A 144,179-nucleotide genomic window follows, 5' to 3' on the forward strand; every position below is an offset into this window, starting at 1 on the left:
GTGTCCAGTCTTCAGTCTTCAGTCAGTTCACTCCAAGAAAGTTTGAAACTTGTCCATGGAGACTTCACAAAGTGCAGTTGTGTAGGTGCAGATATACAAAGTGCAAGTAAAAATCCTCTTCATCTCTTTTAGAGGCGATGATGGGTGGTAGTGGGTTGGAGATCCCGCACTACCGGAAGAGCCACAGCTTGGAAGACAGCGACAGATGGTGAGTCAACTGCTTCCTGGGGTTCCAGATTGGTATAGTTCTTACATAAAATGAGTACTTGTAAGTATCTCTGGCAGCTGGAACAGGATGATATCTGAGATGGTGACTTTTTCTTCCGGAGGTAGGATGCAACTGGACACATGGCGGGAACTGTAAGTTGATCTGCTGGTAATGTATTTTGAAGAACATGGTACATTGGGACATCAAGCGTCTGGTGGCTAGTAGATCCAAGTCAAGCTGGCTGAGCAGAGGTGTAATGCTTGTGTATCTACCATACTCTCCACAGATGAATCGCACTGCTTGTCTCTGGATGGCTTCCAACAGTTTGATGTCTCCTTCAGCATACGGACTCCATGCTGCTGTGCCGTACTCAAGTTGCGGACGCACTAGAGCTTGGTATGCACGTAGTTTGACGCAGGGTCCAAGGTTCCGGCGGATGACACCAAGGGTGCTGGATGCTTTAGCTGTTATACTTGCAATGTGCTTTTTCCAAGTTAAATCGCTGGAGATGGTAACTCCCAGGTACTTGTGATGTGATGTTCTTTCAATGGCTTGGTCAGAAACAGTGTAGAGATGCAGTTTTGGCTTGGTCTTACGGGTGATGGTGAGTAGTTGACACTTTGAAGCATTGAAGCTCATCTGCCATTTATCGGCCCAAGCAAAGACGGTGTTTAGATCTTCTTGAAGCTGGTTTTGGTCTTCATCACATTTGATTTCCCGGTATAAGATGCTGTCATCAGCAAAAAGCCTCTTCCGTTTCTCCAGTGTCGTCCTATAATGTAGGTCCAAACAACACTCGCAAGAGACGTTCTTTCTGGAAGATAAATGAAAGACCTGTTCATTAAAATGACCAAAATAGTTCGGGCAGATCAAACATGAACATCTTACAGGTATTGATATTGATGATGATGATGATAATAATGGATGACAATGAAGTGATGATGACGATTGACGATTTTGAACGACGACGATGATGATGATGATAATAATGATGATGATGATGGTGATAATGATTGACGATTTCGGATGATGATGATGATGGTGATGTTGATGATGATTTATTTTCTGTTTCCTTTTTTGTTTTTGCAATGTGACACCGAATTTATTAGCTCGAGATATTCGTCTGAAATTACAGGTTTACATTTGCATTTACATCCTGACATTTCTTACTGAATTTTATTGCAATCATTACAAGTTGAAAATGTTGATATGAATGTGAAAAATAAAATGACAAATAAACCTGATTACTTACCAATTTGAAACTGGAATTTGCAAAGGAATCGGAGGACAATTTCGGATCCACGTCTGCATCGTAGGTTATTTTTTTGTTACTGAATTTCCCGCCACCTGACCGGAAGTGGCCGGACTGCTAAATGGGCTATTCCAGTCGAAATCCATACACCCTCTATGGACGACATTACCTTAATATTTCACACAGTTGTCTTCCAGAGTTGGTATGATTTTCAAAAGGAATAGCCCACTTCAACCTGAAATTCACGGCTTTCTTTCATGACAAAAGCTGAAAGAAAAACTGCAAACAATTACTTCACCGTTGTTGGCTACATCGATCGACCAATGGCAAAAAAGAAATAAAATAAAATCTGTTATTTCCATGATTAAAATAAAAACTATATAATATAATATAATATAATATAATATAATATAATATAATATAATATAATATAATATAATATATAATGCAATAATTAAATTAAATAATTTAGAGTAAAAAGTAAAGCAAAGTAAAGCAAAGTAAAGTAAAGTAAAGTAAAGTAAAGTAAAGTAAAGTAAAGTAAGTAAAGTAAAAGTAAAGTAAAGCAAAAGTATAAAAGCAAAGTATAAAAAGTAAAGTAAAGTAAAGTAAAGTAAAAAGTAAAATAAAAGTAAAAGTAAAGTAAAGTAAAGTAAAAGTAAAGTAAAGTATAAAAGTAAAAGTAAAGTAAAAGTAAAGTAAAGTAAAAAGTAAAGTAAAGTAAAAGTAAAGTAAAGTAAAGTAAAAGTAAAGTAAAAGTAAAGTAAAGTAAAGCAAAGCAAAGTAAAGTATAAAAGTAAAGTAAAGTAAAGTAAAGTAAAGTAAAGCAAAAGTAAAGTATAAAAAGTAAAGTAAAGTAAAGTAAAGTAAAGTAAAGTAAAGTAAAGTAAAGTAAAGTAAAAGTAAAGTAAAGTAAAGTAAAGTAAAGTAAAGTAAATTTAAATTGCATGTCTCAAAGCTCCCCCGTGCGTTCGTTTTGTGGTGCGCATTTGGCACTGGATAAATTGGTTTGTTAAAACAAAACTATCGGTAAAACATATTGATGAAGTACGAGTAGTATTGATGATGTAGTCACCTACCCGGAGTCACCTACTGCTGATACTGAAATTGATAAAGTGGTTATCTACTGCTGATGATGATGACGTAGATATATATGGTGCTGATATTGAAATTGATGAATTAGCTATCTACTGCTGATATCAGAATGGATGAAGTAGATATCGATACCTGCTGATAAGGGGCACACCACCATTACGCTTCCCATTGAAATACGTGCAAAAAAGTCTCTTGGAAATCTCTTCTAATTATTTCCCTGCAATAGATAGAGCAATGAAATTGGGCATGGTTATTCGCTACTTGCACGGTTCCGCCATTATGCACTATGTGCGGGGAGAGCCTCGAACTGGCAGCATACATGAATGGGAATTGAACTAGTCATAACGTTCTGTGTAAGGTTACATCATTCTTCCTTTCATGTATGCTGCCAGTTCGAGGCTCTCCCCGCACATAGTGCATAATGGCGGAACCGTGCAAGTAGCGAATGGGATGATCCTTAAGGGCTGGGGTATGAACGTTTGGACAGTATTTATTTTGGGACATTAGAGCACATCAGACTTATCGAATTGCATTCTGAAAACGAAGAATGTCCTTCTGATATCAAATAATTTTGATTTTTGAAATTCGCAATTTAATACACATTTTATGGCAAATCATTAAAATTGATATTTTGATATTTAACAGTACTCAAGTAAACTTTATAAATCTGATGATTTATACTTAAAGTGTATGTAGGTGGGATAAAAAGCCGACGATCAATTGAAAATTTTGACCTTTCGTATTGAATATATGGAATTTTATTTTTGGGAAAAAAATCCATATCTTCAATATGAAAGGTCAAAATTTTCAATTGACCGTCGGCTTTTCCTCCCAGCTACATACACTTTAAGAATATATCATTAGATTTATATAATTTACTTCGAGGACTCTATATATCAAAATTTGAAAAATATCAAATTTTTATAATTTGTCATACAATTTGTATTATATTATGATTTTTAAAAAATGAAAATTATTTGATATCAGAAAGACATGCTTCGTATTCAAAATGCAATTCGATAGGTCTGAGGTGCTCTCATGTCCCACAAAAAAATACTGTCGAAACGCAATAAACGCTCATTCTAGATCCCTTAAGCTTTAATATATTTTCTTTTGCACATAGATCGCCAATGTCAGTTTATTGCAAATTTGACATTTTTACCCCATCCCGTGATTTCTAAGCAGTTGAAAACTCAATTCTTGGGATTTTACATCGATACATGATTTGCGCGATTAGTCCGCCAGGACAGTTTTAAATCATTTTTTTCTGCTCATAATTTCATCAAAACCACCCCAGGCTTAATATAACATCAAAGAAAGGTATCTCATACTCATATTGGCTGAAAATTAAACAAATAAGCTCAATTTCTACGTTTTACGGGGACTATTTATTTTGATCGCGGAATCTTATGGTAGTGTGCCCCTATTAAAAGGTGATGATGACATACCGGTAGCTGCTGATATTAGTAGGCCTGTTGATGAAGTAGCTATCTACTGATGATAATGGTATTGATGAAGTAGCTTTATAGTGATATACTATTTAATGTAGTATCGATGAAATACATGTAGTTGTGATATAGGCCTACTGCTGATGTTGGTATTGATGAAATGGCTATTGAAAAGTTGGAAAGTATACCCGTTGAAAAAAAGTTGATGAAGCAGCTATCTGCTGTTGACAAGGATATCAATATTGATGAAGTAGCCATCTACTTCTAGATATCGGAGTACTATTATGGTTTACCCTGCGTTTTAGGTACAATTCAGGTTTACCTTACGCACCCTGGATTGCAGGGTTAGGGTCAGGGTTGGGGTTAGGGTTAGGGTTATACTTGTGCGCAGGGTATACTAGAATTATTCCGGTAAAGGTATTCATGAGAGGTTATCTACTACTGATTATTGATGAAGTAGCTGTCTAAAGTTGAAGCAGTATTGATATAGTAGTTATCTGCTGCTGAAAAGGGTGATTATGACGTGGCCTCTCTTTGCTGCTGATATCATCAGTGCAATGGCTGCTGATATCAGTATTGATGAATTAGCTATCTACTGCTGATAACGGTATTGATGAAGTAGCTATCTACTGCTGATATCAGTATTGATGAATTAGCTATCTACTGCTGATAAAGGTATTGATGAAGTAGTTATCTATGCTGAAACCGGCATTGACCTAATACAGATATACTTATCTCAGGTATTTGACGAAGTATCTTTCTACTGCTGATGTATAGTATTGTTGAAGTAGCTATCTACTGCTGAAAACGGTATGTATGAAGTACAGGGTGTCCCAAAAGTTTTTAAAATGCCACATCTCTGGTAAATATCATGATATGAATGGAAACTTGTTTTGATATTTAATTTGATCAGTTTTGTTGTCAATGTTAGATGCAAAATAAACAAAAATAAAGAAACATTTAGTAAAGTAAATTAAAGGAAAGCATACATACGTGAAACTTTTTACTGGTTTCCTCAAAAACATCACGGACACTTTAGCTCCTCTCTCTCTTACAATAACAGCATGTTTTAATACTGTTGGGCACAATATTTGTGATATTAAAATCAAATAAACTGCACAAAATTGGCACTCGGTTAAACATTTTCTTAATTTTAATTTTATAGCCTCAGCACCATGACCACCAGATATTATATGCATGGCTACTTCATCAATACCCTTATCAGCAGTAGATAGCTCTACTTCACCAATACAACATCAACAGTAAATATCTACACCCTAGTAGTATTATGAAATAACATCTCGAAGTCGTTGGCTGATAATAATAAGGTTCTAACTATACTGCGCCAATAAAGTATCCTTACACAAATAATCACAATTTCCTAACTGAACAATATTGGAGTAAATTTTTTTAATAGATGCACTATCTAATCCTGCACATTATGACACCACATTGAATCCAATGCGACTTCAAGAAGTAAAGTTACAAGCATTTGATTAGACGAATGTCCCGTTTCAAAAGTGACAAACTGGCCTATTTAAAACGCCACAGACCACAAATCTGGTTTGAGAGTGGTGAGTAGCTAATATATGCATTTGGCTTCGATTTAATACAAAAGGAACAAAAGAAAACTGAAACAAAAGAACTGGCAAATAAAATGAAAGTTATGAAAAGTACAGAGAAGTAAAAACTGAAATAAAAACTGCTATAAATAACGCTTCATTGAAGAAACTGTGTTGTCTCTTTGTTGCGCTTGTTGGAATCTTTTTGCGCCTTGTATAGGCCAGTTTGTCACTTTTAAAACTGGACCTTCGTCTATTCAATTGCTTGTAACTTTACTTCTTGAGGTCACATTGGATTCAATGTGGTGTCATAATGTGCAGGATTAGATAGTGCATCTATCAAAAATACAAATTTACCCCAATATTGTTCAGTTTTGAAATTGTGATTATTTTTCCAAGTGTAAGGATACTTTATTGGCGCAGTATATAACAAAGTGTAGAAATCGGCATATTTATACTCTATTTAATCAGTCAGTGTTACGTTTGAGCAAACATTCTTCTTCTTCTTCTTTTGGTTAAGTCGGTAATTAAGGTGCACAATGTGCATATCACACCAACTGAAATGACCTGGTGACTCGCGTGAATATTTAGTGACTTGCGAAATGCTTTGTTGCGTTGACTTTGAAGGCTTCCACTGTCTTAGAGTTAATTACATAAGCTGGCATTTTGTTCCATTCAGCTATTGTCTTAGGGAAGGAGTTCTTGAACACATCTTTGTTGGCCCTGTGCTCAACAAATTCCTGTTGATGGCCCCTAGTATTTCTAGTATTCAACTTGAGATGAGATGTTGGAGAGATGGCTACAAGGTTGTTGTGTATTTTGTAGAGCATGGTCAATCTCTTGATTTTTCTCCGTACTCTTAGATCACCCCATTGGAGATCTTCTAGAAGTCTTGTGACTGTTCCTTCCTCTCTGCTGTAGTTTCTTTTGCAGAATCTGGCTGCTTGTCTTTGCACCCTATCCAGAGATTTACTGTTGCAGATTGTGTGTGGATCCCATGCTGCCACAGCATATTCAAGGTGAGGTCTCACCAAAGAGAGGTACGCTGTGGATTTAACCTCTCACTCCACAAGTTACGCCTAATTACACCAAGGACTCTCTGAGCTTTACTTGAAGCTTTTTTTGGTTTGTTTATTCCAACTGAGAGTGTTGTGGAGCTCAATCCCCAAGTAAGGATGGGATTCTGCTTCCACTTTCTTCGTGTGTGTATTGCAATCAAATAAAACACTGTACGCAGTTGGCACATGGCCTTTTCATCAGTTTTATCATATTGCTATATCATCAATACCCTTACCAGCAGTAGATATAAGAATAAAGGTTATAACTGGGGTTTCCATAAGGTGACCCATTTTTTTGACACACCTGACAGTTTTTTGGAGTTTTTTTTTTCGATTGAACAAAATCAATTAGTCAAAATGATCAACACATCCTGATGAATCTATAGTTGTCCTTTTCAGCAATATAGGCTGTATCAAAATGATTGATACCCATTAGTTTTTGATTTGTATTGACACACCTGCTTCTTCAATAATTATGCAAAATGCCCAGAATTTATAGTTTGATGTTGGTATGCAACACTCATCTATAAATAAGGTAGCTCCTATGTTGCATTTTGATGTGATAGTCTTGTCCATTAAATCACTAGATGCTGATGGGTACTAATCATTTGAATAAAACCTATATAGGCCTTTGTGATTCACAAACTATGCTATTATGTTAATAGGCTCCAGCATGCAACCAAGTCCTGGAAAAGGCAATGTCAATATTCAAATTTGATATGAATATTATGTTTTCATGAATATTCAAATTTTGCATGAATATTCATTTTCTATGAATATGCACATTGTAAATTTTTGTTGAGTGGGTGATATTAATGACAATAGTGAAGCGCGCATGGGTTCAAAGTTGGTACACTGGTCATAACACTTGACCCCTATGATGTCAAATATTATGGGTTCAGGGGTCCCAAATGTTAAAACAAAGGGCAGTCTGTTTCTCAGCAAATGAAGCAGCTTCTGGGCTCAGGGTTGGTAAACTGGTCATAGCACTTGAGCATTATATTGTTTATGAACCTCTATATGTCAAATATTATGAGCCCAGGGTCCCAAATGTTAAAGCAAAGGGCAGTCCGTTTCTCAGCAAAGCTTCAGGGCTCAGGGTTGGTACACTTAACGCACTCAAAACATAGGGCTCTCTATAAACATGCAGGTATAGCCCTATTTGTGTGCAATTATAAGCACTGTTGTTGGCCTTATATAAAAACAACACAACACTATCTCAAAATCAATTTCACTGCTTTATTACATCGCAAATATACATAGTGGTATGGATAGAATTTCTAGTACTTCAATAATATTATATGATTGACGGATATTCATCTTATCACACACTTTTTTCATAATAAAGAAGTGATGAAACTTATGTTATGATGTTTTATAACCTGACTAAATGTGACCCAGTATGAGTAAATAAGGGAGGAAATATCGCAATCATAATATTCATATTTTTGTAATCTGCATTAATTAATGAACATTTTGAAGTAAAGTATAATATCTGAACATTTTGAAACCAAAATCAACATACTAACATTGTTCGTCTCAGAAGTAATAAATCAAGTGTTGAGAACCAGAAAGCCTTAATAAGTTCATAAGGTTTTCTTGCTCGCAACAGAATTATGCTGCCAACATTGAATCAATTTGGACCTTGTATCACATTTGTGGTTATATGTGGTGCGATCAAGCAAAATCAGTCTTAAGTCGGTAATACACAATTTTCAATTTCTTATTGAATTGTAACAGGCATTTGGAAAGCTACCTTTTGCAGAAAACCCAATACACACACCAGTTCAAAAGATATGGGCAATTAAAGAGTTTCCAAAACATAAGTAAACAAAAGGAAATATTTCCTTTGTTTGGCTGTCAGTTCCGACTGATTTTGCTTGATCGCATCACATTATATCAAAATAATATTTGCCAAAATGCACCTCATTTATTCAAATTGATATGACAGAAAATGAACCAAGATTGCATTATTTCCACATGTCTTGCAGTTCTTGAGTTAAAGCCAATAATATGTGACACGATCAAGGGAAATGAGTCGGATGTCGCTAATATTGATTTTGAGATATTGGCGAAAGAAAGTGTTAAAAATCTTTTGTTTTATATTATTTTCAGCGATTGATAAATTGACGTAACTTCACGAAGAAAAGTCGTATCAACATGGGGTTTTTAGTTTCTGAAAGCTCTAAATGTCCTCTTTAGAAACCTGTGTAAAACTCATTTTTGACCAGGGCCGACATGTGACTCATTCCCCTTGATCATGTCACATATATCAAAACAAACAGTTTGGGCATTCACTTCCTCCTGAGAAAAACCTTGCACATGGGGCAGAAATGACACCCCTATTATCAAGCCCAGAATTTATAGTTTGATGTTGGTATGCAACACTCATCTATAAATAAGGTAGCTCCTATGTTGCATTTTGATGTGATAGTCTTGTCCATTAAATCACTAGATGCTGATGGGTACTAATCATTTGAATAAAACCTATATAGGCCTTTGTGATTCACAAACTATGCTATTATGTTAATAGGCTCCAGCATGCAACCAAGTCCTGGAAAAGGCAATGTCAATATTCAAATTTGATATGAATATTATGTTTTCATGAATATTCAAATTTTGCATGAATATTCATTTTCTATGAATATGCACATTGTAAATTTTTGTTGAGTGGGTGATATTAATGACAATAGTGAAGCGCGCATGGGTTCAAAGTTGGTACACTGGTCATAACACTTGACCCCTATGATGTCAAATATTATGGGTTCAGGGGTCCCAAATGTTAAAACAAAGGGCAGTCTGTTTCTCAGCAAATGAAGCAGCTTCTGGGCTCAGGGTTGGTAAACTGGTCATAGCACTTGAGCATTATATTGTTTATGAACCTCTATATGTCAAATATTATGAGCCCAGGGTCCCAAATGTTAAAGCAAAGGGCAGTCCGTTTCTCAGCAAAGCTTCAGGGCTCAGGGTTGGTACACTTAACGCACTCAAAACATAGGGCTCTCTATAAACATGCAGGTATAGCCCTATTTGTGTGCAATTATAAGCACTGTTGTTGGCCTTATATAAAAACAACACAACACTATCTCAAAATCAATTTCACTGCTTTATTACATCGCAAATATACATAGTGGTATGGATAGAATTTCTAGTACTTCAATAATATTATATGATTGACGGATATTCATCTTATCACACACTTTTTCATAATAAAGAAGTGATGAAACTTATGTTATGATGTTTTATAACCTGACTAAATGTGACCCAGTATGAGTAAATAAGGGAGGGAAATATCGCAATCATAATATTCATATTTTTGTAATCTGCATTAATTAATGAACATTTTGAAGTAAAGTATAATATCTGAACATTTTGAAACCAAAATCAACATACTAACATTGTTCGTCTCAGAAGTAATAAATCAAGTGTTGAGAACCAGAAAGCCTTAATAAGTTCATAAGGTTTTCTTGCTTGCAACAGAATTATGCTGCCAACATTGAATCAATTTGGACCTTGTATCACATTTGTGGTTATATGTGGTGCGATCAAGCAAAATCAGTCTTAAGTCGGTAATACACAATTTTCAATTTCTTATTGAATTGTAACAGGCATTTGGAAAGCTACCTTTTGCAGAAAACCCAATACACACACCAGTTCAAAAGATATGGGCAATTAAAGAGTTTCCAAAACATAAGTAAACAAAAGGAAATATTTCCTTTGTTTGGCTGTCAGTTCCGACTGATTTTGCTTGATCGCATCACATTATATCAAAATAATATTTGCCAAAATGCACCTCATTTATTCAAATTGATATGACAGAAAATGAACCAAGATTGCATTATTTCCACATGTCTTGCAGTTCTTGAGTTAAAGCCAATAATATGTGACACGATCAAGGGAAATGAGTCGGATGTCGCTAATATTGATTTTGAGATATTGGCAAAAGAAAGTGTTAAAAATCTTTTGTTTTATATTATTTTCAGCGATTGATAAATTGACGTAACTTCACGAAGAAAAGTCGATCAACATGGGGTTTTTAGTTTCTGAAAGCTCTAAATGTCCTCTTTAGAAACCTGTGTAAAACTCATTTTTGACCAGGGCCGACATGTGACTCATTCCCCTTGATCATGTCACATATATCAAAACAAACAGTTTGGGCATTCACTTCCTCCTGAGAAAAACCTTGCACATGGGGCAGAAATGACACCCCTATTATCAAGCCTTGGGATCTCCATACATGTAGAATCCATACCATTCCTCTTGAGTGTTTATTTGTCTCAATATTTGAGTGCAAGCATGCTAGGTCATGCTCGTCTCTGACCTGCCTTAAGATATATACCATTTACGATAGATATCTGTATCAACAGTGTTATGATTGTACATACTCAAATACGCTTTCGATATTTAACAATTTCAAATAACTTGTACACAAGGTTTTGTAATATATCTAAAAAAATATGAAATTTATTTGAAAAGTTATGAATGTACAGTTTGAGATCAAATTATTTAGGAATATTTCTAAAATTTATGAAATTTCACTTTAACCGTATTTTGTTAAATATTGAATAAAAAACCATGTGCTGAAGTTTATTAAATGCATAATAAAAAAACTTTTATATATCATAATAAATTATGTACACACAGTAACAAAATAAATAATAAAGGTATAATATTATGCATTTCATTGGCTTTAATCAACTTAATGGAAAAATATAAACACTACCGTAGAAATTTGTCTACAAGCATAATGCCTCTAAATGAATTTTTTTTTTACAAAAGAAACCAAAGGCAGACACCCTCCACAAAAACATTATTTGGTGTTTGGGCAACAACATGTATATAACTGATGCAGGTGGCTGTACAAACATGTCTTATTGTAAGACTAATTTATTGTAATGTTTTTATGGAAGGTGTCTGACTTTCATCCAAAAAACCTCATTTTAGTAGAGACACAATTATATGCTTGTAGACGGAATTCTACAGTATATATTATTACTTTTCATTTGTTTTGATCAAAATATAGTTTTACATTCATTTTATATTTCCAATGCACTTGACGAAGTGCAACAATACAAAACCATAAATTGTCAATTGAAGGAAGAAATATTAATTTTCAAGGCAAATTAAAAAGGAAGCATGCCAATTATAAGACCCAGCTGGTTGGTTCCCTGCAAACAATAGTCTCAGTACACAGAGACAAATTGCATGGAACTGCAGTATTAAAAGACGATCCCAACAGTTTATTTATTCACCCACATTGCACTAACAATAAAGGAACCACCAAAATTTCAACCTAACCGCACCTGAACCTCATAATAATCACACTGCAGGCTGAGAAAGCTGTTTCCTATTAGTAACATCTCTATCGCAAGATGTCTTCCAGAATTTCTCTCGGTCTGGATAATAGAATTCAGTCCTAATTGGTGCTGGTTTGATAGCTGGTGGTGGGTGCAGGTAGCACTCATTGCCTGGTCTAATCTTGGGTTCTCTCCGGAGGGATGCTGGTGGTCTGATGCGGAACAGATGGTTATCTTTGTCATCCCTGCTCAAAGGCTTGATGGAACGCTTGTGTAGGTTACTATGGGGGACGTTGTAAGATCTGTTGAGTAAGAAATGAAAAATAAAACAGCAATCCTTGTTAATCACAGATATTGAATCAAATATATACTGGTTGAAATAACAAGCTCTGTATGTTTGTTTGTATGAATGAATGTAGGGGTGTGTGTGTGGGGGGGGGTGTGTGTATGGGGTGTGTTGATGTGTTTGAAAGTAGGGGTGTATGGACACAGACGTTTTTTTGTATTTAAACCTGCAAAATAGGACGCATTCTTTTAAGCATGGATGATCCATGTTTTCTTAATATGCGCAATGAACAAGAAACGCCCTAAAATGTGCTTGATACCAGTCTCCCCTTGGTAGGTATTATACTGGTACTTTGTTCACTGTAAAAATTGTTTATTCAGTTATGCAATTTTTATTTTAAATGGCAGAAAACGTTCTTGGTGTGGCAATAAAAACTGTATACACAAGGTCCTCATTTGAATTTGAATAGCACCTAAACAAAGTCCCTCAAAGAAGTTAATTACATTTGAATGTGTGTGCTTTTGTAAACCCCTTCAAATGAGGACACACATTTGGATTGTCCTCAGATCCCTTCCCCACCAGTGCATTGCAAATATCCCTTTAAACAAATGTGTTTGTCTGCAGTTAGATGGTAAAAACTTAATAAAATGGGTCATTGTCCATGGTTTACAGCTTTTATACATGTGGGAATATGAGCTTGTAATCACAAACTCCAGGGACTGACTATTTGTGTGTTTTATCAACCTAAAATCAAAGCCTAAATATCCTAAAAATGCAGCAAAGTTCTAACCGGGGACTCTAGAGGGATCATGCACAGCGACCTCATTTGGTTTATTCCAAGTTAGTACAAGTTTTTCTGAGACAGACATTTTGTCCCCATTTGCCGATAAAAAACAAACACACAAATCTCCAGTTGACAAAAAATTCAGGTAGAGGTGTGTGTTTGTCTTTCAGATTGTTTCAATGCTAACACAAAACTTACTTGAAATCTTGTCCTTTCATGCTGTTAAAGTACTCATGATCCATACTCTTAATTGGAATTGTATTCTTATTCGTCAACCAACTCTTGTCATCATACGGCCCTGGCATAAACCCACAGTTCCTCTCCCTCTCTTCCAAATCCTCCACCGGTATAGGCCAACCAGCTTCTCTAGCTAACGTATCCACACTTGGGTTGTTCACAACAGACAGCGCAGGGATATCTGGCATGCCTTGCTGCAGAGACAGTTTCATAGGGTTATCTTTAAGCACCCCTGCTAAGCGGTCTATCTGATTGCTTGACTTGAAGCCTTTATCGAGCAGTTCTGATTCAGCAGCCAACCGATGGAACTTCATGGTTGGATCTTCCACGACTAACTTTGAGGTCCATTCCTTTTTATCTTGATCGTAACATTCTTGTCTTTCTTTGGCTAGTGTATCGCCAGCTTGGTGGATTGTTATAGGTGGAATAGGTTTGAAACCGTTGCCAGGTTTCTTCCATAAGTCCAAGTCTTCACGTCTTTGATCCCAGGTGTGGCGCTCTCTTTCCAATGTTGGTTTCAAGACGTTGGCGTGTAGGGTGTTCTCCTCCCATGGCTAAGAAAAAAGAAAAAAGTAGGATTACATAAATTGTATTTATAGTGAACTGGGTATAAGATTATGCTAACAGGTATCCCAGATTATGACGGGTTTAGGATCTTTAGCAAAATTTACATGAACTGTGTGAAAAGTCACACATGGTTCTTATGAAAATGCAATTGGTATTTACACAAAAATTAACAAACAATATATTGTATTTCAAGAGAAATTGCTATCTTTTTTTCCCAAGGGCAACACATTGCTAAGTGATCAAGTTCATATTCAGCCTCAGGTGGTATATCAATTGTTCTTAATCTTCAGATGCAATGGACTATTCCAGTGGAAATCCATACACCCTCTATGGAAGAGATGATCTTAAATCACCCACACAGGGAGTGTGGATTTCAAATGGGGTTACCTTAACAGGTGACTCCATTTGAAATGAACACACCATGTATAGGATATTACGATCATGCCTTCCATACGGGGTGTATGGATTTCAACTGGAATAACCTGCAGGGCCTCCTTGGAAATCAGTGTATTAACACCCTGCCTAAAGAAAGAATAAATAAATAAACCCAATATTCCTACGCAAGACTCACAAAATTATGATATCACTCCGCAATGTTCTCAGGCCATCTGCTACATACAGACTGATCAAGGTTGTGAAAATCATTTTATATAAAGTACTTTCTACCCATGTGCTTCTAGCACATGTCGCACCAACCTGACAGATTCTCTTCACAATGATCACACACACCTGATCAAGTTTCACATCTTATTTAGTCCCTAAACAGCCATTAGACACAGAACATTAAAAGCATACCTTTTGCAGTTCATCTCTCCTCGCGGAATCGGGTTGCTTAGGATGTTGGTTATCGTCAAGAGCATTCTCCATCCCGGGATAGATGAAACCGTCCTTGGTCTGCCAGGCATCTATAGAGGCTTGTTCTTCCTGTTTCTTGAGTGCTGACACATTAACTGGTACAACTGTAGCAGAGCTGTATTCCTGACAATAGGTGAATCTATTATCTGGTTCCTAAGAGATAGCAATAGGAAAATATTATTTACAGCCAGGAATTATTACAATTTTTGAAACTCTTATTCCACTACCCTGTTTAATATGGATCAATAAGTAATGCTGGTTTCATACTTTACTGCTGCTCTGCTAACGATTTTGCTTCACTGCCCAGTCGCACCAGAAATGCTAGCAGTGACCAGCGACACGCCGATATGTTGATCACTCCACCACTTTGCCCAAGGCGGCAGATTGCTAGAAGTTGAATTCAAGTCATCTCGGGAGTGGCGCTGCTCTGATGTACGAGTACAGGAAACAATTTTTGGCAGTGCTGAGCGGGAACATTGGCTTCATAGTCATGCCGCTGACATTTAGCGGGGTGCCGCTCCACTTGCAGAAAAGTACAAGCAGCATGATGAAACATTACACCGCTTAGCAGCAAGTGGCAGAAAGTATGAAACCAGCACTAGTTTGGAGCACAATGTAGTAATGCAAAGTTCAAAGATGATGTTTCCATCAGAAGATAATTTCAAACTGATCAACAACACTCACATTTTTTATCCCCAATAATTTCATTCATCAGATGTACATGTACTGCTGATGACAAGAGAACTGTTTTAAATTTCTTTTCTCTTCATTCTTAGATTTCTACTTTACCTGTGCAAGTTGTTGTCTCAGCAATTCCTTGGCTTGTTCCGTAGAGTTCAGCTTAGATGTGCTATAATTATGTGCTACACCGCTAGCAGGATCAGCTCGGACAGTGGGAACTTTGACCTTCTTGCTTGTGTTTTCGTTACTCTTTTCTGCAACAGCATTCTGGAAAAGAAGAACACAAAAAGTAGGTTATCATGTTCCTGTTTTTTTCTTCATTAGTTGTAACATTTGGTAAATAATGGGATATTCCAGTTGAAATCCACACACCCCTATGGAAGATATGAATTTAATCTTCCACACAGGGAGTGTGAATTTTAAATGGGGTTACCTGAATGGGTGACATTGAAATTTACACCCCCTGTGTGGGAGAATAAAGTAATGTCTTCCATCATAGAAGGTATTGCAGAAATTGAGTACATACCCTCACATAACACTCTGTGTACAATGTGTCACGTTTGATTTTATTTCAAACACTGCACCCCAGCAACATTTTTGCAAATAATATGCTGTGCATGCTGCATTTGGACAAATCAGTGTACTATTAAAATAATGGGCATGGGGGTAGTATATAGAATGAATGAGCTATTCCAGTTGAAATTCACACACCTCTATGGAAGACAGGACCTTAATCTTCCACACAGGGAGTGTGAATTTCAAATGGGATCACATGAATGACTGATGCCATTTGAAATATACATCCCTGTGTGGGAGAATAAGGTCATGTCTTCCATAGAGGTGTGTGGAATAGCCCAAATTTCCAGATATCATGACATTTTTAGGGTACTCACCATATTTTCCTTTACAAAGTCATGCATTGGTCCCATTTTTTCCTTCTGATCTAGATATATGAGATATTCATCATTCATGATATCCAGTGGTGTCCATTCCCTGTGTCTGCGCACCGGTGCTGTTGGTATACGATCCTGTTCCAACATACCAGTTCCTGGTTCCCTCAATTCTGATGGAAGAAAAAAATATAACTATTAGATTTAAATCCTAAAACCTGAATGATTAGGATGTACAAGTTTCCCCAGGTTGGTCCACAAACACCTTGATGCTGGCTTTCATTGATCAGCATCAGCTGCTTGGAGTAGGCAGGTTTATTCTTTTAGTTTCAACTGTTTTTGTCTGATGTTCTTTTCATCTTTACTTCATGTTGTGTGAATATGAGTTTGAGTGCAGGTGTGAGTAATGTTTCTTTATTACAATTCCCAATGTAAAAGGGAACTCCATAACTTGTATAATTGTTTCAAAAATAAACAAAATATAAACAAACAAGAACCATTACCTTCAAAGTCAGCAGATGAAAGAGGTACACCAAACTCTTTACTGAGGACAACAATCATCTCTGCTGAAGGGAACAAGTCATTCTTTGTCACACTCCTTAGTTTGTCTTGTTGAATCAGCTGGCGGACAGAAAAAAGTGAGATATTGATTGGTTTATGCTGGTCACATTAAATCTTGGCATTTTGCTTTGATGTTCAGTCCAACCAAGACCACAGGCACAAGTTGTAATGAGAGTATCTAAACAAGGATTATGCTGGTTTCATACTTTCCTGCCGCTTGCCGCTCTGAAGATGGGTTTACTTCACTGTGCAGTTGCACCAGAACGCTAGCAGTAAGCCGATATATCGATCACTCCACCGCTTTGCCGCGGTGGCAGCACCACTGGGAATTGAATTCAAGTCAACTCGGAGCGGTGCCGCTCTGACGTATGAGAACAAAATGCGATTTAAGAGTGGTGCTGAGCGGCAAGAGTGACTTTCAGAGTCATACCGCTGCCGCGCAGTGGTGTGCCGTGCCGCTTGCAGACAAGTGCAAGAATCATATTCTACAGTAACCTTATTTCATGAGAGCATCTAAACAAGGTTTAAGCAGCATCTATTATAAATATTACAAAGGTTGTTGAACAATGACAGAGAGTGGCTCATGGAGTTATATTTTACACTAACCTGGTTTAATGTCATGAGAGCATCTAAACAAACTTTAAGCATCATTTATCATAAATATTACAAAGGCTGTCGAACAATGACAGAGAGTGAGTGAATGTTCTTAGTCATCCAGTAGTTTCAAACAGAGTTTTGTAAATCTAATACTGGAACTTACTTTTTGCAACTTTTGCTATGTTGCATCTGGAACCACCAGGCTTCATCAGGCACCTGACCTGCTGGGCTGGTCATGTGATAGACGGCATCACGTGATGCATGGGACCGGGCCATCGGGTCGATACCTAGCTGTCTATCATGTGACCAGCCCAGCGGTTTAGTTGCCTGATGAAGTCTGGTGGTTCCAGACGCAACGTAGCAAAAGTTGCAAAAAGTAAGTTCCAGTATTTAATTTAATTCCAAAACTCTGAATGACAGAGAGTGGCTCATGGAGTTATATTCTACACTAACCTGGTTTAATTTCATGAGAGCATCTAAACAAGGTTTAGGCACCATATCTCTGACATATAACAGAGGCTGTTGAACTATAACAGAGAGCGGTTCATGGAGTCGTATTCTACACAGGTCCACATCCAGTGCTGCATACTTCCTCTCACCAAACATCAGGTCAGAGTTGTAGAGAACTTCAAACAAAGTGCTCTCTGTGGTGGGAAAGAAATTTAGAAAAGAATATTAATGAAGTTATAATGAAGGATACAAATCATTAAGTCAATCTAAGATTATAGACTTGGCATAATAATTGCATTGAAGACTGAAGGGGTAACCCAAAGCCTCTGATCTTATTTTAAGTAAATAGATCACAAAATAAAATATTAACTCATCTATTGATTAAATATACTGAGGTCCATTTCACTATAGTTTACAAAGCTTTGAAAGTCTCAAAATCAATCGTAACTCCGAACGTATCACAAATTCCATTTCACTAACATTTCACTAACATGATTTACAATCGGTACCCTAGTAATAGTAATAGGAATTTACCACAGGGACCCTTCATAAAGTTACATCTTGTAAAAGGTTATTCATAATTTACTAATGGTTACTTGAGTTAAAAGTTAGTGAAATCACTGATCAATTAAAAGCAATTAATTTTGGTAAATAGATTATTCTGAAGGATTGTAGACTATGCAAATTAACTATTTTAATAGTTAATTAATCATGAGTGCAGATTCTTCTATAATTTTTTAGTCAACTATAAAAACTCTACATTTCTATATTTAACAAATATTAATCTAGTTTTACAAAACATTCCCCTCTCTAGATTTTGGGGAATTCCAGTTGAAATCCACACACATCCTATGGAAGACATAACCCAAACTTCCCACACAGCGGGTGTAGATTTCAAATGGAGTCACCCATACAGGTGAACACATCCGAAATTCACAATCCCTGTGTAGGAGATCAAGGTCGTGTCTTACATAGGGGGTGTATGGATTTCAACTGCAATATCCCCATTCCATACTCACCTTGTGATTTAGCCCTAGGTAGCGTCTCCCACAAGAGCTTCACAGCTTCATCTCTCAGTCCTTCTAACACAAAGATGTGTTTTTCTCCATCCATAATGTGAAACCCTGTAATGATGTCGACATCTTTGCTCTTTTGCTGCGCTCTGCAATCACAAGAACAACACAATGTTAATTAGTTATAAATCTATTTGTAACATTAGGCCAAAGCCAGGCAAATCCCAATAGTGCTCAGAGGCTACTGAATTAAGGGATGCCAACCGAATATGGTGGGACAGGGATATGGGAAGAGGTCCAAATAGAAGCAAGAGGAAAACCTGAGCACCCGAAGAAAAACCTGCGAGGACGAGCATGGATAGGCAACCAAACTCACATGTGATATTGTGATGAATTAAACCCGGGCGGCAATGGTGAGAAGCAAGTGAGAAGACCATTTCACTACCCATCCTCCCATACAATTTACAAAATTGTCCACTTTAATGCTGGTATTATTTTAAAGTTCTCCATGACACAAAATAAATGAAAGCCTGTGAAAAAACAATTTTTGAAACAAGCCCTATCCAAAGGTTGCCATTACACAGGTATGGGAATGGCTTTTTTGAAAACTGCCTGAAAAAGCATGTGAATTTGGCCTTAAGCCCAAAACAGGCTGAAAAGAAATAAAAAGATGTAAATTTGGACAACAAAACTGCCTGAATTCAGGCAAAAGCCTGAAAATTTTGCCTGATTACAAAGCTTTTCAAGGTGGGTGGTCAGATTGTGACACATGGGTGCTTTCTACCTCACATTAAGACCCATTATCCAAAGATTCTTATTGTAAGTTGTTAGTTAATTATTGCTCCAATGGTTGGATTTGGATTCAAGAAGCAAAAATCAGTGGCCCAGTCCAGGATGGTAACCACTAAAACTGTTACGTTTTTGTTCATACCGCATAAATGAAACATGAAATATATTTTCCATCACTGTAGCTATTTTTTTTCCTTGTCTCTTGTGTTATAAATAGTACATAACTTTTCATTAATTAATATATTTTGTATAAACTCATTTTGAAGTTTGCGGGGTAGCGACAGCCTGTGCTTTTCAGTGCTCCCTGGCAGCTCAGGAGGCCTCTTTTATGTTATTTCTGCTTTTGAAGTGTATTGCCTAATGAATAAAATTTAAAAAAATAAAAAAAATATTCCAGATCTAAACCTGATACCAAAATGTGCATTTCAATTGAGGCGGAATGAGGCTGTCAATCAATGGGCATTATGCATTACTTACGATGACAACTTGTATGTTGATAAGGCAGCTTCAATGATATGTTGAGGCATCTTATCCAGGTTCAGGGCCTTAGCATTGACTTGAGTTAACAGTTTCAGTAGTTGATGTAAGAATGCTGTATTCTTGTATTCAAACAGGTAGATGATGCGGGAAAACGGACACTGAAATTGAAAAAAATATGACAAAAATTAAAGTTCATGTCCAAGGCATTACATTCCAGGGTTAATAGATGTCAAACACAATGTAGGCCGGTTATAAATCTGATGGCTACGGATACATGTACCCAACTATAAACCTAGTAACAGGACACAAATATATTGCCATGTGTGCATTAAAGGTATACACAATATTTTATCACATAATGTTTGCTACTTGATATGTAATACTATTCCCTAAACATTTGCCTATTCCAGTTGAAATCCATACAGCCACTATCATGGAAGACATGACCTTAATCTCTCACACAGGGGTGTAAATTTCAAACACCATTTGAAATTCACACTCCATGTGTGGAAGATTAAGGTCATGTGGATTTCAACTGTAATAGTCCATTACCATCAAGTTTTGTTTGAACCTCTGCTGAAATTTAATATTCAGAGATGCCACTTGCTTGTTGAAAAAAATCAGGAAGTTGCGAAGCGTAGCCACTCTTTCATTGACCAAACAAATCCTGAATATTTGGCTAAAAATGGCAAAAATCAGGAATTCCTGATAAATCAGGAGAAGTGGCATCTCTGAATATTATTAGCACAGAGCTACTAGAAATAGCTATTATCATTTATCAATTAATGATTTTGTGACAAAAATTAAAAATTCAAATTTGTCAGGGATCTTATGAAATTGCTCAAAATTATATCCTAAATAACAAAGTTTAAGAAAAAAATATGAGAATTGACCTTCCAATAGGAATGTGCACCTTTAAGCACAAGGGAAGGTACCTGGGACTGGGAGGAAAACTGTCCTCACAAAGATCTCAGTTGAGATAGACAACTCTAGCGTATCATCACACCATGTGCTTATAACCTCAGGCTCATGGTTATTAACACTAACCGATTTCCCCAATGTGGGTTACTGACTTTACAGAATGGCCTATCCTATTACTGTAGGACAGGTTATTTTTGGATGGGTAAACCTGCAAGGGGGTATTATGCATCTATACATAGGCCTACATTGCAGACATTTCTAACTGCATAGGCCTAAGGTGTGTGAACGAGTAAGAAATGCAACAAGTAGATTAGGAACATTATGCGGTGCGTAAAATGTGTGCTGGCCAAAAGGGTGGTTCTCAAACCACAGGCCCCGAACACAGATAGCGTGAACCAGGTGACCTGGCAACGACCCACTACGATGGCGAATACCAAAGTTCATTGTGTTTAAGTCTCATCACACAGACATACATCAGAGCTCAAATGAGACATTTAAGGGGTGGGGTATGAACGTTTGGACAGTATTTATTGTGGGACATTAAAGCACATCAGACATATCGAATTGCATTCTGAATACGAAGAATGTCCTTCTGATATCAAATAATTTTGATTTTTGAAATTACGCAATGTAATACACATTTTATGGCAAATGATTAAAATTGACATTTTAAATATTTAACAGTACTCGAAGTAAACTTTATAAATCTGATGATTTACACTTAAAGTGTATGTAGGTGGGATGAAAAGCCGACGGTCAATTGAAAATTTTGACCTTTCGTATTGGAAGATATGTGGATTTTTTTTCCTAAAACACCAAAAAAATTAGGTCTTTTGGGGAAAAATCCATATCTTCAATATGAAATGTCAAAATTTTCAATTGATCGTCGGCTTTTCCTCCCAGCTACATACACTTTAAGAATATGGCATTAGATTTATAAAATTTACTTCGAGGACTGTTATATATCAAAAATGTGAAAAATATCAAATTTTAATAATTTGTCATAAAATGTGTAATTTATATCGTGAATTTCAAAAAATGAAAATTATTTGATATCAGAAAGACATTCTTCATATTCAGAATGCAATTCGATATGTCTGATGTGCTCTCATGTCCCACAAAAAATACTGTCGAAACGCTCCAAACGCTCATTCCAGATCCCTTAACATTCACAATGCAAGAAAGCAGGTCTGAAATATTGGTATACTAGTCATGGCGGAGCCTGTCATTTAACAATACAAAACAGGGCACTTTTTGATGGGAGAAGATTAAGTTGGGTTGTCTCTTGTTCTTCATGGACACACTCTTGTGGCGAGCATGGCCTTATGGTTAGGGTACTTGCCTTTAATGCATGAGGTCCTGGGTTCAATTCCCAGCAGTCGGGATTTGCTGGGATATTGACTTGGAGGAAAAATATCTGAAATTAATTGGCAACCTCTGTAGATTAAATTCAGACTTCCGCTCTCCCTATGGTTCATTTAGAATTAGGCAAATGAATAATAACAGTAGTCCGTCCTTTTGGTTAAGGCATTTGTAACTCATCTGGATTTGTGGTTAGGACATTTGTAACTCATCCAAATTTGTGATTAGGGCATTTGTAACTCATCTGGATTTGTGGTTAGGGCATTCGTAACTCATCTGGATTTGTGGTTAGGGCATTCGTAACTCATCTGGATTTGTGGTTAGGGCATTCGTAACTCATCTGGATTTGTGGTTAGGGCATTCGGTTTAGGGCATTCGTAACTCATCTGGATTTCTGGTTAGGGCATTTGTAACTCATCTGGATTTCTGGTTAGGGCATTCGTAGGTCATCTGGATTTTTGGTTAGGGCATTTGTAACTCATCTGGATTTTGTGGTTAGGGCATTCGTAACTCATCTGGATTTGTGGTTAGGGCACACATAACTCATCTGGATTTGTGGTTAGGGCATACATAACTCATCTGGATTTGTGGCCAGGGCATTTGTAACTCATCTGGATTTGTGGTTAGGGCATTTGTAACTCATCTGGATTTGTGGTTAGGGCATTCGTAACTCATCTGGATTTGTGGTCAGGGCATTCGTAACTCATCTGGATTTGTGGTCAGGGCATTCGTAATTCATCTGGATTTGTGGTTAGGGCATTCGTAACTCATCTGGATTTGTGGTTAGGGCATTCGTAACTCATCTGGATTTGTGGCTAGGGCATTTGTAACTCATCTGGATTTGTGGTAAGGGCATTTGTAACTCATCTGGATTTGTGGCTAGGGCATTTGTAACTCATCTGGATTTGTGGTTAGGGCATTCGTAACTTATCTGGATTTGTGGTTAGGGCATTTGTAACTCATCTGGATTTTGTGGTTAGGGCATTCGTAACTCATCTGGATTGGTGGTTAGGGCATTTGTAACTCATCTGGATTTCTGGTTAGGGCATTCATAACTATTCTCACACAGATAGCAGGTGCAATTGACCTGTATGGGCCAGGGCTCACTTGCCCAATGGCTCAATTTGGATAAAACATTGATGAATGGCAAAGTTCCATAAAAGTGTCATTTAATGACGAAAAAATACAACTAATAAATATATTAAGATGGACAATGTGACTGTACTTTTGCCGCAAGCAACCTGCGGTTCAATCACCCCAGCCTACAAGTGAAGTAATACAATCCCACATACCTCAGTTGGTGTTTCCTCATAGGTTTTAATCTGAACATCAGCGTAGGATGTGAGCGGATAGGCTACTTCGACTCTCATCTTCAGTTGTGCGTCAGAATCGATGTAATGCCCTGGAGCTAGAGGTTCATCCACTGTGAACACCAGGGTGGTAAGGGAAGATAGAGAGATAAATAAAGACAGATAGGTAGGAGGAGAGAAATAACAACTTGTTGAGTGTCCTGCTTCATGCTCTGCATGCTGGCTACAACAAAAAAAGTTCCAAGTTTTGAGATACTTTGTTTGTACTCATTTTAGTGCATTTTTCATGCTGAATCCAAATATGCTTATAAAAACGTACAATTCAGCATTGTGTGCTGGTTACAACAAAAAAAAAGTCCCAAGTTTTGAGATATTATCAAGAGCTATTTTAAGAGCCACTGAATCAATACTGGGATTGTTTGTACTTATTTTAGTGTATTTTTCATGCTGAATCCAAATATGCTTATGAAAATGTACAATTCAGCTCTGTGCTGGTTGCAACAAAAAAAGTCCCAAGTTTTGAGATATTTTCTCAAATTATCAAGAGATATCTCAAGAGCCACTGAATCAATACTGGGATTGTTTGTACTTATTTTAGTGTATTTTTCATGCTGAGTCCAAATACCGTAGAATTCCGTCTAGAAGCATATATGCCTCTAAACGAGGTTTTTTTTTAACGAAAGATATGAAAGGCCAATACCCTTCTCAAAAACATTGCAAAGATTCGTCTTACAAATATACATGTTTGTACAGCCGCCTTTATCAGTAATATAGTTGTTCAAACTCCAAATAACGTTTTTGTTGAGAGTGTCTGCCTCTTGTATCTTGTGTCAAAAAAACCTCGTTTAGAGGCATATATATGCTTGTAGACGGAATTTTACAGTATGGTCATGAAAATGTACAATTCAGATCTGTGTGCTGGTTACAACAACAAAAAAGTCCCAAGTTTTGAGATATTTTCTCAAATTATCAAAAGATATCTCAACAGCCACTGAACCAATACTGACTGGGCTTGTTTGTACTCATTTTAGTGCATTTTTCATGCTGATAATCCAAATATGGTCAAGAAAATGTACAATTCTGCAATTGTATAAAATTTTCAAAGAAAGTTCAGAACTTGTTGTCTGCAGTCGACACCTGTGTGGAGAGGGTTAAAGCTGACACCCAGCAAACACAAAATGTTTTACTGAACATAGTTACATGTTGGTTTTTATAAAGGGTATATAAAGGGTTTAATAACATTGAAAAACATTTTTGAAAACTGTTTATAATAGCATTGTGACAAAATTTTTAGCCATAGTGTTTTTACTTTTTTTTCTATAAAACGCCTATGTCCTACCACGCTATTGTGACATGATCGCATACTGAACGTTCTAAAAATACATGATCAAAAACAAATGCTTTCCAAAAAAGTTTAAATTCGGACTTTCTGGTTCTGGTGTTGAGTCTGACACAAATTTGCCCAAAAGTTTTGCAGTCATTGAGGAGGTCAGTCTAATTTTGAATACCGCATAGTGGAAATAGAATTGAGGGGTTTACTAACGCGGTCCATCCGCTGCATTGGATACACCCATTAACCTATCATCATTGTTGCCTTTGTTATTTCTCCCCAGTAGGTCCGGTGTGGGGCAATTGTGGATTGGTGACTTCATATACATGATCTTCTCTCCTAGTAAAAGACTAGACAGGTCAAACTTAGCAATACCATAAGGATCCCATGGCTTGCTCCGATGCTTGAATGGGTTGTGTGTGGTTCTCTTACCTAATGAAGGAATTCAAATATAAAGATTATGGAAAACATAATACATAGTAATTAGGCATGACCTGAAATAATACAAACAAACAAATTTAGTGGGGAATATTTAGGTTGGGGAAAGCACCCACAGTTTTGTGTACATTTTGAAAAATTATGGGAAAATGCACTCAAAATCATGCAACTTTGATGTTTGTTTTTGAACCTACAGCTTGCTACGATGAAATATTTAATACCCACTTAATTGACCCTTACATTTCTTTACTACATTCAAGCTGATTTAACCAAATATGATAACATTCAAATCATTTTAGTTCCAAGAAACACATTTTTCCAAGAGTACAGTTCTTTCAGACTCACCCTGTATAATTGCACTGCATGTTGCAGTGTAAAGTTTACTTCTTTGCTTAAAGAAATCAGAAATGTTTATTTCAGTAAGATTTTATTGTTTTAGAGAGCATATTAGCCCAGGCCTTGACATTTTTGTGTTTGAAAACAGGCTTGAAAAATATTAACCAATTTGATATCATAAGATCAAACATGGCTTTAATCATTTATTTGACAATGAATTTGAAATCTACTACAACTTCAATATGATATCTTACTTGTAACCATGCTGACGTTGCTGATCTTGTCATCTTCTGTGTCTTCACCAAACAGAGTCGGCTTCTGTTTAATCTCTTCTGCTCTCCTATCTCTGTCGTGCACCTCAATTTCTAGCGGTGGACCATTCAGATATTCTAATAATTCACCCCTTGGAATATTGCCTGGAATGACGCAAATTACATAAAGTTTCAGTTCATTTAAGGTGAATCGGAAGGGAGCATCACCTAGAAGTGTTTGCCTTCAAATATTGAGACAAATAAAGATGACATTCAAGAGAAAAGGTATAGGTTCTATAAAGGAGATTCCAAGGCTTGGTATAAGAGACCTGTGTCATTTCTGCCCCATATACATGATTTTTCTTAGGAGGAGGAGGAGAACACACACAACTTTTAGGATGGTCTTAGAGGTGATACGCACCTGTTTGTCCCATTCTCTGAACTGGTATCAATTCATATTTTATACCCATTTTAGACATGTATATTATTGTAATCTTTTCTAAATGTATTTTTATATTTATACGTTCTTATGATATTGTGCAATCACCAGTGTATAGAGTCTAATAAATAAAATAAAACTTTTTTGTTGTTTTTTGTTTTTATATATTTTGTTTTTACATATATATTTACATATATATTTTTAACTCAAAAAACTGTAAGACCTATTGAAATATAAATGTGATTATTGCCTTCCTTGACTGATATCCTATAAGATCAATGCATTAATGTTGATAAGTGCACTGCTGTATTTTAGTTAAATGGTTGAAACTGAAAATAATATGGCTCCTACCATCCGAACCTGCTTTAATTATAAACTAGTGGGAGACCCGCGCTTCGCTCGGGTCCCCGCTAGTTGAGTAAACGGGAGCGGTTAGTAAACGGGAGTGTTTAGTAAACGGGAGTAAACGGTGATGATAATCATGCTGTCTTGGTGTAGATTATTCATCCAGCAATAATCAGATGTTGATAATCATGTTAGCTCCTGTCATGTAAGAAGCTAAACTTTTATTTAAGTGAATATCCAGATCTGTGATAATGTTGTTATACTCACTCAATCCCTCAGATTTATTTTGCAAATCTGTCACCCAATGACCCCTTTTTTCACCAGCTTACACCCAATGACCCCCTTTTTTTTAATAGAAATTTACACCAAATCTGCAAATATTTAGGCGCTTCGCGCGCATTGTGAACACATTTAACATTTTTGTAGCAATTTCAGTTTCAAAAAGGCAAATTTTCACAAAACGTTGCCCAGAAAGTTATGTTTTACGGTTAATGGCACTGAATTTTAGCATTCTCACACATTTTCTTGGAGGCCCCCACTACTGAATAACCCCCTTTTTGACCATAATCGCCTTCGATAGACCCCTAGTGTCATACTCTGGTAGGGACAGGTACGTTACTTTCATATTCGAGTGCCCCCCCTCCCGGCGCACCCTCCATCAGACACCCTCTCCGCGTATTGATAAGACGCTTGTTTTGGACATCCGATAACAACTATTATAGTGTCAAAGTGGTCGCGAAATAGCTTCAATTCGGTCTTTATTTTGAATTTTTTTTCAAATAGGGCCTACTCAGGGGGCCACATCCCCCCTGGGTATTAAGAAGTGTCTGTTTTTGCTTCTGCTTCGGACAGCTGTACACTTACGTTTTAAACGAGGATAACAATATTAGTGTCAAAATGGTGCTTCAATTGAGCCTTTATTTTGATTTTTTTCCAAATACCCCTCCCCTTGATACCCCTGCGTATAAAGAAGTGTCCGTTTTGGCTTCTGTTTTGGACACCTGTAGGCCTATACACTTTAAAGCAATGACAAAACAAAAATGGTCCCCGAAATGGCTTCAATTAGGCCTAGGCCTTTATTTTGATCAAGTGTTCAATTCTGAGTGGACACCACCCCCCCTGACCATCAGATAACCCTCTGCGGCGCGCGACCTATAAACCCAGACGCAGTACGTGTCAGGGTGCGTGACTTGCCACTAATCGCGCGTGTGCATTTGACACGTTTTTGGTCATGACCTGAGCCGTAAGGTTATTGACCTCAACGGCCTAGCAACCGATCATTTTTTTTGTTATTTCCATAGTGATTGAATAGTTTTGCAAAATGAACCTCAGATGGTTTAATGGCAATATGTACCGATCAATGTATTTAATAAATCAGAGCTGAAAGTGAAATCATCTCTGAGTCTATTCGCGAACAAGATTTAGCGACTTCCTTTTATTTATATAGAAGCCTGTCATCCCCATTCACAAGAAATATGGTAGCTGTTGTTGCTATCATTTGAACAACAAAATTAACAAAGAGCCAATGTTCTCAGTAATCCAGTACTAGTAAACAGAAACCAGCCGGTCAGTTGCCTGATGAAATGTGGGGGTTCCACTTGCAACATAGCGAGTTTGCAAAAATTAAGACAAGTTCCAGTAAGAGATTCCAAACTTAATTCCAAACTTTTCAATATTAAGAAAGCTTACCTAATAACTCCACGTTTATGTCATCCCAGTAGATGTTTTTATTATGCCTTCTAGCACAACTCTTGTATGATGGCTCCTTATAGAACTTGTATGATGCAAACACTGGCACACAGCGGCGACTCAACTCCTTATGTGAGAGAGGTGTGTCGGGCATGTTGGTAGCCGAGCTAAGTTTGATGACAAGGGGGTTCAGTTCTTTTCTGTGAGCTTCTGACATGAGTGGCCCATCTAAAGACACAGTAAGGAAGACGTCTGCAATGCCTGGGACGTAATGTGACAAGCGGTTGGTCACTGTCTTTAAACCTGATTCATAGAAGGGAAAAACAGACAGAAAGATAAAGTTCTCAAATTTGGCTCCAACTTATAAATGCAAATGAGATAAGTAACAAGATAAAGAAAGTGAATTTAAGAGAAAAGGTTTTACTGAAAGCCCCATACATCAATTTATAACAAAAGAAAGTTGCACTTTATGTGTGTGTTTTAAAATGAAAAGGTGTACAAAATATTATCTGTAGCGTGCAGCATGTCATTTTGCACTTACCCCTATCTATAGGAGTCAGGGCTGGACTTTAACACATGCCCGCACACCAATGGCGTGTACTTTTGGTGTCTGGTGTACAATATTCTAAAAGTACTAGCCCAACTGGTGTTGGCAATTTTGATTTGTTATTTTTATATGCCCCTCATATATAAATAATACTGCCAAGTTCAGAAACTAGCCTGTTCAAAACTGATAATATTTAAGGCCATCACAAAAGGGGGAAGAAGGGATGGAGAGAGGGAGGGAGGGAGGGAGAGAGAGAGGGGAGGGAGGGAGGGAGGGAGAGGGGAGGGGAGGGAGGGACTTTGTCCCAGAAGGTACAACTCAAACAAATAAAAACAACCACAAACTTATACCACACTAACCTGCAAATAGTAGTTTCATTCTTATTGGTATACAAGCATCTCCATGTTGCCTGATGTAATTGGCCAAAGCTTGGGCAGCCTGTTCTGCCTTCAGTGACTTCCTCTTAGCTTCTTTCTGCTGTGGAGATTCTTTAGACCTGCGTGCTGCAAGGTGGTGAATTACAACAGTATACAATTAACGGTATATTAAAAAAAAAATGTTGGTGATTTAATGTGAGCTTCATCTAAGCATGACCTAAGTATCAGCACACAATTATTTCGCTGCCATTAAGATATATCAGAATTATTTCCGCTTCACCAAGTCCACAACTGATACGCAGGTACTCTCAGCAACTTAGATTGTGATTACCCCCAGCAGCTCCCCATTTTACACCTGGGTGGAGTGAGGCCTTAACCATTAGGCCACCGTGCTTCCCTATTTGAAAGCGGAGAAATAAAGAGTTTACGAAATACCACAGCTATATATCGTCACCCTATGGTAATTGCCTAAGTCGTATTTTGTAATTTTGAGAACAAAGTACAAAATATGGTTCAAGCATGCATCAGTTACGTAATCACCCTATTAATTTCTGATTATTCCTTTTAATTTGACTCATTATCAAAGATTAGTGCATATGTTTAAATGCATGTTTGAACCACATTTTGTACTTTCGGCAATTAGCGTAGTAGTCTGACAATAGTGTACCTCCAAATTATTTCATAGACAAAATAAAATTGAAGGAATTATTTATACTGAGCATTCTGAGAATGAGGATGAAAGATCCAAGTTTGTGAATACAGTGCCTTGCAAGACACTACATTAAATTGAATAAAAGATATTGAGGATGAATGTAGGTCAAGTTTGATATAAAATTGGATCGATTGAGCCCATGTTTATTAGTCGAGCTATAAGTTATTGGATATTGGACGAGACGTAGTCGAGTCCAATATTTTAAAACTCATAGCGAGACCAATAAATATTGGGTGTAAAGCATCCAATTTTATCATTATTATGTGTTGGATCCAATATTTTCACACACTTGGATTCATCAAAACATAATAATGTAAATACAGTGCCTCGCAGGACCCAACGGTAATTTGTATACATATGAAGGTGTATCTAACAACTATTTTATCAATTTGATGCACACGTACAGTGACATGTACAGTACTCACTCGGTGTGGTAGCAGAGTTGGAGTTAGATCTCCCACTCGGAGTCCTGCCATCTTTCACCTCGGCACTCTTAACAGGGCTTACTCTAGGAGCAGCAGCCTGCTTCTTTAGTGGCATAGATAACATCTCCTCTTCCTTCTTCTTTTGTCTCCTCAACTCCTTTTCTATAGGATCCTCTATTGGTTCTGGGGTAGTTATACCGGTCAGCTTGCGCAGATGATTGTACACCCTAGGGTGGAGAATATAACACAGAATGCGTGTTTAACATTTTTGGTTCTCTTTGATTGTATACATGTGCTATTTTATATGTGTGTGTGTCCGTCTTGTGGGTGGGGATGTGCATGTTTTATACGGTCTTTTGCCAAGTGTATTCAATTGATTTGTACTTTTTGTATTATATCATTGGTCTTGTGTCAACTAGGCATCCAGGTGATTGCCAGCTAGTGTTTGAATGGTCAACCAGATTAAAGAACAATGAAATAACAAACTGAATAAATTGCTGTGTGTATATGATACAAATATATTCAGGACAGAGGCATTCTTGAAGATACAAATACTAATGCTAGTATAAGAACAATTAAAAGAGAAAATACACATAAAAAGGATTAAATTGGTGATCTTCCATGATTTTACTGGACTTGACATCCAATTAGTCCAACAGTCAGTTACTCAGTAACACATTTGATTGGCTAGAACAATGCATATAGCGCGATGTCACATGTGTGCTGCAGATGTGTATGTCATTTCATTATGAATCTAAGAAATTCTAAATCTATCTAAATTGATTTCATAAAAGAGATGCACAACATTTAATAAACAAAACAACAGATCTAGAAATCTGTGACAGTATGTGCAAATCGATTTGGATTCTTAGAGGAGAATTTGTGAAAGAATCCTTGAGTAGTGCAAATTTAAAATTGTCTTGAGTTATTTATCTGCCTCCCACTGCCCAAAATAAAAATACTGCCCTCTATAATAACCAAAATAAGGGCCAGTTATTTTTGTTTCATGTCTTTTTCACCATATCGATCAGCCTTTTTTGCTTTAAAAAAAAAAAGCCCTTAAATCAGCATTATTAAACAATATATTAATGATTGAAGTAAATAATTTGTCCAGTTCAATTGCCTTGAAAATGAAATGTGTTTTGCATAAAGTAGTCAACCATGATTAAACTCAGTACTTCACACAAGTGAATTTTTTTCTCGCTCTGACCTCTGTAAACTGTTGCCAGTGTCGGAATGTTTACGCAAATCTGATTGGATTTGTGCTATTGATGTTTTACAAGAATCTGCATGAATCGATTTTCCAGATTCACATTGGATTTCTAAGATTGAACATCAAAGAAGATGTAATCATCACAGCTTCTCTGGAAACACAAATCATTGGACCAAAGTTAAAATGAAATCCAAAAAATGTTCTCATACTTACTTTGTCTCTTCCGTTGGGCTTTTCCCTGATGGTGAGGTATGTGTTGTAGGAGGCTGTGGGGAAGCTGTCTTGCCCATGAGGGCTGCTGCAGCAGCTTCACCTCTCACTTGCATTGCTTCCATCGCGTTGGAGTCCTCTGAAGGTCCTCCTTTGCGCATCTCTGGCGATCCTCTGTTGCTGACTGGGTAGACTGGTTTACCTTTTTCATCTGTTTTTGAAAAAAAAAGTTGCTTCAGTGGTAGAATTGAGTGATTTCGTAACAAAAATGAAAAGATAGTTTACTAAATGTAAATCTATTGTCAGTTCAAGAATTACTGTTTTATCATGAAGGTAAGTGTTTCAGAAATACAGATATGGTGTAAAAACTCTCAAAAAACTGGGGAAAAATGTGGGGTTTCGGTTTTGCAATTGTCTCCAAATAGTTGTTTTAAACCAAATCTGTGTTTTTTTTAGGGATTATTATATCCTTGACTCTTTTCATTAAAAAAATGCACACTTTGTATGTCGTGCATGGATAATTCTTGTTACTTATCACTCCTACTTATCACATTTTGGTGACTTGGCAGGGCCCTTAAACAAAATGCTTAGCTGACATGACACGCTAGTAATTGAATCTGCTATATCTAGTTTAGCGATGAAACTGTTGTGGAATCTGAAGTGACTGTTATTATATTATGTATGAATCAGTCATACTACATTAATGTGATATCCACCTGTCACATTTGTTAACTAATGACTTGCACTTGAATGCAGATTGTACTTCCTTTAAACAAAGTTTCTCAAAGTTATGTTTTATTGTATTTTGCAATCATTATTATCACAGATTTGTGCAGATAAGATTTTTGTTTTGTTTTGCAGGAAGCGCTAGTAAGTTTTTAAATGAGATGAGATGAGATGAGACAGGATGTGAGATGAGCTGAAGCAGACTGGTATGAGAAGAGATGAAGCAGGTTGGGATGAGATGAGGATGAGACAAGATGGGATGGGATGACATTAGACAAGATCAGAAAAGATGAGATGAGATTGGATGAGATGAGGTAGAATGGGATGAGGTTGGATGATATGAGATAGGTTGTGGATGGGATGAGATGAGGTAGGATAAGATGAGATGCGGTAAAGCAGATTGGGATGAGATGAGGATGGGATGAGATGGAATGGGACAAGATGAGAGGATATGCGATCAGGTAAGATGAGATGAGATTGGATGAGATGAGGTAGATGGGTGAGATAAAGTAAGATGACATGAGATGAGATGGGATGAAATGAGATGCTGAGATGATAACAGATTAAGTCAATTTATATCAAACATGAGGTAGCAAGATTGTACTATATATTCTGATACAGAAATTATTTTAAATTCAAGGTAAACTAAAATTCTACTGTAATAAAATGAAGTACCTGTCTTTCCATAATGTTTCAAGTGTTTCAACTCTGGTGGTGCATTCTGAGGTACAGGCCTATCAGAGAAAGATTTCTTTGGTTGTAGTGACATGTAGCTCTGAGACTGTTTCAAGACCAGTGATTTCACACCGCCGATGTCATCTACGTCTTCTCCAGGTTTGGCCTGAGGGATACGGAAAGCCTTAGGACGATCAAATCTTGCACGAGGCGATACCATGTCCTTGGAGTCCCATATCCGTAACTCTATTTTATGATTGAACATCTTCAGTAAGAGTTCTTTAGTTACTTTCAATGTGTGACTGTACATGGAGTAGAAGAGAAAAATATAGATGTTAAAAATCTAATGTTATCCACTACTGCATTGGGCTATTCCAGTTGACATCCATACATCCCTATAGAAGACAAGACCTTAATCGACCACATAGGGAGTGTAAATTTCAAATAGGGTTACCTGAATGAGTGACTCTATTTGAACTCTACACACCCTGTGTGGGAGATTAAGGTCATGTCTTCCATAGGGTGTATGGATTTCAACTGGAATAGCCCATTTATAGAATGTTCATATTCATAACAAATACATTACAATTGATACAGATAAACAAAATACACACCATGGAGAAAATTAATACTTCCTAATCACAGAATTAAATTTACCCCACCATATTTGTACATTTCTCATGAAGAGGCTTTAGTGTTCCTCCAAACTGCTTCAATCCGATTTTTAAACTTGCTTATTTGCGATCTGCATTTTAAAGCTAAACGTGCAAATTATGCACACCAAGCACTTCATGCATAATTTCTAATGTTCATGCTTTCTAAATTATTGTCAGCACTCAGCAGTACACAATACCAAATGCAATCCAGTATGACAAGTTTCTCATAGCCCTACACTCACAACTGTACATTGTATGTGACAAGATCTATTCCACTCAGGCCAATTTCAAAAATTATATAGTTAATAGTTAATTGAGCTCAAAGTACCTAAGCTTACTGACGTTGGAATGTCTAAGTCCCTTACATACGTGGTAGCAATGTTTTAGATGTCCATTTTCTAGTTTTTACCTCCTTGCCATATATCTTAATTTCATTATTGCAGACTTTGGCCTGATTGGATCGGATCAGGGTACATATAGTCAGTGCCTACTCCTATTTAAAAATTTAGATTGAAAATAACACAGTTTTTACCAAAAAATATATAATTTTATCACAAAATGCAACTTAATTTTTCTCCCCAATGTTTGACTCAGCCAAAGTGAAATGTACTTTTCAACAGCTGAAAAAGTGTGTTCTAATTTGAAATAAGAAGCAACTTCCTGCGAATATTTTCAAAAAGAAATAGACACTCAATAAATTAGATTCACAGAGAAACATGATACCTGAAAGCATTCATCATGGGAAATTAATGTACATTAGTCAAATATATATTATTTATGTGTGCATACATGAAACCTCAATTAGGTAATTTGAATCACCATAGTTCCTTGTCTTTCAAGTTTAATATTTAAGCAAAAAACATTTTGCTAATTTTTCAAGCAACATCCACTTTTCTAATTCGTATCATACATGTAGTTTGGATGAAAAATAGCAATTGCAATATATGCACACCAAATATATTCTTGTTGTATTTATAGGTTAAAGCAGAACCAATTAGAGCAAACATTCGAAAAATTTGAACCATGCATTGATTGTGTGCAAAGCATGGGCGCACACTTCACATACTATTCATTTTTCTTGTGGGTTGATGCATTTACATTTGCTTACATTTTCCAACATTGTTTGTGACAAAATTATTCTGTTATAAAATAGTAAAAATCACAAGATGCTTTTTTAATGTATGGAATAGGTCAATAAATGTGTTTTACTTGTTGATCGAGAAATTGTACAAGATAATGCACTTGTACTGAGATGGTGATGCATCTAATGCACTTCCCCTTGCACTTCCCCTTGCTGGGCTTGTGCATTAAACATGCATTAGATGCATCAAAATCTCAGTACGCATCTCAGTACGCTCACTCCCCAACAAGTGATACAAATTTATTAACCTAGCCTATGCTTAAGTAATGGATCTAAAATATATGTGTGACCATCGATCACGACTGGGCTGTAATGTTGGCAATTTTGAATATTCATCACCATCATCCGTCAGCTGCGGAGCAGGCGACTACAAGCTTTTTCCAACAGTTGCAATCTTGGGCGAGCGAAACAATTTTGTTTGGCTGCATCTGCATCATCCCTTTAGTATCTCCCAGGAGGTACTGGACATACTGTAAGTACAGTGTGTGCGGCGTCCCGGTTTCCTCTTCCCATGTGGTGGAATATAAAGGGCCATTATTCTTTCATAGGCTTGTCATCTTTAAGATGCAGTATATGGCCGAGAAATTTGATTTGATGAATCTTGACTCTGGCAACCAGGGGAGTGGTGTTTGAATATTAAACAGTACTATCACTCATGACCTAAACTTTGCAAAGGGCTATATGATTCCACTGGAATAGCCCAATACATAGAATTTGGTTGTCATATTTTGGAATTTTGGAATAGAAATGTCTTCATTTCCTTATGGAAATGTTTTCTATCATTTATTTGCTCCTTGTTTTGGTCTGTACCTCAAATTTAAATATTTCTAACATTAATTGGCATTAGATGGATCACTACCGCATTTTACTCATCGTCACTGGGCGGGAAAAACCTCGTATGTACTTTTTGCCCCTGAACATGGATGAAGCAAACCATTCAATATAAAGTCTACACCAACAAGGCTTTATCCATGTTCAAGGGCCAAAAGTAAATATGAGGTGTTTTCTGCATGTACTTTTGGTCCTTGAACATAGATGACGCAACCTCTTCAATATAAAGTCTACACCTACAAGACTTTATCCATGTTCAAGGGCCAAAAGTACATGAGGTTTTTCCGCCCAATGATGTCATATTGAATTATTACCGACCTATGGGACCATGCAATCCATGTTTGATTTCCTTCCTGCCATGTCTTCAGCACCTTGGATTCATTTTCGGTGTAGATCTTCGCAGCCATGCCAAAGGTCACCACATCTGTTCTGACTGGATCTGTGTCATCTGGGAGTAGGAAGTACTGGCAATGGTAGTAACTCTGTGCTTTGGGAGCTTCCATGATGCGCTTCTTCTTCCTGACCATGTCTTCCAGTTTGCTGCTTTCATCATCAACTGAAATTGAAAGAAAGATTTCATAAATTTATAACTTGTTAAGTTCAAGATATAATATAGGACTATCGTTATCATACCACTACCAGAGTTGTTCATGTTCATTCCCCAGGTTCATTCCTTATGATGTTAGGGAACAAACCAACATTTGATGACATCTTATAAACAGAAAGTCCAATCACATTTGTAACAAAACTATCGGTCAACATAGAATTTTCAGGTTGGAATGTTCAACATTTCGGGAGAGAGTTTCAGGGAGGGAGGGGGTCAACCTCCTAACAAAAGCACTATCATTTATATGACATCAAACTTTTTGTTTGTTACCTTATTAAACTGTAACAAGCTAAAATTGGATATTGAATTTTTGAAATGAAAGCAGATTGTATCAGCAAAAAGCTAACTCTATGCATGAGAATTTAACATGTTGCATGATGCATATTTGAGATTCCTTCACCATGGTGTGCTCCTGTGTCATAGCAGCATTACTTTACTACATAATAGGGCAGCCATTAATTATTGCTATTATCTTTTATTTCAGAAGATCTTTACCTTTCAATTTTTCTGTCTCTCAGAAAAACAAAATAAATTAAAGAATTTGTCAAATCTAACAGGGATTCGAACCAGTAACCTACCGATACCGATTATAAGACCATCACCTTCACCAGTGCGCTACACAATGCCAGCTGGCAGAAATTTGTTCTTTTGTAATACGCAATCAATACAATACATACTGTGCTCCAGGGGCATGAAATACTGAAGGAACCTCAAATAATTATTGCATGTTCGCAGGTCCTCACCTGTAGGAATTGCCTTGGCTATTGTCACCGTCATCGTAACTTTGTGGATATCTGCACCCTTCCTCTTCTGTCTCTTCCCACCTTCCTTCTTTGAAGACATAGAGCTGCTACGCCCATCCGTGTCCCCATCATTCCTGCTCCTACGTCCCGATCTGCTCGTAGATTGTCTGTCGGCATTGTTAGTGTCTGCATTACTTTGAGTGTCACTGGTTACCTTGTCATTATTTGAAGGGTCACACTTGTTTTTATTGTTCTCCTCACAGCTGGGTGAATTGTTCCCATTGGTTATGCTGTTATTATTTTCGTTGCCACTTCCTTGCGTGTCTTCCCCATCATCTTTGCCATCTGACTTGGTTTCTTGTGCTTCTGCTGGTTCAGGCATCCTTTTTAATCAGAAATTCTGTTTCAAAATGATATAATGACACATAATATACAGTTAATATGCAATGTAGGCCTACATTTAGAAAAAAAACACATTCACCAGAATCAGTAAGAGTAGAATAACCTGAATGGACCATGTATTACGATATTAACTTCATTTGGCACCTTGATGCAACAGAGCTGGATGCAAAATCCGTCGGTGATGGAAGCTCCAAAGCTTTTGCGTAGTATGAGTGCTTTAAGATGTATGCCCGTTTCTATGGTAATTTATGCTAGCGTATTTATCAACCTGCATTTTCAAGTGTGTTTAACATCTTGTTACTGCATGCGCCAATTCTGCATTTATTCAAGATTGTGAATTTCACATAAATGTGACATATTTTTCAGACATTTTGATTTAACAGAAATGTTTCATGCTTTTCCATGATCTTACTATAATAAAAATAGCAAAATGTTGTGTGTTAGTGTGTATGTGGATCAAAAGGCTCCGTCAGTTTTGATTCAAATGTCGGCAAATTCATACGGGAGATTGGGGAATATGACCCTCGCTATCAGGGTTAGCGGTGCCTGGTTAAAACAGGGGGTCTAGTGGAAGCTATTTGGACCCCTTAACCCCACCTTTAGTCTGAAAATAGGGCGTCCAAACCTAAAAACAAAGGGTCCAAAACGCCAAAATCTTTAAAAATTAAAAATTAAAAAAATTGAAAAATACCAAAAAAGTTAATTTTTTAACAATTTAATTTAATTTAATTTAATTTAATCTAATTTAATCTAATTTAATCTAATTTAATCTAATTTAATCTAATTTAATCCAATTTAATCTAATTTAATTTAATTATTTTATTTCATTTTATATTATCTATATATTCCATGTCTACCGCCTGCTGAGGCTCAGTGGTCAATAATTAATTTTATACTTTAAGGAGTCATCACAGAAGATCACGGAGAAACAGTATGGTTAAAGCTGTATGGTAACCAGTGTTGTTAATTTACCGGTAAATTAAAAATGGCGGTAAATTACCGGTAAATTACGGTAAATTACCGGTAAAAAATGGTAAAATAAGTAAATTAAGTAAATTATAAAAAAAGAGTTAAAATGGACAATAAAAATTCAATTCTTTTCATATTAAGAGCTACATAGATACTTGAACACAGTCCTGTTTAGTTGAATATACCTTTCCAGATGAAAATTAGCTTCATGAATAAAGTTGAAGTTGTAAGAAGTGAAACAAAAGTTGTGTAGTATTAACGTACATTTTTAACAAGTGTTTCAATGTTTTCTCTCATAACAATACATGGATACAGAGCCTGTCTCTAGCCACTCGGCAATGGACTATACCATCTGAGAAAACTACATTCAGTATTATACAATCTTATATACCTCATATATAGATTCCTGTCATCTGATTGGTTGAAAGTGCGGTCATTGAATTAACTATGCCCGCAAAATGAACTATGGACCGGTCCATGGAAATGAACTATGGACCGGTCACGTGCGTCCACGATCAAACTCGCGCGCTTTTCCTAGCGTTAATGTTTTCACGCTATAAATACGCAGAAATCGCAGATTGTAATCTGTGTGCCGTTAATTGAAACTATTAATTTCTCTTCCCAAAATCGATGCTTTTAACCAAACAGATGACAACAATCTTAAGATTTGGTATATAAAACAAATATTGACTGCTTTTTATTAGGGGCATGGTTAAAATTATAGGCCCAAGGTGATCTCAAAACCATGACTATGCCCCTCGGCTACGCCTCGGGCATAGTCATGGTTTTGAGATCACCGCTGGCCTATAATTTTAACCATGCCCTCATAGCAGTCAATATTTGTATAACATTGCACGTTTTCATCATTTTCGTGGTAAAATAGTTATAATACTACATTAGGAAACGAATTTGGAGAAAATCTTCTGTTAATAAAATACTATGCTGAGCCACCAGCCAGGAGGCTCACGCTCCAGTAATTTCAGATGATTGAGCTCAGTAATACATCAAAGAATGTCTTCCAATTCATGAAAACAAATAGATAATCAGCTTATCGGATTAAAAGCTTAGAGGGAAGGTCTTGCTGCTCAGCGAGTGTTTATCAGAAGGTTTTCTCCAAATTCATTCTCTAATGAGGAATTTCAATTAAGAATGAACACAAAGCTTGTATTTGATCCAACGGCCGTTATCGTATTTCGTGTATTTCAAACAGCAATGCGAACCCACAACCTTGGATACAATACTAAACCAATACCGAGTTAACTTACAGACACACAGTTGCATACGCTGGCATAGTACGCAAACAAATTGTCACGCTTGTGTCAGGCTGTGTTCATTCAATTGAAATTTGCACTCATGACTGATGGTAATGATCCTAATCCTTCATACACGTATTTGGATCTAGTTAAAAGTAAACGTGTCAAATGTTATACTTCCAGGATGCTAACTTCAACTTACGTAGCATGATGATGTTTTGCCCAAAATACATGTACACAGGGAACACTTTGGTAAAACAGAGACAGAGCATTTATATTCTGTGAAATCAAAATCTTCAGTCAAAAGCTCACTCATATTTGTGACAAAAAGTATGGGACATTTTACCTTGAGTTGTACAGTTCCTTTTAAATGTTTTTAAAACATAGAAAGCTTGTCAAGCCATGATCAACCCCTCACAATTTGGAAGCACCATTGAGGGGGCTTGGGAGGGGGTGCTGCTTTCAGTGCTTTCATAATTTTAAATTATAAGATTTAATATGTGAAAGTTTTAAGGTGTTATTGTTTCATTTCTTTCTTATGATCATGATGAGTGCTAATGCAATAAATATATACAAGTATATGCAAGTCACAAGAACATGCTGATCAGCTGAATGTACTAGTAAAAGTATGGGCAGTTATATAGGTAGCAGGGGTCTACAAAATCATTATTTCAAGTAAGTTGTGCAAATATTGCAAACAAAAATGGCATCTACTATAAAACAAACAAACAAAAACAATATTATTAGAATTTTTAATAAAAAAATCTTTTTTTCCATAATTTACTTAATTTACTTATTTTACCATATTTTACCACGGTAAATTAAGATGGCGGTAAATTACCGGTAATTTACCATGTAAATTAACCGGTAATTTACCGACTCACAACACTGATGGTAACTCATCGTACCTCACCCAGATTGTAATCGACTCCTCAACGCAGATATCAAATTTGCCAACATTCAACATCGTCAAAATTGAACCAATCAGCAGGAACTGGTGCCACAAATTGCATACAGCAAGAATGCGCCTGCTGAAGGCACTTGTCGACTAACATCTGTATGTGTATGGTTACATGCGTGATCTAGACTTCGCATGTAACTCCTGTTTCCTTTCTACCATGACAGGAAACTCCCCTTCCCTTCATATCCCCTGCCCCCCTTGCATCAATTGCTTTTTGCACGTGTGCATGTACACTTCATCATCTACCATCTGCATGAAACTTATTCATCACTGCATGACTTCCCTATGTGTATTCAGCTTTTCATCCTTCTGTAACTACATGTAACTGTGACACTAAAACTGCTTATTATGACTAAAAACTGCATATTTATGACTATGAGACTAAATTGTGACTTTACACACACTTTATAGAGACTTTATACATCCGTTTCCCGGTCGGGAATCCTTCAATTAGGTTCAGTAATTTAATTTCAGAATTTAATTGAAGAATTTCTTCTCGCCCCCATACACTGCCTAGCACGTGCAGATATAGGTAGTTATGTGCGATGTCCGTGATTCGGAAGTCACGTAAAGCCGTTGGTCCCGTGTACAGGAGGATTCATCCCTGTGCACGTTAAAAAGTGTCAGAGCTATTCGAAGAGAGAAGGGGGATCATCCCGGTTCTGATATCTGCACTCAACCCTCTAGGTTCAAGAGGACAAGATGGGCGCGATACAACTGTACATAGGTTGTCTACCCATAAAATCCTGTAGAATGTAGAATGGTGCTCCTGTAGAAAGGAGGGAACTACGACAATACTACTACTACTACTGCCTGGAGAGGGCAGTATATCTTTGTTTATCTTAAAACCAAGATGGACTCGATTTCATAAAGTTCGCGATACGGCAAAACATCTGAAGTTACTGTAAATTCTACTTCACAAATCAGTATTACTGTGTGATATATCAATTATTGAAGTAAATTAGTCCATAATTCACCATTTTAGGGGTTCAGTTGCTTGGAAAATGATGTGCATATTATGCAATTTGGGGCCTAGAATGCCGGACTTTCTGAAAGTTGAAAAATAATGACCGGCGACGATATGAACTGAAAATTGACGGCGCCCAGCCTTGGATATTCTGTCGGTCCGTGTCACGTCACTTCCGGTTGATGATGTTCGAGTGAAAACAAGTCCCTGATTCGATTTTTATTGATGATTTCTGTCATTGGTGTTATGTAAATTTCGATCGCAAATAGACAGTGGAATCAAACAACCGTTTCTAAGTTTTAAGAGTGAAAGAAACTTACTTGATTTACCGTTTATATACTGACAAACTAAAAATTAAATTCCATGTTCGAGTGTCGTTTTTTCCGAAATTGAATGCCACTCCAGCAACATCGCTATGTAGCCTCCTTCACAGCCGGTTTCTGTTGTTCACAACAAACCGTGCGCCACATGCAGTTTGGGCCCGAGACTAGAGATAGCCCGGATGTTCGACCGACAGAATTCCTAAAAACAACGACTTTTTGTGGCCGATTTTGAAAATTAATGACACATTTATGTAGATAAACAGTTAACATTGTTAAATGGGAGGATTTTTTTATTTCTACACAGTAAATCCGCTGCGATTTGGATGCGTCCAGTTGAGATTTTTTAGCCCCTTAACCTCCTTGGATTTAGAAATTCAGTGCGTCCATATCTACCCATTTTCAAAATTTTGCGTCCAGGACGCAATGACGCATTAAAACGCGAACCCTGCTCGCTATATTATATAGGGACTAAGTTATTACTTTTGCATCAAGGTTTACTTTTGCATCAAGGTTAAACAGTTGCCAAACACTTTGAAATCAAGGTTTAATGTATTAGGGCAGGGCTTCGATAAATGAGGCAAATTATGGGGTAAAAAACAAGGTTAAAACATCTTTTTGAAAACAAGTGAAAACGGCTATTCTGCTAGGAAGTTTTTGTCTCAAAAACAATTTAAAAATTATCGGAAAAGTAAGAAACATACCTTCATAAAATCAGCATCACTTCCATCACATAAAAAGATGATCAGTTGAGTGGAAAGTGGCAAAGAACAGGCCTTGCCGTCTAGATATCAAAGGCGAGTGGTCAATCGCTCGCTACCTTGATACTAGGCGAGTAATCGAATCACTCGCTATAGAAAAAATTTCAAATTCGTGGACATCGTGGAACATTCAACTACGCTTGTTACTCCGCGACTAATCATGCCAACTACACGCGCGTACAACGCTACTCTACGCGTCCATATTAGCGAGGCTATCTGCGTACAACTGCTTACTACGCACAGCCACGCAAAGAGTATGTTCCACGATGTCCACGAATTTTTCTATAGTGGTCGAATCACGTGCCTGTCTGAAAGAGCAATCAGTATGACACACTTACGCACTGCTGACAGTGACACCCTCTCTTTCAGAAATCAAGACTAATTTATTACGATAAATTGAATACATTGGAAGTGCTAAAACTTGAATGTAATTTAGATTAAAACGGCAAGGCCTGAAAGAATTTGTGAAATGAGGGATTTTTTTAAAAGAAAAATACATTGTGTTTCAAGAAATTCGCCAATAAATGCAAAATTGAGTGATGCAGTAAAATACTGTCAAACGTGCTTGAAAATGCTTGATACACGAGTGTAATTCACCGTCAAAAGGAGAGTACTTCAAGCGCTTGTGCTACACAAATGTTTTAGAGTTTGCATCACCGATTTTGTATTCAGCTCTTTACATCAAAAATTGCGATAAAAACAAGGATTTCGGAACATAATAAAGCTTGTTCGACAATCGAAATAAAAGGTATGTAGCTAAGAACATGTTTAACCTTGATGCGAAAGTTTAATATGATAAATTTGTAAGTTTTAATCTTATAGCTTGGTGGTCTAAAAGGAAAGAGTGCCGAACTAAGGGCTCCCAAACAATGGGTGACGGATCCTATTCTGTCGGTCGGACATCCGGGCATGAACCGGTTGACAATAGCACTTGAGTGAAAACAACATTCGCATTCACTGAACTCTGGAGTGTATCACAAGCTATCACACTATTGTGCCAGGTTTGACTCTCTGCAAATAAAAATATACAATAAGTTGTTTTCACGCCAATGGCATGCATGATGAATGGATGTGACGTGGCCCCGACCGAGAGAATTCTTGACTGAATTCATTCAACAATTCCCATACGCCATATTGTAAATTGTCTAAATACATTATCCAGAGCAGAGACAATGTATATTAAGTTCCTTGTACTAATGACAACATATAATATTAATATTTATAATAATGTAATGTGGGAGAGCGTGGCGCAATGGTTAGGGTACTTGCCTTTAGTGCATGAGGTCCCGGGTTCGATTCCCGGCGGTGGCGATTTGCTGGGATATTGACTTGGAAAAAAAAAGCCTGAAATTAATTGGCAACTTCTGTAGATTAAATTCAGACTTCCGCTCTCCCCATGGTTCATTTAGAATTGGGTAAATGAATCATGAAAGTACTCCGTCCTTCGGAGGGGACGTTAAGTCGTCGGTCCCGTGTACAGAGAGCCATACCTGTACATGTATCTCGCAGACAGTTTCGAAAAGAGTAGGGTGTTTAACCCCTGACTGTTCCCAACCCGTTCCGGTGTTCAAATGGACCCCAATGGAAATAAGCTTCAATAGAGGCTTTCTTGGGTTATCCAGGGTTGTCAAAACCCGAACAAATCAAATCAAAAAAAAAATATTATTAATTTATTTAATTAAATGAAGCATGCATGGGACTTGGAAGGTTAAATTTTGAAGATACTTTTATATCAAGCAAGTTACACTTACAGTTGAGTTACTGCAACCCGGGACTGGAACTAGGCCAAAGGGTGGTCGCCTACAATCCGTACTATAGCAAAACACAGCTGCATTGACTTATTTTACAGTCACATTAAAGCTTCTCAAGGCTTGTTGTACGTACGAACCCAATGCATAATAATATTATGAAAAGGTTTCCGAATTCTGCAACTAAAACTGCATTCGTTGCATTGGCAATATCAGTAAACATACGCTACTCAAGCAAAAATAAAATTTTTAAACAATTAGTAGAATGTAAACTTACATTAAAACCAACTGGTGACACAATTCTTACATTTTATGTACAGCTATAAGCGAAAATTCGTGAGGAAAATCATCGTTTTCCTCTCTACAATCAACACTTCGCTACAGGTTGCTACGGCAATGACCACAGGATGACCCAATTTGGTTCCGCACAACCAACAGCTTCGACTGGCGCGCTAATTGCCCATAGGAATGATACATGGGATCAGCAAACAAAGTTTTACTTCTAGGCTTTTTCACAGACTCGCCAAATCATAAAAAATATATTTGGTAGGGACACTGAAATAAATCTGTGCCGGCCCGGTGGGGGAAGGGGCAAAGTTTTTAATAAAAAAATTGTGCATGTTTTAAACATCTCCAGGGCCTTTATGGGGAGCACAGTTGTTCCCTTTCAACCTAAGAAAATGCTCCAACTTTTTTCTGAAAAAAAAAAGGGGGGGGGGGTATTTGGCATTAGATAGGCACCGTTTCGATACTAAAGCCCTAAAAAGATGTAGAAGAAGAGCCTAGGAAAAGGTTCAAATATGTTATTTAGGCGTACTGATCGTTACACTCGTATCACATGATTTTAAATTGGGGTTACCCTGCCCCCCCCCCACAAACACACACAAAAACCACATGTGTATTATGCAAAATGGCAGTAGGCAGCATAACTCATGAGCCATGTGCTCATGAACTAAAGCCAAGGGCCATTCAGGTCTGTTCTTGTCTCAGATTCAGGCCTCCATGAAAATATATAGAGAAGTCCTCATAAGAGGTCAAACTCTTTTATCTATAGTGTTCATAGAATAGAAACCAACATTTTCGATTTGAAAATCTATCGAAATCTATAGGCCGTCTTTTCTCATGCCCGAGGGCGCGGCCCCAGATTATTTCTAACACGGGCAGCGGGTATAATAGATGGGTTTTTTTTCCTGTAGCAGTGGCATAGTCAAGGGGAAGTAAAGGAGGGGAGCCACAGTGGAACATCTCCCCACTTCTTCCCCCACCCCCGTTCAAGCTTGTTAAATGCTATAGCCATAATTTGTTGATTTACTTTACTAGTATTTATTTTACATTGCCACTGGCACATAAAATTTACATATTGCACATGAAATACATCAAGATTCAAAAATATGATTATAAAGGGAAAGATAATTAAAAGTCCGACAGTGAGATGGCTGGAGCTGACAGTAGCACCACTAAGACTGCGCCATCAGCAAAAGGAAGGGGTAATCAATTTTGAAGAAAAAAAAAGGTTAGGTTTGTCTGCAATTTGGACAATGACAAATTAGTGTACAGACACATGCAAGTTGAAGATTATCATAGATATTGTATGAAGGCCTCTTATGACAGTCAGCTAGTCACCCATCCCCCAGTTAGATGGCTGGAGCTAGTAGGTGCATAGCACTGACCACTGATCACTAACACTGCGCCATCAGCAAAAGGGAAAAGGAAGGGGAAATCAATTTTGAAAAAAAAAAGGTTAGGTTTGTCTGCAATTTGGACAAAATTAGTGTGCAGACGCAAGTTGAAGATGATCATAAAGATCAGGCCTCTTATGCCAATCAGCTAGTTTCCTCACCCTCCTCTCCCCCAATGAGATGGCTGGAGGCTGGAGCTATTATAGTGGGTGCACAGTACTGACCACTAACACTGCGCCATCAGCAAAAGGGAAGGGAAGGGAAGGGAAGGGGAAATCAATTTTGAAAAAAAAAAGTTAGTTTTGTCTACAATTTGGACAATGACAAATTAATGTGCAGACACAAGTTGAAGAATAGATGATCACACAGATTGTATCATTGTATGTAGGCCTCTTATACCAGCCAGCTAGTTTCCTCAACTCCCCTCCCCTCCCCCGAACTGGCTACACCACTGGGTGTTGGATGTGGTCGGGGAATACCGTGTGTGGAGGTATTGGGATGTCAAAAATCATGAGAACTAACTGAGAATATGCATTTTCCCTTTTGGTCCTATAACATTTATATTTTGTTAAAGCAATAGGGCATATTACAAGTCATTTAGACCCTATATAACTTTACTTTTGATATTGTGTGGGGTGTTACATATACACCGCTTCTCATCATAACTATCTGGTTGATAGGATCGGGATTAGGATCTTGATACGGTATGTTCCTCTATGTGTTTGAATTTTACCCTTCTATAGTCTTTTTTTTCTTCACTTGCTAAGTTAAGTCAGCTATATTGTTTTCATAAAGATCATTTTGCTGTTTGACAAAAGGTTGGATCAGCCTTCTATTAATCAATCGATCGAATAATCAAACAATTAATCAATCAATCAATCAATCAATTAAATTAATAGATATGTGCTATTAACGATATCAAATTTTTGCATTTTATTTATTATATTTTATAAGTTTATAAGTTCTTTCTTTCTTTCTTTCTTTTTTTCTTTTTCTTTCTTTCTTTATTTCTTTCTTTCTTTCTTTCTTTCATTCTTTATTCATTTATGTGTTTTTATTTATGTCCTTTCATTCATTTATGCACACTAATATAGTTAACAGATATATATTTATTTATTTATTTATTTATTTATTTATTTATTTATTTATTTATTTATTTATTTATTTATTTATTTATTTATTTATTTATTTATTTATTTATTATTTACTTACGATAGTTGTAACTCTGAGTTTCACGCTAATGCGATCATCAGACATGAATGATCATAATGTATTTGTATATCATCAATTTATTTGTTTATTTAGGGTATTGCTTTATTTATTTTCTCACTTGTGTAAAGAAGGGCAATCAAAATTATATGAAAAGGCAAACCCAATTATAGACTAATATTTATATCTGAGACTAATATACTAGTATTTAGGTCTCAGATTATTATTTAGGTCTCAGATTATATAATAAACGGAGTCGCAAATAGTAAAAAATTCGTATCCTATCAGGAATGCGGTGGAGACTAAAAAGTATCTAATCTCTTTCGCAAGTTGCACTCTACTACCAGACCGTACGCCGCTCTCTGATGCTCACATGTGCACGGCTAAACGAAGTGACCTGAATTGCGGCATAAAAGTTATTTTCCTTTGGCCGTCCTGATTTTAACATGGTTAAAATAACACTTCCGTGTTGTAGGAGGAATTCTGGCAGATTTGATATAGTAACAGGTGAAGGCCTAGCTGACGTATGTGTAGCAAGATTATGACGCATCATGGCTGCAACTGTCAAGTGTAGTGCAAAGTACAACTTCAGCCTGCTGATATGAGTGACTAGTGGCAGTGTATTAAAGGAACTACAGCAGCCGTGACATTGTATGAAGTCTTATTTTAAGTAACCCTTAGCTAAGGCTAAAGTATTATACATCATGATCATTCATTATACTGTCTGACGTAGGCAGACCTGCCAGCTATGATTATCAACCAGGATTGTTAAACATTCCATCGTGGATGGTACACTATATTTAAAAGCAGAGCACTAATTATTGCTACAATGTCAACAGCACCATGTTCCATCACATTTTTAACATTGAAGTTAGATTGGCGGTGATGGAGTAAGCTTATCACATTTTGACTTCGTGGCAACTGTAAGGTCTCTATAATGCTGATGATAAACGAATGGATGTGATTTAATTTGTTGTACAACATTGTGGAAGACATTGAAACTATCAGCTGGTGTTTATTAATATCATTTGATGGAATGGAATCATTAGCAGCAGATTTATAGCACGAATATTGGAAACAATACCGTTTACACCATTGGATACCAACATTTCAACACTGTGGATGAAATTTGAATAAGTGAATCAACATTATTTAATTCTTACTTGGCGCGTGTGGAACTATACCAGCGAACTTGGTGAAATATATCTTTGGATCATATTTTATTTTTGAGTGATACATTTTATTTTACGAACATCAAACAGGTATGTCTTTGTTCTCTTTTTCCCCATTTTTACTTACTAGTAGTTATTTTTGTCCAAATCATTACTGTCATGGTGGATGATGATACTTCATATACAGGTTTAAATATACCGGTACCCCTGGCCACATCCTTGTCAAATTGTATGCATGTTGTAAGCCAACAGATCCAGCCATGAACCTAGGCCTGCAGGGCTATCCATCCTTAGACAACTTAATTGTAGCTTATGACAGACTGACAGTCCGTGTATCCTTTATATTATAACTGTACACTGAATCTGGTGGATGGTATTTTAAAACAAACTTTGAAATTCTCATGTGGGGAAGTCCTATGCAGACAGTTAGTTGAAGCACAATTGCCGACTTTTCAGTTAGAATTATGCAAGAGATGTGTCAAGTGAATTTTGCAAATCATCATTATTATTTGCAGTTAGTCTGTTGACATTGTCTTCTTCTTTTGCCATCTATTCGTCATTCTTCTTTCGTCTTCTGTTTTAAAATTTGTCCTTCTTCTTGTGCTCTATTGCTAAATATGGGAACAGTCTATTTATCTGAAGGGTCACTAGTCTGCAAAGGTTTAAAGTTGGGGCTTATAATAGAGCAGTTTAGGTGAAGATTAGGGCTAGCATTTAGTAGTTTTAGGGAAAGGATAGTTCAGCCTACTAGGGTTAGAGTTAGGGTCAGAGTCAGAATTAAGTTTAGAAATAGGGTTAGGGTATGTTCAGGTTTAAGGTTATAAGATTATGGCTTGGATTAGGGTTAGGGTGAAGTATAACCTTTTATAGATAGATACACTCCCCCACGGTACTAATGTATGTATTGTATGTATACCAGTCATATTGTCCACTTCTGGGTTATACAGTACCGGTGACCGTACCTCAGAATAGTATCCTTTTATTCTCCTCAAAAATCAGTAACTGTGTTAAAGGGGCATTTCGTGATCCAAAGCCTCATCCCCCCACTTTTCTCCAAAAAAGTTGAGATTTTTATACCACAGGCAAGCTCTGGCTTGTGGCTACATCATAATGCTTGTAACAATGTCCAAACAATTTCTTGCAAATTCATTCGCTTGGCAAATATATCATCAAATTTGTATTTATATTCTGGTTATTACAGCACTACAACACAGTGGCCTATGGAACAGTCTACTACACATAATCATGCATAGCTCGCAATGCAAAATTAGAATCAACTGAAATATTGGAATAAGTTTTTTCGTAGATATCTACTGAAAAATTTCATAAAAAGATGATTCTAGAATCACAACATACCCCTTTAACAAAATAAAACAAACAAAATATTTCAGATTAATCATTCAGGCAAGTTTCATTCCGGGGTTTCATTATTATCTGAACTCTTGCAGCTGAGTTAATATGAGGTACGGAAGGTTATCAGTTTTTGAGATATGGTAAATAAAAAACTAGGTCTCATCACTGAACTAGTTCCTTATATAAGTTGAGTTTACACACATATGATATCATTGTTTCAGATCTTTGTGATGAATGATAAACTTGTTGTTGCTCTATTGTTGAGTGATAGTAGCTATCATAGGTTATTTTGAATTCTGAAGCAACATTTGAATGTGCTTGGAAGGTTTATATAGGGTGCCAAAAGTGACTGTAAGTTCCAACTGTAGTAGGTGTGACTTAAAATTGTGACACATTCTCACAAAACATTGAACTTGCCTAAATTTTTCTTTTTGAGATCTAGTTAATATAGCTGAACAGATTAGATGCTAAGTTTTGAAATTGCACCATTTTGTTTGTCTACACTCCTATACTAAATTGAAGAAATAGTACTTATTTATCAAGAGGACTTTTATAGCTCATATGAAATTAATTTTTTGATTTCCCTGCTTGCATCATTTTTTGGAGTTGGTCCATATATTTTTTCAATTTTCATTTATCTCAAAGCTGCAGAAATTCATTGATAAAAAGTTAATTAAAGGAGTATTTCGTGATCCTGGCATCCTTTTTTATTACATATTTCATTAGATATCCACAAAAAAAGCTTATTCCCAAAATTTCAATTAATTCGGATTTTGCGTTTGCGTTTACTACATTTTTCATTAGATATCCACAAAAAAGCTTAGGGAGCGATCGTTATTTATGGCAGGGGGGGAATGGGTAAATTTAGGGGGAACACGAAATTTTTTGTGGTCTTGAGGGGGGAACCTGAAATTTTAGTTGAACCAGGAGGGGGATTGTTAAATTTTAAATGGAGAAAATTGGGAAAACAAGGGGAACGCGAAAATTTTGAGCGGACGCGAGGGGAACGCGAAATTTTTGTCGATATTTTTGCCAAAACACCCATTCCCCCCCTGCCGTAAATAACGATCGGTCCCTTATTTCCAAAATTTCAGTTAATTCCAGTTTTGCATTTGCGAGTTAAATGCATGATTATGTGTATCCCACTGCTCCACTAAGGCCACTGTTGTAATTACATTCTGGTACACCAGAACGTAATTCAAATTTGACAATATTTTTGCTAAACAAATTAATCTGCAAGAAATTCTTTGCACATAAACATTATGTAACCAGAGGTTTCCAGTAGTATAAAAATCTCAACTTTTTTTGAGAAAAGTGGGGAGATGAGGCTGTGGATCACAAAATGCCCTTTTAAACAACTTGAATCACTTTTTATATACTACCCCTCATAACCTTGAATGAAAAGTGCCTCGTCATTTTCCAAGAATACAATAAAAAAGCATTACTGTTATCGATGCCAATGTTGCATTGAAAAAAAAGCAGTATCACCCTCGACAATTCATGAAAATTCTCCATACAAGAAGAATCAAACAATTAACTTTATACAATCTTCCCTTTTTTGGGGAGTTTTTGTTCCAGTTTAATCAAAAACTTGACAAAATATTTTCATTTGACAAAAAATGCTGGAAATGAGAGTGTATCAAACATTTGATGTAAATGACTTAATGTATGTCGCTGTAATATTATGAATAAGTGTCAGATTGATTTGAAAGTCACAGAATCACACAGAATGAATAAATGTCAGTCATGGAACCAAATTGTGCTATTTTTACATATTTTGTGCCAAGATTTGTCAAGACCATTTCTTTCAACCTTAGAAGTGACCTGAAAAGTCTTTATCAAAATCACATGCAGATGTTCAAAATGTTCAAAACACATGCAATTTTCACCCCAAAAGAATGTCCATTGAATAACACCTCTCGATATTGTCACAAAGCATGAAATGTCTTTCAACTTGGCTTGTTGAGTGTCCCAGTGAATCATCATATCATCATACTGCCATTAATCCCTGGGTAATTAACGATAGCTTGCACTAATTAAGTATGCATTTTAGCCATGACTTAATATGTTAACAAGTTGTAGAAAATACAGGGTAGTTTTTTCACCCAAAATAATTTATTCTTTCCTCAATTGGGCTATTCCAGTTATAATCCACACTCCCCCTGTGGAAAATTTAGCCAAAGTCCTCAACAGAGGGAGTACGAGTTTCGAATAGAATAGACAATTGGGTAACTTCCATTTGAAATATTCACTCCAGTTATGGAAGATATATGTAAATACAGTGGAGTATGGGTTTCAAAATGATTAACTCTGACCAATTACATTTGAAAAACTTGCTCTCCCTGTGGAAGTTTATTTCCAAAATCTTCCACAGGGGTAGTATGGATTTCAACTGGAATAGCACATTATGTCATTGTCTGCAAAAAAAGGGAGATGTCTCTGTTATTTTCTTACTTTCATGACATTTTGACATAAGGCAAAAAAGAGAATTGTGAAGTTGACTTTTATGACCATCATGAGAAAAACATTCTAACATTATAACATAAACCCTAAACTGAACCAAACATCAAAAAAGTTCAATTCACAAAGCAACTGCCAGTGCAGGTATCCCATGTGATGTGATTGCGTCATTGTGCGAACACATGGGCACGGAAAGCTTGGCTGGCCAAAGTAGACCCCATAGCACGCAATCCCTGTTCACGTGTCTGTCATGGTGCACATATTTCTCCGTTTTGGGGAGAATCAATTGATTCTCGCAGAATTGAGTGAGATCTTCTCAGCTTCAATGAGTCTGAGGCCCTGCTGAGACTATTTCCAGGTTCGAAATCAGAGAAACCTGTTTTTTTTAACCAAAAAACTTGTTTATAGGCTGATTTTTTAAATCTCATTTGTAGAAAAGTGAAGCAAAGGCATGTTCATTTTACACACTGTGGGAAGAACATGCTTTTAAAACTTTTTTAACGAACCATGTTCATCTGAAAACACCCCTCATTTCACACAAGCAAGCCTATACTCACAGATACACAGAGTGTCGGGACTGTTGTTAGATCACACATCGGATGTGAAAACAAGGATTGAAAGGAAGTTAGTTGTCCAGTTAACAAACCATGAAGTAAAAATACATATAAAGCTAAAAACAATATCATAATAGTGTTAATTCGCTGTGACAAATTCAATGGTTTACAAATTAGAAGTTTGCCCTCTAGGTTTCCAATAGAGTCAGCAATATGTGTATATAGTGAGTAATGTTTAGATGCTTAGTTTGATAGAAAACAAGGAAAGAAGAATGTTTGTGTATTCTAGAGAAGATATTTGTACAGATTCCCAGGGGTTTTTAAAGTTTTAACCCACTCAATACAAAAAAAATCAGACCAGTAAATGAAAAATTTCTTTTTTTTTAAATTTTAAATTCTGAATAATTAAGAATGTACTTAAAAGACTATTAAAAGAGCAGTTTTAACACATATAACTTGTTTGGATTAAACAATGATTTTTATCTGATTTTCCCCACAAATTTGTAATTTTGTAATCGTATGCATTTTGTAATAGGGTTATAGCATGCTTTATCTCCATGTACCCATGACTGAAATACAAATCTTTTAAAATCATGTACTGTCTGCTTTTGAGAACAGATGGATTAGGTTTGTCAAGTTATGCTTAGAGTAATACTTTCAGTCTGAACTGCCATGTAAACTTGATCACCAAGTGTTGACTTGGACCCTGGGTATAGAATGCATCCCAGCCATCTGCATCAATTCCTGGGGAGGACAGAGGGGACATGTCTTCCATGTTTTCAGATAAGGGGACACAATATCAAATGTCCCCCTTCACAGCGCCATCACTCCGATATCTTCATGTTAGAAATTGCCATGATAGTAGGGCGAATCCACTAGTTCTTCAACAACCACGCATGACGATTTTGTTCCGCAGTGTTTAATAGTTTCGAGAGAGTGGATGAGGGGCTCAGGCTAAGTATAAACAAATACGATATATCTAGATACGTTTCTTTCCCCCTACACATGCGCTGCTGCCACTCATCAGCTGAAAGGGTTTCATTTTTATGATGTGCGCAGAGCAGGCCAATTACGCACTTTATCATTACCAACTCAAGAAAATAAAATTTTTGTTTGTCAGTTTTTTGTTTTAAAGGCACAGACTGGGAGTTCAAGGCACAGACAGAAGCTTACCACATTCTTTCAACACATATTCAACTGCAAGCCTGACAATAGGTTTTTTATACAGATCAAAAATAATTATAATTGTGGTTTCCTTCTTTAAGACAAAGGTGAAGATAAAAGATGATGAAGAAAAAAAACCAATGTTTCCATCAGTTTTCATTCAAGAAGGGACATAATAACTTTCCTGTTCAGTATTACACATTCATCACCCAGTAATTGTTCATAGTTCTTCAGAGGTAAAGACAAACTTCCCCATTTCATTTTCTCATAAAAAAAGAACCTTCCCATTCCTATTTCCATCATGGGGGGTTGACAAGTTAAGTTCCTATTTTTGTAATACCCTTTAATTTCAGAGAGGCACTATATTCATAGATCTGAAAGCTGCCTTGTATATTTTTGTGCTAAATGTTGTTATTCTATTTGTGCAACGTAACACAGGGCAGCAATGACATACCGTAAAAGTGGAAATTTTCACGGAACATTACGTTTCATGTTTTTCGTGCAAAACACAACTACCTCCAAAATTGGGAATTTAAAAACAAGCAAAGAAGTTTAAAATTGGCAAAGTGCAAAAATTACCACTTTCACAATATACATGTATCACTTACAAACTACTCCAGTGCAAACAGCCAAAGTCCCCACTCCCCATGCTTTGTATGCTGTGAATTCTCGCATATTCATGAGGGCTGATTGTTTGATCATATGTGTCTAACAATCACGCCGTGCAGTGTTTGCGTTTGAGCAAAAAACCATAAAAATATGTGGTATGTGCATTAGCAATTTCATCTTTTGCACTTCGTAGAATGATTGGCCTTCATTTTCGGGGATGCGGGGACTTCACCTTTTCGCGCAATTAATTTTTCGCATATTGCCAATTTTGAACTGTTTCCCTTGTTTTTAAATTTGCGATTCTAGGTTTCCTTACATTGGCCTATACACAAAAGGAATATATTTGCGCATTGTTATTTTTGCGGTAGCAGCTTGAAACGTGAAAAGCGTGAAAAAAAATGTAGCGCAAAAATTTCCACTTTTAGAGTAGTCTGTAGTAGTCTGTGATATGATATCATATTTTGTGCCTGAACTCTTCATATAGTATAAAACATATCCATGTTCCATGGCCTGTGGCTGTGCCTGAACTCTTCATATATAGTATAAAACATATCCATGTTCCATGGCCACCCCTGTCAATTCTTGCAGACTGATTCATGCCAACTTAGAGAGTTTCCTGATTATATTTAGCTCCATCCCCATAATATAATTTGCATTCTGTGACACCGTTTTCTTCAAGGTCATACATGTATTTTGCTACTGTCAATTCACAGAGTTTCAATTTTAAAAGGGGCATAATTTCATGTAAAATATGTCAACTTGGTCTGCTTTTCACAACCTATCCCTAGACATGGGGTAGAAAATCTTTATACATGGGTCTATGTTTTGAAAAATCATCCAAAACAGCAAAACTGGTGTAGATTTTCACCAAATATCCTTAGAAATTAACCAAAATGTGTGTGTTTTTTAATTGTTTTCTTACATCTTGAGAAGCCAAAGACACACTGTTCCCATGCCATAGATATGTATAACAACCATTATAATCTGTAACGGTGGTCTGATGATATCGACGTGAAGTAAGCAGATAAGCTCAGATAACTTGATTATAATTCTGTGGAAGGAAGTACAAACAATTCCCTCTCTGGAGACGTTGAAGTTTGTGACACATATTTCAATATTAAAGGGGAGTCCACTGTCCACATATTTTCTTAATCTGGTATAAATGGTTTGATAAATAAATGTCTTGTCGGGGTTGCCCTCTCCCCAAACCTGAAATGTGTGCTCTCCCCTCACTGAAAACTCAAATTTCTGCCAAAATGGCAAACTTTTAGTCTCAGTTTTGCTCCTGATGAAAAAGCATTTGCCATCCCCTTCCCCCGGAAAAATCTGATGCTCCCACTGGATTACACCAATCTAGTACAGCAAAAACAAGAGCTTCCCCCATATTATACCATTGTCAGGCAACAGGGTTTGGTTTTTGAAAAGATACCCAAAATTCACCTAACAGCTGGAACTCAAATTTTGTAAAATTTTCATGAAATTGGGCAAAAGTTTACCAAAAATCAGGGCCTCGGGTATAAAAATGGATCCAATTTTCTTGGTAATTTGGTATAAATATGAATCAACTTGCAGATTCTTGGAAACACATTCCTACCCAAACTAGAGTACCCCCTCCTGGGATGCAGTTCTTGGTGCACATAATCAGTTCAGGTTTCCCAAACAAGCGAGCAAGCAATAGGAATTAAAGTTTGCCACGTACACAGAAAAATAATCCAGAAATACAATCCTGAAAAAATGATATAGTATGGACGATGAGACTAGCTTAATCTCTTGTTGAAAAATAGATCCAAAAATGTGCTAAATTGGCAAGAAATCTTCATAATTTTGGACTACAATGACTAACAAGATTGACAGAAATAGAAATAGAATTTGTTATTTCCTTGCCATGCTTCCCGTCTGAATTCTAAATCATGAAATAATGTCAAAAATTTTCATGTGCATGTCGGAAAAATATCAATCTAAGGCTTGTATAGTATCTATATCTCAAGTAAAATGTGACTTTTATGGTGGGAAGCAAAGTCAATTTCAATGGGGGAGTCAACCAATTTGGCACAAAATTGCTGCAAAATGTGGAAATTTAGGGTTCTGACTGGGTGAATTTGCCTCCCCATGCCCCCTGTGGTGCCACCACTGCAGAAAGGACAGATACTAATCTTATAAATCTAACCTCCTTTCATATGGTTTGATTGGAGGTGCTCCGTGTGGTGTTACCCCCACTCCAGTGAAGGGGTGCATGGCACTCCAGGTGTTACGTTCAATGGTTCAGTAGAGTTTGGGATGAGGAGTGCAGTTATTTTGACCAGATAGATTTGATGTAACCAGTGGTGGCACTGAGGGGGGTACAGGGCTTTGCACCCCAAACTTGGGCTCCCCCAAGTCAGAACAAAAAATCATTTACAATCCCATTATTTTGGTGGATAATGCAAACTTATAGGCATTTTTGGCCCTCACTCCATTTTCATTTTGAAAGAATAAAATTTCACTTATGATATTAGTAGTAATCTCAGTAGGCAATCAATAATGAGTGAATTTGACTACCGCTTTCACTCGTTTTTCTGTTAGAGAGTAAATGGAACAACACTCCTTTTAAAAAATATGTGCACTAAAATAATAAAATAACAATATTATATTAATCAAATAATATTCACAAGGCAGTGTTTAGCATATATCATGTTTTTGTGAACCCTAGGCTTAATCTAATGTGTCCACACTATCCTTCAGGTTATTTTAGTATGAATTAATCATAACAAAAAAGGATGATGGGATGACATGTATAGAGCATGTAGGGTGCTATCAAAAGTACATTGTACCTGCAAAATTGTGATTATTGCTATTATTATCAACATATTTGACACTATATTTATTATTCCTGATCAGAACCTGGATTGGTGACAATTTTCCCCCGCTTTTGGCAAAATGTGTCAGAAGATTGACGTAACAGAAAAAAGTGATGCTACAATATTATATTCATTTCTTCTTTAGAAATTGGAACAATTGGAACAGAGTGGACAAACTGATAAGCTCTGATAAATGCATGTATATAACGTCTTGCAGGTGGTCACATTGTTTTAGTTTGGAAGGGGACAAATTCTGAAGCCTCTCCATACCATAGACACCTTTATGAACCTTGTCTGTGCTACAGACCATGTTATCCACAGGGAGAGAAACTACTGGGTGCCAGGGGTAAGCGCTAGAACTCGTCCGCAGGGACCCCCGAACTTGCATAAAATTAAAAAGTAGGGGGTCCGGAGTAGAGTTTGGCGAGTCCTAGTTGCACAAATGCAACATAAATAATATGTCTGCAATAGCGCTAGATTGAAAAAACGGGGGTCTGCAGGGACCCCTGAACTTGCAGAAAATGTAAAAACAGGGGGTCCGAACTCTATTTTGGTGGGTCCGGGACCCCCAAAAGCAACCTAGCGCTACCCTTGCTGGGTGCCTCATTCTCAAGTCTTTCTCACAGAAACCACACTCGCTGCTTCGAGGCTTGATGTCGCGGCTTTGGCGCTCTGCTCGAGGCTTCGCTGCTCTTCCCCCTCAGTAGCACCTGCCTAATTAATTAGCATTTATGCAAGTTAGCTAATTAGTTAGACAAATATGTAAAGTTTGAAACATGCTAGAACCATTCCCAAATTTCCAGAATATGCCTCATACCACTTTAAATTCAGTGTATGATTATGAATGAAACATAATATGAGTAAGAAGGCACTAAGCTATACAATTGTTGGGTTAGTGCAAAAGCTGCCCTATAAACATTTGATAACTTCTGCATTCTATGTTGCACATTATATACAATTTTGCACCTGGCAGCTATTTGCAGAAAGGCCTTTCTGCAATAGTTGCCTTGTTGGCAATTTCGGCATTCTACATGACACATGACACCTGGCAGCTACCACAGATGGGCCCATCTTAATTGCATGAGACCCTAGAAATATAACTTGTAAATGCTAATGTGTTAAGCTATATAAGACACATACAAGATGGCATAGGCTCAAACTTTCTTATTAACGAGCCATGTCTACTTAATTAATGACTGTAATTAGTGATCTTGTACCTGGGAATAGGGTCATGGGCTTTGGTATACCTGTATCTATTACTAATACAAGGCCTACTTAGGTGAGCTCAGGTTGCATAATATGACTTACATTTTGTATAAGTATTGAATCATTGGCTTACATATATGAGTACTATTCTTTACACTGTTTTCCTATCTGGTTTTTCACATAATAGGCATCACGATGATGGCAGCCGCGCTGACCGGGGATGGAAATGGGAAGGATGCCGCTGATACAGCGAGTATCAGCTCAAGAGGCTCCCTCAGTATGGACGATGACTGGTGTGTAGTGACGGAAGCATCCATCAACAAGGAACTCGTTCTTGATATGGAAAACCCAAATGATGTAGGTATAGATACATATAGTGCATTTTTGTGTATATATAAGTATGTCATATGCGAGTGTGCAGAACTGTGTGCATTCCAAAATTTTCGCGGTACATTTATTGCCACTCCTTTCAAGCTCCAAGCCTGGTTCAAAATAACTACCATGAAAAAAAAACATACAAATATTTTCTTTTTTTGTACAGGTTAATTAAAGGAAGTTTAGAATTCTGAATTTAAAAGCAATTCAAAATTGGTAAGGCACAATGCACAAATTTGCACTTTTAAAGTATGTTTACAGCTGTGGTGGCAGTTTGTGTGCAGCTGTGCTATGTGAGCAGGGTGCGTATGACGAGTATACACACACATGACATGACATTGAAACTGTGGACCTCTCTGCAACAGGGGACCATCCTCGGAAAATTCCAAATGGTCATAGGTGTCAATCTTGGGGGGACAAAGGGATGTGTCCCCTTCTTCCCTACTTTTTGGCAAAATAACCCATTTTGGGGGTCAAGACTTCTCACAGGAGCGGCAACTGCCCCCTTTGCCGCTATGCCACTGATTTCCTGGTTGTATTTTAGAGAAATCTTTATGATAGATGTTATTAATCACCATAATTCAAGATAGAAAAAAATTACCAAAATTTCATGCATTCATGGAAAAAGAATATCACTTTTTGGGAGTTAGAGATTCACGTTCTGTTTCACCATGGTTTCACTAAAAAAACGCCTCCATTTTAGTACATTAGAAGCCGTATATGAGTGTACTTATATTTGGAATACCACCACTATTAATATTTGCTAAAATAAAGTCTGAAGTATTTGTTGTGGCATATTAGGGCCTACTATATTATTAAGTATATTAAGTCAATCAATTTTCACATTGTCAAATTGAAACATTCCAGCCCAAGTTTAAATTCAACTACAGGTATTGCCCCAGGCCTTTCCTGCATTATAAAATTTAGATATGAAGTTCTGTCAAATTAAATTCCTGTTTTTCATAAGTTTCTAATTTTAAAGTTCTTTTTAACATAAAATTAATGTAGAATGCATAATCATAGTTCTGGACACTCTGAGAAAAGTAAAATTCAATTTTGATGAAGAAGCAATAAAAGTTTATCAAAGTGATTGTTACATTGAACCATGGTCCATTGCCAATGCCAGGGGTTGTGGGGTGGGCGATGCACCCAAAAATATCCTAATCTGGGAAAAATCCACTTTTCCTGTAAAAAATGTTGAAAATCAGCCCTTTATTGAAAGAAAAATTCACAATAGGTTCACTGGGGGATGTTTAGACTATGCCATAGTCGATTTTTGATAAATAAAAATATGTTTTTTGATCATTATGAACACATTTAGTTGAACTCAAAATTATACTGATATTATTTTATTACATCAAAATTCACTTTATGGACGTCGGACTCTCATTTCAAAAGTTTATATAATTATATTAGTGACAGTAACAGTAAAGTATACGTAGGCTTATTGAATGCAACATTGAATGGGCTTATTGAACAGTTCTGATTTTAGAATCTACCAGTTTAAGCCCGAGTTAAAAATCGACTATGTACATTGAATCTTTAACAGGACTTTGACCGGGGACTTAGTCCCTAACACACACTGTCAATCATACTTGTTTATCAATCCAATTTAACCGCACGTACGTACAAGGCGTGCTCATGCACCTAGTACACAAAGCGCCGCATAGTTGTGTACAATGTAGTTATCAATGGTAATGGTACATGCCCGGAGGATTTAAACCATAACGAGATCTGGGCGACCAATCACAAGCCAGATCCATTTAAAGATGCATTACATCATGGCCAATTTTAATAGGCCAGAAATCCGACAATCTCATCCATAGACAACCGTGTTAAACATGTTAACCGCAATCCAAAGTCAGTAGTCCACTTGGGAAGCTAACAAACAGAGGGAGTACGGTGACTAAAAAGATCAGATGTGAAAATCTATCAATTGTGCACAAATTAATTAAATCATAGTTTTAAGAGTATGCTCAATGGGCAAGTGGACTACGGAGAAGTCTAGGGGATGTTTAAATATGCCTTTTTTTGAAGGAAACGATTTACTTTTTAGCTTCTGCCCCCCCCCCCCAATAAATCCTGGCTATGGGCCTGCCCATCAGATTCTAGTGATGTTGTGGAAGAGGTAAACGTTTCAATAATCACAGACTGCAGGGCTCCAACATTCTTAGAAATGAAGGTTCTATTAGCTTAAGGGCTGGGGTATGAACGTTTGGACAGTATTTATTTTGGGACATCAGAGCACATCAGACATATCGAATTGCATTCTGAATACGAAGAATGTCATTCTGATATCAAATAATTTTGATTTTTGGAAATTCGCAATTTAATACACATTTTATGGCAAATCATTAAAATTGATATTTTTGATATTTCACAGTACTTGAAGTAAACTTTAGAAATCTGATGATTTATACTTAAAGTGTATGTAGGTGGGATGAAAAGCCGACGATCAATTGAAAATTTTGACCTTTCGTATTGAAGATATGGATTTTTTCCCAAAACACCAAAAAAAAAATTAGGTCTTTTGGGAAAAAATCCATATCTTCAATATGAAAGGTCAAAATTTTCAATTGACCGTCGGCTTTTCCTCCCTGCTACATACACTTTAAGAATATAACATTAGATTTATATAATTTACTTCGAGGACTGTTATATATCAAAAATTTGAAAAATATCAAATTTTTATAATTTTTCATAAAATTTGTATTATATTGTGATTTTCAAAAATGAAAATTATTTGATATCAGAAAGACATGCTTCAGTATTCAGAATGCAATTCGATAGGTCTGAGGTGCTCTTATGTGCCACAAAAAATACTGTCGAAACGCAATAAACGCTCATTTTAGATCCCTTAAGGGGGCAAAAAAAAAATTGGCATGGAAAATCAATTTTGGCACTTTTCTCAAAAAGTGCTCATTTTTGCAGAAATCTGCCATGCTAGTTGGATTCCTTGCATCATTTCCTTTCTGAAAATGTATACTTTTATGTACTTATCATCATTAAAGATACAATACAAAACAATGTCTAAAATTTCCCACTTTGAGTGATCCTGCGTGTCACATTAAAGAACCTTTACAATGTATATGGAACCCCCAAGAAAAAAGGTTTTAAAGAGGGGTTTTAACCCTTTGTAGAACCTTTTTGGCTTTTATAGAACCTTTTTGATTCATTATAGAACTGTTGAGTGTTCCACATAGAGGACAGATTTTGGAACCTTTTTTCTGAGAATTGAAATTATACAACATGAATTTTCACCGCTGAGCTCGTAAAAACCTGGCTCACATTACAGTTTCTACAGCATCGCATCGCGCTGCGATGTGGAGTCAGGACCGGGCTTTAGGCAAACAAATTCATGTTGTATAATTTCAATGTTTCAGTTTTACCTTGCAATAAGCATTATGTTTTAGATAATAATTTAGTGAACTTGACTTTAATTAACTCAATATATTTGGGTGCATAATTTTGCCTTGGCATCCTGAAAATATTTTTGTAACTGATTAAAAGTACATTGCAATAATAAATGATATGAATAAATATGTAACATCTGTCATTTTCCCCAATAAAAAATGACCCTAGTTAGAGCATTACAAGGTAATATTATATTGTATGACTTATACCCTAAACAACTAGTGCCTAGTTCATGCTGACTTTTTAGGACACAAAATAAGAAAGGTACAATGGACCTTTTCAAGTTTTCTGGTTTGGATTTCTCTATCCAGATTTGATTGACATGTTCAATTGATGGGTTAGAGAAGGTGTGAAAACCAAATTGTGCTGCTAAGGAACCTAATTGCATATATAAAGTCATTTTGGTTTCTGTAAGAGGGCAACAAATTATTTCATTAGATTAGTTAGTTAGAGTGCAAATCAATACTAAATACCACTGAGGCTGGAAAACAAAAAACTTGAAAAGGCCCATGCAATATAGTAACAATTATATTAGAAGTTAAAACAAGTAAATACAAATTTGATGATATTTTTACAAAGCAAATGAATCCGCAAGAATATTTTTGCACACAAATATGTGGTTTAGTCCCGGGATTTAGTCATATTAAACAGCTGTTATTTGTTATGTAAACTTTCTTGCTACCAAATTCTTCTGATTACCAAGTTTGCATTTTGATTCCTTATACATCTATTGTTAGATTGTGAGAAGAAGGACTGATACAGATGAGATATTACATATTTTAGCACCTAACAAGTGGCAGACGACGGTGTGGGTTGAAAGCTTCAACTTCAATTTTTACTCAATGCTGGAGCTCAATGTTGTCAAAATTCCATATTCTATTCTATTCAAAATTATATAACAAATTTGTGCACTCCTATGGTAGAAAGATTATCAGTTGTTTGCCTAAAGCCCGGTCCTGACTCCACATCGCAGCGCGATGCGATGCTGTAGAAACTGTAATGTGAGCCAGGTTTTTACGAGCTCAGCGGTGAAAATTCTCATCGCGCGGTGGAAATTTCGGTCTGTGATGGAAATCGCGCTGCAATATCGCACCCGTGCACGCTTCTGATTGGCTGCTGGAAAATCAAGGTCGGTAGAATGACCTTAAAAGGAGATGCAGACCCCACATGCTTTTAAAACATCGCAACATCGTGCGATGAAATTAAAATGTACATTTTAATTTCATCGCGCAATGCTGCGATGTTTGAAAAGCATCGCAGCATCGCATCGTGCTGCGAAGTGGAGTCAGGATCGGGATTAACCAAAGTGTTCTAAAATTCATCATAGAAACATCAAAACATAGAAATATGCTTCTAAGTTGAAATATTGTAATCAGGAATAGTGTTCAAATTCTGGACATGATTTGGGTGTACTCTTCAGCTGTCATCTGACAATCTTGATTTACCCATAATGCTTAACTAATTATTATATAAGCATCAATATGTGGATCCTGGTTTTATCCTTTTGAAGTCAATTTGACCAAAATTCCTTATTGCAATAACACAAAGGAGATGGATTAATCCCAACCATATCTGTTGTTATGCAATATGCCTATTACGTTGCGGGAAGGAATTTCGAGACAAACTGACTTCCGCTAAGGGAGCGATCGTTATTTATGGCAGGGGGGAATTGGTAAATTTAGGGGAACACGAATTTTTTTGTGGTCTTGAGGGGGAACCTGAAATTTTAGTTGAACCAGGAGGGGGATTGTTAAATTTTAAATGGAGAAAATTGGGAAAACAAGGGGAACGCGAAAATTTTGAGCGAAGGCGAGGGGGGGAACGCGAAATTTCCCCCCCCCCTGCCGTAAATAACGATCAGTCCCTAAAGAAACCCAGGATCCATGTATTGATATTAAATGAAGGGCAGAGAACTTTCCTTGAATTAGGCTGGTCACTTTCCACTCATCCACACCAATATATCTCCAATCTAATTAGCACGTCCCAAATTCAAGATGTCTGCTGGAACTACTGCCTTTGTTAGAGTGTTTCTGATCAGTTAATTTCATGATATAATCATCTGAATAACCAATCAAAATAGAGCTTCTAGATCTTGTAAGCTTAATTTCCTTAGCCATACTGACTATTCTTACCATATCTCAGATTGGCTCAATATATGACATAAGGCTCTGTGTGACCAATCAAAATAGTTCTTAGAGGCGGAAAATTCAGCTGGAAGAGCCCATAGGGTTAACATCGTCTGCTCATCTGTTGTTAAAATGTCTTTGAGTAAGCACAGTTCCTAAGCCCATATTGATGCACACCCATTCTCAGCCAATACAACCAATGGGCTATTCCAGTTGAAGTCCTTCACCCCTATGGAAAATGTGACCTTCATCTTCCACACACGGCGTGTAGATTTCAAATGGAGTTGCCTATTCAGGTAACCCCATTTGAAATTCATACTCCCTATGTGAAAGATTAAGGTCATATCTTCCATAGGGGGTGTGTGTATTTCAACCAAAATAGCCGAATGGGACAACATCAGCATTTTATACTGACACGATGTAGGATATATCTCATAAAAATCATTATGTATCTGACACATTTGACACAAAGAAAGTGCATTTCATTTCCTTTATACCTAATTCCCGCTTGACATCTTCAACAAATAAAAGATTACGAGCTCTCTTTAGCGATGCATAAAATGTTGAGACAAAAAAGTGATTCAATTGCAAAGTGTCATAAATCAAATTAAATCATAAGTTGAGGAAGTTTAAGGAAACATGTATCAAGTCTAGCTCCTCAAGGTGTTTGTGATGAGCAGATCTTCACAGAATGTTTGATTCCATTTTTGGTGCCATTGTCTTATCTTCTATTGTGTCAAATTTTCTTAAAGTGGCTTAAGAAAATGAAGAATAGGAAGATGATGGTTCATTGTCGATGGTGTCATGTTTCCTGCTTCCTATGTATTAAGTACTCTCTGCATCTGGAGGGGTCAGATGACATGAACAGGGTTCGAAATTTTGGTTGTCCGGTTGCCCGGGACAACTAAAAAGTCGCCGGACAACCAAAAATACTGATGCGGTTGTCCGCCGGACAACCATAAATCGAGCAAAAAGTCACATTTGTAGGCCTACGGACAACCAAAAACTTACACGGACAACCAGAAATTGTAATCTGGTTGTCCGTGGGACAACCATTTATTTTTCCTAAATTCGATCACTGGACATGAAACTTGCAGACATTTGGGTTTTCTATAAAGCTTCTATTATGTGATATTGAGAGTGTATAAGTAGGTATATCACCCCAAACATAAGCGCAGCAGAAACATGTTATTTGACGCTTTTAATTGAATCATCGTTATGAATGCTTCAAAAAACAAAAAACAGAATTGAAATCGGATAATGCAAAGTGATGTAACGTCAACTTGAAGATACCGAAATCGGGTGAAAACCTGCCACAAATTGCTATAAATGGCAAAATGGTAATTTTTGGGATCTGTAATGCTTATTCGGACACTTACTTGAAAAGGTAGCATTGATTTAAGTATCACAGATTAATTGCATATCTTTCCGGACTTCGTTAAAGAAAACAAGATTAAAAATCTCTCCTCGAATAAATGTAATAAATCCACCAAATATACAATTTTAGCCATTTTGACCAATCTGCAGACAAATAAAAGCTTAAAAGTCCAGCTAATTAATATGCAAAAATAATGCCAACAGAGAACCGTACATGATATGAGGATGCGGTTTTTTTTGCACACATAAGTACCCAAAGTTCTTTCATTTGGTAACAAAAAATACACAAAAAGTCATAAATTATGCAAATTAGCTAATTACATCTAATTATATATTTATGCCATTCTTATGTTAATTAGGCATATGTAATTTTTACTTTTTTCAATGTTTTATTTATGTTTTATTCATACAGCATGATTTTGTCAAATATGAACCTGCTGTGAAGTTGAATAAAGAAACTGCAGTTAATTGCCTAAGTGCACCGAGTTTTCAATTGGTATAGGGAAGTGTTTCACTCATTGTAAAAAAAAAAAAAATACATGATAACAAACACTGGTATTTCAGACCGGTGGTACTAGGTCCTCTATTTCGAGAGACCTATATTTATTGATTTATGGACGATCTAAAAAATTCATAAAACAGGTCTTAACTCTTAAACTAGGCAGTGTTTAATTTCATGGAGTTGATAGTGATTTAGGAAATGTTTCACCTACCATATATTAAAAAGACAAATGATTGTGATCAATGAAACATAACGAGGAAATCGTTTTTTTGACATGTATGTTTTCAAAAATTGGCCAACTTTGATCCGCGCGCTTTTTGATTCACTGTTATGTATGCGTGCACAGTATGACAGAATTATTGTGCAGCCACTGTGACATACCTAGTATAAGGGTGTGGTGGATGTAGGGCTGGGTTTGAGTTTGCAAACCTGCTCCCTGCAACCAGAATGCACTCAGAAAACAGTGAACACCCAGCAACCATAGACAATGGATGTCCATAGCTCCCTTTCTCTTCAGTGTATTGGATACAGTGTAAACTGATTATGACAGTGTCTCTGCCAGTGTCAAGTGTCACATCAAATGAACCAAATTGACGACAATGGACTAGTCCATTTGAAATCTGCCTTGCTCCTGAGGAAAGAGGGAGTATGTTTTGTAAATGGAATTATCTAGGGTTATTGAAACCAATACACCCCCTGAAATGGCCTGCATGGCCTTACATATATATGATTATTTCAAATTGAAGTTATCCAAATGTGCATTCAATTTGAAACCCATTCTCCTCTGTGTACAACGTTAATAGCTAAATCTTCCACACGGGAGTGTGGATTTAAAATGGAATAGCCAAATAGCATACAAGAACTGTTTCAAGATGCAAATTGAGGAGAGTTCAGAGCCATCCACATGGTTACCTTGAAGGGCTCTTTTCAGAGCCACCAATGCACCAGTTAGCAATGGACAACCTTAATTACTTAAAAAAAGGCCACACATTCTTCAGTTGGTCAATCTGAAAAACAAGCATCATAAGTCAACTTTATTCAAGTCCATAGCACACAACACACTGGTCTGGTGTTTAATGCATGCTTGATCCTAACAGAAAATTAGCACATTAAGATTGTCAGAAAAATTATATCTTGCTACAGAAAAGAAAGAAAAGTTTAAAAAAAAAACCAACCAAGTCACATTTAAAAAACAACAAGTTTTATCATGATCTCAGAGTTGGGTTGATCCTTCATGTAATTATTTTGTGTAAGTTAATCCTAACCCTAACTCTAAGCCTTATCCTAATCCTAACCCTAATCCTAACCATAACCCTAATTTCATATAAAATTACATGAAGGAATAACCCAGGGTTGACACACAACAAAATACCTGTGAACAGTGAACCTATACCACGTGTAACCTAATTTGTATAGCATAATGAGGGTGTGTACAATGTAGTTTGTTGACAAGTACTGTGTCCAGAAGGTATTGCAAAGGAGGAAACACAAAAATGTACACATAGTCCTGCTAAAGCCATATTACCCCCTGAGAAATATTGAAATCTCTTGCTCTGATTGACTTATTTATCCGTATTGCGGCAGCAGCTAAGTCCCTCACGTAGGCGCAGACACTAAAAATTAAGTTCAGCAGGAGAGGTCTTATCGGATTTAATACCATCAGGTGAGGGCGCTGATAAGTTTGATCACCAAAATTAGTATCAAATGTTTGCCGCTGATGAGTTTTGTTTCATAGGCAGTGATGCCAATGTTGTGCCATAGGTGCCTAATTGGGCTACTTGGCAATCATTTGCCGCTACTCAGAAAGCCATACCGCTAATTGCCTAAAATTGGGCTACATTTGAAAGTGTCGGGCCGTGGAAGTAATGTTGTGCATTTTCCTTTCAATTTAGCCGAATTATACAGGTATAATGAGTCTCTAAAGCTCAAAATTGAAATCACAGTGGGTTTGGTGACCACTCATTGATCGGTCAGTAACTTTCCAAGTGCTTTTCCGTCCATTTTAGTGAATTACGTTCTAAATTCGGATAAAACAGCCCAAATATCTTATATTGGCTGCTTTTTTGGAGTTGCTTTAGCACCGAAATATTTTGGCAACACTGTTTACAGGTACCACAATGTAGTTTAGTTCTTGATGAAGTACGGTATAGTCTTCAGAGATTTCATTGTGCTATTCCACTTGAAATCCACATGCCCCCTATGGAAGCCTGGTATGGAAGACATGTGATGACCTCTTAATCTTCCACACATGGAGTGTGAATTATGTTCTATGTTCAAAATGATCAGAAAAGTTTAGAAAACCAGAAGTGAGCGGTATTTATTCAGTAAGCTAGGGGGTCAAAATGGCCGACAAGAAATGTCGTGAATCATGGTACCCTTTTGAGCAAAAATACAGCTTATTTAGCCAATGTCAGCACAGAGTCATCAAGTAAAATATTTTCCTAACATATTGAAATAGCACCTCCGCTATTTAGCATTTTACAATATGAGCTCATTTTTTGACAATTGTTGTCAAATTTCCCCCCTTGAAAGTTGCCTTTTGCCTTTGCCCCCCCCCCCCATGACCAGTGGCATAGCATCATAGGGGCATGGGGGCATGTGCCCCCCATCAATCTGAAATTTTAAAAATCCCATTGGAAAATTGCTGGAAAATGGCCTGTTCCCCCAATCAGACCCGTGCCCCCAATCATGGTCGGTGCCCCCCCATTTGATGACCCACATTACGCCACTGCCCATGCCCCATTGAATGTTGCCCCATTGAAAGTTGCTTTGCCCCCTCTGCAAAGGTCCTACCTATGCTACTGCCATGTCTGACTGGTTTAGCGACGGACCTGCTATATGCCCTTCACTCATAGTGAATTGGGTTTGCTAAATTTTGGAGTAGGGTCAGAATATTTGTTTTGTGTTTGCTAGTAAGTGTTTAGATATGTTTCTATATTATTTAAAGGAATCGAGGGAAGGATTTTCTGTTGCATATCAAAAGAGGGGTGAGGGATTTTAGGGATGGGGAAAATGATGCAATAATTATTAAGTAGTTATTTTTGTATGTTATCAAATGTCATCACTAATAACAGTCTTTTTACCTTGTTTGCATTTAATTTACAGGTTGCTCAATTGGCTGCCTCATACATCAGCAGACAGCTCATGCAGATAGCTGCCGAGGATATGACAGCCGACATCGTAGACAAAATATTCAAAGTTCTGAAGGTAAGGAAGGACCCACAAACTTGATCCAACTGCTGTAAACTTTACATCACGGTCTAGTGCTATAGATAAAGTATTCCATATATCCTGTGGTTATGGTCACTTGTATAGCTGTGATTTTTTCTGAGTTTATGTCACAATGGGCATGCCATAAGAAGGTCGTAATTAGCATGCTTAAAGCATAGTCCCTAGAATGTTTTATTTTCAAGTCCTAAAGATTTAATTTTATTCGTAGAGCCTAAATTTTAGGCCTGCAATATGTTTCTTTTCAGCAATATGAGCGAAAACATGGTAGTTCAATTTTCACCACCCTGGAAGTTGAAGACTGGTTTACAGGCTACTGTGATACACATAATTACATCTATTGAATCAGAGACACTGGAGCAATTTAACTCAAATCTTGGATATTTCAATGATGTGTCTCAACATGCCATTGCAATTGGATCACTCAGATTTCCAGGGACTTAAATAGGTAGCATTTGACAAGTACCTGTCATTTTTACCAAAACTCCCTGTCCAAAATGTGACCTTGAAAACACAAACCAGACCTCTACACCTTCTGTGGTTCAGTCAGTTCAAATCACTATTGGCTATAATCTTGATTTATCAGTCTGATCTTGTTTTGAATTCACAGAACTAATTCAAGCCCGGGATTCAAGCATTATTTTTAGAATTTAGCATCTGCTAGAGGCATTAATCTTGCTTGCATGTCAAATTTTAGACAAATTATTCCAATTTCAATTATGTAATAATGCACATGTTGCATGAGGCAACATTCTTAAAACCTAAAAAGGTTCTTGAGCTGTCTTGTATGTAGAACCTTAAATGGTTCTATGAAGAACCCAAAATAGTTCTGTTATGATGAGAAAAATCCAGTTTAGACCTGAAAAAGGTTTTGTAAAAGCTTTTAAAGACCAGAAAGAATAATTTTTCTCTTGAGGGCTCTGCATATAGGACAGCCAAAATCCCCTTTTTCTTAACTGTTTTGATGAAAAGACATCATGGATTGGCAAAAACTTTTTCTAAAATAGATAATGCACTGGGAACCATTTAGTTCAAGTTGGGAAAATATCTGTGATTGTACTGAAGGGCTAGATTATGGATCCATTGCAAATGCCCATTTGTGTCTTTCCCTGCCCTTGATTCTGTGATTTGTCATAACAAAAATGCAATCCCCTTTTTTCCCTAAGTCAGGAACCACTGATATGCTTTGGAGTGTATTGCCAACCTTTACATAACCCTAGGAATCAGAGGGAACAAGGGCGGATCCAGGACTGCTTTCCCCCGGGTGCTTTAAAAAATATAATCTTTAAAAAATGGGCACGAAGAAAATTTTAGTTTAAAAAAGCCGAGTACATGACGGTCCATGAAGCCTTTCGTGGACAAGTTTTCCCTATATTATTGTAGACCTATAAGCTTCAATAATATGTGCAATTTAACTTTTTCTCTTCTCTTCTCTCCTCTCCTTTCCTCATTTTTGTGGGAGGAGGGCTCGCCGCCCCCCTAAACTGCGCCTGCTCAGCCCTGCTGTAAAGTTAGTGACCAATATGGAGGTCCAGGGTGTTGGCCGAGGCCAGCGCCCCCTTGCCTAGGGAAAATTAGCATTTCTGAACTCAGTTTGCATGATTTGGTGCATACTTTTCTCTTTCTTTCTTTTTTTTCTCTTTCTCTCTCTCTCTCTCTCTTACTTTCTTTCTTTTCTCTCTCTGTGATTCATACCCCGAGGTGCTGCTGCAGCCACCAAAGCACCCCCCCAGATCCGCGCTTGAGAGGGAAGGTAAAGTTCTTACTCTGTAAAAGAGAAGAAGAAGAAAAAGTCCAAGCTACTGACAAATTCAAATATGAACCTATCACTTTTTTCAAAATACATTTGGTGAGGCTAACAAAAACCAAATTTTTACTTACATTTTCCACTTGTTACATATAAACCAAATTTTAAAACGAAAATAAAAAAAGTTGTCCATTTTGGAAATTTGCTATCGGCCAGGCTACATTTTTGGTTTGCATGGTATAGGAAAATATGGATAAACTCTTGAATTACAAGAACCACTGACCCTAGACTAATGCATAAATATTATTTGAACTTGACTTGCGCATTATAAGTTTTCGTTATTATCATTATCCATCCATCCATGCAATAACAATATTGTTGCATGGACTTGGAAACTTGGAAGTGAACTTTGTTCTCTAATAAACTTATTTATATAAAGTTTTCCTAAAGCATTCCAATGTCTTAAATTTGATGGAAAATCTTTTAAAAAATATCTGACAAATTCCAGAAATTGAGGCGGGAAGAATCAAAACATTAATTTTTTTCACCTAAGATAGCCATCCATCTGATATTCTTGGATTAAAAGAATCACTGACCCAAGACTTAGCATAAACATTATTTGAACTTTGCGCATAAGATAGTCATCCATCCATCCATGCAATAATGTTGTTGTATAATTTGACATCTATCTCAGATGCCCAACCAGGATAACAGTAAAATAATAGGAAAACATGGATAAATCCTTGGATTAAAAGAACCACTGACCCAAGACTTAGTATTAACATTACTTGAACTTTGCACATAAGATATAGCCATCTGTCCATCCATGCAGTAATAACATTGAAGACTTGACATCTATATCTGATGCCTAACCATGATAACAGTAAAATAATAGGAAAACATGGATAAATCCTTGGATTAGAAGAACCACTGACCCAAGACTTAGCATAAGCCTTAATTTGAACTTGACTTGGGCTTTATAGGTAGTCATCCGTCCATCCATGGTGCTTGCAATAACAACTTTGTTGCATGGACTTGACATCATATAGCAGTACAGGAAAACATGGATAAACTTTCTGATTGAAATCAACTGTAAACCAGCACAAGGGACTTAGATGATTCAAAAGCGTCATCTCAAAAAAATTGTCAACTTCCCCCCGTACTCAACGAGCAGGGTTATTTTAGGTGAGATCTAGACAGGGTCCAGATTTAAGTTGTAAAAAAAATGCTACAGGAATCCTGTTGCCAAGGTTATATAATATATAGCTTTAATGCTGCCTGCTCTTTGTGATTTTCTACAATGTTGGTTGTGTAGATGGTCGGACATATTTCTTGGGGGAGGGGATCTGAAAGTGAGTCTTCAAACAAAAACAAATTTGATGAGGGGGGATCCAAATATATACTAGGCCTAATATTCAGAACTTTGAAATAATTATGTTCAAAATGAAGCTTACTCTTTGAAAATTCTGAAATTTGTTAAAAACTTAAGCTAAAATATTAAATAATTTGCATTTCCCCCCATTTTTTTCGAGAGAATTGTGAAAATGTACCCCTTCTTTAGCTCTCTCTCTATGCAGGTGTTAACTGCAGATGACAATATTTTTTCAGAATTAATCATAATTTTTCATGACCATATTTGGAATCAGCATGAAAAATGCATCAAAATTAGTACAAACAAGCCTAGTAATAGTAGTATTGGTTCAGCGATTCTTGAGAAAATGCCTCAAAACTGGGACACAATTCTGCCGCACATTCCCCCATACCCATAGTCCCATACATACACATTTTTATAAAGAACCTCCCAGGATACATTTATGTCAAGTTACACATAGCTCACTGTATTTGCCAATACAATCAGACTATAATTAGAATTGGAATTTGTTTTTTTAAAGAAATTATTTTGATATTTCAGAATGTCGCACTAATTTGATTATAACACTTTTGCTCAGACAGCTGTCAAATAGAAATAGTTTAACTTTCCCTTTCCTTGGATTTCTTGGGAAATTGGCCTAACTGTTGCATTTTATTATACTCAAGCAGTGTTACTCAGCAAACACAAAAATGTTTTAGAGAAAACTATCAAATGTCAGGTTATATAAAGGGCATATAAAGGGTATAAAACATTAAAATAACATTCAAAAACATTTTTGAAGACTTGCAAAACATTCTAACATAATGTTTTGGACAGGCTTGGGTGATATTTTGATTAATCAAAAATAAGTGACTTTTTTTAAAATCGTGTACTCAATTATTTAAAAACACTCAAATCGAAATATTGACTTTTGATTTTATTGATAAAAATAAATTGGGGTCACCATCAAGTTAATGTGAATGAACTACAGTTATTGGTCAGATTATTTCTGCTAGTTGATCAGGACATACATTTTATATTTTATTCTAAAACATAAAAGACAAAGATCAATCCCAATCATCTTTCCTCGGTTCTTTAAATCCATCATGAACAATCACATTTGAGTTAAGGAAAAGTACGAAACACCCGATAAACTTTTATCAGTAAACAAAAACAAAATAAACACTAAGAAGTTCTTTCAACTTGTTAGTTACTAAAGTAAATTCAAAATGACTCTATCTATAAGGAGCGCTAAGGCACAAGTCTCCATAGCCCATTTTCATCCTGTTGATTTGCCTTCCCTTACCTAACCCTTGGGTGTGTCTAACACTCCAAGTAACACTCGATAGTTGGGATTTATATGAAAGCTCAGATGAAAAGTGCAATGTATCCAATAGCTGCCTTGTGTGTATTTTGTGCTGGCCAAATGCTTCAACATAAAAAGTTCCAAGTTTTGGGATATTTTCCCAAAATATCAAAAGCTATCTTAAGAACCACTGAACCAATACCAGGCTTGTTTGTTCTCATTTTAATGTATTTGTCATGCTGATTCCAAATAAAGTCATGAAAATGTGCAATTCTGAAATTTTTGAATTTTTAATACAAAATTTGAAACTTGTCGTCTGCAGTCAACACCCGCATGGAGATAGTTAGATATAAAAATAGCACAAGGCAGCACACACATTTTACACTTGAACTCTTCATACTTGGATGATGACTAGGGTATACATCATACACATGTAAGAGGTTATGGTGTCAGTGTTGTCATAAGCAATTTGGCTAAGATGTCATCTTGACCGAAGCACCGTCTTTTTAAGCTTAAAAGGGTAAAAATCTAAAATCCGGGGTCTATGGCTAATCGTGCTGCTGTCATCTTGGGTTTTGTCAAATATCTAATGAGTAATTAGCAAGTGCTGGACTTGATAGCTCTTGATTATATCATCTGTCCCTGGTCACCGTGTCTGTCCCAGGACAATCTCTTAAAGGGCCATTGGCATGTCATTTGACCTTTTCCACCATCTTCAGTTAGCTTCATTTCCCCTTCTTCGCTTTGCTCCAATTTTGCTCCATTTTTCATTAATTTATATTATGTTTAACTTCTTCTAAATTATGCTGACCATCATTTACACCCAGAGTAACTTCTTGAATTAGCCTTTTCGAGATATGGCGGATACAATAGGAGTGGGGAAAGTCTTTTGAATTTGCCAGGTTTTACCCAACTTGAAGACTGCCTTACTGTACACCATACTTCAAAAAAGCTAATGGAGGATGTGCTGAATTTGAATACCTTGTTAACTTTCTTCAGCATAACTAAACCACTATATGACAACTATTTTTTCACCACATGGCCTCTTTTTTTCTTCATTCCTTGATATGATACAGGAAGTCGGGGAAATGGATGACCAAATCCTGCAAAGTTTCATCTTAGAGTTCATCAACGAGCAGGAGGTATGGGATAAGCAGCGTAAAAAAGGGGATGACGACAGTAAGACGAGTCATCGGGGTGTCATCATGATGCTGCTGGAACTCCTGAGATTTTCACCGGTAAGATAATTTGTGCGTTTAGGGATTGGTCAATATTTATGCCAGAGAGGTGTGGGTGAGTGACTTCAGAATATTTTGGAGGATAAATTTGAAAAATTTGCAGAAGTTCAAAAATTCATGTTCCTTATTTTCCACATGTTCCTCACATTTCTCCACATTTTCCTCACATTTCTCCACATTTTCCTCACATTTCTCCACATTTTCCTCACATTTCTATAGTAGTAAGTATGAATATTTTGGGGCAGTCATCAAGATTTGAAAAAGTATACAAAAAGTCCCAACATTTGTGAATGTAGCGAGCAAAAAATAAGGTTTTTTACGCTTTTTGGAAGGTCCAAATTTTGTCCACTTTTTTCAAAATCTGCACCCCCAAATGAAATCCTGCTTACGGGCCTGCCTCCTGCCTCCAGATTCATTTCTGGAAGAGTATTTTTTGCATAGAGTCTGTTACAAATCAGGTTGAGACACCTTTCTTTTAAATTTCTTTTGGAATTTAAAAAAATACAATGGTGATATTATCTCTCAGGTTAAAAATAGGTAGCAGCACACCTAACAAAAGGGATATTCCACTTACATATAAAAAATTATCTTAAATTGATATCTACTTATGTGTACTTTGACGTTTGTTTGGATTTAATCGTAGGAAACACATAGATACAGGGTTCATGCCTTTTGTACTTTGGAATGGTCTTATCAACACAAAAGTTTAAGTAAATAAAATCCAAAATATGTGCATTTGTTTACCAAAACAAATGTCGAAATGAATAAAATATATGGTCAAAATATGAAAAAGCTTATTAAAGGAGAGGAGATGTCAACAAATAAAGTTTTTAAATAAAAAAATTTCAGTTGATTCCGATTTTGGGTTCCTGAGTTAGACCTATACATAATTATGTACCGTATTCATTCCAATAAGTGCCCATGCCCCAATAAGCGCCCACCTAGGGTAGTTTCAATTTGCCAAAGGGTACCACAAATGTTGAAGTGACAGATAGACGTCGATACAGTGAAATAGCTGGAGGAAAAGTTCTGTGTACTGTAAACTTGCAATACATTTTCTGCATCTGAAAAGCTACTAGAACGTCTCAGGACCCTTTTATTACGTATGTAAATTTGTCTCTAATAAACGCCCCTCACAAAAAAAATTAAAAAGGTAAAAAATAAGCGCCCACTCAAAATGACTTTGTTAAGCGCCCTGGGCGCTTATTGGAATGAATACGGTATATTACATTGCTCCAAATGCCTCTGTGCTGTAATTTCATTCTGTTAACAAAACACAAATACATCTATAACAATATTTTTGCTAAGCAAATGAATCTGTAAGAATTTCTTTGCACACAAACACTATGTAGCCAGCTGGGGTAGCCAGAGGTTTCCAGTGGTATAAAAATGGATCATGAAATGCCCCTTGAAAAGTGTTCCTAATTATATATAAGCTTAATGAATCTTTAAGGCTATGATTAACAACTAGTAATAAAGTTTCTTTCAGATAACATAATGATACCATCATGGTTGCTAATTAGGAGTGTTAAAATCTTCTTACTAATGATGAGCTAATTCATTAATCTTGATCCTGCATCAGAGATAGGCCTATGATTTCATTAGTAATCTTAGCATTATAATTACAACCACGATATGTGAAATTGATAACCATTGGATTGATAATGGACTGTTCCATATGAAATCCACACCCCTGTGGAAGATCTATCACCAGGATCTATCTAAATTCTAGTTGAACTATATGGTCAATCCATGTGGAAAGTTTGGCATAGCTGAAAATGGGGAAAATTTGTAGGAAATCTAGTAGGATATTACAAAATTTAGTCCTATTTGGATACATTTTTTTGGAAATTTAAAAATATTCCATGCCTTACCCACTTTTTTGAATAAAAGTCAGATCTGGATAGAAACACATGTAGAATTCCAAAATCTTCCTCAATGGCAGTAAGGTTAACACTCTTGACTGCAGACGACAAGTTTCAAATTTTCTTTAAAAATTAAATAAATTCAGAATTGTACATTTGCATAACCATATTTGTAATCAGCATGAAAAATGCATTAAAATGAGTACAAATAAGCCTAGTATTGGTTCAGTGGTTCTTGAGATAGCTCTTGATATGAACTTTTTATGTTGATGCTTATGACCTGAGCGTAGAGCATAAAGTAATGCATGTAGCCTAAAATAAAATTTTGTTCACTTGATTCACAGTAAGGACGCCATCAATTGATTAGTCAGATAAGAGGATATATTGCTATCCCTAAACTACAATACTGCTTGAGTTCATTATCATCATGTATCCCTTGATAGGGATCATTTTACATGTGTCTTTCAAAACTTGACTCATCTCGGTCACTTGAGATATATTAGCCTTTGTATTGAATTCAAACATGGAATTGATTAATTTTAACACTGATTAAACTCTCCTGTTGCTACTAAAATTTCTATTTTGGGATATTTTGTCAGTGTTCGAAGGAATGGTGGGGTTAGAAAACTTTTGAAATTGTGATGTAGATTTGGTATTGGTAGAAAAACTACCAATACCATTTGAGGTGAGACATAATAGGTGAGCCCAGGGGGTCAGTCTCACATAAAAGTGCTACTTGCATCAGACAACCTCTGAAATGCACCCTAATTGGGTATCATCGGCAATCCATTTTGTACCCTTAAATGTCATGATCAGCGTTCAAAATAGGGCCGGTCAGCCGGCCATTGGCCTGTAACTTTTTGGCCTGGCCGGTAACTTTTCTGACTGGCATCTAGGCCGGCCCGGCTGGCCGGCAACTTTTTAAGGTCAAGCCCGGCTGGCCTGTAACTTTTTGAGGCATATTTTGAACACTGGTCATGATACTGCAAAAGCTACCCTAAATAGCCTATAGTTAGTAACAAGCTTCATTTTTATTCTATAACTTGCTATATCTCCTGCAGAATATATTAGAGAAGCCACAAGTTGACAAAAAAACCTCACTTTTCGTTCACAATACATACTTTAAATTAGGCTATTTCATCATTCATGATTCATTTTATACTTTCAAGTCAACCAGCAACCCTAAATGTCTCTGCTTTTGGCCATTAGGTACCCCTAACTTTCCAGAAGTACCACTTTTTTGAAAAAGACAACAATGCTACCCTATACCGTAAATGTCACCCTTTACATAGTGAGTGACCCCAGGTGGTAGAGACATTATATATAGTCATGTTGTCAGTCATATTTATACTTTTGTCATTTTATAGGTACTATCTGAGATTCAATGAATTAGGTTTAATTTGACATTTTATTCCATTTTGGATTCTGTACATACAGACACTTTACAGCAATTCATAAATAAATTTATTATTGAAAAGAGCTTCATATTGTTTCAGCACTGCTATATTTTTTCTTCCTTTTTTTGTTGAGTTTTCATATGGAAAATTGCATGTGAATAATTGTATTTGCCTGTTGCACAGTTGCACCATATGCAATTAAGGAGAACCTCAAACCAGGGGCCTCAAACTGGCAATAGACATGAATGGAAGAATAACATAACTGTACATAATGTTATATGACTGGTTCAATTCCAATTGCTGCCGGATCGAGGCCCTCCTTACATATGGCGCAACCGTGCAATGGGCGGCCGACGTAGGCCTACGAGTTGTAGACATACCAGAAGTTGATTAGAAGATTGGCAACTTGGTTTGCATCAGACATATGGTAGGGGTGTCTATGACTAAGATGGTCCATTAGTGTGTGTATATCACAGATAGGTCATGGCCTGCTACAATTTATTCAATTAAGAAGTGGAAATATCAAAAATGCTGACAAATTCTGAGTCCTATAACATCATCCTGAATGACTGACTGACTGTTAGATGCATGGCTGGCTATAAATGAAGAGTGCAGATGCGAAGTGCGATCTAATACGCCATTTTTAAAAATTTTTGCATGAAGGCCACCAACATCTGCCCTATAATGCTAGCTTTAAATTGACACCCTACATTTAAAAATCCAAATGTATATTTTTGAAACTATGACCAAAACAGCACATATTATCTCATCTAAATCAATAAAATCAGTTTGAAAAACGTTTCGTGACCACAAGCCGAAAGCTCACATAAGTGAACATTATTGTTTGAGAATCAGTCATAAAATTCATCAATTCATATTTTCTTATTATGTTCTTTATATTTGATGAGATATACCATAAAGATTTGCCTAATGGCACACTTGGGCCCCAACATAATTATCGAAAGTTTGGCTACAAAACAATTCTCTTATAAACGTATCTATGTCCAGTTTCCACCTCGATACACCTGGGTACATAAATTTGTCCAAGCAAAGTTAGCCTAGCAATGCTTTGTCTCTACACAGTCTGTGTTTACACTACATGGTTGAGTGCATAGCATCATAAGAGCTGTGTAAGCTTCTAGCTGGTGACTAGTGGAAAATATAGCATCTGTCAGAAAAGTTTTTATATCAAACGTAAGCTAACATTTCAGTTACAAATAGAGTGCAGTTCTCAGAAAATCTCTACAAGAATTATTGAGCCTATATGCCCTTATTGTGTGACACTTTTAGTTTGTGCCTAAAATTCCAGTTATATCAAGAGAGCCCATAGTGCCACTAGGTAAATCTTAATGGTATCTGCCTGTATCTCAAATCAAGAAAAATGGATTTATCACATTTTGCACCAAAAGTTCTGTACATTGCAGAGATGAACTGTGCTCAAAAATACACTTTAATTTTTCACAAGGTCATATCTTAAAATCCTGTCAATCAAAATGAACCAAAATTACGCACAGGTTTACTTCAATACTCATGTCAGTAACCAAGTAGTTATCCAACTGACACAACAGCAAAATGCACTGACATTCACAGCCCAATAATTGGCACCCAGCACAAGAAATCTGTGAGAATGATTACAAGATCCTGCACCCAGCACAAGAAATCTGTGAGAATGATTACAAGATCCTTGCACAGGGGATAATTCCCAAAGAGTAAGTGGAATATTAAGGAGCAAGACCTGTTTCTTGAAGAAAGTGTGTGAAAAGCAGAACGCAGCACCGTTTTATCACCTATGCAAGGATCTTGTATGCATTCTTACAGATTTCTTATGCTGGGTGCCATATATTGGGCTGTAAAGGTGGTCCAGGAAGCTGTTCCGTGTCAGTGCATTTTGCTGTTGTGTCAGTTGGACACCTGCTTGGTTACTGACATGTGTTTTGAGTGGAGTTTTGAAGTAATTGTGTGTAATTTTGGTTCATTTTGATGGGCAGGATTTTAAGATGTGACCCTGTGATTCACAAGTTGTGAAAAATTATAAGTTTCTTTTTGAGCTCAGTTTACTTTTCCCTTACTGTCATGTTCACCCTTTTGCTGTTGCACTGAAATTTTTCTGATTTTCTGAAAACAATGTGATTCCAAGGAAATTCAACTACTCACTGGTACTTCAGCAGGCCTTGCAAGTTTTGAGTTATGAGCCAAAAAGTATCAAAACTGAGTTTGTATTGAATGTTACTGGGGAAGGAGGGGGTAGACAGACTGCTGAATATGAACTAAAAGAATTGAAAGATAGGCTGTGAAAAGGGGGGCTCATACCTTGATTTGAGCATTTCTTTATCTACTACCCTGGTCTATATTGATAGAAATCAGTATTTCTAAATTATAGAATGACATCATTTGCCAATATCATCAGCGATTATAATGGTACCCTGGATGACCCCGGTGTTTCTAGACATAAAATGTAAATGATCTCAAACTTTATTGGAAGTATTACTTAATTTAATAACCAATAAGGGTATTTCTACTTTAAAGGGGAACTCATGTGACAGTGTGCGAGTTACACTACACTGACCTTTTTAAACAAAAACATGTACTGATCTTATCAGAACACATCCAAATATGTTTATTACTGACATTCATTTGGGAATTTTCTCGTACTTCAACAATACAAAAAAGGGGGGAAAGATACTGTGAAAAACTGAGTAACATATACAGGAAATCAGAAATCAGGAAATCCATCTACGGCTGCGTTTTATAAACCATTATTAAACGCTGAGTGCACTTTGCTTTGTCATTGCGTATATGGCTCTCATGGCAGTTGGTGCGTTGTCGGCAGACCATGTTGATCAGATGTGACAGAGAGTTGATGAAAAATGGTGACTTTTTAAGACGTTCACACACAAAAGGACAAATCTGTATTGCGGATTGAAAATGTTAAGATTTATTTCCTGTACCTTGATATTGAGTTCATCAGGAGGGTTTATTTGGAGGTAGTACAAAAGTGATGTTTTTTTTCCATGATTAATTTTTGTGCTTCTCGCGCTTAAACACAGCTGCAGTAAAAATAAAAATATGTGACTGTGATCTTTTGTGTTTGTACACTAAAAATTGAGAATTAAAAAACAAGCGAAAATACGTCAAAAAAAATTACATGCAAAAAATGACCCGGGGATGGGAATTGCCCTCTACAGAAATGGGGATGCCAAAGAGTAATATGTTATTAAAATGACTAAAAATGTGACAAAAAAATTGACAAATGGGGACTAAAATGAGGATTAAAATGCAGGTGAGGGTGAAAGTGAGGTAATACCAGGTGCTCAGTATAAACACGCTATTAGATCATCATACAGATATCCGAGTCCTAGCACAGAGCATGTGCTACTTTTTACACTCACTTAGACATTTGTGAGCAGTCCTGCTGCCCCCTGGTCAGTACCACTTGCCCCCCTCCCCCTCCTCCCCCACACCGGTCAGTAGAACTTATTGCTGTCTGTCAATAGCGCACACAGCAAATGAAACAGAATGAATTCCATTGATTGTAATTGACACTTTTAGTCACAGAAAATTTGTGCAATTTTGGAAGTCACTGGAAATGAGTGGATTAACCTTAAACCTGCCCTATTTGATAGGTTAAGATCTGTGCTACAGTTTAGTTTCCGTTAAGTAAGAGTTGATACTTAAAAGTGCATAGACTTTGTGATTAGAACAATTATTTGCATTTTAATATGTCTACTATAGTACATGTACTATAGAAATTCAAATTTATAAGAGCAGAAATTTGTTGATATGGCCCCTGAAATTCACTTTTCCCCAATGCCCCGAAAAAGGAAAATTCCTGGTGTCGCAACTGCCACGACAGGGAGGAAGGGTGCCAAAAGTGAAAGGAATTACTACTTTATACCTTTATAGTTACTTCATCAATCTTTTTGTTTATTCCCTAACACCCCTGCACTTTTAACATATATCAACATAAAGCATCCAGAAGTCCTTAATACTTTTTACAACTTCTAAAATATCTTCTCAGCCGCAACTTTTGGTCATATTTTTCAAATCTAAATGTTGTTGTCATACACGGTCTGTGCCATAGAGATAGTTTCTTGCCAAAAACTGGATCAAAATATCACAGTACATCACTGTCGTTACCTATTTCCCACAATTCTACATTATGTTAGCAACAGATAATATTTAATAATAAATTCTTTGCACAAATAAATGAATACTTTTAAAGGGTATTCTAACATAAATATCACACTTTTCCAATGTACTTTCAGTGGCAGCACTACGGGGGCATTAAAAAAAAGCACAATGATTTATAGTGCATTATGCCCAGGCACAACGCCTAGACGGTGATTCACAAGCCTCAGCACACTTCACAGGTTATCGCTGACCACTATATGGCCCCATATCATTCCATAAAACATTTAACAACAATACAGGGACTTTGCAGCTTAGCAGTGCACACCCTAGATATATGCCACAATGAACCTTAACAGTCAGGATCAGCTCCCTGAGTTTCGTACAGGTTACAAGTTACGAGACAATTAGCAGTAAGTTCCTTGTAAAAGTAATTTCAAGCGAATTCAATTTTTTCACAAGAACGCACTAGTTCAAACCCGCAACCATTCTCATCATAGTCAAATGCCTTATGGATTGAGTTAACTTGACTGCTGATTTGCCCTAACAATGTGTGCTTCCCCTCTGTCAGAACAAAAAACAACTGAAAATTGCACTAATTTGGGCAAAGATTGCCCAAGTTTGGCCAATTTTCACACTTTTGTCCACACTTTCATTCCAGTGCCTAGGTTGTGAATGTATCTGATTGGGTTATTTAAAAATCCTGCATGGATCCCAGATTTAGTTAAAATCTCAGATTTTGTCACAAACCTTAGGCCTTGTTTTTTGTATGAGAGTATTTTAGTTCATCAAAATACATTAGGATAGTATACAAATTAAAATTTCGAGAAAAAAGGGCCTTATCTTGAGCAAATGTTACAACATTACTTTAATCATATTCATGACACATCACTCCTACTAGTAGGCTAATAGTGTATTAATGGTTGGGAGTAACATTCAAATGTTGTTTCTTTCATAGGCACATTATTTACATATTAAACAGGACTCTGCATTTTCATATTGACATTGTCTTCCCTAACAAGTATTCCCGTTATATTTGAAAACATGAAATATGTAACAGAGTAAATGGCGCATATGAAAAGTGGCAACTTTAATGTTCGCAAAATATGTGAAGTGTTGATGAGAATGTTTCGTCGTATTGGACTATTACAGTTGAAACCCTCTATGGAAAACATGATCTTAATCTCACACAGGGAGTGTGAATTTCAATTGGGGTTGCCTGAATGGGTGGCTCCATTTTAAATTCACACTCACTGTGTGGAAGATAGGTCATGTCTTCCATAGGGATGTATGGACTTTAACTGGAATAGCCCATTGGACCATGTTCAAGGTGACTCGATTGTTCCATTTCTTTTCTAATGTAAAATTTCTGAAAACATTTCACATGGACCTTGTTTTTGAAAGACTATTCTGTAAAGTTTTAATTTAGGCTAATATATGCATGTGGAAGGTAAATGGGGGAAATGTGAGGATGAGGGGGGAAATGTTGCTCATTCTAATTAAGGAAGGGGGGGGGGCTATTTAAGAAACTTGTCCTTGTTGGAAGAGGTTACAGGGTCGCAAATATAGAATTTCAATTTTTCCATTCTGGTTTCAATCAGGTAAGGCCCTTGGTTTGATACATCTACCAGTACCATAGACCTTCAAATTTGCCTTCAGCTCGAATAGATAACACAGTTAGGATTCCAAATTTGAAGATTAGAGATTAACCAGAAAGGGAAAGAAAAGCTTTGAAAAGACCTATTTATGTCATCTTTATTCAGATCATTGCTTAAAATATCTAGAGTATATCCTGGGAGTATAATTATCCAGCCAAAAATTTTGAGAGTGGTTATTTTCTTATTTGTGCAGTTAAGTACAAGTAATGTGCAATTTGTGTAAAACTTGCACAATTGTGCACAAAGTAATCAAAGACCATTCGATCTAGCCCTACTGTAGGGCCTTTTGACCGTGGTAATCCAAAAACAACCCATGTTATATCCAGAGAATTACTAAACCCAGTGACAAAATTAATGTTGAACCTAGTGACCACTCTCCCTTCACTGTTCTTAGGATATAGCATGTTCAAAAGGCCCCATAAAAGGCTGACTAGATCCAAGGAATTTCCTTCTTCAGGGAAGAAATGCTACTTTTTATCATTTTGCAATTTGTTCCATGTGGTTGACCATTTTTCTATCCACATCTCTGTCCAGGATAGTATCAGCAGAAAACTTTGCATCTCATTACAATTTGTCCATGTTGTTGACCATTGTCTTTATCCATTCAATCCATGCAGGTACCAGTGGAGAATAATGTCCTGTGGGTAAAACTACTAGCTAAACTCGGTCTGCAATTTCCAGAGGACATCCCCATCATGATTGACCTCAAGGTCGCCGCTACCATCATGGGAACAATGGCCGTTCACTCCAACATTGTACAGATTCAAGAGCATGGTTGCAGAGTACTTGAAGCCATGGCAAAATTCAAACCAACACCTACTCTCAAGGTATGTAAAAACATGGTTTTCTAGAAGTTCAGTTAGTGGCAATGCAGTGGCATCTGCATCTGTTACTCCACTTTAACATTGTGAGGATGTTATCAAAAGTCTTCATCCCCTAGCAAACTAAAACATTGGATATTTCCTGTAGTTGGCATTTTTATTTTTCCTGGTCAAAGTGTTTCTTTCATTTGTTGCCATCTAATATTGTTTCCTCATGGCCACATAAAAGCTATTGGAGGAAGGAAGCGGTATTGGGTATCAACAATCTTAGGAAGTACTTTGACCAGGAAATGTGAAACTGTCAGCTTTGATGGTTACCACTGTTATGATTTTGAAATATATCAAGGGGTTTAGTGCAATAGCTGCCCTATAGACATTTGTCAAGTTCTATATATTTTCTAGTGTCTGTGATTGTACACATCTAAAAATGTGACACTTGGCAGCTATTGCAGATGGAAGAGCCTTATTGCATTGAACCCCTGGATATATGCTTCTTGTTGAAATCTGGTAGACATATTCCATGATTGTGCTATTCCATCTAAATCTAAATCCATACACCCCCATATGGAAGACATTAACTTCATCTTCCACATAGGGAGTGTAAATTTCAAATTGAAATCTACACCCCCTGTGAGGGATATTAAGGACATGTCTTGCATAAGGGATGTCTCATCAAATGTCCCAGAGATCACAATGACTGCTCAGAACCAGAAGTGGGTCATTGCAGCAGCTGCCATGTGTAGATTCTGTTTTTTTTAGATTTCAATTCTCCATGCACCATACACAGCCAAGCTCATAGCCAGGATTTGTCTTTGGGGCACAGAGCTACCAAATTAAAAAAAAGTGGACAATTTTTTTTGTTATAATATCCGTCTACTTTTTAAACGTAACTACCCCTGGATTTTCTGGGTCTGTTTAATCTTTTCACTCAAAACAGTGGACCCTATATGTGACTTTCTTCTTTAAAAATCTGGACCTCTTTGGGCAAATTTGTCCCATAAATGTGATCGCTATCGGTCTGCATGTAGCACATACTGCATTGGGCACATAGCCATGATCCAAGGTTATGATTTAAAAGCTAAAACGGACATGCAATGTGTCAATAAAGGATAATCTTCTTTGAAAGAATGCAAAGAATGATACAGCAAATCTGCAACTCCAATGTGATATCAAATCTATCTTTCCCCTATCAGAAACAGTTGTTTAGAAAACACCTGTTTCATCTGTGTGCTATATAATAATAACCCTTGTAATGTGAGTGTTGGAAAACTTGAAAAAGACTTTATAAAAATTTTAACAAAAATCAAAATTTCATATTATAATTAACATATTTGATGTCTACATGAAAAATGGATTCAAATGAGTACAAACAAGTCTAGTATTAGACCAGTGGTTCTTGGGCTAAATCATGAGAAAAATCATAAAATTATGTTGAAATTTGATTAGATAATGTTACTGTATACAGTATTTTCTTCACCACCACCTGCTACTGTTTGAATGGGATATTTGATAGAATCAAATGGATATTTGTTTGTGAGAACTTACTCACCCTCGGTGTACTTTTTTCACAGGAAAAGATACTTAGGGTATGGTATGTTGGACAGCTAATAAGGGTATGTTAGACAGCTGGTCAAGTACAGTGCTTGAGATGACATAATTCTATTCTGTGCACATGGGGAAATCTTCAGTGAATGGCTCTTTTCAGAGCCACCACTTAGTTATTTTTCTCTGTTGACAAGTGGCGGTCTTTAGTGAACGGCTCTTTTCAGAGCCACCATTAGCAGATTGGCGAGGTCTGCTTGTTCACTGGTCACAAGGGACAGTCTTTAGTGAATGGCTCTTTACAGAGCTATCATAAGGCAAGGGGTGGCATACATGTCTTATACTTGTCCTGAAGAAAACAGAGCTAGTCCTAACAAAAGCTTGACAATTCTAAACTTGTCCGATGGCAAAACCGCTAATAACTTACTAATTATTTATGTTACTACCATCTTCTCATTCTCTCTGTTATTACTTCATACAGGCACCAGTGAGAGAAAGTGGCATACAAGTTCTGGTCATGGCCATAGAGAAACATCATTATCAACCACCGGTTATTAGAGCAGCATGCTGCGTACTGTCCAATCTAACTACTACCATGTCTGAGATGACATCATGGGCTATGAACCAAGGTAAATATAATGAAAGAGAAAAATTACTATTAAGAATTTTACTTGTTAGGAAATGTTCTACTTTTGATTTATTCTACAATTTCTGAGCCTCAGGTATTAAAATGGGTCAACATTTCTTGGAAAACTAGAATAAATATTAGTTTTAACACTAGTATTTATAACTAAATAAATACTAGTATAAATTTAGCAATAGATGAATACTTGGAACCACATTCTTGGAACAACATTCCTACCCAAACCAAACTTGAGGGGTGTACAATTTGCTGTAGAAGTGATGTAATAATCTAATTAACTACCATAACTGTCTCATTCTCTCACGCCTGGACTATGGCAATGCACTCCTGTATGGAGCCAAATCAAAGGACCTGGACCGTTTACAATCTCTCCTAAACAAAGCCGCTAAACTTATTTTCTGTGCTGACAGACGTGATAGCCCATCACCTCTCCTGGACACTCTACACTGGCTGCCCATACGGGAGCGCATCAAATTCAAGATATGCATGTATGTTTTAAATGTCTTCAGGGTAATGCACCAGTTTATCTCACAAACTTTCTCACTCATAAACTCAAACCTGCTACAGGACCCATGACACGTTCTTCTTCCGATACTACTCTTCTCACCGCTCATGTCGGGAAAAATCGCATTGGAGATAAATCATTTTATGTTTCGGCACCCACGCTCTGGAACAGCCTCCCAAGAACCATCAGGGAGGCATGCACACTGCCTAGTTTCAAGAAGGTGTTGAAGTCTCATTTTTATCCATCATATTGACTCTGTTTTTGTTATTGCTTTGTTTTACGGCGCTTTGATCAAGTTGGAAAGGCGCCCTATTAAATGTTGTTTATGTATGTATGTATGTATGTATAGCAATAGATGAATACAATTTTTTAATATATCGCCCTGCACTGCAATGTTCACACGGTACCTATGCATTGAACCACAGATGTCAAGGAACAGGGATAAAGACCTGGATCATAATTCTATAGAATGATTAGTATCTTTGAAAAGAGCGGTATTGCATTTAATGATTGCAGACATACACAGGTGATGAGTGCAACCTCCTTGTAGTGCAGGGCGATATATTCAAAATTGTATTCACCTATTGCTATTGCAATTAATCCTGTTAATACATCATCACTTCTACGGCGAATAGCCACACACCACAAATATGAAGTCAAGCGTACCTCTAAGGCAATTTTCTTACAGTATACAACATATTTCAATTTGTTTATCCACTAGCTATGTAACATAATTAACTTACGGGGTTGTCTTTGGCCTTAATTCATTATAATTTCTTTTGAATCATCGCAAGATTCTGAATGATATTTATGAGTAATTGATTACCAACAGCTGAAATAATTAGACCAGGTCAACTAATTAATACAAGCCAATTAGAGTGAGACAGAACATTTGGTTTGATTGCTTTGACAGGTTTACTCACAATAATAACCTCAATATTTGCATGTACGTTGTTTCCTCAAATTTACTGCCCTGTAATTAAACTTATTAATTATATAGCAACATATTTGGTAATGGATTTAAGGCATAAACCCTGCATCATCAGGATTAGTGAAAGTTTATTAGAATTAGATAGTGTTAATTATGAATCACACACAGGGTTAGATGGCAGTTTCGATAACAATCTGTACCCTTGATCACATCAATGACTGCACAGACTCTTAAAAAGTTTATGTGGTTATTGAATGAAAATGATCAGTCACACCATGGAAGATTTTCTTCCACAGGATATATTGTTGATAGTGATCGATAGGCAAATGTGATGCATGCTGAGGAATGAAAAGGATTCAAAAGCTATCAAATTTGTCCCCCAAGATTGCTAACTGAGCTCTTTTGTTCCCAGTATGCATCACTTTTGCCTATCAATTGTTATCAGCAGATACCGTATGATCACACCGAGCTCTTCATAGCTCTTCATAAAGGTTGTTCATAACCAACCAATAGTAATTCTCTATTAATTTTGGAAGTAAAAGTTTACCGATGTTCTCTAACTCTAAAGCAACCTTATTCAAAATAAAAAGTCAAGGACAACATGTTTTTTTTTTCTTGTGACAAAAGCGGAAAAGCTTATCTTCACCTTGTTCAGTACCGGTTGCGGTTGGTAATGATAATAATATTAGCTAATATTAATAAGCCTACTAGGTAATACTTGGAGCCCTACCTTGGAACATATTTCATGAACTTGAGATTCTATCTATTTGTTTCCTGTGTTGAAATTAAAATGATTTATGCCAATTTACACATGGATATATAGGAAATTTAAAATTGTGTTTTTGTCTTTATTGTAGGTCAAATTTGTATAAGAAAATTACTTTCATTTCAGTATTTGGGAAGGAAACTTCAGTTTTAGGCAGTATAGGAACTTTGGAACTAAGGAAGGTTATGATTTTGTGCCACAGGTGGATTATGTGACCTTGAAATTAAGTACACATAACCTAAATAAGAATACATGAATTTGAAAATAAAATAATGCTGTGCTTGTTGGGTGAGAGTGCAGGTATGGTGTGATTTCCCATCAAAAGGAAAGCTAGGATTGTTGAGGGAAATAACTTCATTTCAATCAAAATCTAGTGGCTAAAAAAGGTTAGTGGCTGAAAAAAGGTTGAATGATCTACAATAAAAGGTTCCTTGATCTGCAATCCCCTGACTGGCAGTGTGTGTGTATGGTGGGGGAAGGCCCTTAGCCAGGATTTATTGGGGTGCAGGGGTTGCTTTCAAGTTTTTTACTGAAAAAGAAGTGCCGGTAGAGCTTTTGTGGATTGGGTTTTTTTGGGGTGCACCTTCTGGCTAAGGCTTGGGGACTGGGGCTAGGCTCCATTGGGTACACCACTGACCTACCTGGCTAGCTAGGTACACATTTTTCACCTCAAGTTTGTGGTGATGGTGCATGCTTCGCTGGCAGTATCAAATTGTGCATGCTAACCTAATCCTGACGAGTTTCTATACATGTTGGCACGGATGCTGTGCATCCTCCGAAAAGCGCTAACATTACTACCAAACTACCAAACTTTAAGTGAAACAAAGTATAGTGTCAGGGATCTATAGAGCAATGAATATTGAACTGAGAACTTTAACATACACTTGTCGCAATATTAATATTATGCCTAAATTTTAAATGTCTTCTTAACTGAAAACTTTGTGTTTATAAGGCAGTCGCATACATGTATGTGGGAATTGGTTTCCCCTTGTTTTGAAAAAGGAAAAGATGGTATCTATGTACTATAATTATTTCAAGGACACTTATTTATTTATAACATCTTCAATGTATGCACACCCTAATTTACCTGAAATATCCAAATAAATCAGATAAAATCAAATCATTTTTATGCGAGTTTTGGATCTTTTCCAGGACAATGTTTTTATAGATTCAAACCACAATTTAGGCCCAGTTCATACTTTTTATTTGATGTCAAATATTTGATGCAACAAGTTTTTTATTACCAAATCTTTTTTCCATTCTATTTCAAGTCATTTTCTAATGAATGTTTGTTGACGTAAAATCGATAATGTATTTTCCCCAGATATTTGGCAGCAAATGTAATTGATTTTTGTCATCCAATGTTCTTTAGAAGATAAAATGACTTAAAATAGATTGAATAAGGAATACTTGTTGCATCAAATATTTGACATTGATAAAAAGGCATGAATCAGGCATTACAATGCTTATTTGTCAATATTTCATTATGGGCTTTACTATAACTTCTTTTGTTCATACTTGTGATTGCTTTGTAAATTGCATTCTTTATTGAACATAACTAATCCTAATAATCATAATACTTTACTTTAAAAAAGTAGATTTCTCATAAAAGTAATAACTGATCTATAGTACCTGTATGGCGTCCTGAATCCTGTTTGAACAACAAATGTACAATAAATCTGCATGTAACTAAGCATATTTCCTTCTTCTACAAGACTTGTATAGTTGTCTTCTCTATTTTGGGGATAAGAGAGGAAATTAAGACAACCACAATGACAGTGGTTGAATATAGTATTCTTATTGGATGAAATCAATCCAGATGTTGGCTAGAGAGGAAGATTAAGCTTCATAAAGGTGGCGGTTAGCTTATAAACTTAGCAGAATGTCTGTGGTTTTGCTTAAAGGGGAATCAGTAGTCACACTTTTCTGATTATTCAAATAATGTTTACCCAATGCTTTGTCATCGGTAACCGCAGCCTGTGGCCCTCACAGACTTAGTGAGCACAAATCGCGAGCGCGTACACTCTAAATTACAAGGATTTAAAAATAAATCCTTAAGACTGTAGTTAGGGACCAATCAATTTTAGATTTAAAATTAATCTTATAGATTTGAATTTTAAATCTTAAAGATTTAATTTTAAATCTTAAAGATTTAATTTTAAATCTAGCACTTGATTGGTCCCTAATCACAGTCCCTTGGGATTTATTTTAAATCCTTGAAATTTAGAGTGTAGCATGAACACCCGAGTCCAAGCTGAGGGCGCAACCTCTCTGGATAATATACTAAAGCAACAGAGCCCAGAAGTAGTGCTATGTCATTGGTAGTATAACCAGGATTTTCTAGAGGATGGTCAAAGCAACTTTCGATAGGTGCAAGATTTGATGAAAATGGGCAAAATTTGGAAAATATGCTTACAAATATTTTTATTTTTAAAATAAAATACAAATGATGGGCAGTATCCCACAGGGTGCCAAAGTGGAAGATGGCTCACAGGGAAGGCAGTTGCCCCTCTTGTTGTCTGTTATAATAGATGAGGCAGAGTTCTAGCAAGATTGAAAATGTACAAAATACAAATATGTACCAAAATTAGCATTATGTGGACTGTGCCTTAAAAATTGAAGCAGAAAGACCAGTGAAACAACCAAAATCACTGGTCATATATTTTGTCATCCTAATTTTTCACCTGTTTTTAATCAGTCAATAACACAATAGGGAGTGCTTCAAGTTCATCTTGTGCTATTGGCTGGTTGAAACATGTGAAAGATTAGGATTACAAATATATATTTTTTCACAGGTCTTTCTGCTTTGATTTTTAAGACACTGAAAACATAATGGAATAAAGCTATAAAGAAAAACATAACAAATTTTCTCAAAAAGTGGAGTAGTCATGGCCTCCCAGCTGCCCTGCTTGCTACAGCCCTGAGATGAGGTGACATGTGAAATCATACCAAACATTATCCCGGCAGTTTTTCATTGTTTTTGCCCGGGAGTATGCGCATCCCGCGCATGCATCCTATGTTGTTAAGGACATGTGTGTAAGCTCATGTCGAATAAGACAAAGGGCAAAAATGCTATATTAAAAACTAAAGTGGTCGCATGCTCTTCCCTGCAGCATAGCCAACAGACCCAGAGAAGATATTTTACACTTCCCATAATGCATTTCTTCCATTTCAATTTTCAGTACTGATTTGCAGTCTAGTGCAACATGGGTCAAAAGTGACATAATGTACCTCAATGAACAGATCCATCCATATGTGGCAAAATATGTTTATTTCTTGACTATATCAACCCATGTTTAGCCAGTTAATTCACAAAATGAAAACAAAGGGAACCTGCATAAGGTAATTAAAGTGTCACTTAATGAAATGAGGTGATGTATCATTTTGCAAAGGACTCTGGGAAGGGTACGATGTCTTCTATGTGACAGACCAGTCCCTTCTAATGCTGGTAACTCATCTACATGGAGATGGTCAGTCCAGTCAGCCTCCTTATTTACAAGAGTCTATAGACTATAATAGTTACAGTCTAAAAAATGACAATTTGTTACTGCCAATAGATTTGTAATTGCACGAAATTTTTGTTTATACTAGATTGCAATGTTACTTTATTCCGACGAAATTTTGAAATTTGTTGACTGGTACTGAAATTGCCTGAGGTATTGTGTACAACGTCATAGCTTGGGGTTCAGGTAGCACAGAAGTGCAATCATAGATTTCAACTTCTGATAACCTCTACTATTAGAGCCAGGATTTCTTGCTTTACATTAAAAATGAAGAAGCAAAAAAATAAAAAACAGATTGACGACTCAGATTATTTCTTGTAACACGGGGATTTTGATATGCAAATGGGTAATATGGTTGTCAGTGACTGGTTATATTGATAAGCGAACATTTCTGCACTGGAAATCCTCTCTCACACTTCATTTAATGTAAATTATCACATTTCAATTATGCTGTTCCAGTTGAAATCCATACACCCCCTGCAGAAGATGTAAACTTAAGCTTCCATGCAGGGGGTGTAGATTTCAAATGGAGTTGTCCATTCAGGTGAGTCCATTTGAAATGCACACTCCATGTGTGGAAGATTAAGGATGTGTTTTCCACAGGGAGGATGGATTTCACCTGGAATAGCCAGTGGATTTGTATGGGGACAGTGTAAGGTCAGAAAGGTTATAGACATGTATGATTGAGGAAAATTAGAAAAGTCATGATTACGAATATGGATAAAGGGATTAACAATAAGTGGCGTAATTACTGTATTTTTATGCTACCATAGGGATAAGAAGAGGGTAATGCCCGGGGAGGGGGGGCACGTCATAAATTTTTGGTGGGTATGCTCCCTCAGAATTTTGAGGTGGTGGGTCTGTGGGATTTGGTAATTGGTAATCTGTAATTGGTTGTTGTAGAAGTGTTCCCTTCATCCAATCAGAATTTTTTTATATCAAACGAAAGCTAGTCACTAGGTCAACAGATAACGCAATTCAATGTTGTAGCAAGGCAAATGGGGTAAATCTGTTAAAAACTACCTATCCAAGCACATTTTTTGACCAAAATGTAGGTTTTAAAAGTCAAAACCTCAAGTGTTCCTTACAATATATGTCAAATTTTATGTCATTAAATGATAAAGCACACTTATATTGTCCATACACTAGCATCACAAGAATGAGCAATGGCCAGTTCTCTTTAAATTGCAAATCTTGTGCAAACAGTTACTATTTTCGCCTGTTTTGTTATACTGTTGTAAATTCAATGAACTATGACTTTGCTAAAGAGCACTTACAAATTGATATGAGTGGCTGGGGGCGGGGAGTGGGGCTGCCCACCCTTTGATAAGTTTTTCCCCCTCTTGCACCCCCTGCGGGATGTTGGCTGCCATGATGTTTAAGACTATATACCTTTTTTTGTATTTTTAGCCCATTTTGAATTCTTCCACTTCGATTTTAACGGATGTTGTTATTGTTTTCTTGTTGTTTTTCTTCACATTTTTGTAATTTTGAAACTGTGCACCCTAAACAATTTTTAGTATAAATTAAAAAGATTTGTACAAAATAAAAAAAAATTATAAACGTTATTGGTTCCACATTGTATTGGACACAACAGGCCCATTTACGATGTCACAATGGTCACAATGGTTCATTATGTAAGAATAGATTCAGTTTTAAAAGTTACTGACCGCTATTCACCGTTTTACCCCTTTCAGGTTTCTCAGATGAAGAAGCTGAGAAGCTTATTGTGATGTCCTTAGATATCCTCGAGTACATCAAGGAATACGCCATGCCGCATCTTGAACGCACCATGGCAGCTTATAAAGAGGATGAGGTTATCCAGACTGAAGGATTGAAAATCAAAGGGTGTTTTGGATGTCACTCGCCATCATCACAGCACGGGTAAGAATAGAAACATTCATCATCATGTGTCATGGAAATTTATTAAATTTTATGAATTGCAGGACATTAAATTTTTCATTTCTTATCAAACATATAGTTTTAAAATCCTTGCCATCCAACATTTTATGTCACTGCCATGCATTAAATTTGATGAATTACGGACATTAAAATTAGTATTTTTTGTCAAAAATTTATTTAAGAATCCTTGTCACCTAACATAACACATATTTAGTTTAAGAAGCAGCTAGGAAGACTAAACTTATGATAGCTGGGTATGCATCCACTATTTGGATACGGTATGTACTTATTGTTGCATTGTAAATTTTTGTCGTTTTTGATTTTATTGACATGGCCTATGATGTGAATGTACTTTATAAAGTTTATTTTAGTCAAAGTAAAGGCTATAATGTTTAAAGTTCAACACCTGATGTGATGAGTGATGTAATCAAGGTTTTCCATATTAATGATAGCAATTTTGAAAGCATGTGTTACCGTTCTTTGTTCATTGGACGAAAATTGTGTCCTGTGCCATACATCATAGCATCAATGTCCACCTGATTTGACTTGAAGTCAACTCCAAGCGATTTGCCACTTTGGGCAAGGCAGTAGAGTGATCAATATATCGGCTTGCCCCTAACGTTTTAGGCCTGATGTCAGAATCGTAACCATGTTTGCATGTTGGAACCAACAGCAACATGCATTAACCTACTTATAGTGATATTCACTACCAGAGTGTTAGCACTCTTCATGCACCTGCTGTTACTGTAAGCTAACTGGTGCCAACATGTTGTTCTATTAATGTCAAATTGCTGCAGTTGCTGACATCAACATATCCAAACGTTTCACAAAATTGTGTAAAAATTCAAAAATTATTGCTCTTTGTCATTAAAATTAGATTCTATATGAAATATGGATGCTAATAAGTACAAACATGCTTAGTAATGGTTCAGTGGTTCTTGATATGGTCTTTGAAATTGTGTGATGGATCTTTGGGTTAGGGCCTACTTTTACAGTGAAAATTACAACAAGTGCAAAAGAAGGCCCGAAAAGAGATACTCCATGTTCAATGATAGGTGTTGACATTGGTATGATGTGCTGAGATCATACTCATCATGACTTGTGCCTTTCTGCTATTTTTGACAAGGTTTCTGTAGTATATTTTAATTTAAGCTGATAATGTTATTATCATATCTAATAATGCATCAGACAGTTGCATCTATCTGATGTGTGTGTTACCTTGTGTTAGTGGTCCCTGGTTGAGTTAAGTTCATATTAAGGTTACTATCTTTTTTTTGCGTATGTGCATTATAGAAGGCCGGAGGATTTAGTTTTTTGTAATAAAAACTGTTTTAAAGAAATCAAAGATGTCTTGGAGTAAAAATTGTAGTGTAATGAATGACTGACATAATTTTATCCAATGAAAAAACATACCTTTTATATCAATTTTAAATTTAGCCTAAGTACATCAAAATATGGTTTAAAAACTCTTCCATGCTCTTTGTTTAGTCAAGACTGTGTTTTCCAGAAACCAGGTTGCTTGATGCTATTTCAGATACATGTACCAACTAGAAAGAAAGTGACCATATATTGTTGAAATTATCTTTTGTTGATTCCAAATGATAATGCTGTGGATTTGTGTTTTTTCTGGTCAACTAAAGCACAAACTGGAAATTAAAGCACAAATGGGCATGGAAAAGTTGGCTGGCCCAAGGTAATCTCCCGTGGCGCGCTATGGCCGTTTGTGTGTCTAGCATCCGAGGGATTGGAGGTTCAAAACCCACACCTCAGAAAATGAACATTCTCTTCATCTTTTTCCTTCCTTCCTTCTTTCCATCCTTACTCTGTGAAAAGCCTTAGTGGAGTTATGGTTATAATCACATAGCACTAATGTAGGTCTTGTAAATTGTTTGACACTACCCCATCAAGTTATCAAAAGTATACTCTTCTGTATTCAACAACTCTTCCTGTATCTTTACAAAGTGATGAATCCACACTTTTACAATAATGTGAACACAAGTTAATGGAACTGCGCATACAGGTTATGCATGAGTGCAAAAATTTTTGTTGTGCCTGGATCTTGTGTATATATAAGCCTACACGCTTACATGCTGTATTAATAATTTTGGAGGAAGCAGCTAAACATTGCCATTATATTCTGTAGTTTTATTGCTGATATCAACAGAAAAATCATAGATCTGCTTGTAATGCTGAGTGACAATAACTAACTGACATTCGTTATGAAATAATTATATGAATTCGACCATCTTCAGGCTGTATTTTGTTAGTTACACAGTAGTTCATCAGATATTAACAACTCGGCATTCAACGCGTCAACATACACCACTCAGTATAAAAATGTGTGGGTGCATCGTTTTAAATTTCTGATGAACCACTGTGTAACATCATGATTGAATCCTTAAATCACTCCATGTACGTAGTGATGTGAATCTCGTCAAGTCATTTCCTGTCAGTACCCCATCAAGTTAGTCAAAGTGCAATATTCTGTATCCAAGCATTTAGACAACTTAGTTTCCATCCAACATCCAACTTCATGCTTTGTTGTAACAATCATTACCCTTTTTTGCTGTTTGGGTCCAAGGCCATAATCAGTGGTGTACCTCATGGTCCAGATTTGGGTCCAGCATGGCTTTTTTGAAGTATGTGAATTATCTGAACTTACTTGACCTAAATAAGAGTAATATTGTTTTGTGAAGATGAAAGTTTCCCAGTTTTACACATTTGCAAGAATATGTATCTATGAAATAGAGAAACTATAATCAGTGGTGTACCCCATGATCCAGATGTTGGTCCATTGTGACTTTTTTGAGGTATTTGAATTATCTGTACTTATTTGACCTAAATATGAGTAATGTTGTTTTGTGAAGCTGAAAGTTTTACAGTTTTCCACATTTGCAAGAATACATGTCTATGAGAAACTATAATCAGTAGTGTACCCCATGGTCCAGATTTTGGTCCATTGTGAATTTGTTGATGTATATGAATTATTGGAACTTAACTTGACCTTGAATAGTATTGTTTTTTGAAGCTGAAACTTTTCCAGTTTTCCACATTTGCAAGAATACATACTGAAATTAGAGAAACCAAAGCAAGGACAGTGTATTATTCAAATGCATACTTTAGTTGTGTTACTATTTTGTTACAGATTCATATGACCATTGAGAAAACAGAAACCAAAACAAATGCAATGTTTATACAATGTCATGTGTTGCAAGTATATAGCAGGCAATTTCTCTAGATATTATTATACCTAAAAAGTACTTTTAGAAGTGTACTTAGAGAGTCTAACTTCTCAATGTAACAGTACTCATCTAATGTGTGGAGACAACTTTCCTCCAGTTGCCCCTTCCCCTGGTCAAAACAAATCACCAAAAAAATTCCACTATTTTGGACAGATATTGTCAAATTGTTGTCAAATTTTCAGATTTTGGCTACCCCCTTGGAATGAACTTCGCTCTCAATTCCCCTCAGCAAAAACATCTAATGGGCCACAGTCCTGATGAAGTCAAAGCCACACCTAATGGGCCACATTTCTCATGTATATTCAGAGCCACAGCTGATGGAGCTTGATGGGTCAGAGTCCTGATCCTGAAGAGGGCAGAGCCATACCTGATGGACCACAGTTCTGATGTTATCAGAGCCACATCTGGCTCACCAGATCTCTATAATAAACTTATTATCATATTTTCTGAATTGACTAAAAACCAGCCTAGTTTTGTTGCACTTTGTTTGCACCTCGTTTTGTTGCACTTTGTTGCAAATTGACTTTGAAGTGGTGTCTATTCATTTTCACATATATATGCATGTTAAAGGTGATGTTTATATGACTAAGGCATCATGTCAATCTCCTGTTGAAACCAGGAAAGTGCTCGATTATCTGAATCTGAAGTTCATAACTTTTTCCTAGAACACAAAATGATAATTTTGTTTCAATTTCAACATGAGTGATCGTTTAAAGTATTTCCATTCACAAAATTATTCATTTCCAATTCACTTTATACCTCCCATCCTGGATATCGGTACTACATTCATTTCACAAAAGTGAAAAGTTCTTTAACGTGGATGACTATACTTCAAGAGGATAAAAACTAGAAACACTTATCTTGTATCTCAAAACTGAAACATTTTTTTCTTTTTTTTAGTGAAGCAACAAGAAGTGAAGAAAAAAACTATATAGCAATTCATCAATTTGTATGAGTCATTGAGTATGATTGTCCAACCTCAGAGCAAAGGGAAATCCCAAGTCAGGAAAACATGGAGACTTTTTGCCATGCTACAAGGACTGTGACATTCCGGCACATTTTTAGTTTAGCTTTTTACATATTTGTTATTTATCCCCTATGCACCTGAGGCATAGAGAAGATCTGGAAATAGTTGAAAAAAGGAAAGAGAGAGTTTTACGAAGAAAAGGTTACTTGGCGACGTGCGTATAGTGAAAACTTTTAACCCAAGGTATATACGCTGGTTCTATACATGTGCCACGGTGTGTCAGGAGGATAGGAATAGTTGTAGAATCTTGGACGCCACATCGGTCTGTGTATTGGGTTGGGTGGTTATCTTCTGATTTGGTTCAATACCAAAAGGTGTCAGATTGCAGGAAACTGGAGCTTAATTTGAAGATGTTTGTCTGGAATACCGTTGGCTACGGCCGATTGCATCTTGAAAACAGCTTGAAGCAACATTGATGTTTACGTCAATTTCTGATACCTTGTTTATTTCTACTGATGTACATACAACTTGCGTCATGTGAACAAGTCATGTGTTTATGATAAATGCAAGACAACGGTGACTGTATCAGTGGTTGAGTTTGACAAAATTATTTCAAGATAACTTGGCGATAAGAATATGGCAACAGACCCATCTGGAGAAGTAATGGAGAGGCCAAGGTGCCTAAGTTGCTGTCGGGCCCTGGAAGAACCATGCATGGATAAACTTGTGGTGTTGGTATTAAAGAAACCGTACCCTCTGTTGAGTATCGGAGGGAAGCTTTATCAACCGCATCTTAGGTAAATTGTGTAAATTGATTTATTATAAGCTTAAAAGTTTGCTTGGGGCCTAACCTGTGCCTGACCCATGTTATGATCTTCCCAAGAGGGCGTGTCCAGGGATTGTCCCTCCTCTAAAACTGACACATTGACATGAATAAGTGGTGATTTATGTTTGTATCGCTTAGGGCCTGGGTTTGAATCATTTGTCCCTCTTAGGGATAAATCATCAAGGACCACTCACTGCCCACGATGTTGATATATGTTGCATTAATTGCTTAGGGCCTGGGCTTGATCTTGTTCAGTGGGCCCTCCCAAGACATAAATACCAGGGGACACTCAACTCTCTGCTCCACTATCATCATACAAGTGACACATATGTTCTGATATTATCGCGCTCATTGTTTATGGTACGGTGACAGCACACATAACATTAAGAAGGTGCCGTTTTTGTTAGCCCCCAGGGTGGGAAATTGCAGATTTCCAACATTTTTGAGAGCCAGCCCCTGGTTATAATGACAACCCGCTTTTGAACTCGCTCTGTGTGTTTTTCTTATTGCTTAGGTTCCTTAGTGAGTTTATGCGAAGCAATGGGCTATTCCAATTGAAATCCATACACCCCTATGGAAAACATGACCTTAATCTTCCACACAGGGAGTGTGAATTTCAAATGGGGTTCCCTGAATGTATGACTGTTTGAAATCTACACCCTCTGTGTGGAAGATTAAGGTCATGTCTTCCACAGGGGGTGTATGGATTTCAACTGGAATAGCCCAAATGTGTGCAATGATCTTGGGGTAAATACAAGTCATCCTGATCATGAGCTGCTGACCCAAATTGGGTCTTTGGGGGCACATGGTGAATGGTGTTTCAAGGTACTTTCGGATATGTGGTTTTAACCAAAGACTTTTAAAAGATTATGATTTAACAATACCTTTATAATTGTGGCATTTTATGTAATACCTTTATACTTACATATGTTTACCCTACTTTTGTCAGCATTTTTTATGTATCTTTGTATTATTTTGTATTCACTTTGTGTTGAAATATGGAATCAAGATTCTGTCATCATATCCCCATTCTTACATGGTTCAGCAAGGCAAACCTTTCTGAGTGAGGATGTGGATGTAGTAGGTAGGCCTAGATGATGAAAGTCTTGGGATGATGCACCCAAAAATGATGAAGATGGAAGAATGATTCTGGAATCCCTAGCTATTACTTTGTTCAGTATTCACCTATAAGATAGGCATAAAAGGTGATGCTGGGCATATAATTCATTTAGTTTAAAGGCTGGTCGCAATATATGCCAATATAATTACAGATGATAGTGAAGAGCATGATGTTTAATTGTGTTTATAAAGTCATCTGTTGTCCGTGGTGGTGTATAAAATAGCAAACAAGAGTATTAGATTCAAGTCATTGGTCACATAGCCAGTGGGGCAAAGGGGGCAGCTGCTGTCCTGTGGAAAGTCTTTCCCCGCTCTTGTTCTACTGTGGGGTGCTAGCCGCCCTGATATTTAAGATTTTATGCTTTTTTCACCCATCATCCCCCCCCCCTTAAAAGTTGCCTTTTCCTCTTGCCCCCTCTGAAAATGCCCTGGATATGCCTGATTGGTATGTGCACAAAGGCACCATATAGATATTGTATGACATAAATGGCTTGTATTAAAACAATGGTTTACCAATGAAAGTGATAACAGGAAGTCAAGCAATGTCGAGCTTTTAGACTCTCATTCAGAAACTTTTTCTTTCAAAAAATGAAACAGAATGAGCCATTGCTGCTGACCTGGGGATGTGTATGTGGCACTTCCGAATCCTGATTCACCTAGACTTAATGTGGATAAAATTACGCAGTAACAAATGTTGATTTAAAAGTATGGAATCCCTATGTGTGTTACATAAAGGGGTTACTAGAAGGAAACTGATATTGCAGGGGTGACATACAGGGGGGGGGGGCAAAATCCAAAAGGATGTCTAAAAGTGTGTTTTTCCAAAAGTATTGGCAATGTCCCCTATTTCCTATTTTGACTGGGGAAAGCCTCAAGATTGTGGGAATGCTCCATAACCCTGCTTGAAGGATCTAGAGTGGAACCAGGTAATTTCAATGGGTGTCACTCATGAAAATGGCCAAGTGGGACTCTATTGTCCATCCTGTGGAAGCCTGAGGGGTAGGCCTACCCCCTTGGAATAGAAATAATTTGCACATTTTTTTCAAAATCACCTAAACATTTGTCAATTTGTCCCCATTATTTTTCAAGGAAGGGGAGACAGACCCCAGGCCCCCTGAATCTGCCCTTGATGGTAGCTATTGATTTGTAAAAATGTGTTCTAGGTCCTGAATGGAATCAGGTCAGGTCTTAGCACTGCCCATGTACATTCATTGAGACTTGAAGGATTGTTCAAATGTGCAAAAAGAACTGGAGTGATCCAGATTTGTAACATCATGTAGATCTCCCCATGTATGATGATTTTTTCCTTCTTGCTACTCATGCTGAGAACTGTTTCCTGTTGACACTAGCAGAAAAGTTGCCTTAAATTGACAAGTGAAAGTGACAGTTTGCCTTTTATTTCCCTGTTTCAATCTATGAGAAACTTGCTTGACAAAGGTGAAACAAGTTTCTGATAATATAAAGTGATTTGGAAAGATAGTGCTGTGAGAAGTATTTCAAGGAGAGTTGCACCACAGACTCTTCTTTCTATGGTCTGTGGTTGCACCCATTGTTGCATAATTCTAATTGGTGATGTGGATGCGTGGCCACATTATTTGACCCCCTTGTTTTAACTGTCTCTCAAGAACTAAAAACCTAATTTTTTATTTTACTGTTATTTTGCAGAGTTTTTTCAACCATCACTGACCCCTTTGTGTGCTAAAAATCTCACTGAAAAACTCTTGAAGTGCTGTATGCACATCACTGTCACTTCCCAAGTTGAGTGTACCCCTCTGCCTGTTGAATTTATTTGTGCTTGATTTGAACTAAATCCATCTTTTCAAAAAAGAAATAATAATCTTCATCAGTCATTGGAATCTAATTCAGTTTCAGTACAATACATGTTTCAACATGAGTAATTCGGAACTTCAATCTCTATCTTAGTCGCCACAAGGTGCCATGAAAACAGTCTTATCAAATCCTTCAATAGTTTATGAAAAAGTTCCGACACAACTTTCTAAAACAGTTGACCCACCTAGCATCACCCTGGGTGCGTTTTTTGTAAGCATAGCCTGGATTTCTTTCCTAACCTCCAACTGCAAAGTAGTAATTGGGTTGACATTTCCTTCACATTCAGTCTACACTCAAGACTGACACTACTTCACCAATTTGATTTTCAACGAATCTGCCAACAACTTTTTGGCTTTGAATATGTTAGAATCAGTGCCAAATATGCCAAAAATAGAACCTGGAGTTCTATTCAACTTCCAGACTTGGAAACTCCACTTTGGAGTGTTTTTCCGTAGTTCTCCCAGCACGTCCATATCAATCGTATCTACAGTTCATTTACGGTTACCTACTATGAAAAGGATGAAACTGCTGGCAGCTTTATCGGTCGAAAAATTGTATAAAACCTACAATCATAATTCCCTAAGCATGAACTTGCAGATTAAGCTAGATTAAAAGCTTTAAAAAAAGTTCTACATAGGCCTATAAACCTAGTAAAAGCCATATTTTTAGATGTTAAAATATATGCCTATGACCCCATTTACACAGAGAGAAGTCGACTTCAATTGTGACATTAAATTCAGATTGCGATTAAGGATTAGCATAAAATGTTTGATGACAGGACGTTTACATGGTAGTCGACTCAAAAACAAATTGTGAATTTGACTTTTACGCCATCACTTGCTCATGCCTTAAATAATAACATAAACTTCGAATTTCAAATTCGACTAAAGTTGACTTAAGGCTCTGTGCAGTGGCAGCGCTAGGAAATTTTTCGAGGGGCATTAGGGGAAAAGTGAATTTCAGGGGGGGGCAAAATCAACAAATTTTGGTTTTTTCTGGGAGGCTACGGGGTGGGGAGCAAGAGTTCTGACTGGGCGCTGCCACTTGCCCTGTGTAAGCGGGGTGTATGTCTTACTTGGATATTAACTTTGGATCTCATTTACTTTTTGTATGTCTGATGAAGGTGAAGACATATGTGACCGTACAGCACGAATGAGCCGTAAATGTCCTCAATTGTATTCTGAGTTACAGGGTAAAATGGGCATGAAGGTCGTATTCATAGGTACCTCAATTTGGTGCTACGTGTACCTCATTTAATGAGATACACGTAGCACCAAACTGAAATCCCTATTAATATGACCTTCATGCCCATTTTACACTGTAACTCAGAATACAATTGAGGACATTTACTGCTCATTCGTGCTGTACGGTCACATATTGCTAGGGTTTCCAGCAAAATGCCCTGAAACACTTTTTTACTTTAAGTAATTGAAGTTGCAAAATCAGTGTACATGCTTTCAGTGGCATACTGGCAAATATTTCCAAGAGGGGAATCATCTTGCTGGCCAAAATGAAGACATTCAAGTTGTGCCTAAAACCATGCAAAAGGAAGATGTGCATCAAAACTTTTGGCAATATTGTCCCTGTATTTTGAGTCAGAAGGGGCAACTTGCATCCCCTGGTTATACACCATTGTATACTTTGAATTTGCAATATTTCTCACAATTTCTAAGCAGTTTGTTGTTTTGATTTTGTTTTCAACTCTCAATCCACCTTTTTCTATAGGGTTAGTCTATTTTTATTTTATGAATCATGTTGTGATTCACTTGTTTACTACAAGTTGTTAAACAGAAAAATATTTCATAAGTTTGACTTTCTCTTTCATTCAGAAATGACCTTTTCGGTAAATCCCATAATTGCGAGTACACTGAAATGTCGTCACTTGATGTCAGTACGCGTCAAGCCGATGCGCACATCGTTTAGCGAACATCGTTACTGCCAATTGCAAGTCAGCGTAACGGCATCTCAGGTGTACTCGCAAAGGCTTGTGGGATTTACCGAAAAGGTCAATTTCTTACTTCTTATAAAATTAAACTTTGAAAACAAAAGTTGTGCTTCAATTGTATTCATATATTTATCTGTTTTGCATTTTCCTGGTTATCATTGAGCCAATAGAAATTTATTTGACAGATGAAAATGGGACATTTTGATTGTTTTTTGTGTTATTTAAAAGGGCATTTCGTGATCCACAGCCTCATCCCCCCACTTTTCTCAAAAAAAGTTGAGATTTTTATATCACTGCACTGCAAAAAGCGTGTTTAGGAATTAAACACTTTTCTTGCACCACATTCTAAACATGCTTGATTCCTAAACCCTATAGTGGCAGCCAGCCCTGATATATAGCTACTAACCGCTCCATCTAGGGGCACTTGACGTGATGGGGGTGTGCAGACAGCGCACTGCAAAAAGTGTGTTTAGGAATTAAACACTTTTCTAAACACTATCTTGCACCATGTTTTTAAACATGTTTAAATGCTACACATGTTTAGGAATTTGATGGGTATGTGTTTAGGAATTTAACACATGATGTTTTGGAATTTGACATTGGTTTTAGGAATAAAACACTTTTCTTGCACCACGTTTCTAAACATGTTTGATTCCTAAACACCAATGTCAAATTTCCTAAACACAGCCCATCAAATTCCTAAACATGTGTAGCATTTAAACATGTTTAAAAACATGGTGCAAGATAGTGTTTAGAAAAGTGTTTAATTCCTAAACACACTTTTTGCAGTGTGGAAACCTCTGGCTACATAATGTTTATGTACAAAATATTTCTTGCAGATTAATTTGTTTAGCAGAGATATCGTGAAATTTGAATTTCGTTCCGATGCACCAGAACGAAATTACAACGCATTGTCTATGGAGCAGTGTAATACACATAATCATGCATAACTCGCGAACGCAAAATCGGAATCAACTGAAATTTTGGGAACAGGTTTTTTTCGTGGATATCTAATGAAAAATGACATAAATAGAGGATGCTAGGATCACGAAATACTCCTTTAATATGGATTTTATGCATAAGGGCATCAACATTGAAGTCTAAGAAAGTGTCAAAAAATGTGGACCAGTGTAACATTCAAATCTTCAATAGTTAAACATACTCATGTTTATATGCATCAATTTTACATTTGAGTTTGGGCCCATAACAGTTAATGAATGCCTGTAGATTCTCAGACCTGAGGGCCTGAATCGCACTTGAAACCTTAGTTTGTCCGTCCAAAAAAGCCCAAAGGTCACTGAGAATCTTGATGAGGGTTAAGGGTGTTCTGAAGTTTTGTAAATCACTTATTGGGCTATTCCAGTTGAAATCCATACATACATGGGAGACATGGCCTCAATATTTCACACAAGGAGTGTGAAATTCAAATAGGGTTACCTGAATGGGTAACTCCATTTGAAATCTATTTTCCCTTTGTGGGAGATTAAGGACATGTCTTCCATAGGGGGTGTATGGATTTCAACTGGAATAGTCCATTGTCAGGGTCTTAGCTAGGATGTGACAAGTGCATGCCCATCATTTTCACTAAAACTGCCTGTCCAAAAGCTGACCTGAAAACATAAACCAGACCTCTGCCCCTTCTGGGGGTTCAGTCAGTTCAAATAGCTATTACTATATAGCCTTAATTTATTAGTCTGGTATTGTTTTGAGTTCACAAAACTTACTCAAGCATTCTTTTTTATTTTAGCATAGGTCTGTCACAGCCATTTTTTGCCTGTCCCAGGAGCAAACTGCCCGTCCAAAACGACGGGTGCACAGGTGGTTAGCTAACACTCTACTTATTGTGCCTCCAAACTCCAAGATATAGCATAACAACATAAGAATTCATTCATCATCATAATCCTGACCTCAAGTCTAAGACTTCAAAAATCCCCGAACGTCATTGTCATAGTATTATCCCATCCTATCATGTCATCATTCCGGATCATCAATCTACGTTCAAATCCTGTACAATGAATTCAATATGTCTTTAATGGGCCCTATCTCCGTAAGACATCGATTCATGTCGTGTGACCTCCCGTCCCATGAACATTGTCCATTTAATATTTCCTCTGGTTAGCCTCTGCCACATGGCTTTATATATCCTGTATATATGGCTAGGCCTCAGCTGATCTTCTGTTAATGTTTGCTTGTTCAATAGTAAAAGAACACCTATTTTTACAGCGATAAATTAATTTTGAAAGTTATATATTGTAGATAAGTGTATTTGATTATTTAAAGGATATAAATACTTGATATGCATCTGTGACATCTACATATCCTGGGTCCTTCTTAACTATAGAAAAGGTACTTTGATCAAATTAATTTCTACAAACTTCCACGAAAATTTATCTTACCGAAAATGAATCGGTTGTTTAAGTTTACGAGAAAGAACTAGAAGAGGTCACTGCAGATGAGTCTATTTCCTATACTTCTTAAATTAGTCTCTGAAAAAATAAAACTTCAACTGCCTTTACCTGTCTATCACACGTTCTGTTTGCTTGGCGGACATTGACAGTGGCCTACTTTTGACTTGAGCTCAATTTCTTCCATACATCAAGTTATTTTTTCTCGTTTGTCGGAGATAAGACGTTGCGACATGGATATAGATAGTACTGGTAAACATATACGGCTATAAAATTTATGTTTCCTTCAATACGTGTGAAGAAAATGCCTCATTCATGGTGAAAAACTGAGTCATAAGGTTGGTGGACAGGTTTTTATAAAAACTTATAAGAGTTTTTTTTTTATTTTGTTAACTTTTCTTGTTTTATCCTGTGTAGATTTACATGCTGACATCTTATCCGTTGTAATTTACTTGTTTATGATGACTGGTCGGCAGGTGTTTTGTTTATATGATGCTATAAAGTTATGATCCAAGAATGACTTGTTCATGTGTGAGAGTGAGATATGAAATGACTCTTGTCTTCACTTTGTTATTTTGCCAGCTTAGAGATTAAAACCATAGGGTCAGTTTTACATGTATATAAACACGCTTTATGTGCTAAAGTGATATGGGATAAATGTATTGCAACCCTTGAGTGATTTCGTCAGTTTCTGTAAGTACCATGTTTTAAGTGATTTTTTGGTTCAGATTTTGAGATATATTACAGTTGTTGTGCATTGCACATGTGCAAAGTGCATCATGTTAATAATGTTTTTACGTCACATATATCACCCGGATATATCGTGCACATGAAGCACAACAAGACAAGATTCAATCTTGTACATGTAGATTGGCAATAGGCCTGTAAATTGTGCATGTTTTGCTTTGTAGCAAGTCAAATGTAAAAATGGACTATTCCAGTTGAAATCCATACACACCTTGTGGTATCATGCTCTAAATATCCCACACAGGGGGAGTAGATTTCAAATGGAGTCACCCATTCACTGCATTCAGGTAACCCCCATTTGAAATTCATAATCCCTCCGCTGAGTGCAACCAATCCGCATAACTCCGGAGTAAGCTACTAGTCTAGTAAGTTGGGGAGTATCTCACATTTTGTGACTTCCAAATCGGTGTAAGTTACTAGACTAGAGAGGACTATTGTTATTTACTTAGTAACTTACTCTTCATCTTTTGAGGAGTAAATTGGCAAGTATCTTGTGTATCTGTGTAAGTTACTAGACTAGTATTACTCTGCAACTATTGTTATTTAATCAACAACTTACTCTTCATCTTTTGAGGAGTAAGTTGGTGAGTAAGCAAATGATAATGCAAAGGATAATGCACAGCTCCCCAAAATTGTTCATTTGTGTAAGTTTTCAACACAAACACTCTGTGTCTATCAATTGATGTTGCTGTTTTGGTGATGTCATGTGACAATATATTATGTAAATGGTCTGTTTGAGAATTTTTTGAAAGTAGCAAGCTTATTTTATTCAACTTGTCAACAAACAATATTTTTGTTCTGTTATTTGTGAATGAATGAGTAAATATAAATAACATATTTGTAATTCTGCCTATATAACTTTCCAACTTTACAGTTGGCGATTGAGTATTCAATTGCTTAGGCCTACTGGCAATTGCTTAAGGTGGGTGCCCGGGGGAGTCACTCCCATTGTGGCCTATACACCATCCGCGATAATGAAAATGCGTAAAAAGGGTAGTTTTTCGTGGGTAAGCACGATCACGCAGTAACACGTTTAGGGTGTCAAAACATGAAAGAATATTGGAAAAAGGGTAGCAAATTGCAATTGCTAAATACGCGGAAATGAAATTTAGGGTATGAAATTTGATGCAAGGAATAAAATCCCTGTTTAGGGTGTGAAAACACCTGTTTAGGGTATTGTTTTAGCCTAGGGTAAAATCCTTGTTTAGGGTACTTTTCAAAAGTTGATTATCGCGGATGGTGTACAGGCCACAATGGGAGTGACCCCCCCGTGGGTGGGTGGGTGGGACGTCAGGATCCATTTGTGGCAGTGTACTTTAAGATTAAGAAGTTAAAACTTCTTAATCTTTTCTTCAAGAAAAATCATGCACATGGAGCAGAAATGACACCCCTTATCAAGCATTGGGATCTGCTTTATAGAAAACATACCATTCCTCTTGTGTGACAGCTTGATTTATCTCAATATTTGAGTGGAAAGACCGCTATAAGGACATGATTCCCTCTGCCCGCCTGAATATCAGTTGTATAATAACTGAACTTTTTCGTTTCAAATCGTAAGGAACACAGAAATGTCAAGTTATTGTTAATTCACAAGTTTATGATTTATATTTTTCATCCTAGCATCATTACATACAGGAAACGATGGTGATATCATACTGTTTACTCACTTTACAACCATATGAAAGTTTTGTTGTCACCAATGAGTGATAAATGCTAGCATTTGTAACAAACAATATTTCTGCACAAGATTATTGTAAACAAACACCTCATAAAAAGGAAGTTGCCACTTTTTTGAATTGTCATAACTTTCAGCACAATTGGTTAAAGCAATAATATGAATTTATATAAATGTATGAAGAATTTTGTTCGCTGCAGTATGAATTGTACGATACGACCCTTGTGTGAAACAAAACTGGAACGATCAAGAAATTAATGATTAAACGTAATTGGGTTGCAGTGTGAACAGTGGCGGCACCAGCGGGGCATGGTCAGAACTGTTGCCCCCCAGAAAAACCCCCAAAAATTACGAAAAATTCCACTTTTTGCAGTAATTTTGCATAAAATTTGTTGATTTTGCGCCCCTGAAATCACTTTTCCCCTAATGCCCCCTAAAAAAAAAAATTCCTGGCGCCGCCACTGAGTCTAAAATGCTGCAATGTTGTATTGATGATACTGTTTAATGATCAACTATACATGTATGATTTTCTCCAAAAACAAACATTTTTTTAAAAGTTTAAACTGACTTTCAACACAATAAATTTAACTAACCTTGAATTTTTGATGTGTGACTCACATCTTCATCACAAGAAGTCATATGATTTTGTGATGGACTTGTGCTTTTGTTGACTATTGGTGACTTTTGGTCAACAAAGGGCAAGTCCATCACAACATCATAAGACTTCTTCTGATGAAGATGTGTGTCACACATCGAAAATTCCAGGTTAGTTGAATTTGTTTTGCCGAACGTGAGTTTAAAATTTTAGAAATAGTTTGTCACCAGCACGTATGAACTTACATTAGAGTAAAAACAAACATATTAAGCTATTTTATTCTGTGTAATCTGTTTGCAACTTTTCAAGTGTGGTACCATACTGCAGGTAACCAATTTTTCTCATGATTTCTAACAAAATTAAAGCATAATTTTCTGCAGTTGAACATTGCAAAAACAAAGCTCTCCATAACAATACGAATGCCTGTTTCTTGACAGTGGACACTATTGAGCATCCAGTACACACAAAATGTTTTTGTAACATTGTTAAAAGTCTCACAAAGGTTACCAGATGCAGAATTCAAATGTTGAGTTGAGTTAATAACCTTTTTAATATGGTAACATTTTCAAAGCCATTTTAAGTTTTGCCACAAATCATTGTCACATATTGTTATTTAAGTGTTGACAAATATTTTGTTAAACATTTGCAAAAAAGTATTTTACAATAGTAACATAAATTTTGCTATAAAAATTATGTTTTGAAACATTTACAATTTTTTTAAATGATTCAGCATTTAAAGTTTATTAGTTGTATAACTTTCTGCATGTTACAAAAATGTTTGAAAAGATATTTTGTGTTCCTAAGCAGCTTTTAAAAATGTTGGACTTTACTTTACCCTTTTTTTCCTTTTCCTATCTCTAAACAGATACAAGCGATCTGGATACTCAAGTCTAAAGAGAAGACAACACAGTATACTGAAATCTACAGAAACTACCAAATCTTGCAAAGGATCCACCCCACCAAGAAGAGTTACCTTCTCACATGAACTAGACACCCAACTAGAAATGTCCGACACCGATTCAGAATTCGGGGTGGACGAACCACCTAAGAGACATACTGTGTGTGGGAGCTCTGTTGGGCTCAGAGTGCGATAGCGATGATGGTGTCGAGGATGGCTACGAGGAAGTAGCTGATTTGAAACTGGTCAATGATGATATTGATGCTGAAGATCAAAAACAAAGACTCAAGTTGATTGATTTAGATTTGCTTCCGGATCCAGATCAGCTACCGTTTGAGCCGATGGCTATTAGTAACGGAGAAGCCACTCTATTGGATGAGGAGGAAGTTGATAATACAGTCCTCATCCATGATGACTCTGTGTTCCTGGATGATGAGGATGAGGATGATAGTGATGAAAGAACTTTTGGAGAGGAACCAATGCAAGACACTGATGTACAAGGAGTAGATGATGAAGTTGAAGAAAACGCAGCTACTTACGTGTTGGTGCCGGAATGTGTTACAGATATAATGAATGATATTGTTGACAAAGTGTGTACTGAGATTGAAATGTCACAGATGGTTGAAGAGGATGAGATTTCTCCTGTCGCTTTAGTAAAAGATAATTCAGAGAATATATCCATTGCATTAAGTGAATTGACAAGTAAACAAGAGGCGGAAGAGGTGGATAATGGAGATGGAGATGAAGACACAGAAGATGGAGATGGTAGTGGTTCAGAGAAGGATGACAATGTGTCAATCAAAGAACAAAGACTCACCAAGATTCTTGATTCTTGTTTGGAGGATAAGTTCTTTACAGCATTATGTTCTGATCTTGAACAATTACAGATGGAACTGGAAACAGCATCTGCAATGGTAGATGATGATGTTGATAAGTCATCTTCAGGAAACACATCGCCATTCAGCACTTTTATCAAACAAGGATCTTATGACATGGATTCCTCATGTGATAGTTTACCGGATATATTGTCGGATGCCAACGCATCTAGGAACAAGTCTAACAGATCCAAACCGGTCTTTGATGATGTCTCTATTGAAGGCATAAACAATGATGGTAATATTGATCTTCAGAGAGTAGTAGAGAAGGAGTACTTCTGTCATAATGCAGCAATGAGTCCATTTGAGAAAGTACCTGATGCTGAAGACTATGAAGTAAAGAACATATGCGAATCACCAGCTTCATCCGAATCAGGATATGGTCATGAAGTTGAAGTTTGTGAATCTCCGTGCAAACTGATGGAAGTTGAGGTCCAAGAATCTGTAGGACGTTTTAACGAGTACAATGAAATTGATATTGTAGAAGCTTTAGTCAAAGCTGGATTAATAAACGAAGAGGATTCCAATATGGAGACCACATCATCAGAAAACGATCAAGAAAGAGGAGAAGATGATAGCTCTGCTGGAGAACAGTTTTCACCAATGATGCCAAGATCGTCTCAAAGAAAGAAACTTGCTTTAATGGATAGATTCAACAGGTCAGAAAGTAATGAATTTCTTGATGATAATGTTCTGAAGAAAGAACTTCCATTTGCTGGATTTGATTTTGTTAACAATGCCTACTTAGGAGATGGTGGTAGAAATGATGACAATGGAAATGGTACATCAAGAGGCAGGTCCACCCAAATTAAATACAGCGCAAGCTTCAATGGAAGCACCAGCGAAGCCATCGTCAAAAGACGTGAACGATCCAAGAGTGGTAACAGACGACTCTCAGCTCAGCATAGACGAGAAGCGTTTGCTGGGAACTACAACCATCACTATGAACAGTTGGCAGTTGAACTTGAACGTAATCAAAATAACGGCACAGATAACGATGCTGAAATTGAACAGATTGATATTTTTGATGATGTCACACCAGCAAAACCAAGCAGGAGGGCGCACGTTTACGAGCAAGTTCACCCAGAGGGTGTTGTCTTGAGGAAACCACCGCATGATAGAGAGTCTTTGACTAGTAGTCCTACTAGCTCGATCAGTTCTACGTCAATATCGTTTACGGAATGGAGTGACTTAGATGCGGTGTATGAGCGAGATGAAGAGGGCTCCATTGTATCAGCGGACGGAATCTTAGAGAATACCGTCGTCAAACGTCAGCTATCAACGGAAGGATGTCTCAAGAAAGGTTTGCGGCAAAGAGCGTTATCATCAGAAGATACCTACTCCGCATCACCACCAAAACCAAGACGTACGTGGTATTACACTTCCAGCGCAGACGTAAGGAAAAGCTTAGTGAGAAACTCACAACCGGAGTTAGACATTAATAGTGTGTTTTCAGCTACATATGCAAGAGTGTCCAAAAATCCTAGGAATAAGCCAATATCATTACCAGATATTAGGAAGACTAATACCAATGCTTCCAGTGACTCAGGAGTTGCCACTGGTGATGAGGATCTTATACTTGGATCCGCTAGATCTCCTCATCATCTTTACGAGGAAGTATGTGTGAATTCAGATGGAGAAGATGTGGATCTACAAACAAAAGAAGAACCAAAACCAATCATGAGGAAGCAGCTGCATACGCCGCATTCGGTGGAGAAAACAAACAGTATGAAATCGGAAGTGAGGAAAACACAGTTGCTGGATCAGGACAGTTCAGAGGTAAGAACTTTAACAGATAATAAATATGATAAGAGGCAAAGTATCATACACTGCAAAAACAGTAGAGCAACACTTAATAAACACTTGAACACTTTAATAGCTAAGGTTTGTTCAGTGAAGGTACAGGGGTGTTAATTTATAAACACTAAAACACATTAAAAAATATGAAAATGTTCATGTTTTTTAACACATGATAGTGTTAAAAGTTTTTTAAAACACTATCCTGTGTTAGTAGTAACATAAACATCTTTATATTTTTCACATATTTTATTGTTAATAAATTAAAACCTCTGTACCTTCACTGTACAAACCATAGCCATTAAAGTATTCAAGTGTTTATCAAATGTTGCTCTGCTGTTTTTGCAGTGTAGGGCATGGGAGGAGGCACATGAAGGGATCAGAGGCATAGTGCCATAAGGCATGGAAGGAGGCATGTGAAGAGATGCATAAACCGCTGTTTAAGGTATTAAATGTGACCAAAATACATGTTTAGGGTGTTATGGCAGCCCCAATAATTATGTGTTTTTGGTTCGTTTTGAAAGTTCATACTCTGACCAATCATTGCATACCAACAAATTACTTATTTTGCTAATTAGATTACTTTTCTTGATCATCAACTTTCGGAAGGGAATTGACCCAATAATCATCAACATCAATGGATGTCCAAAATCAATGTTATTTGTGTTATTTTGAATCTTTTAACTGTTGTCTGCAGTCGCAAAAGCAATGAGAGATACATCTTGAACACAAGCGGTTGCCCAGTGCTTTTCAATAGCGATACATCCTAATATTGCTCAGCGATCGAGTGTCAATTCAGCTAAAGTCAAATGAGACCTTCACATTGCCTGTGTCAATGTCAAGTTTGTCATTAGACAGCATTAGCAGAAATGTTTTTACTGCACCGAAACCTGACAAGGGGGAAATTGTATCTTTGTAAAATGTCTGAATCCCACGGAACTTTCATATCCTTTGTATGAAATGTAGGTTGTTCGTTCTGGGATAGTTAAACTTAACATAAATTATTCAATGTGTACTGAATCATTGTATGTTGTAAAATCACTAAAATTTTGATTAAAGTTGCAATCACATAGGACAGCTCTATGGAATCAAGCCAATCTTGTCAGGTTGTTAATCTCTAATGGGCAACTTTTTGTTGAAATCCATACACCCCCTTTGGAAGACCTTGATCTTCCACACAGGAAGTGTGATTTTCAAATGGGGTTACCTGAATGGGTAACTCCATTTGAAATCTAAACCGCCTGTGTGGGAAATTGAGGTAATGTCTTTTATAGGAGGTGTATGGATTTCACCTGGAAGAGCCCAATGCAGAAAAGTGGAATGGGGGATAACTGAACTCTTTTTGGATCATAAAACTTTACTCCAGAAGAATTGTGATGGCTGTAATAATAGTGCTCAATGTCAATAGAGTGGAATATATTACGGCCATAAAATGAAAGTACATTCTTCTCAAGGCTGATTTTCACTTTAAAACATTTAGAGAGTAGTGTAATTCATAGATATGCCAATGTAAAGTGACTGATACAACCATTCAAATCTATAAGTTCCTCAAATATTAAACCCAAGATAGATCATCATCATAAAGTTGATTATACAAAAAAATGATTTGCAAACATTATGACACAAACATGCCTATTATAGTTTAGCAGTTCTTAATATATCCCTAAAGACTCAAAGAACTACCTGACTAAATACAATATGTAAAATCGTAGTTGCTTTTAATGCATAAGGGATACAAAATTTCAAAAGCAACCCACTTATGATATTTAAGGAGCCCCACCTAAGAAAAATGCGACTCCGATCATGTTTAGTGTACAAATACCTGAGAAGTGATCCCAACACTCTTGGGAATCCATGGCCTAGATCAGAGTCCATATCTATCCTAGATAGAGTCAACGGGTCTTCCGACTGACTCAAATTAAGGATTAATTAAAGGCGAGGACTGAGAGAGTTGCCGAGGTTGCAACAACATCAAATATCATCACCTGTATAGTTGTTATTTGGAATGTGTACATGTAATGGGTCTAACCTTTTCTGTAAGCTTATCGGATATTATTCAAAAGTTGTACAGATTTTTTCCAAAAATATCAGAATTTTACTTTTCAAGGTCATATTTGAATTTAGCATGGAAAATGCATTCAAATGAGTACAGACATGCCTAGTATTGAGTTTTCTTGAAATAGCGATATTTTACCGTTTTGGGATATGCATAAAATTATTAACCTAATTTAAAGTAAAGAACTTCATTGGTTGGGTAGAGTTAATATTTGCAGTAATCCTACGTTAATACATATCAATCAGGGTTGGTAGAGTCACCCCTTCACATGGGGGAGGTTTGTGGCTTCTACATGTTATTTCTGCTTGAAATGAACAGCCTGGAATCGTAAGATTTGTATCACTATCGGCCATGTTTATTTGATGAGAGTGTTGAGAATGTATTTATTTGTATAGTACATAGGTTGATGAGTGCGTATGAAAGTACACAATGTGAAGGTGGAAGCATGGTGGCAAAATTGGAAAGACGTCAACTCGTCATCATGGGTAGCTTGAGGTTGTAGGTTAGAACCCCTGCATTGTCATGTTGTGCATTTGGGCAAGGCACTTCACATCACTTGCCTCACTCCACCTAGGTGTATGACGGGAGCTGTTAGGGTATAATTATAATCTAAAGTGCTGAAAAAAGCTGCACTGCGGTTGCACGCTTGTTGAAGGGAAATGACTGCGATGTATATTGTTATAAGTGTACTGGTACCTCTGTTTATTTATTTATATTTTACAGTTTGGATGAATATGTAAACAGTGGACAGTTATTTTATATAATATTAAGAATAATCAAAATTGTTTCTAAAAGATAAGACAATAACTAAACTTCCAAGTCTTAAGCTATTGATATAAAGTTTTTGATATAGCATGGAATCAATGATTTATTTTTACTACTTTTTATTTTTCATAGAAAAATAATCATTAATTCTACTACTGTACTAAAATCATATCTAATAATGATGCCAAACTAAAAGAACCTTTAAGGGGGTACTACACCCCTCGATAAATTTTTGTCTATTTTTGCATATAAAACAAAAACTAATAACACAGTGGTAACAAAAGTTACGTATATTATAGGGTCAAGGAATCCAATTACTACACTGGAATTTCAGTGACCCAAGACAAGTGGTTTGTTATTTATGATAAGAAAAGAGGTACCGCTAGAATGTACCTCATTTTCTATCATATAAACTGAACCGCTTGTCTTTAGTCACTGAAATTTCAGTGTAGTAATCGGATTCCTTGCCCCAATAATATACATAACTTTTGTTATCAGTGTGTTATTATTTTTGAGAAAATGCAAAAATAGTCACGAATTACCACAGGGTGTAGTACCCCATAATGAAGAGTTCAAGCAAAAATTCAAGCATATTGAAGTGACCAAAGACTGAGTCATTTGGTATTCAAAGAATTAAAAAGAAAAGGTGTTTTGCATTTCAAATATACATTTTCTTTTATTTTCAAATACAAGCACTCATAACACGTATTGCTTATCGAAAATGGAAACAAAATAATAAAATTACTAATGATTTGATATTATTGTGTGCGGACGACAACCTTAATTGTTAATGTTAGGGTTCAAATTTGCTTATTCTCATGGTAATATAATATTATATTTTCCCATTATATTTGCAGGCAACATACAGTGTATGTACTCATTGGGTGAATCAAGATTGTTCCAAAGCATTGAATATATTTGATGATGAATTAACCAAGCGTCTTGTGTCTCCGTACTCTATCCTCCCGCTGCTAAGCAACTTGAGGATGCACGGAAGCTTAGTCTTGGATCTGTTTTGGATGATATGGAATTTGATTTCCCGCATGGACTAGTATATTGAGCGTACTTGCACGCAGATGAGTAAGTAAACATAGATTTTGTTATTTACGAAAAGAAGGGTTATGCCAATCTAGTCTGATGTCTTGCGAGCGATTTTTTGTTGCGACAGCAATAGCGATTAATATTCTGTCAGCATCTTCCGCAGAGGCTAAAATTGCCTGAGCATCTTCTGTCACAGAAAACGTAGATAAAGAGAACAAAGCTATTAGCTTAAGCGGAAAATCAAGGCAACAGAAAGGCACTGCAGAGAGCTGGAAAGCGCCATCTGCCGCAATGGAAATCGCCAGCAAAGATGACACACTATATCTCAGCCTTTGGGGGCATATTATATTTGTGGCTCAATCTGGTCCATAGAGGCTAAAGGTGGCAAATTTTGAAATTGAGATAAAAGCAAAAATATGGAGTAATAAACAATTAAATACATAATAAGAAAATAGACATCACAAAACTTGAGAACCTTTAATTGAATCAAGTTTGCTAGACCTTTGGTGTTTTCAATATATGATATCTTAATGTGTGTACAAGGTGAAAATTATAGTAACTCAATTTTCAAAAATGCCTCCTCTGGCCTCCATTATGGACACTGTGAAGCTTTTACTAATTCTGTTCTATCAAAATCAGAGTTCAACAGTTTTACATTAACAAATGTGTGAAAGAGTCCACTTTTCCTCCTATTTTGCTATCCCCAAATAGTATTATTTTTAAATAAGAAAATACCACACAAAGGTGCACATGCATATGGGATTCTGTATCATATACTATTATCTCCTGTAATCAAATTGCGCATAATGATGAATCTCAATTTGGTTATAGATTTTCTAAGAATATCTAGTTTAACTCTAAGTACCCACAACTGCGCTTTGAAAAATCCAAGAAACGACAAGTAAACTTGTAGTAATTTTGTATATCATGTACCATATCTCCCATAATAGAATCCTGCAGAAATTATGATCATGACCTACAGATCAGATTGGTCCCTTCCCACAATGCACTGCTCCGTGGAACCTAATGGACCATAGACGTAAATAAAATGTGACTGCCATACTATACCAGGCTATGTGGTTCTTGGAAATGCATGCAAATAATCCAGGAAAGTTTTAATTTAACTTGATTTTACTTACTAAAACTAACCAACAAGAAAGGTGTCTAGAATTAAAGCAATTAAGAGACAAACTTTGGTCAGATTGCAATGCAGTGTGGGAGTAATTCTTTCTACGATCATATCCTCATCAAACCCTAGTGACTCAACACCTTGATAGATAAAGCTTGCCAGAAACTGTCAAAGTTAGTTGCATAGGACATACAGGACTCTGTAAAGGGTATGCAGCAAGAAATCAGTTCAAGTTGGAAGTGAAGCAGGGTTTCCTGCTGAATATTCAAGGCAATATAGATCAGCTGGATATTAATGAGTGCAGATCAGGTATTAGTAAGGCTAAAAATCAGTATCTCTCTTTATGTAAAAGAATGAAATAATCACTCCAAAAGAGTGAAAATGACTCCTAAAACAGTGAAAAACACTGCTAAAAGAGTTGAAACCACTCTTTGAAGGTATGATTTTATTTAGGACATCACTCTTTTTTGAGTAATGTCCCTTATATCATACCTTCCAAGAGTGGTTTTTAGGAATGATTTTCACTCTTCTTACTCTCTTGGAGAGTGAATTTTTCACCACCTGTATTCATTGTGGGTCATTATTCAAAGGCACAACACACAATCATACTGGAATATAAAAATACCCCCTTTGAGTGGATCACATAAATGAGGACAATTCCAAACATTTTGTGCGAAGGTTAGAATCGGATAGGGGGTGGCACCAGGCGTGCGCCCCTCTAATTTTTGCAGAATGTCATCGCACCCCCTAATTTTTGCTGCGCGGCATCTGACTTTATGTAGATGCCTGTGGTGCCCCTATTGAAAATTCCTGGATCCGCCCCTGAAGGTAGCACCCTCTGCCATCCCTGGTTATCCCTATTCCCTTGATATCTCATGCCAATATGCATTTGCTGCCCATATGGGATGTATCAATGCCTTATTCTCATGTCTTACATTATTATGTATGTAAAGAACACCCTTACTTTGAAGCTCTTTGATGAGTGATCGTAGAATGATGAAAGATTCTGATTATGGAAGTCGTAAAATGACATCAAATGTGACGTCATCATTGTCTTATGATATAGTCAACATTTGTCTATATGTTATTCTGTTGCTAATTATTGCGTTGATTCAGAGTTGCGCAACTTACTGATGAGTTGAAGAAATAGTCATTAGTAAAAATAGATGTCTTGGACTTCTTGGCCGACAGGCAACATCAGGGTAAAATAAATTGGTAGGGTTTGCAAAATGAATAAGGAATCTATAGCATATAGGGCTAATGTACTATCTAGAAGCGGAAGAAGAACTTGCCTTTGCTGACCATTATTTCTTCAAAACTGCAGTTGCTGACAAATTTTGAAAATAAATTAAGAAGTGACAATATTAATGAATAATTCATGATGATCTCATCATTAGTTGTCTTACCTAATTTAAATTCAATCAATTAGCGGTGAGCGATGAGTAAACATTAATGGTCAAATCATACAAAATCTGTGGTTATATATTTTGGCATTATCTAAAGAAAGAAACACACTTTATGTTCACCTGGTAACCCAATGATTGATGTATGCAAATGAGCTATTTAAATTGAAATCCATACACCCCCTATGGAAGACATGACCATAATATTTCACACAGGGGATGTAGATTTTAAACTGAGTCACCCATTCAGGTAACCCCATTTGAAATTCACATTCACTGTGTGGAATATTATGGTCATGTCTTTCATAGGGGTGTATGTATATGGATTTCAACTGGGATGACAAATTTTGGAGCAGACGACACTGAATAGGTGAATACATTTGAAATTCATGCTCTCATAAGGGTGTGTGGATTTCAACTGGAATAGCCCAATCATTGAGAAGATTACAAGATTTATGGTGAATTATGTAATATTAAAAAAATTAAAACAAATTATTAAATTTTTCCCACCTGGCGATACAGATGATTGACGAACAGACACATTTTAATTTCTGATTTGGACGGATTACTTTGAGAAGTTCATTATGGACACTATTATTGGCGTGTGAATCTTGCGGGTTTGCTTGTTACCCAAGTTGGTGATTAGTCAGATAATTAGTCTTGAGAGGTTACGTGGGATAGGCTTCCTATCACCTGGAGGCTGTAATCAGACAGTCTTACCTTCCTTCTATTTACTTGAACTTGGTGAGCACCAAAATCCCGACCAAAATGCCAAATATAGTTTGTGTAATTCTTACAATTTTCCAAATAAAACGCTTGACAAGCAAGGCTAGGGGGCTTGTGTCAAAGCCTTGGAATTTTATTTTAAAATTCATGTTGCATGTTGAGAACATTTCTAGTCATTAAAAATAGAATCTCTCACATTCACATTCAACATATATATAAACTGAGCTCAAAAAGAAACTTATAATTTTTCACAAGGTCATATCTTAAAATCCTGTCCATCAAAATGAACCAAAATTACACACAAGTTTACTTCAATACTCTACTCTAAACACATGTCCGTAACCAAGCAGTTATCCAACTGACACAAAAGAAAAATGCACTGACATGGAACAGCTTCCTGGACCACATTCACAGACCAATAATTGGCACCCAGCACAAGAAATCTGTGAGAATGAGTACAAGATCCTTGCACGGATGGTAATTCCCAAAGAGTAAGTGGAATAGTGTGGAACAAGACTGCTTCTTGAAAAAAGTGCATGAAAAGCAGAAAGCAGCGCCATTTTATCATCTGTACAAGGATCTTGTACTCATTCTCACAGATTTGTTGTGCTGGGTACCAAATATTGGGCTGTGAAAATGGTCCAGGAAGCTTTTCTGTGTCAGTCCATTTTGCTGTTGTGTCAGTTGGACAACTGCTTGGTTACTGACATGTGTTTTGAGTAGAGTATTGAAGTAATCCTGTGTGTAATTTTGGTTCAATTTGATGGACATGATTTTAAGATATGACCTTGTGATTCATAAGTTGTGAAAAATTAAAAGTTTCTTTTTGTTAGTTGGTCAAAGTCAAGCTTGGGTTAAGGCCCCCCTAGCCATTGTTCTACAGGTCCTGGACAGCTCACCTAGGTTTCATTATCATTGAGGTATAGGACTTTTTATTTTTTGGAGAATAGCAGGTAGGGCAACTACTTGATTATATTTCTACATGTTCATACTACATACTCTGAAAATTTTAGAAAATTCGCATGGGGCAGTTTTTTTTAAATCACATTTTTGTTCCTAAAATGGGGGTTATAGCACCCTCAACGGGCACTCTCTCCATAGGGCTACATGTAAAGACCAGTTATAGACAAATGGCCCTAAAATAAAACGGCCTCGTTCAATTTTCCTCAAATTTTGCATATGATGTAGATTTAACATCTGGAATGTACAGATAATGCATGTGGTGTCGTTACTGCTCTTCTAAATTCATTTTTAAAATGTCCGCCCCAGACCAAGGTGACAGACATAGGAGCACAAACCTTGCTGGCAAATCATCTTGAATGATAGATGGTGTAATCATAGGCCTTCAAACACTATTGAAGGCCTATGGTGTAATTAGTAGAGGCTAATCACTTGCTAATATGGTCCCATGCAGGGGTGTGATGGGGAGGGTGGAATATGCCAATGGAAAAGGTCCTGCATTTTGCCCCCTCATTCCTTATATGTTTTACCCTCATTACGAAAGTCTTGTCATATCACATATCCCATGAACTCCCTAGCCTCCTCTGATCTCACAATAACCATGATAACTTTCTCAAGTAAAAACAGCACTGCTTTAGGCCTATGCAGGGACAAGTAAAATTACAATGCATCTTATTATAGAGTTTGCCTTGTTCCCACTAGTTACCGATAGGCAATACATTTTCATAGCCTTCCATCTGTATTTTTGGGATTAGTTTTTTTTTACTTGTTCCTGGACTTGTTACCAACAGGCCATATAAAATTAATTTTTGGGTTCTCATCCCCTCCTACCTCAAATTCAGGGATTAGTCAGACTTTGGAATACTTTATGAAAACTTTACACAGATAAATAAGTTTATTAGAGAATGAGAATCACTAAGGGGTTTGTCCTTCAGAATCTCACATTTAAAAAAGGAATAAAAAGTAACAGGGCCTCCTGGTTTTCCTTGAGCACTGATGCACCCTGTGTTTTCAATACAATTCTGGTTTACCCTGTGCACCCTGTGTTTTCAATACAATTCTGGTTTACCCTGTGCACCCTGCGTTTTCAATACAATCCTGGTTTACCCTGTGCACCCTATTTTATAGGGTTAGGGTTGGGTTAGAGTTATACTTGTGCGCAGGGTATACCCGAATTATTCCATGGAAAAGACTGAAAACTACTAACAATGCTAATTTTACATTGAAGGAGATAAAATCAAAACCTCCCTCCCGCCCTCATGAAAATCTTTCAGATGAGAACTAAATTTTATGTGGCTAATACCAAAGACCTAAACATTATATTTTGGATCTCTGCCTATACCTCCAGCATGCGTAGAAATCCAGCTGAATCTAGCAAGTACAGCGGGTAAATTTGAGTCATTTTGTGTGATATTGTTGAAGCAATTTGAAGGGATTTGTGTGGCATTGGAGTGCAGGGAAGTTGTTGAGGTGTTTGGAAATTAGGCTCTTCCTGTGTATTAATTGGACTCTTCGGTTTTAAATAGCTAGTCTAAACCTTAAACTTGAAAAAGAAACAAAAAGAACTTCAAAAGGTTTATACCGAGATCTGTCAATCCCAAACTACATTATTCCCCACACTTGTCATTGTTTTTGTTTGTTTTTTGTTTGTTTTTTTAATTTTAGAACATTTACTAATTAGTCTGGACAAAGTACTTGATCAGGTACTGTACATAATCAGGTACAGAATTACCTAATATGGTAAAGATTTTTTATTTTTGTCCTGGGGTCTGAAAAATTAAAGTCATTTCTTATGTTTTCACAATTTTTATGGAATTCACCATAAATCTATCATGATGTTCTAATATTTTGCTGTGAGGTTAACAACAATAAAAAGTACAATCAATAGGACTACCGTAAACGTTCGCCTAATGGCGCACCTGGGCTCCTTTGCCTTGGGGTAAATTTCATGTACAAATAGAGAGCTCCCTCCTCTAAAATCCCAACAAGAATTAAGGGTACGTGCCCTTATTTGCTGGTGGGATTTTTATGGGAGGGCACTTTTAGTTTGTGTTTAAATTTCCAGTTATGTCAAGGGAGCCCATAGCGCCATTAGGCGAACGTTTACGGTATGTAATCAGTTAAATTTAACATTCAGACCTGAAAAGCTGAAAAAACAGTGTAAAATTGTGGTAAAATGGTTCAAATTGGGCTGAAAATAAAATAAAATAAAACGCATACATTTCAAGAATAAAATAAGAGGAAATCAGCTAAAAAAAGGAAAAGTTTCTGGTCTGAATAGTTTTTTTAAATTCATTGGCACTGTTATGGCATAAAATTGTAAATAATTAATCTTGAAAAAAGAAAACTTGATTGATCAAGAAAACTTGATTTTTACCATTCAATTTGGTCTAAATAAAATGTGAAATTTGAATTCAGAACGGGTTCAGAACAATTAAAGCTGTAGTGCATTATGGAATACGCTTGTAAGGCAAGGCATTTTTGTACCTAATAGGTGTGTGCAGTACCTGATGGGTATAACTTGCCCTGACTGATAATGTAGTAGGCCTAACCAGGGGGGTGCGTCCAAATCTAATTGTCCGTAGAGTACCCACTCAGCAGAATTTTGATGATGCCTCACAAAAACAACATAAATTATGGAAACTTGTTTTGATATTTTATAACTTTATATATAAGTAAAAAATTTCAATGACCTCACTTGATGGCCGGTTAATGTGCTGATTATAGTCCAAGACAAGTTTAATATTTATTTTAAGCTTTTATTAAGTGGATATCCCATGACAAAAAAGTTCAACAAAATAATTCTGATAATATCCAGACATAGTATGAGACATGTTCACATGATGTTTTCGTTATGGTCAATACTAGTGTATGGTCAGTTTTTACTAATTAATTCATTAACATTTTATTACATGATATAATTAATAATCAATGTATGAGTGCACTTATAATGATACAATTTTATATAGCACTTACAACATAGGTAATCAAAATGTAATTGATATGGGAAATGGTTAGATATAATATTAATTTCTTGCTTTAATAGTTAGTTCCTTGTATTCAATACTACAGTGTGTGTGTGTTTTTAATGGCAAGCTCTCAATGGACAAAATATTGGCTGTCAGAAAACAACTACAGATTGATGAGAAGTTTCAAATTTCAGAAATGTAAATGTTCATGTTCATATTTGGAATCAGTATGAAAAATGCATTAAAATGAGTACAAACAAGCCTGGTATTGTTTTGTTGTTTCTTGAGATAGCTCTTGATAATTTGAGAAAAAATCTTAAAACTTTGAATTTTTAGCCTACGTTAAAGTCTATGGGTAACACGGAGAGTATTAACATATGTGAAGTTAGAAGGGTGAGAGGAGAGTGTTTAATGCTATGTCATACTTTTCTGCTATTTAACAACAGAAACAAACAAAAATAAAACAAAATTTTATTTTGTTTGAAGAATGGTTCCTTTTGCTTGATCATCACATTTGTGTAGCTGATAGTCTACTCTACACAGCAAAAACCATGGGTAAAATTGTGGAGTAACTTATGCAACAGTTAAGTTTATTGAGTAAAATTTAATCAACGTTGAGAAAAGTATACATACCATTCGACCAATTTTTGATCAACTTTAGTAAACTTTCGTTATAAACGTTTCCTCAACAAAGTTAACTGTTGTATAGTTACTCAACGATTGGTAAAAATGGTTCAATTTATGCAACATTTTTGCAGTGTGTATCTGAATCTTGACAGCTCGCTATATCAAAGCAATGTCCATGCTAGCTGCTAAGTAGTAAGACATACTGTTGTGAGAGGAAGCCAGGCTTCCTGTGATAATTTTTTAAGGAAGAATAACAAAAAGTTTCCCTAGTACTTATTTGTGAGCCATTCTACTATTTGAATTGACTAAACTTGATTACAAATTTATTAATTATTGTGTATCATAAATATAGTTACAATTTTGTTGCTGACAGTGCTAGAAGGGTACTCATATAATTTGTTGGTATTTGTGCTGCCAAGATAAAAAAATGAACATATTTTGCAGACATAAAATGGGTCTCCCGAACTAAAATGGGTCTTTGTTATGCCTTGTTTGGCACAAATTTACTTGGAGCTCAAATTTGAAGCACAATTTGGGGTATTTGGAGAAAAAATAGCCAAAAGTCATTGAAATTTCAAATGGGTATCTCTGGAATGGGCAAAAACAGAGGGTCTTGATACTTGCCCATAATGCATGGTATAATGAGTTCTATATATGCATAGACCTACTTTTTTTCTAGATTTCAAATTAGGAAATCTCTCTATATATAGACGGAAGCTGACAGACCTATCACTGGAGGGGTATGTGTGTGGGAGTAGAAAGCACCCCAGTCATTAATGTTGATGTCAAAATTGTGCTTCTGTCCATACAGTTGTCTTTTTGAAGCTGAAAGGCATTAAACATTTGATAAACTATTGGTTCCTCAAAAAATTTGAAGACATGTCAACATGATGTGGAGTTGTCTATTGGTTGTCTAATGGGTCTACTACCTGAGTACCGGTAGCTATTCTGGTAGCTGTTCAGCAGGCAAAATTCCCGGGAAACTTAGTCATTTGTCAAGAAAGATGTCTCTTTACTATTAAAATGGTTACTTCATTTGGTGATCTCTTTGACGAAGAAGCAACTATTGAATGACCAAATTACAAATGTGATCAATTAAAAAAAAGGCATATAAATCTTAACTATCAGGGTGGCCAGCATGATGCAGCATCCGAGGGGGGGGGGACTTCTTACAAAGACAGCTGCCCCCTGGCTATACCACTGGATGTCTATAGTTTTCCCAAAAATTGCTGTGGAGAACCAAAAATAGATTATTCCAGTTGAAATCCATACACCCCCTGTGGAAGACATGACCTTAATGGTATACACAGGGAGTGTGAATTTTGAATGGGGTTACCTGAATGTGTGACTCCATTTGATATCTACACTCCCTGAGTGGGAAATTAAGGTCATGTCTTCTATAGGGGGTGTATGCTTTTCAACTGGACTAACCCAATATGACGTCTGTTGCAGCAAGATGTCACAGCGGACAAAGCGGACAAACCACAGGCAATGTTGAAATTCTGCCAGCATGACCATAACAGTCCTAGTTGCTTGTAGTAACGCTTTGTGCTTATAGAAATGTTGTAAACAAAGCTAATTATATCCAGATTCCAAGAGGACATCAGGACGTCTGTCTATAAAAAGATGTTGTAAGCAGACACTGACCGATGGTAACCTACATGACATTTGGCCATGTCCAAGTTATATTTCCTTTCTGTGTTGTGAATAAAGTGATGCATGTTATATGGTGTGCCACATAGGTTTGCTAGTAGGGTGTGCGGTTTGTCACATTTGAGTCAATTTTTGGTTAGTTTTGAGAAAAACCACATCTCATGAAGATAATCATAAAGAATGTCATTGTCAACATCTGCAATTCTTGTATTTAACGTGTATTTTCCTAGATTGAGGCCTATATTAACCCGGGATATTAACCCTAACACCCATAGAAACCACAAAACACCACAGTGATAACCATGGTGCATGCATGAATCCCATGGGATGTGATGACGCAATAACCCTAATCGCTGGCCGGACCAGCTCAACCCCTGTGGCTAAGGGCCGGGGATCGTGTGCTTGGCATGCAAGGGGTCTAAGGTTTGAATCCCGGGGTGCCAAGCGACTTCTTTGTTCATCTTCTGTCCTTTTTGTTTCTCCTTTAACTTCCGATAGTAAAAAGCAGTGTCCGGTGTAACGTTTAGTGAAATAAATATGAGGAAACAATTGATGGTGATGGCATATCCCCATATGGGCAAAGTCAGTGTTTAGCTTTTGTCATGCTATCGTAGTATGGATGCTAAATTTTTGCCGGTTGGCTGGTCAGTGCATGATACATTTTCTGAGAAGCAAGACTATTTGAGCAGCAGATGCTAGAAGCTGGTGAAAGCAGAAGGCAAATTCCATCTTGTCAGGATATGGCAAGTCCATGTACATCACAATGATCATCTTTAGGCCAAAAAAAAGTTGTTTGCTTGCCCACAACTGACCGACCCTAATTTTGGAAATTTTTCTATTTACTGTACAAAAGAATACCGACCCTATTTTTGGAAATTCCTGAAAAGCTTTTTTCTTCAAATTTTTGCATTCTGAAGATGTAAAAAAATGTATTTTAGAGCTTGTGTTTAACAATTTGGATGTTTTGTAATGTTAGTTGATTCATTTTAACAACAAAATTGTCTGATTTTTCATATTTTGAGCCTTAATTAATACAAACAGTAGAGTTTGCTAGTGATTAAAAAAAGAAAATCCGACCGACCGACCCAATTGTTAAAATTCATTTGAGGGCAAGCAAACAATTTTTTTCTTGGCCTTAATGATCATTGTGACGTATAAGGTACAATTAAAATTGATTTCATAGTTTACATGCAAATAGTTACAGCTTTTTTCTGTAATAAGGATATGATAATGTTATAGAATTTATTTCAATTTGGGCAATTTGACGGTAACTTTCTTAAGAAATCACAACCAGCTTGAATTGGTTCAACTGCTATGTATGACATGCAGCAAATGTCAGCCTCCTGGGTTTGCTTATTTGGATATTCCTGACCTAAGGCTCAAGGGTACATGCCACCAAATAGCTTTCCATAGACTTTACGTGCAAAACAGGGGTCACGTTTTAGGCTATAAGTCGAGTTACGTGTTACTTTGAAATATATATTTGATATCATTTTAATCAGAACAAAATTCTGCATAACATATCTGAAAATGACACCATATTTTAGGTCTACTTTTTGAGAAAAATAGCGCTATATAAAAAGACCCGATTTTCCCGTGTTTACGTCTGACTGCTAACCGCGTTTTGACCTTGTGTGTTCATGCGCTCATCATCGTAAACATCACTCAAATTTTCGCGTTTCTGTTCAAATTAGTAGAGATCACATTCACAAGTTCTAGCAAAACACGATTTGCAACACTAAAATTGTTAATATTGTACCGATTTTGCACATTTTTTATGCAAAAGCTTTGCAAAATTGGGACTATAGTCGTGATAAACTTTTACCGGAAACCGCTTCACACGCGGATTTAGTGGTATGAACCCTTGAAGAGGCTAAAACATCGTTTTTAGGCCTTGAAAATGATTTTGTTATCTTTTTCACTACATTTTGAATTAATTGTAAGAAATTTTGGGTTATTTTCTTTCATACTTTAGACAGGATGCCGATTTCAAGCACAAGCGTGATAGCCGACAATTGCCATTTTTCGTCATTTTGATGCACATGAATGCACAATGGTTGCTGATTTGCTATTTTCATGAAGATATTAATTGATGTTAATAGTAAACGTTCTTTGAACATCTTTTGCAAGTGCATAACTTCAAAATTAAAACATTCTCAGTACCTGCAGAATATTTAAAAAGACAAGAAATGTCAATCAAGTAGGCCTACCCCCCCTCCATCGTCACTTTTAACCCGTTTTGTCCAAAAAGCAAATGTAATGAATGGCTATTTGAAATTAAATATTAATATAAATTAAACTTTGAATGTTATAACAATTTAAAATACTGGACAGTGGTATAAATAAAGCAAACTAGAAACTTAAATATCTTAAATCTAATTTTTTATGTAATTTTATTAAAATTGAAGGCCAAAACTTGAGTTTAAATGACAAAAAAATTGGTTAAAAAATAACAATGAAATTGAAAAACTTCTTTGTAATTTAAACACCAATAAACAATGTTTTCAATATTCAAAAACATCACTCAAATTTTCGCGTTTTCTGTTCAAATTAGTAGAGATCACATTCACAAGTTCTAGCAAAACACAATTTGCAACACTAAAATTGTTAATATTGTACCGATTTTGCACATTTTTTATGCAAAATTGGGACTATAGTCGTGATAAACTTTTACCGGAAACCGCTTCACACGCGGATTTAGTGGTATGAACCCTCAACATTTACTTTCAGGCTTACATTCAAAATGATTTAGTACATCTGCAAGCAGCAAATGTCAATCATATCAACACAGGGAATTTGTATAATAATTTTCTCCAAATGTCAACTTGTCAACCTTGTGGGTGTGCTAATTTTCATGTCCTGAATTAAGGCTGAGCAAACACTTCCAGGCTCACATGCAAAATTATTTAATACAACCGGCTATGCAGCAAATGTCAGCCCTCTGGGTTTGCTCATGTTGATGTTCTGATTTAAGGCACAGTCTATACACTTGCAGGCTGACATGACATTTGTATAATGTACAATGTTCATAATATGATGGAAAATACCGTACAACCTCGTCTATAAGCATATAGAGAGTTCTTAATGAAAGCTAATATAATACGAAACAGCCGTAAAAAAGCCAATACAATATATTTGTCATTCGATAATACTTATTTGTATAGGATTGTATCGGTAATTTATTTGTTAAAGCTCTATAATGTTATAATTTTGTGGATGGAGGGCGCCTTGATTAATTTAGAGTTCATCAAAAACACTCTATATGCTTATACGAGGGGGTATCCAAAAGTTTTTGACATCACCCAGAAGAAAAAAGAGCTATATTGATGAAATTTTGTCAGTGTAATCACTGGTCCTTATGGTCCAAAAAACAGGTGGCTCTAGATGGGCAGTAGGCGCATAACCTACAAGATGGTGAAAATTGAGGCATGCAGCATGATTCAGTTCCTGCATTTGAAGGGTTAGGCCTACAATGCTCAGAAAATCTATGATGAAACGAAAGCTATCTACGGTGGTGATTGCCCATCATATGGCACTGTTGCTTTTTGAAAAAGGAATTTCCAAACTGGCCACATGTCCCTCACAGATAAGCCAAGAAGTGGACGTCCATCACTTACGGATGATGTGGCCACAGTGAAAAAACTTTAGAAAGTGGAGGATCTTATCATGAAAAGGTTATGCGCCTACTGCCCATCAAGCGCCACCTGTAAAGAAAGTAAACATACTAATGAGACCATTTTCGGACCATGATGTACATAAGGACCAGTGATTACACTGGCAAAATTTCATCAATATAGCTCTTTTCCTTCTGGGTGATGTCAAAAACTTTTGGATACCCCATTACTCGTTGATGGTCGATAAACGTCCCAATAAATCGGACTTAGTCACCGGTCAGTTCTACAGCATAGATATCCATGGCTAACGATGGTTAACTATGGAAACATGTTAAAGGACATCAAGAAAATTTTCTAAGTTATTTATTTTGAGCTCTTTCGAGACGAGTAATGGATATTATTCTGTATAAATTTAGGTTTTGTCTGTGACTGCTAATGTGGGGCCGTCGTAGGTCGTACGTGGCTCAAACTCGGTGGGTGGGTGTAGTTCTGTCCTGGCAAGAAGAAGTTTATGTTCGTTAAGTCATGCGACCCCGGGGCCCCCCTCCAAGGGGTCATTTGAGGTCAAATGACTAAAAACTGCCATATGGGCATGAAACTAGGTCCTACGGGACTCAAACTCGGTGGGTGGGTGTAGTTCTGTCCTGGCAAGAAGATGTTCATGTTCGTTAAGTCATCCGACCCCGGGCCCCCTCCCAGGGGTCATTTGAGGTAAAATGACTAAAACTGTCATATGGGCATGAAACTAGGTCGTGCGGGGGGCTCAAACTCGGTGGGTGGGTGTAGTTCTGTCCTGGCAAGAAGATGTTTATGTTCGTTAAGTCATCTGACCCCGGGGTCCCCTCCCAGGGGTCATCTGAGGTCAAATTACTAAAAAGTGTCGTATGGGCATGAAACTTGGTAAGTACAGTCAACATTTAAAACAACATTTTTGAAGGTCATTTTGGGGTCATCCAAGGTCACCACAGGTCATCTGAGGTCAAATTAGTAAAAACTCATATATGGGCATGAAACTTGGTGGGTACAGTCAACATTTAGAGTTATAAGTTTAGATCATTTTGGGGTCATCCAAGGTCATCCAGGGGTCATCTGTTGAGGTCAAATTACTAAAAACTGTCGTATGGGCATGAAACTTGGTGGGTACAGTCAACATTTAGAGCCAAATTTTTGGAAGGTCATTTTGGGGTCGCCAGGGGTCATCTTAGGTCAAATTAGTAAAACTGTCATATGGACATGTCACCATCAGCCTGGTAATCGCGCCAGCCGAGAACCGCCAAATATGGTAACCGCCTAGTCTATTTTAAAACTGATGCATCAATGACTATGTTCATCATGTCATTATTGTATCATTCTCACATACATTAGGAAATGAATTTGGAGAATAGAGGCCTTGCATGTGACATATCATCCCGTAAATATGGCGGACTACTCAAATGCATTCAACAAAAGCATGATTGCAATCAAATAGGTTGATGACAACATTTGATTGAATGGACTGCACTCCGCCATAACTACGGTGAATAGTCCATACAGGACCAACGCAATATTTAGCACTCTAATCAACGCCGTCAGGCGTTGGTCCTTATAGATTCGAACTCTACCCCCAGCAGCGCACTCGAATTACCATAAGCAGTGACCTGAACCAACCCAGTTAATGACAACGTAATAACTCCAAATATGGTTGGTAACCCCGCCCATCATTTAACCGTATCTAAATGTAACTGGGACGAGTACGCTAGTCATCTCAATCGATTGATTTTGAGATTGCATGGATCAAACTACTTCACACTGCTGGGTTTCGATAGACCAGTGAAGGCCTAAATCGTGATATCATATTGATTTATTTTGTAAAATCAGTGTTATAAAATTAGTCTGGTTCTATTTTGGAAATGTGCTTATTTTAAGCGGCAAGTTCGCGTAAAAGCTGGCAACCAAATTGTTTTGTTTAATTCGGGTATGCTGAATTCAAAACTTTGTCTACCAGCTATATTGGAATTCCGTGACCCTCAAAAAAGACCCTGAAACATATCTTACATGCTCATTGTCATATAGGGGGTAAAAATTAAACATGCTCCAAATTCACTAAAAACATGTCAAATTATTTGTCTGGATCTAAGGATCACAAAAGTGTAACATATGTAGGACATAGTTATCAAGTTTTGAGGCTCGACAGGTCCAAGGTCAATTTGCATGCTTGGGGTGAAAAATTAAAAGTTCCTACGATTTTCGAAAAATGGATGCAAACTGTTCATCAAGTTCAAGGGATTTTTTGATTAATCACTCAATCGTTGGTTCATTCAACCAACCATCCGTCCAATACGTATTCAACAAACAATCAAGAAAACAATCAGAATCATTTAATGAATTGATTGATTAATCAATTAATTGATATGGTCATCCAATCAATCAATATAATATAATAATAGAATAATATAATAGAATAGAATCACAATAACTTATTATATTGATATATTGATGAATTAATAGTCAGTCAATCATTGAACTACTCATAAAGCATCAATCAATAATCATTCGTTTGATCAATCGATCAATTATTAACAAATTACATTGTAGTCTCGTAATTAATGTACCGTATCTTGGTGTTAAAATATCAATCAATCAAGTAATCGAGTCAAGCAACCACTCAATTTATAATCAGTCTCTCAATTGGTAGGTCTTCATGGTCTTACACTAGGATGCACAACATGCTCATCTATAAGGGTACAATTCTTTAACCCCAATACATTTGTATATTCATTGAATGACCTTTGAAAATTTGGGTACAAAAACTCATACTCTGCAATTTAAGGTCAAATTTACACTATTGAGTATTTAATTGAGGTTATTGAACTATGTCATTGGGATGAGGCCATTGTGGTCAATCAGTCAGCCAAATAGTTATTGACCGCTCATAACTTCATCAATCTCAAATTAATCAGTCTCTCATCAATCAATCTACCAATCATTCATTCGTGAATTCAATTACAAATTGAACTGAACTTATTATTTTCAAGAAAAGGAATTAAAGTAATTAAATGAGTGAACCCCAAAGTTTTTATGAAGCGTGTGTCCCCAATTCTATATTTTTCTTAAACATGTCAAACGAATAGGCTAACTGCATAATGACGTACCATACCGTACATATGGTGGACTACTCAAATCCATTCAACAAAAACATGATTGCAATCTACCGAGACAGTTCGTCCCACACAAATAACAAATGCGCTACGATCAAATAGGTTGATGACAACATTTGATTGAATGGACTGCACTGCCCCATAATTACGGTGAAGGACACCGGTTCAAATCCTTTGTTTGTAGCCAATCAATAATTTCAAGCACAATCTCTATACAGAAATAGTAACGAACCGTGGTTAACCGGGACAATATTAAATATAGTGATGAAAAAAGGAACTGATTGTGTGCAACCTACAGGTCAGTGAACTGGGGGTAAGAAGTCAACCGAGTTTTATAATAGCATTAACACATAATTATGCAACTGAAGAGGATTAATAATCAATTTTGTTACGTAATATTGGTGTTAATCCCAAGCTAGAAGCTAGTGTTCTGGTAGCAGGTAGGCAAGACACACCTACTGACAGCTATTGATGATATTCAATCAATCGGATTGGCTGAATAGCATTAGTAGCTGTCAGTAGGCGTGGTTAGTCAGTTTGACATTTCCCCCGACTTTCCGGGAAGGATTTGTCGAATGTAGAAGGACCCACGCCTGACGGCGTGGACTATCGTACTAAATGGAGCGTGGTCCTCCTTGAAGGACTAACGGTGAAGGACACCGGTTCAAATCCTTTGTTTGGAGCCAATCGATAATTTCATGCAGGGCCTCTATACTTTCTGTTAATAAAATACTATGCTGACCTCACACTCCAGTAATTTCAGATCATTGAGCTCAGTAATACATCAAAGAATGTCTTCCAATTCATGAAAACAAATAGATAATCTGCATATCGGATTAAAAGCTTGAGGCATTTCAATTGCAGGGCCCATTACTTATACACCAACAACAACATAGGCCTACAAGTGTATATAATGTAGTATGTGCACACATTATCATGTTGTGGATGGTGAATCAAGCTGCAGTGCCTACCCATTCCCAAATAAATGCAGTGACCAACCGGTGTTCACTCATGATTGACGTACTGATCATTATGTATGATTTAAACTCATAGGTTTTGGCAATATGGGAGGGGGTGGGTTCAAAATGACCCCATAGGATTATACGGGGGTAAAAATTTCAAATTGCTCAAATACCCCTTTCAAATATATCAAATTATTTCAATAAATGAATGAATGAATGAATGAATGAATGAATGAATGAATGAATGAATGAATGAATGAATGAATGAATGAATGAATGAATGAATGAATGAATGAATGAATGAATGAATAAATAAATAAATAAATGAAAAAAATTGAACAAATTGTAGCGTAGCATTAAAATCATAATAACCATTGCTGGCAGGCGGATTCGAACCAACGATATTGACATTACCAGTCTGATGCTCTAACACTGAGCTATGCCATCATCCAGTAATAAGGGTCGAGTTTTTAGCATATACAGTGTTTGTCTGTGAAAATGCCGCCTTGTGAAATAAATAAATATAAAGTCTCAATTTTTAATTTAAATTTATTTGATAATTTTCTAACCTATATTTTCTTTAGAGCAGGGACAAATATTTCCCCTTTTATCCAATTTGGCCGCTAAATAAGAATCTACTTCTTTTATTACTGATTTAATTCCGCGATTTGTTCCATTCAGCAATATCAAAGATTAATGTCAAGCATCTCACGACAGATATTTAGTTGGCTTAGTGGTTTTGCACAGTGCTTTTTAACCGGCAGGTACCGAGATCGATTCCCACCTCTGCCTGCAATTTTTTTTCAAGACTGGGAAATAATAACCTGACATTCGCCGCTGACATTCGTACTGCAGAAGCGGAGTTGTAACTTGTTAAACTTTGCTCCTTCCGTAAAAGGGTACATTATTTTGGCACTACATTATTTCTTTTTTTCCACATTGCTGGTAGGCCCTATTAAATATCAAATGGTCATAATTGGCGGTCACTTCAAATCATCGCCAACTGAACAAGGTTCAGGAATGTCCTCTCATTGTTAATTGTTGGTTAATCCACCACTTGAACAGGACTTAACCAAAGCAAACAAAGACTTAAGCTTTTTTACGAATGCTATACATAAGTATAAGCTTATTATCCTCTTCAACAATAGGATTAAAGATTGGTGCTTGACTGGAATTACGTGCTAGTGTCATTGGTTATTGTTAAAAGGCAATAAGGTGTGTAATTGCAATATTTCCTCTGAATAGGAAAGACTCTCTACATCGAACCATGGATGCTGGTGGTTGAATTAAGCCCGATCCTGACTCCACTTTGCAGCGGTATGCGATGCTGCGATGCTTTTCAAACATCTCAGCATCCCGCGATGAAATTAAAATGTACAGGTGGAGTCAGTATCGGGCTTTAGGAATAAAAACCCAATTCAAAATGATGCGCTTGAGAATTCAACAATATAAATAATGGTAGCTCTATTATAATACACATTAATGATAAAATTCCAAAATATAATCGTTTTCTGTCTTTGCTTGTCACGTGGTAGCGATTATACTTTTAAATAAGTTTCAAATGAATAACAACAAGACAAGTGGCCGAGTGGTCTAAGGCGCTAGGCTCATCAGTACTACGCGTTGCGGCGTGAGTTCGAACCTCGCCTCTGCCAACCTTTAATAGAAGTAAATTAAAATTTGACTTTTTTTAATTTCATATTTAGGAAATGTGACTGGGAGAATTTATGTATGGTGTGGAGTGGTGTGATAGGGCATGTACTTTAACTGGCCGGCGCGGTCCGGTGACTAAGTCTTTATTGGGCGTTTTATCGGCAGTCAACGAGTAATGCCCTCGTAGATGAGGTATTATGGTAGTCAAAAGCTTAAAATATTGTTGACTTTTTGCCATTTTGAAAATACAGTAAAACCCACATTTATCCACAAGCTGTAGGCCTACGCAAGCAAGAAGCTCCCTCAAAGTTATGTGTGACATTTTGATAATAATAAGGTTGTTAAAAGACAGAATGTTGACAGAAATTTGGCCCAATTTCAGCACAGATAATGACATGACTTCTGTAGCCTTTGGTGATTGTGGGCTAGTTTTGTAGCATAATGTATTTTGTTGGTTGCTTTGTTCACAGATCCTGGCCAGGATCTGTGATTTGTTGCAGACATGTTAAGTACTTTAGTTCAGTGACATGAAGGGCTTTAGCTGCTGAAAATTCATACACAGTTTTTTCAGGGGGTGCAGCAGCATTTCCAGTATGTGGACATCCCCTCCCAAAAAAAATGCTTACATTCAAAAAGGGGACTTGACCTGCCTCAAACATTTTGGGCTATTTTGAAAAATTCTAATTCTAATTTGGACCTACTTGGTTACATTTGTATGTAGTGCAGCTTTTTGACTTGTTGTTTTTGGTGAGCGCAATATTCCTTCACTCTATTCATGGATACTCACAAATAGGTCAAAGGTTAACAAAACTTCCATTTTCCTGCATGGATGCACGCTTACCTGTGGTTACAAAATTAAGTCATGAAATGATATAGGAAGGAAATAATGGCACCTATTAATATAATTTTCCATCATTCTGAATGGAAAATGTGCTCCATTTTAAGACCTAATTAGAGGATTAGAAAGGAAGGAAAAAAAGGTGGTTTGAGCTTAAAATAGGAAGTTAATATTGGCACCCTTTATAACCAACTTGATAGTCTTGGGGTCAAATGTAAAAAGACTTATACCAGGTGATCTGATGAAAATTCTGCACCTTATCATTTGATCGGTCGATGAACTACTTTGGCCTACAGACTCAGTTTGTTTAATCTGTTCTTTCTCTCCACCAATTTACGATATATCCCTGCGAAGAATATTGTATAGTTACTCATAAAATTTTTCCAAAAAGGTGCGTTAATTGGATTATTTGAACATGTCACCATGGTCACCTGTTGTACATGTTCAAATCAACCATATCATCAACCATTATTAATTGGTCCTACCTGCCCAATAAGATCAAATTATCTTTGATTAGCGAATATACAATTCATAAATATATTGATTAATTTTGTTATCATTATTCATATTTCATCACTACATCACCTGTTGTAATATACGTTATCCGAGACGTTCAAGCAACAATTAAAAGATGACACAGTTACCTGCACACTTCCTGAAGATAAGTGAAGATTATATTTGATGAGTTTGAACTTGGAATTATGATGTAATTTTATGACTAGGTCTTGGAGAAAGATCATAGAAGCAAACGATGAGGCGACTGTTAGATTAATGACATATTTAATTTGGGAGTGGTCTGAACAATTTTAATTAATTGTAGTTGTTTGGAATTGTATAAAATGCTAATCAATTAAAATATGCAAGCATAAACTGCATTATGTTTTACAGTATATGCTGTAACAGAGTCAAACTGCCATTTACACCATTGTATTATAGGCCAGGCCAGTAGCCAGAATTTTTGTGAGGGGGGGGGGGCAGATTTTCCAAATGCAGACCTTTTCAAGAGAAATCTTCATTCTGGCCAAAAGTAGACATTTATCACCACTGCAATTGATTTTGCTGTTTGAACAAAGTTCATGATTTAGAGTATATCTATCAAAATTATGGAAATTTTGGCCTAAATTTGCTATTTTTAAAAGACAAAGCAGATCTATTGCAGATTTATGGGGTTGGGGTGTGTCGCCCCATGCACCACACTCCCTGGCTAGAGGTTTGTATTAGGCCTAGATTTTGTCTATGAACATGATGAAGACAAAGTTGAAACTCCCTCACTTCTCGCTCACTAGCTCACCCATTTGCTCGTACACTCACTCATTCAATCAATTGATTGATCGATCAAGCAAGCAAACAATCATGTCCATTAAAAGTCACTAGATTTATTGTCACAATCCATTTTATCTCATTCATTTTATTCATTTGTTTCTGCATCTGTTGCATCAGTTCACACAAGTCACCATGTTTATTAGGACATTCTTACACCCAAATCCATACACTCATTATGGAAGACATGACCTTAAATCCCAGGCCTTAAATTTCCACACAGAAAGTGTTTTCAAATGGGGTTACCTGAATGGGTGAAACCATTTGAAATCTGTGTCCCCTTTTGGAAAATCAGGTCTGTATAGATTTCAACTAGAAAAGTCCATTTAGACATCATCTAATGCATAATATTATTTCATATCTAGTTTTGTTCCACACTACCTTGATAGGTGTCATCAGGGGTGGAATTTCGGCGGGAGTCCGAGAGTCGACTCTCGCAAAGACTCCCGTAAAAGTCCTATTGCGAGAGTCTATGTGGACTCTCGCTGGAAATGATCGGCTCAGCGAACTTACGTTTAAGTTCAACATGCCTTAAAACAAAGATGCAATGACATATATGGGAGTGAGAGTATGATGACACATATATTAAAAACTTAACTTTGTTAGTTTAAGTTGTTAGTTTGTTTGTTTGAATGCATTTTACGTACGCCTACATATAATACCTTTTGGACTCCCGCAAGATTGTACAACGAGAATCCATTTACGGGAATCCATGGACTCTCGCAAAACTCTCTTGCGAGAATCCACTTGGACTCCTGTGGCACTTTACGAAATTCCACCCCTGTGTCATGCTGGATTAAATGCTTGACCCATAACAATTGTCATCATTTTTATGTCCATTTGCGACATTATTTTGTTATCTCAAAATAAAGTTTTACACGCTTTTGTCATCAATATTCAGATAAAAATTGACTCATTTAGTTGTGGCCTAAAACAAAGCATGACAACGAGGTTACCCAGAATTGCACATGTTTGAAATATTAAATTCTAATCCATCCAGGATTAATTTAATCAAACTTGTCAACTCGAAACAATTCTTCTTGGATGATCTTCACCAATTTTTAACTAACTTTACAAAACCGTGTACTTCCTATAGTAAAATACTGACATTTTTTACACATGCTTTGCATGGTCGGCTTTTTAGCGAGGGCTCTGCAGACTGATTCACTGGCGCCATGATCATTTAGACTTCCCCTTCTTCTTATGTTAGACTGCCTCTGGGGTACTAGGCCTACCAACATTTGCCCCCTTACTGATTGATCCTTGTTGTGATGATGTAACTATAGAGAAGTACTAGGAAATATGTTTATGCTTTATTAATATTTGTGTTGTAAAATGGCTACCAATTAGCATATATATTTTACAGTTTTGTATAAGTTGAGCATAAAATGCAAAAATAACTTGAGAAACTCTAGATTATGAATCTGAAAAAGAACAAATTGCTATAATGGTTTAGAAATTATTATTGTGAAAATTACGATACATGCTTCCCCCAATATGGTGCCTCAGAGCTGTTCGACTGCTCAGTGCCAGAAGTGGGTAAGTGCAATAGCTGCCATGTGTAGATGAGTACAATATGCTATGTGTAAATTGCCAAATGTTCACAGGGCAGCTATTGCACTTACCCACTTCTGGCACTGAGCAGTCCTGTTGTTCTCTATGTTGGAGCTACTGTAAACGTGACGTGACAAAGATCTGTTTAGGCTCTGTTGTCAATCAGGTCAGTCACTCATATAGGGGAACTCTCTAAATGACAACTTCCATCTAGATGGATAAGGAAGAGAAAGTTGATACTGACATCATGTGACTGACCATATGACTTATTTGTGAACTTATGTACAAGATTCATTCACTGAAGACCGTCCCTTGTCAACAGATAACAGACCTCACTTATCTGCAAATGTTGAAGGTTTTGTTGGCTCTGAAAAGAGCCGGTCACTGAAGACTGCCCTGAGAACAAGCAGACCTCGCCTATCTGCTGATGCAACTGCAGAGAGTTTGTAACTTTTACATTGAGCAGGATAAGCCCAGAATGACAAGGGGCAATGGGTGGTTTTCCAGGGGTTCGGGACACCATGGCTCATTGGTACACCATGTGTCCATCCCTATGTCCATCAGCAGTGATAGCTGAGAAGACTGGTTGGATTATTGTTTGTTTTACAAATGATCACACAAGTATTTCCAGTATAGTGTGACTGGATGCCTTATCCTTGTAATATCAAGAAAAGGAACTCATTTGAAGCTGATTCTCAACTTTTCAATGAATCCTGGCATCTGAATCAACCACATAAATATGATCATGTATTGACCCATACACTGAAATACGTATTAAGTCCGTGATAAGTAAGGACCCTAATTACCTCAGGAAATCAAAGGTCTTTCATTATCAATTTTTACAACAACTCTAAATGACACATGTCAACAGGATATTAAAGAAGTCATGTAAACATGAGTCCCACATATCTGTGACCTTATTGTGCCTGTAACTACCAGTGTCAACAAAATTGTAAAATTTTCATATTTAATATTGTTCTGCGAGCCCAGTAATGCCCCAAGTAATGCATGGTGAAGGCACGGGGGGGTCACTCACATTGTGGCCTGTACACCATCCGCGATAATGAAAACGCGTAAAAAGGGTCGTTTTTAAGTGGGTAGGCACGATACTGCTAGCGTATCGCGTTTAGGGTGTCAAAAACATGAAAAATTGGAAAAAGGGTAGCAAAATTGCAATTTCTAAATACGCTGAAATGAAATTTAGGGTATGAAATTTGATGATAGGAATGAAATCCCTGTTTAGGGCGTCGTTATAGCCAAGGGTTAAATCCTTGTTTAGGGTGCTTTTCAAAAGTTGATTATCATGCGGATGGTGTACAGGCCACAATGGGAGTGACCCCCGGGGTGAAGGCCCCAGGTGGAGACCATTGGCTTAGTCTTTCCTGCAAGTCAAGTCTTGTTTTATGTTCAGTTTATGTAAAAAGTGTTGTGCCAACCTTGCGACTCTGGCTTGAGACACCTTGCAGAGGACTTCTATACTAAGCATTCTTAGATTGAAAAAAAAATCCAGAAGGATGGCTGTTCTGTATAGGTGTATCATGTTATCAAAAGGTTCTTGTGACATAAGATATGTCTAAGAAATGCACATTATAATAATGGGTCATTCTGACCTTTGCAGAACCACTGTGGTCTTTGCAGAACCTTTTCAAGTTCTACATACAAGATAGATCAAGAACACTTCCAGACTTCTTTTTCTAAGAGTGAATGATTTGACAGAAAAATTAAATGTCAAAACCAAAAAAAATTAAATGCAAGTTGATGTTCAGTATTCTGAATAGATCACGACCTGGTAGTTCACCAGGATTGAAGTTGGACAGATAATAACATCAAAATGTCATGCTGCTGAATGAACCTCTGAAGTACCTTCCATAATATTACATATGTCTACAGTACATGTAATTATACATGTGTACATCTGCATACAGCTGCTTCAATAACATACTGTATGGGGTTTAATGACTAGGCACTATTCAATGACAAACATTTGAAACCTTTCCAAATGAACTCAACTAACACAGGTCAGGATTCATCATTTGTCATAAATACAAATTAATATCAATGGATTCTTATGAATAATCAATCTCACAGCCCCCTCAGTGGAGCTATAATTGGCGTAAAAGTGCAACCAATAATCATGTTCTGTGTTACCAATTAGAGTAATTTGTCACACTGATTCATGTTCATTTTTAGAACAATTAAGAACCTGTTTAATGTCTCGGTGTTATAAGGGCATCCTAAATTACTAGTAACCCATCCGTAGCCATGCTTTCAATTACTGTAAACCAAATTTGATGTTCATGTCAAAGCCTTCACTAGTAATTTACTTAAGTTAACCATCACCTCGTTAAAGCTTGAATCAATTGTTTCACACACAGACACTTAATGCTCTGCATGCTAGCCATGCGCTTCAACTGAAAAAGTTCAAGTTTTGAAATATTTTCTCAAAATATCAAGAGCTATCTTAAGAACTACTTAACCAATACCAGGCTTGTTTGTACTCATTTTAATGCATTTTTCATGACGATTCCAAATATGGTCATGAAAATTTACATTTCTGAAATTTTTGAATTTTAAAAACAATTTTGAAACATGTCGTCTGCAGTCGACACCCGCGTGAAGAGAGTTAACTTACACAGACCCGGCAAACCCCCTCAATTCTGATTATCTATGACATGTTTTATCCTACAATGCTTTATATGCCTGGTTGTTATGACCTATAGCATATATCCATTCAATCATGTGTTAGCTACTGTTATGGTAGGCATGCATTGTGTCTTAAGGAAAGCCTAAAGAATGTGCCAAATTTCCTGCAAGATCTCGGAATATCCTGGGTTGTCTTAAGCATAGTGGTTTACATATGGTCCTGATCTATGCACATGTGAACAACATTCTCTAAAGGTCCATTCATACTACGCTACAATTGCTTTGCGATGCGATGCGTTGCCACACTGCATCGCACTGCAAAATACTGCATTGCGGTAATATCACAATAAAGTTAAATACATTTTAACTTGGAAATGCGACGAGTTGCAGCAAAAAGTAATTGATATATCAGCAATGCACCAAATTGCGGCGTAGTATGAATGAACCTTTAGTACAAAATCTGTGATTTGCCTGATGGTAAAACACTCCTGTAATTGCCATGAAAGTGTTGTATGTAAGCCGATTATCATTAGATCAACTGGATCATGCTTTAGACCCGGGCTTAAGAGTCCTGAACCATGATCAAAATGATCGCCATACAAAGTCTACCACATGTACCATCATTCCATAAGGTGTATAAGCCAGTAACCACTTTGCTGGAAAACCAAACTGGCTATAAAACTGTGGTTATACATGTAACTTCTTGGTTACTGACTCAGGCTCATACATTGTAATTTATCACCGTGTCATAGACCCAGTCAGAGACTTTATGTTGCAACATATACTCAGGGCATATACTCTGGAGATGTATGGTTGCAAGTAGTGTGATCCTGGTTCAGTTGGACAAAGTGGTTATGTAAATCAG

The 144,179-nt window shown here is 36.7% G+C and overlaps 3 protein-coding genes across 3 annotated transcripts; 2 read left to right on the forward strand and 1 right to left on the reverse strand.

Moving 5' to 3' along the window:
* Positions 1-11,736: 11,736 nt before the first annotated feature.
* LOC140159109 (uncharacterized) lies at positions 11,737-45,189 on the reverse strand. Its single transcript, XM_072182461.1, has 20 exons — positions 45,053-45,189; positions 37,395-37,794; positions 36,363-36,600; positions 33,417-33,718; positions 32,019-32,226; positions 30,593-30,819; positions 29,438-29,581; positions 28,532-28,834; positions 26,062-26,223; positions 25,247-25,465; positions 23,686-23,816; positions 20,108-20,268; positions 18,848-18,990; positions 17,832-18,022; positions 16,724-16,841; positions 16,224-16,393; positions 15,439-15,597; positions 14,590-14,802; positions 13,189-13,781; positions 11,737-12,222 (listed from the first exon to the last, which is right to left on the reverse strand). Exons 2-20 carry the CDS (start codon positions 37,774-37,776, stop codon positions 11,943-11,945), a joined length of 4,344 nt encoding a protein of 1,447 aa, XP_072038562.1. The 5' UTR covers positions 37,777-37,794; positions 45,053-45,189; the 3' UTR covers positions 11,737-11,942.
* Positions 45,190-48,310: 3,121 nt separating this feature from the next.
* Positions 48,311-111,789, forward strand: LOC140159112 (uncharacterized). The gene is made up of 8 exons (XM_072182464.1): positions 48,311-48,925; positions 59,206-59,375; positions 69,918-70,019; positions 75,521-75,682; positions 85,348-85,557; positions 87,575-87,722; positions 95,139-95,325; positions 111,560-111,789. The coding sequence occupies exons 2-8, from the start codon at positions 59,214-59,216 to the stop codon at positions 111,786-111,788; spliced, it is 1,200 nt and encodes a 399-aa protein (XP_072038565.1). The 5' UTR covers positions 48,311-48,925; positions 59,206-59,213; the 3' UTR covers position 111,789.
* LOC140159111 (uncharacterized) lies at positions 111,789-118,149 on the forward strand. The gene is made up of 2 exons (XM_072182463.1): positions 111,789-114,246; positions 117,943-118,149. The coding sequence occupies exons 1-2, from the start codon at positions 111,934-111,936 to the stop codon at positions 118,135-118,137; spliced, it is 2,508 nt and encodes an 835-aa protein (XP_072038564.1). The 5' UTR covers positions 111,789-111,933; the 3' UTR covers positions 118,138-118,149.
* Positions 118,150-144,179: the final 26,030 nt, after the last annotated feature.

The sequence above is a fragment of the Amphiura filiformis genome, chromosome 8 (assembly GCF_039555335.1).
Source record: "Amphiura filiformis chromosome 8, Afil_fr2py, whole genome shotgun sequence".
Lineage (NCBI taxonomy): Eukaryota > Metazoa > Echinodermata > Ophiuroidea > Amphilepidida > Amphiuridae > Amphiura > Amphiura filiformis.

What these genes read in the sequence shown, in the direction of transcription:
- LOC140159109 (XM_072182461.1), bottom strand. Translation starts at nt 37,776, where the DNA reads ATGCCTGAACCAGCAGAAGCACAAGAAACCAAGTCAGATGGCAAAGAT. An exon ending in AATGAAACTACTATTTGCAG is followed by an intron (nt 28,835 to 29,437) that starts GTTAGTGTGGTA and finishes TCTATGAATCAG; the next exon opens with GTTTAAAGACAGTGACCAAC. An exon ending in ACTTTGTAAAGGAAAATATG is followed by an intron (nt 15,598 to 16,223) that starts GTGAGTACCCTA and finishes CTTCTTTTCCAG; the next exon opens with AATGCTGTTGCAGAAAAGAG.
- LOC140159112 (XM_072182464.1), top strand. Translation starts at nt 59,214, where the DNA reads ATGATGGCAGCCGCGCTGACCGGGGATGGAAATGGGAAGGATGCCGCT. An exon ending in ATATGGAAAACCCAAATGAT is followed by an intron (nt 59,376 to 69,917) that starts GTAGGTATAGAT and finishes TTTAATTTACAG; the next exon opens with GTTGCTCAATTGGCTGCCTC. An exon ending in AACCAACACCTACTCTCAAG is followed by an intron (nt 85,558 to 87,574) that starts GTATGTAAAAAC and finishes TACTTCATACAG; the next exon opens with GCACCAGTGAGAGAAAGTGG.
- LOC140159111 (XM_072182463.1), top strand. Translation starts at nt 111,934, where the DNA reads ATGGCTATTAGTAACGGAGAAGCCACTCTATTGGATGAGGAGGAAGTT. An exon ending in TGGATCAGGACAGTTCAGAG is followed by an intron (nt 114,247 to 117,942) that starts GTAAGAACTTTA and finishes TTATATTTGCAG; the next exon opens with GCAACATACAGTGTATGTAC.